The sequence below is a fragment of the Marmota flaviventris genome, chromosome 16, assembly GCF_047511675.1.
Source record: "Marmota flaviventris isolate mMarFla1 chromosome 16, mMarFla1.hap1, whole genome shotgun sequence".
NCBI lineage: Eukaryota > Metazoa > Chordata > Mammalia > Rodentia > Sciuridae > Marmota > Marmota flaviventris.
Window position 1 is genome coordinate 74,190,840 of NC_092513.1, and position 144,179 is coordinate 74,335,018.

At 39.7% G+C, this 144,179-nt stretch overlaps 1 protein-coding gene and 2 non-coding genes across 4 annotated transcripts; 2 read left to right on the forward strand and 1 right to left on the reverse strand.

Moving 5' to 3' along the window:
- The first annotated feature begins 21,237 nt into the window (after nucleotides 1-21,237).
- Nucleotides 21,238-100,456, forward strand: Ptpdc1 (protein tyrosine phosphatase domain containing 1). Of its 2 annotated transcripts, none has more exons than XM_071602551.1 (10): nucleotides 21,238-21,493; nucleotides 59,280-59,367; nucleotides 85,034-85,205; nucleotides 87,271-87,351; nucleotides 87,564-87,682; nucleotides 88,648-88,785; nucleotides 90,682-91,931; nucleotides 94,795-94,980; nucleotides 97,539-97,649; nucleotides 100,238-100,456. In XM_071602551.1, exons 2-10 carry the CDS (start codon nucleotides 59,286-59,288, stop codon nucleotides 100,355-100,357), a joined length of 2,259 nt encoding a protein of 752 aa, XP_071458652.1. In that variant the 5' UTR covers nucleotides 21,238-21,493; nucleotides 59,280-59,285; the 3' UTR covers nucleotides 100,358-100,456. The 2 variants fall into 2 exon arrangements, with proteins under 2 accessions (XP_071458652.1, XP_071458653.1); XM_071602552.1 differs by having other exon boundaries at nucleotides 90,682-91,562.
- On the forward strand, nucleotides 63,358-63,464 carry LOC114104771 (U6 spliceosomal RNA). Its single transcript, XR_003584890.1, has one exon. It is a non-coding gene; the product is annotated as a U6 spliceosomal RNA (small nuclear RNA).
- Nucleotides 100,457-107,773: 7,317 nt separating the features above from the next.
- Nucleotides 107,774-107,847, reverse strand: Trnaa-cgc (transfer RNA alanine (anticodon CGC)). Its single transcript has one exon. It is a non-coding gene; the product is annotated as a tRNA-Ala (tRNA).
- Nucleotides 107,848-144,179: the final 36,332 nt, after the last annotated feature.

Sequence of the window (144,179 nt, forward strand, 5' to 3'; positions counted from 1 at the left end):
GCCTCTCCTCCCAAAGCACCCACCTGCTCAGTGACTTGTTCATGGATTCATCTGGTATTTAGTGCAGCTTACTGTCAGTTAGACCTTACAACTTAGCTACAGTCTGAGACTCTCTCTAGCTGGTTCTTCTGGTAGAATAGGACTCCCTAGGGAAAGGAGGCCTCTATTGTTATATTTTTCAAAAAATCTTTGTCACTAGACCTTTCAATTCCTTAAGAATAAGATCCACCAATCCTCACCTGTACCCTAGTACTGAGAAATTTCTGGGGGAGATAAGGAAAAGTTCTGATATTTAGAAATGCTATATATAAAAGAAAATTCTAGCATGGGGCCTGCTTAGTTTTCTGCTGTAAGAACATGCGGAGTGACTCAGAACAACAGCTTTCATTGACTCATAATTCTAGAGACTAAAAGTTTAAGATCAATGTGTTAGTCACTTTTTGTTGCTGTGACAAAATACCTGAGATAATCAACTTATGAGGAAGAAAGGCTTAATTTGGCTCACAGTTTCAGAGGTTTCGGTCCACGGTCTCTTGGCCCTGTCTCCTTGGGCCTGTGGTGACACAGTACATCATGGCAGGAATACATGGTAGAGGAGGCCTGATCACTTCACTGTGGCTAGGAAGCAAAGAGAAAGGCAGGAGCCAGGGTCCCAACATCAGGGGCCAGATGACCTAACTTCCTCCTACTAGGCCCCACCTCTTACCACTTTCCAAAGACTCCACAGGCTGGGGACCAAGCCATTAATTAGCACATGGACTTTCGGGGGACACTCCAGATTCAAACTAGAGCAATTACAGTGTGTCAGGGCCGTGCTCTCTCTGAAGGCTCAGGGGAGATCCTTCCGGGTCTCTTCCAGCGCCTGGAGTATCCAGCAGTCAGTTCTCAGCACTGCCCAGCTTGGAGCCTCACCCCGTCTCTGCATCCATCACCCCGTAACCCTTCCTTCATCTGGGTCTCCAAATGCCCCTTCCCTCATATGTAGTTGCTATGTGAGGGTCCATCATAATGGAGCCTGACCTGGTTCCATATAAGGTCACATTCAGGTTCCTGGGGGGCTCAGATTTCAACATATCTTTTTGGAGAACATAACTCACCCCACAACACTTCCCCCATGGCATTTTTGGACAAATTCGACAAAGGCACCCCCTCCTGTAGGTGGGCACAACTGCAGCCCAGGCTGGGCTTGAATCCCAACTTCCTGAACCAGGAGCCCCTTAGAAGTGAATAAGCCACACAACCGTGGACACCAGCTGTGTTCTGGAACTTATCCGTTTATAAGCTTAACAGCCATTCCGCAAAGAAAAAAACCCAGGCTGGAATTTCAACAAAAACCTGGGCCAGCAGGTGTTGCAAAGTCCAGTAAAGGGCCTCCCAGTAATGCCCCAAGGGTGGGGCCAAGGCAGGACGCCACTAGGGGAATGTTATCTGCAGAGAATTTTAAAATCATAACAAATCTAACTTAAGGTTGGACTACTCTTTAGTACCATCCTATATCCACATCATTCATGAAAGACTTCCCTGTCCTCAGATCTTTTGATGGTTTAAGCTCTAAACAATTGCTGCAGCTATCACTGAATTTCATAACATGTAGTCCTTCCTCTGTATCCATGGCTCTGAATCGGCAGGTTCAATCAACCAAGGATACCAAGGGATGACTGCACGTGAGCTTCAAATTAGTGCACACTCATTACTTACCTTTACATCAATTCCGTGTTCCACATTTTGAAGTTACTTAGAGACCTTGAGGTAACCAGCAGTTGCTGGGTGAGACATGTCAGACGTGTTCATCATAAGACCACCTTTGTGAGGTTTCAGAATTGACATAGTTTGGATCTGAAATGTCTCCCAAAGGCTCATGTGTTAAAGACTTGCTCTCCAGCTTGCCACTGTTGGGAGGTGGTGGGAACTAGAGGAGGTGGGACCTAGGGAAGAATTTAGGTTATTGAGGGCATTCTCCAAGGGAATTGTGGGATGCTGGTCTCTTGCCCTTTCTTTGCTTCCTGGTCACAGTGGGCTCGACCACCATGATGTGCTGCCTTACCTCAGGCCTGAAAGAAAGGAGGCCCACTGAACATGGATTGAAGCTTCCAAAACTGTGAGGCGAAGAAACTCCCCTTTTCAAGTTTTTGTTGTTGTTGTTGTTACAATAACGGAAAGCTAACACATTTAATCCTCATATTGTTATGCTGATGGCATTTTGAGGTGGAAGTTTCGGAAGGTGATTGGGTCATGTGGGCTCTATGCTTGTGGATGCACTAATTCATTCATGGATTAATAAGTTATGGAGGAAGAGACTTTACCACAAAAACAAGCTTTCTATGACTCATGCTTGTTCTGTCCTGCTGCTACATAATACCCTCTGCCATGTTATGATGGAGCACAAAGGACCTCACCAGAGGCCAGCACTATACTCTTGGACTTCCTGGCCTCCAGAACTGTAAGTCAAACAAACTTCTATTCTTTATAAATTATGCTGTCTTGGGTATTTTATTATAGCAACACAAAATGGATTAAGCCCCTCGGAGATGTTGAGAAACTGGCATGGATATGATAAGTGATGGGGCCCAGGTTCAGGTTCACTAGCTGCTGAGGCCAGGCTGTAAGGAGTTTCCTGCTCCATGCCAAGGACTTGGGACTGTATCCTGTGGCATGGTGATGAAGAGCCATTACTGCTCAGATGCATAGGTATGAATGGTACACAGTGATAAAGGGAATTCTAGTAGTAGTGGAGCCAGCCTGGCCATGGGGTGGGAAAGGTGGAAGGCCCAGTGGGAGGCTGCAGGAGTTGTTCACACTGGAGCTGATACAGAGCATCTAAGGAAAGATGGTGGGGTGGAAAGACGTCTGTCACCAAATGGATGGGAAGGAGTGGCCTCAGACACCAAGGAGGGGTCCAGGGCGCATTCTGATGGCTTTTAGAGGGAGCATGGAAGAGACAGGTTTGCTTTAAGAGTGTTTTCAGAGTGTACCTGTTCTTGGTTTTATTTATCTATTTAGACTAGAGAAATAAAAGGTAAGAGTCAAGTCCCTTAACGCCTCTTCAATTCCAGCTCAACTCTCCCAGGCACGTTCCCACGTGATACAATTTCATTTGTATTCTTTCAGGAATTTTCTCTGAAAAATAGGATACGAGGAGAAGAATCCTTGAATCCACTGACACTGAGGCATCCTCAGACACTGGAGGGCAAGGACACACCCTGGAGGCCACTGGGAGAGGGGTCTGAGCTGAATGTTTCTGGTCAGAAAAAAACAACTTCTGAGGCCTGGCTATGCCAGTAAATGCCACTGTGATTATTCTCTGAGATATTAATACGAACTTTTTTCCTACATGTGATAGCTTAAGTGAGAGTGCTCTTTTCTTTAAATTTGTTTTTAGTTGTTGATGGACCTTTATCTTATTCATTTATTTATATACAGTGCTAAGAATCGAACCCAGTGCCCCACACATGCAAGGCAAGTGCTCCACCACTGAGCCACAATCCCAGCTCAATTGTGCTCTTTTCTATAAAGTGTCTATACATGTTTTGGTGGGATATTTCTCTGCCTGAAATCTTAGCTATTTAAGGAGAGGTCTATTCCTTGTTTAAGATACGGGAGTCCATGCTGACTCCGATTCTCAGGGTAGGGAGGTTTTTAGTTGCACAAGTTTCAGCATGGGACATTACGTCTGCCCTCTTGGGTGCAAAGGTGTTACTTAAAAAAGGAATCAAGACCGAGTTTCACTTCCTGCAATGGTGGACTAACTTGGTACCAACTAACCCTTACACCAAGAACAACCAGACAAGCTGAATAAAATGTGTCTTTTCAACCATGTTGCAGAGAGACAAGGAGTCCAGAGGGGCAGCCTGATACCTGGTATATTTTCTTCTGAAGACATTTTCTAGTAATAAGGGCTGCTGCTGCTGCTGCTGCTGCAGAGGCCAAGAGGCTGAGCAAGACTACAAGTGGTTATGTGGGCCTGGGGGACAATGATTCTCACACAAATTTGGCCAAGGAAAAGAGGCCGCCCTTTTAAACACCCCAGGCTCTCGGGTAAATAGGTGGCAGTTCAACTCTCAAAAGGATCAAAGCCAGTTTGGTTTTTTTTTTTTTTAAGAATTTTTTTGTTGTTGATGATGATGGTCCTTTTAAAATTTATTTATATGTGACACTGAGAATCAAACCCAGTGCCTCACACATGTTAGCAAGTGCTCTACCACTGAGCCACAACCCCAGCCCTCAAAGCCAATTTTAAATCAATTCAAGCTTTGATTTGATTACAATTATATGTCCCTCACTAACTGTGTTCCAGAAACAAAAGCAAATCCTCTCTGTATGAAATAGAATTCAAAATCTCATATTATTTTCATGATTTTTTTCAACCACAAAAGCTGGCACTTGATTAAAAATAGGAAGGCATACAAAAAGACATGAACTGACCAGAAGTGGTAGAAGAAAACTATGTACACACAGAATGCCCTGATATTGGGGTTACCAGGTAGGGATTTCAAAATAATTAAGTTTCATATTTCTCATCTTCAATACATCAAATGAGAAAATGGTTAACTCTTAGAGAACTGAAAACTTTTGAAAGTAATCAAATAGAAATTCTAGAATTGAAAACTATAGTAACTGAAATTAAGAGCTCAATTGATGACTCCACTTCTGTCCATGAAGGAGTAAATACTATAGAATTTACTCCCTCAGACTGTAAAAAACTAAATAAAGGAAGGAAGGAAAGAAGGCAGACAGGCTGGCTGGCTAGGCAAAATATCTGAGACAAAAATGTTCAGACACTGAAAAACAGCACAGTAATGAGAAGCTGAAAGGAAAGGAAGGAAGGAAATACCTTGAACAACTGCCTGGAGTCAATTTCTAAGGTGCAGTGCAGGGTGGCACACAGAAATTCAAACAGGACCTGTGACTCACTGAGTGGAGAAGTTAGAAATTAGAGTCTGGAGATGTCAAGAAAGTTGGAAATTTTAAAACAATGTATAGAAGATGGTGTTGCAGAGAGACGGAGTTCTAGAAAAATTGCAGAGGATTCCATTGACTCTGTCAGAGGATCCACTTATTTGTGCATATTTGGGAGGAAACTCTGCAAGACAAAGGGATGGAATCCCAGAAAACTGTAAGTAGAGCTAATTCTTGGAGCTGGGAGAGGTTGAGAAAATATTTTGTTCTCCTACAAGTCCAACTTGAGAGACTTCATAATGCATGGATGGGTAGCACGTTCATAAGGGCTGTGCTTAGTAGTAGAGCTAAATAATCCCCAGAAAAAAAGTTCTCTGGAATCACTTTAGTAAAATTAAAGTTTTGACATTTAAAAACCAAGTGTCAAATGAATCAAATTGATGCACAAGAAATTTAACTGAAGCCAGAACAATGCAATACCCCTTAAAATACTCTATCAATGTCTAGAACTGAACATTGTGGAACTTCAATTATGCAGCATCCAATCACAAATTAGTAGATATATAGGGAAGCAAGAAAATATGACCTGTAACCGGGCCAAAAATATCATTCAATAAAAACAGACTGAGAAATGATAGAGATAATAAAATTAACAGAAAAGGATTTTAAAACAACCATTAAAAATCTTATATTAAAGCCTAAAAAGTAAAAATATACACACAAGGTGAGAAATGGAAGCTATTAAAAAGACTCAAATGGAACTTGTAGAGATAAAGAATGATGGGGAAATGAAACACACTGGACAGGTTAGAAGCAGATTAGACACTGCAGAAGAAGAGATCAGTTCATCTGTAGCCATAGCAATAGAAACTATCCAAAATAAATTATACGAGGAAAAACAAAGCTTAGAAAAAACAGAACCTCAGCAAGCCATGGGCCTTGTCTAACACACTTGTAATTGGAATCCCAGGTGATGGATGGATGAATATTGAAAGAAATGCTGCCTGAAATTTTCTAAATTTGAAGAGATATGAAACCCAAATTCTCACAAAGAGAATGATTTCACAAGAAAATAAAAATGATGCCACATGGAAATTGTTTACATAAAAGATATGAAGAGTACCTAAAATGGCAAATATGTGGATAAAATGAAACATATTTTTCAATTTCATGATCTTTTTTAAAAGATAATCGTTTAAAGCAAAAAAAGAAAAAAACAAGTACAATGCATTATGGAGTTTAAAACACATGTAAAATTGAAATATATTAGATCAACAGTATAAAGATTATGGGGGGAGAAAATGCAAGTATACTATTATAATATTCATACACTACATATAGAATATTTAAGTGTAGATTATGATCAGCGTAAATCCTAGAGCAACTAAAAAGGAAAAAAAAGGAGAGATTTAGCTAATAAGCTAAACACGGAGACAGAACAAAATCATAGAAAGTACTCTGTGGGAAGCCATCCGTTAATTACCTGAGGGTCTTCTCTCAGTACGGTAGACAGGGAGATTTAGGTTTGGCCTTGGGCATTCTCCATGGCTCTCCCCTAGCAATAGATAGCCCAATGCGAGTGACTTTTATCTCTGCTCCACTAGGAGGATCCCTCGTAGTAGCTCTGGAGATGGGTGTAACCCATTGAGAACTGGACAGCCCACCTCTACCCTTTTTTTGGTGAAGAACATTCTATGGAAGGTCTTTGACATTTCCCAATATAAATAAAGCAGGTGCAGGCTCCATTTTGCCAGAGAATAGAAGCTCGATCCGTATGATTGACTTTCCCATCTCGCCCCTGCTTTCTGAAATGATTTTCTCTGTCTCATGTTTTGTTTGTAGTTCTATTTTTCCTAGCTTTTATTTCTCAGCCAGCCCATTCCACCAAGGGGAACTCCATTTCCACCACCTTCACAGGACATGGGCGAGAGTACTCACCTTAACAGAAGGCATGCAAAGAGGAAAGAAAAAGGAAAAAGAACATATTTTAAAAATAAATACAGCAGACCCAAATCCAACCATATAGAGAGTCACATATAATGAAAATGGTTAAAACATTTATACTAAAAGACAGAGATAGATGGATTAAAAAACAAGCCCCAATTATGTGTCTTCTACTAGAAAATCATTTAAATATCAAAACATAAATAGGATAATCTTTAAAAATGGAAGAGATATGACATGCAAATGCTGATCAAAAAATTTGGAATAACTATAGCAATATTAGACAAAGTAGACTTCAGAACAAGGAATATTAACAAAGATAATGAAGGACAATATATAAAGATAACTATATCGATTCTTTAAATAGATTTAATTTTTTTTGAACCATGGATTGAACCCAGGGGTACTTAGCCAGTGAACTACATCCATAGCCCTCTTATTTTTTATTTTGAGACAGGGTCTCACTAAGCTTCTTAGGGCCTTGCTAAATTGCTGTGGCTGGCTTTGAACTTGTGATCCTCCTGCTTCAGCCTCCCAAGCCACTGGGATTACAACCAGTGCCACCATGCCCAGCAAGGTTTAGTATTAAATCAGTGTGCATCTAATAATAGGTCTTCAAAGTACATGAAATAATACCGATAGAGTAAAAGGGAGAAGTAGACTCTCCCTTATAGTTGGAGATTTAAACATGTGTCTCTCAGAGCAATTGGTAGAACAAATTAGCCTCTAAACATTTTTTAATCTTCTACTTAAAGTTTTCTGCAACCCATTGTTTGTTCAGTAGCATATAATTTAGTCTCCAGGTGTTGGAGTGGATTTTATTTCCTATTTTATCATTGATTTCTAATTTCATTCCATTATAATCTGATAGCATGCAGGGTAGTATTTCAACTTTTTTTATATTTGCTAAGAGTTGCTTTGAGGCATAGTATATGGTCTATTTTAGAGAAGGATCCATGTGCTGCTGAGAAGAAAGTATAATCTCTCGTTGAAGGTTGGAATATTCTATATATGTCAGTTAAATCTAGGTTACTGATTGTATTATTGAGTTCTATAGTTTCTTTGTTCAGCTTTTGTTTGGGATATCTATCTAGTGATGAAAGAGGTATATTAAAGTCACCCAATATTGTGCTGTGGTCTATTTGACTCTTGAACTTGAGAAGAGTTTGTTTGATGAACGTAGACACTCCATTGTTTGGGGCATATATATTTACAGTTGTTAAGTCTTGGGTGTGTGGTTTCCTTGATCAGTATGTAGTGTCCTTCTTTATCCTTTTTAATTGATTTTAGCTTGAAGTCTACTTTATTTGATATGAGGATGGAAAGCCCTGCTTGCTTCCACAGTTCATGTGAGTGGTATGATTTTCCCCAACCCTTCACCTTCAGTCTGTGGATGTCTTTTCCTATGAGATGAGTCTCTTGGCAGCATATTGTTCACAGCTACATTTTCTTTGCTGTGAAGTTAGTCTGTTGATCAGACACAGTGCTGTTAGGGACCTCGTGATAGGAGATAAAATACTCTGTGAGTATATGGATGGTGGTGCTGCCAAGGAAAGCAAGTCTATAACCAGACTATGTGTCTATTCCAATGAGGACAAGTCTCTGCCCCACTACATAGAAAAGTTCTGATGTAATCTATCTGCCATCATTCATCTTATGGGGGACTCAATATTGATTTTTTTTTTCTTTGTAGGAAGATTAGGTACCCAGCAGTAGCATCAGTCAGGTCAGCCTTGGTAAGGGGAAGTCCAAGTTTTCATGATATTCAATCCATTTAGATTTGTATTTCTGGAAAAATTCACTCATATTCCCCCCCAATAATAATATTTACTTCTCAAAGTTCTACCTATTGGTACAATTTTTCTTTATGGCTATTCTTCATGGTCACCCTTGAATGGGGTCACAGTGTCATAATTATTCATTCCTGGGTGGTAAACCAGACTCAAATTCTTCTTAGTTCCATGGTTATAGGGACATTGTGAGAGACAAAGAGCATGTCTCAGGAGAGAGAGGGGACAATGCACTGTGCTAGAAGTCAGTGTCGAAGAAGCTGAGTCATCTGTTCATGCCACTTACTTGACCTTCCAGAACTGTTTTTTGTTTGTTTGCAGTCCTGGGAACGAACTCATGCATGTTGGGCAAGCACTCTACCACTGAGCTATATTCCAGTCCTTTTTATTTATTTATTTTTTTAAATTCTGAAACAGGGTCTCCCGGAGTTGTCCAGGCTGGCTTTGAACTTGTGATTCTCCTGTCTCAACCTCCAAAGTAGCAGGATCACAGGTGCCCGCCCCTCTGCCCAGTGGATAGATTGCTGATGGGTATGCTATCTTATGATTTGGCAGGTTAGACAACACCATCTTCATGATAGAGTGCTGAGGTCACATGCTCACCTTACATTCCATGGCTAGGTGTTCAGTCTCTTGGAGGCCCAACATCAAGCCAGAAGCTGTTTCTCAAAGAGAATAATTATCCACAGAAGAGAGCATGAATTTACTCCCCAAATCTTGGGGGTCTGCACTGTGTTCTGCTGCTTGCCAGAGACCCCACCAGGCGATTCTATTAGGCGCTGACATTGTGATTATCACTGGCTCTGCGGGATCACAGGACCAAGTAGTGGCAGGTGTGAATTCTTTGTAGTCTTCGTTCTTCCACAAGTTTTCACATTGACAACTTGATCAGAATGCTAATAACTCTTTTCAGGGAAGAATTCTTTTCCTTGTTTTCTGATCTGAGTATACACTTCTCCCCCAGACCCCAGACCCAGAGTTAGAACAACAGGTAAAGCTTCTGCTTCACTGCCCTTATCCCAACCTCTTGTATCTGCCTATTTCAAAGTGTCCTTCCCACAGTAATTGGATAATGAATTAATGAACAAAGTTGCTGGTTAATTGGCTTTCATTTCTGGAAGCACTTCTAGAAATGTCAGGAGAAATGACATTTTTCACAGTTTAAAAATGCATCCCCCAACCTGAAATGCTGGGCTACAGAGGTGGTTTCCTGCTAGGCCAAATCAGCGTGAACAGGCGGTTATGTGTGTATGGGAAGGGGACAGGGAGATTTCTGTTTTTGTGTCATGGTTTGACGTGTGGTGCACCCTCTGCTCTATGATTCTGTTTCAGGAGGTAGAGGGGAAAGAGCACTGTGCTAGAAGTCAGAAGACTCAGGTTATCATCTCTATCACCTAGCTGCCTGACCTTGGATGTCAAATCCTATACAGTCGATTTAAATCTATCTGATCTGGTCTTTTGGAAATTGTTATATTATTATGTATATAAAAGCACTTTGTAAATTGCAAATTTAATTATATAAAAGTTTATATGTAAAGTTTAGATGTAATATATAACCTGGTAATCCAGGATGGGTACCTAGCTCAAGCTGGGGATACAGAGGATGGGGGAAGCCTTCCTGAAAAAACTAATAACAAAGCTGAATGAAGAAGAATGATGCAAGGAAAGGAGGGGGGACATTCTGGGCCAAGATAGCAACATGACAAAGGTGAGAGAGGACCTGTCCAATTTGACAAAGTGGCCAAAGTATACATAGTTAGGTTTGAGAGAAATGGGGGTGGGAGGAGGGACCATGGGCAAGATCGTGAAGCACTTTGAACACCACCCTAAGGAGCTGGGACTTTGAATGAGGTGGAAATAAAAGCCTTTGGAGAGAGAATGGCATGATCAGATTTGCATTTAGAAAGCTTTCTTACACAGCAGTATGGGAGATGGACCGGAAACAGTTTAGACTAGGCAGAGACCACCCAGGCAGGTGCAGTAACCCTGTCAAGGATCTAAGATAGTGAACGGAGAAGAGCATATGAATCCAAATGGTTCTGGGGAGGTGTAATCTACAAAAGAGGTGAGGTAAAGGTAAGGATTGCAGATGACTCCCCAGTCTCTGATTTGGACTAAGGGACCAAGAGTGGTGGTTACATTAACTCCAACTAGAAGCAGCAATATGCAGGAGAAGAGTGAGTTGAATTTTACAATGTGGAGACGTTCTTAACTCAATATTTTGAGGTATACAGTTTAAGATCAAGAGCAGGAGAGAGAGGGGGGGCCCTTCCTTTCTTTCCTTGAGTTTTAGTTTCTTCATCTGTAAAATAAGAAGGTTAAACTAGATTGAAATCAGATTTCAGAGCTGGAATTCCCAGGGGCCTTCAATGACACAAACAGGGGTCAGTAAGCTTAATGAAGCCAAACTTTCACCCATGAAAAGGCTAGAAAAGGAGTAAATATTTCCTAAGTACCCACTTCCCAGGCTTGTTTTCCTCATAGTTACTTAATGAGGCAGGTGTTAGACCTATTTTACCATTTTCATTTTCAGATGAGGGTATAGTCCAACAGAGGGGAAAGATGACTTTACCAAGGCAGAACTGGGGTTTTACAAAGGTAAATAAGACACAATATTGAATTTCTTTGCTTTTATGTGGAGTTATGTCAGCTTTATAAAATAACCAAGAAAAAAATAAATTTTTGCTTGATTTATACCTTTCAAAACATGGGTCCATGAGGCATTGAAGATAATAAGTAGTACTCAATAAAGTTGGGAATCAATGAAACAGTTATTTTCTAAAGCAATGACTTTCCAGGTCAAAAAGAACTATGATTCTAAGAAAACCTGTTGGCACCATGTACTGACAGTTATCTGCCACAAGATGGCACAATTCTTAGTAAAGAACTGAGGTCTGTCCAAGTCTGAAATCTCACTTGGATTTCCGATTAAAATATCCCTATTCTTTTACAAATTTAGTCCTGGTTTTTCAATTTAATAAGAACTAGTTTACATGAATGTGGTTATTCCTTCAGCCTGCAATCTCTCCCACCCTTTATTCTTTCCATCCTCTTAATAACTCACATTCACCTTTAGTTATCACCTAAAATATTTCTTTCGAGAATCAACGAAGTCTGTCTGGTTCTATACTCTGTATAATGGTGGGAAATTAGCAATACTTGTAAACTACTTAATAATTCTTTAGCATCACACTATTAACCACAATTATTAATGTAATATAACCTCCATCTCATGGAGTTGACATCTATAGTAATTTTAACCAAGTCTCCAGTGACTGATGAGAATAGTTCAGATCTAGCGTGGAGAGAAATTTCCTCCTGGCAGCCTTTGGAGAAAAGCTGAATGGCATATGCAGAAACCCTGAGCACAACCCATCAAGAAAGTTTTAGTATAATCTCTGCTCCTTTTTTATTTAGATGGTAATTTAAATTTATCTCAAATTAAGTTTAATTCAATACTGAGCACTACTGTGCCTACGAGACAGTGCTGAGTGCTTCAGGTGATATGAGATGTAGACAGAAGTTCTCCTGTCCTTGAAGTATTTGCTATCCAGTAATTCTTGTTTTGACACTGTGATTTTATTATTCACAATAAATTTATATTTTGAACATTTAATCCCCAGGAAAGTCTAATTGGACCTTGCATTGGGTGACAGGTGGGAGCAAGGCAGAGCTGAGAAGTGATTGAGAATAATAATATATTATTATTTGGCCCTTCTAACTCCAGAAAGTGAAGTTCAACAATACTATCCTTCAGAGGGAATACATGCAACATTCAAGAATGAGTAGATACCAATTATATGGATTAAAATTAGGTGGTATCTGACTCCAGTGCTCAACATATTGAGTGTCCTGTTTACCGATCTCTCTCTAGCTTCACAACTCAAAATGCTCCAGTAATAATCTATTCACAAACAGTTCCCCTTTACTGAATACCATCCCAGTCTTTAGAAATCAGCAAGTGCCATCTGCAGTCAGTCTTATGTCCTGGGTCTTCCCAGTGCTGTTGCCTGTTGGGGCTGCTGCAGTGCCAATGGCCTGGCAGACCACATGGCTTCAATGTCCAGCCCAGCCCAAGCGTTGTGTCCCCCAGTGCCAGCCCCTCCTCTCCTCTGGGCTTGGAAAAATACAGATCATTGATCACTCTGCAGTCACTGCATGTGTACATAGAGAGGGCAGGCACTGACTGGGCTTTGTTCCTACAGTACTTCTGAACCCTGGGCCCCAGGACTTTGAAGCACATCATTCCCTCCATGGACTCCCAGTGTCTTCCCCAGATGAGCTGGGGGCTTTGGAAGAAGGCAGGAGTCAGAAATTCATATTTCAATATATCCATAGCAGAAGCCCTAAAATAACTGATTACTTTTCGTGAGGAACTGTCCTATAAGATCTCAGGAAGCCATAGTTGACGTCATTGGATTGAATACTATTTCATTTGCATGGTCTTTTCTCAATATTAAAGTGCTTTCAAATGAATTGTTTTCCTTCAATACTTAGAAAACACTGCCCACTGCCCCCAAACTGGGCATTGAGCCCAGGGAGGTTCTTCCACTGAGATACACCCCCAGCCCTTTTAATTTATTTTAATTTTATGAGACAGGGTCTTGCTAAGTTGCTGAATCTGACCTTGAACTCGAAATCCTCCTGCCTTTGCCTCCTGAGTCTCTGATGTTACAGGCAAGGGACACAAAGCCCAGGCCCAAACACTTTTTTTTTTAAGAATCTTAGAATCATCTGAGCTAGAAAGGACAATAAAGATCATTTCTGACCTTCTTTCAAATAAAAATTATGACCAGAAAAGGTGAAGTATTTGTCTCAAGTCCTAAGATTTAACAAAATAAAAGCAAGGTGTATTAGTTTTCTACTGCTGCATAACAAATTTTCATAAATTTAAAGACTTAACAGAACGCCCACAATTCTGCGGTTTCCATGTCCAGCACAGAGTGGCTCGGCTCAGATCCTCACAAGCCTGGATGGAGGTGTCAGGCAGGCTGAGTACTCATCTGGAGGTGCTGGGGAAGGGGTCACTCCCAAGCTCATTCTAACAGAATTCAGTTCCTTCTAGTTGTAGAAGGAAGGTCTTGTTTCCCTGCTGGCCACCAGTCAGGGATTCCTCGTGGCCCTCTGATTTCAAGGCAAAAATCAGAACATGAAATCTTTCTTGTTCTTCAAATCTCTGTTTTGCTGCTGCCACTGACCAGAGAACTCTTTTTAAGGTCCCGTGTGATGAGGTCTGGCTTACTCCTGTAAGCACTCTTTCTTTTTTTTTTTTTTTAATATTTATTTTTTAGTTATCGGCGGACACAACATCTTTGTTTGTATGTGGTGCTGAGGATCGAACCCGGGCCGCACGCATGCCAGGCGAACGCACTACCACTTGAGCCACATCCCCAGCCCAAGCACTCTTTCTTAATGACTGTGCCTCGTACAGTGAATTCCATCAAATTCAGAGTCCCAAGGATTCTATGGGATGTGTACAAGGAGGTGGTAGAGAGGGGAATTTGGAAGACACAGAATCCTGCCTACCACATAAGGACTTGGGCATCATAGAGGAATGGATTTGATATCAGCTTTACCTCTCACCATCTCTGCAATCATTACATTTCATAGAGCCACTGTTTCTTCATCTGTGAGATGAAAAGAATAATACCCTGCAGGGTTTTTGTAAGGGTTAATGAGAAGATGGATATGAAAGTACTTTTAAGGTATAAGGCACTATCTGGCAGGGTCAAAGTGAAGTAATATGTACAAGTGTATGGTACTGCTAGTCTAAAAGATCCTCAAAGTTGGAAGCTATGTCTCTTTGGATGTAACAAAATCAGAGGCTGTCTCTTCCTGCAGTGTGAGACTTAACTTTCTTTTAGTCACAATAATGGAAGCTTAGGGTGCCAGGAAACAGAGGGCAGATAAAGGGTTTGGGCCATTGAATTTTTATTCAAGGTAATGCTAAGCCACTCTGTAGGTGGCTTAGCTCTCAGCTGCAGGTGCAATTTCTTCAAGTGATGGAACTGTCCGGCACCCCCGAAGCTGGCATGGCTCACCTTGTCAATTTAGGAACCTAACTCAGAAAGACTATTCCACAGATCAGAGCAAGCACTGCAGAGATGACCAGGCCAGTGTTTCAGCAACGAACACAACCTGTCTATTCCTGCCACTTCTGAACATTCCTTAGGGCAGAAACGGTGAGTGATAATACCTAATCATAACTCTCTTAGTTGAGAATACTGAAGGAAGATTCTCTATTGTCTGAAGAACCACTGAGAGCAAAGCCAGCACAAGCATCTGTAGGAGCCCATTTTTCTCCTTCCATAGTGTGGCTTATTTTCTGAGAAAGGAGTACACAGGCCTTGATGTAACTTGTTTAAGGATAATGATTACATTATATTAACCCTGTTCCCCCCTTAAGCAAAATAAATCATTAGGTGATAGTCTCCCTCAACCCTTTCTTGCTAAATACTTTGAGCACAAAGCCTGGCATGTAGCAGATCTACTTCAGAAAGCATTTGCTAAATGGATGAAAAATAAAGAGCTGGAACCCAGTTTTCTCTCTCTTGCCATCAATCACTGTGCTCTAATCAGTTTTCAACTATACTGGCCTCCTGCCTGCCTCCTGAACAGATTTAATAGGCAGGTATTAAGGTCTTAGCTTAACTTAAATGTGCCAGCTCCAGCGGCCCCTAGGAATTTCAAGCCAGCCTGTCCAGTCGAAACTGTCTCTAGAAATAGCCATGCAGCTGAGGAAATGAGCAGTGCCCGGACCATCTGCTGCCGTTCTGCTCTGGGGATCTGAGCTAAAGGAATTCAAGGAGGTTAATGAGCTCTCTCTTGCACAATCTGGGGGCCTGGGTCCTGTCCATTTTAGAAGATAAACAGCCAACTGAAATGCAGTATGTGACATGCCTATGCAATGACCAGGGTTCTCTCACCAGAGTGATCTGGTGATTTAAAGAGGCTGTAGCAGAACACTGGAAAGTGACTTAGACTTTGTAATCATTTCAAATCTTGATTTCTCCACATATTAATGGATACTTTTGGTTCTTTTTTACCTCTATGAGCCCTGTTTCTTCACATATAAAACAGAAATGATAGAAATACTTACTTCTTGTATAGCTACCATAAAGATTAAAGGAACTAAGGGTGCAAAGTATTTACTACAGAATAGGCATCCAACAAAAGGGCTACTGTGTTTACCGGCATGTAACTCTCTCATGAATATCTACACATTTATTTCTCCAAACTACCCATACTATTAAAACCTATGGTGGTAAAACGATTCCAGAAAGATTCACTAAGTGCCATGTATATGTGTATAAATATATATATCAGTCATTGTGCACTGGTGATAGAAATTGAAACAAAACAGAGGATGGATCAGGAGAAAGGGGGAGGAAATTGACATTTATTGAGAACCATAAAGAGCCAGGCACCACAGCATGCACTGGGAATCCCAGGCAAATAAGTCATAGCATTTAAAATTGACAATTTCTTTATTTTACTTTATTTTTAATTTATTTTTTAGTTTTCAGCGGACACAACATCTTTGTTTGTATGTGGTGCTGAGGATCGAACCCGGGCCACACACATGCCAGGCGAGTGCCGCTTGAGCCACATCCCCAGCCTCAGACAATTTCTTTACTTTACATACTCATTCTTTAAAGGACATCAAGCTCACCAGATACTGTGGTGCATGCCTGCAATTCCAACAACCTGGGGGACTGAGGCAGGAGGATCACAAGTTCAAAGCCAACCTCAACAAATTAGGGAGGCTCTCAGGAATTTAGTGAGACCCCATCTCTAAAAAGGACTGGGGAGCCGGGCACAGTGGCGCATGCTGTAATCCCAGCAGTTTAGGAGGCTGAGGCAGGAGGATTGCGAGTTCAAAGCCAACCTCAGCAATGTCGAGGTGCTGAGCAACTCAGTAAGACCCTGTCTCTTAAAAAAATGCAAAATAGGGCTGGGGATGTGGCTCGTGGTCAAGTGTCCCTGAGTTCAATCCCCAGTACCAAAAAAAAAAAAAAAGACTCGGGAGATAGCTTAGTGGTACAGTGCCTCTGGGTTCAATTTCCAGTACAAAAAAACAAAAACAAGAAATTCCACTCATGAAAGCTCCTGTGGCCTCCTAATTACCAGACTCTCCTTTGAATTTCACTAGAGCAATAGAGTGTGCCTCTGAGACTCTACACTTAGCCCGTCCTGGCCTATCTCCGCTTTCTACTCCTCCCTAACTATCTTCAGTGGCCTTTTAGCAATGATGAATAACTCCACTTTCTCAATAGAAGCTTTGGTGCCCTTGGTCTTCATGTTATTAATTTTGAAAGTAATTGTACTGTGGCAAGATCACTGCCTTCTTGAAGGCTTTTGCGCTTTGGACCTTGTCCATGTCCTCCTGGCAATAATGCTAGCTTGTTCCCTTTAGCCAATCCTGGAATTAAGACCTGTCGTGTAGCACAGTGACATGCTTCCACAAAACTTCAGGGAAAAGTGAACATTATTGGGGGAAAAAAAAAGTACTCAAGAGAACAGCATTCCACAGTTCTCAATTTCCGACAAGTCTACAGCAATGAGATACTCATTCTAGAGTTATCCATTTAGAATAATGTGATTAAAAAAAAATAAATGGCCCATAAACCAATAATTCTTATAACACAATAATTAAAGAACAATTAAAATGTAAATGTCAGATAAAAAAACATGCCAGGCGTGGTGGTGCATACCTATAATCCCAGTGATTTGAGAGGTGGAAGCAGGAGGATTGCAAGTCTGAGGCCAACCTCAGCAACTTAACCAGACCCTCAGCAACTCAGTAAGATCCTGTCTCAAAAAAATTAAAAGTGATGGGATGTGGCTTCATGGTTAAGTGCCCCTGGGTTTAATCCCTGGTACAAAAAAAAAAAAAAGTAAAATTTTATACTTAGGTGAGAAAGGGATTTCTAAACATGACATCAAAGGCAAAAAACATTAAGAAAATGATCAGTACAAGTTACTTCAGGAAAATATTTAAAACTTTTGTATAATCAAAAATCCTCCATAAATTATCCAAAGAAAGAAAATAACAAAAATATTAACATGTAAACTAGCAAAAATATTTGTAATCCACAAAGTGCACTTAACACACCAAGTGCTTTTACAACTACAAAACCATTAAAAGTAAATAAAATTCAGAAAACACAATGTCCAGTAAACATGAAAACATTTCCCTATATAAATCAAAGAAATACTGATTAAAACAATGAAATATAATTTTTCACCTATTAGGTTGGCAACTATTAAATGTATGGACAATGCCAATGCTAGCAAGTCACGTGTATAAGCCAGGACTATCATACATTCTTAGAAGTATAAATGGGCTTATTTTGTGATATTTGGGAGAAAAAACATTCAAAAAGTACATAGCATTTGACCCAGCAATTGCACTTCTGGGTGTTATCTTAAGGACTATCATAGAGAAGTCACAAAGGGATAAGCATGAGGATATTCATTGTTCAATAGTTTAGGATAAAGAAAAATTTGAAACAATCTAACACTTATAGAAAATACTTAATTGTTACAGTGGAATATTATGATGCCATTAAAAATATTGCTTCTCTGTCCTCTGTTGTCTTTGAAGAAGCAAGCTGTCATGTTGTGAGGTCTACAGAGAAGGCCACAAGAACTGAGGGTGGCCTCTAGGAGCTGACAGAAGGAAATGACATCACTGTTTCAAGATGGATTTTGCCAATAAACTGAGAGGACCTGGGTATGGATCTTTCCTCAGTTAAGCCTCTGGTAAGACTACAACCAATGCCTGAATTGCAGCCTTGTGACAGACCTTAAGAAAACTGTGGGACATGTGTGGTGTTTTAACCCTTTAAGTTTCTGAAATTTGCTATGCAAACATGTCTAAGATATGTTAAGTAAAAATTAGATTATGAAACAGTATGCATGATATGGGTCTATGGGTCTTGCTTTAAAATACTGTTTGGAGTTATAATTAGACAGAAGGAAGTACAGTTGTGCTACTTACTGTGCAGAAGGGTGATTATAGTTAACAATAATGTATTATACATTTCAAAAAGGTAGAAGAAGTTTCTACCAAAAAAGAAATAATAAATGTTTGAGGAGATAGATAGGTACTCTGATTTAAACATTATACAACACATCACATTATCCCCATCACATTACCCTACTAAAATGTACAATTTTTAAATACATATTAATACTTTTTAATTTTTTTTAAAAAGTCTAACTATGAAATGTAACAACGTAAAAATAAATTCCAGATGGACTAAAAAATCTTAAAGTTAAAAAACACGACAGAGGCTTTAGAAAACACTTTGGGGAAATGTTCATATAACTCCAGTGGAGAGGAATTCCTACAGAAAATAGGAAAGCCTGAAGAAAAGTTGACAGTCCGTTCACACAATATAAAAATGCACAGGGAACATCACACCCCACTTCTTATGTGTGGGCTGCATGTAACGACTTCCAAAGAGTCCAATATTGGAAAGAAATGAAAAGACGTGATTTTACATTGGAGAAGTCTAAAACACTACTTCTGCAAAGTGATCAAGGTTAATATCATTAGTGTTTAGTCATGTTAAGTTGCTGTGATGCCAAGAGGACCTCTTGGCTGTGAGAGTTTCTCAGACTTCCTGTTTTTGATGACCCTGATAGTTTTGAAAGAGTATTGATCAGTGATTCCAAATTCTGTTGGAATTTGTCTTATTTAACCACCAAGATGAAGCACCATTCTCCCTCAGCAGCCAACTTTTTGTATTACCTAGTCTCTCTGCTTGGACCACTATTCCCCTCATGTGGCTTGATCCTCTCAAGCTTGATTTTCAAGACTGGGCTGTCATCGTCTCTTTAGAAGGTCTTCTCTGACAAGTCCCTCTCTTCCTCTGGGTCGAATGCCTTTTTTATGTTACTGCACCACCCATATACAATTATCATGATGTATTCAAATTATCTGTATACCTTTATGTCTCCTCATAGGCTATGGGCAGGGCAACGTCTAGTTCATCTCACTAAGTGTTGATGCTTAAGGTATTTTTTAATTTTTTAAAGTAAAAAAAAGTCTAACCATAAAATGAATAACAATGTAAAAATAAATTCCAGATGGACTAAAAATCTTAAAGTTAAAAAACATGACAAAGGTGTTAGAAAACACTTTGGGGAAATGTATACAAGTATACAATAGGCACTGCTTATGAAATACATAAAACCAGTCCCATTAGTAATTAGAAATCCCAAGTATGGGCTATGCTATCCTTTGGATAGTGATGAGAAATACCAAGTCAACTTCTCTTACTCTATTGTTTTCTAAAAACGTGTTTTACCAACATTACCACGTTGGTGTTTCGATTTGATAATCTGTTTGCATTGGTGTATTACATGGAACCTGCTTCCTGAGCTACAAAGCAGTGTCTTACTGTTTGTTGATTCTTGTGAGTTTTAGGCAGAGTGGCCTTTGTTGACTTAGAACACAGAATTATATCCCTTAGGTCCCTGTAATGCTGGGCAGCAACTCATATCAGACCATTTGGTAGATCTAACAGCCTGTCTGCGTTCTTCAGTTTGTCACCATTTATTTCTTGCATTGTCATCTGTATCCTGGGGCTAGTAATGATATAGGAAAATTTATGAAAAGTATCGAGCACAGGGTCTGCCAGGTGCTTCCTAAGATGTTCTAGGAGAAGGATTTATTTCTAATAAGCTGTGTAAGATAAAAGGACCACTTGAGAAGTTAGAAAATAGAACGTACAGAAGCTGACAGCTGTCTATACAAGTTCATTCTTCCCTTTTCTGGAATTAAGGAAACCTCAGGAAGCCGCTGCAGGGAAGCAATATGCTTAGCTAAGACTTATATTTCACAGCTGATGAGCCCACGTTGGTAAGTTCCAGTCTGTAAGCTAAGGTATAATTTGTTGGGTAGGACTTCTAGAAAGGCCTTTTCTAAAATAATGACATGACGGCTGGAGTTCCAACTTCCATTTTGACCTATGAGGCAAATTTGACCCATGAAGCCAAGCTGCGAGGCTGACAGAGCAGGAAAAGTTTGGGACCCTGGGATAACTACCTAACTCTCAGGAGGAGAGGAAAAGCCTTGAGTTTAGGATCCTGGAACCGGGGTTTCAAGGAGGAGAACTCAGCCAGCCCCTGTTCACGTCTGCTCCTAGCAGATTTCTCCAGGCCGCTGGAGCCAGCCGGAGGTAGGCTGCTGGAAGAGTGGCGGAGAGGACCAGGGGCGGGAAGGCGACCTCGGGAAGCCGCTGCAGGGAGTGCGATGAGACGCCTAGTGCCGTCAGCGCGGCCCCCGAGCTCTCCTGGTTCCTCCTCCTCGCCCACACGGCCTGGTCCGGCCTGGTCCGGGGAGAGCTGGGAGCCGGCGCCCAAGTCGGCTTTGCAGCCGGGCTCCCCCACTTTCACCGGACAGTCCTCACGCCGCACCCGCGCGATACCCCGCCGCCCGCGCCGGTTCGAAAGCGCCGGGAGCCGCCTGCCGCGTCACGGGCTGCTTCGGCTCGCCATTGGCCGGCGCGTGTCACGTGCGGAAGGCAGCTTTTACCATTGGCTGGAGGACGGGCGCGCAGAGGGCGGTGTCAGGGCCACGGCCTCAGCCAGAGCGCGCGGCCGCTGTGTTGGCCCGTGCGCGCGCCAAGGAGGTCGTTTCCCGCGCGCTGGGCTGGACCCCTCTGCCCACCCTGCGAGGCGGGGAGCTCGGTCCCCGGGCGGCCGGCGAGGTCCGGTGCCCGCAGACCCTCGGAGGCAGCGCCTCGGGCCGGCCCCGCCGGTCCGCCGGCGCCCCCGGGCCCTGGACGACGTGCCAGACCGACCCGCGGGTTCAGAGGGCTCCGGATCCCGACTGCGAAGCGCCCCAAAAGGTTCGAACCGGTCGCCGATTAGCCGCACGCCCCGCCCCGCCCCGCCCTCGGGATTCATTTCTTTCAACGTCTGGTTCTTAGGCGAGGCGCTTTGGAGGCACAGCCGGAGTGAGCCTGGGGCCAAGGTCTGGGCTGAGGGTCGCCCTGCAGGGCCCGGCCGCGGCCAGGCGGGGCGCGGTGCTGGGAGAACCCCGCTCCGGGTGGGGAGCGCCCCTCGGTGCTGCTCGGAGTGATCCCCTCTTGTGATTCCCTTGACAAGTTGACTGTCTGGCTTTTTATGTCCAGTCTCTTGATTTGTAAGTGCCGGCAGCGAATTGAGAACAAAACACTGGGGGAACCTAACGTAGGACAAGCTGGTTCCCGAATGCCGGTTTAGATCGAATTCTAATGCTAAATTAGTCAAAATTTAAAAGTGATCAACTCACTTTTCTCTCGGATATGCATTCTCTACATGGGTGACAATTGCTCATGTTCTTGGGGCGCTGGAAAGGTCTTAGCTATTAACAGTGACTTGTGGCTTTCCAAAGGGTCACAGAATATAAACGGATATGCAGTGTATCTGTGGCATGGAGATTTTACGGGGGTCGCAGGTATAGAAGGAAAATGTCCCAAGAGTTTTCTGGGAGCAGAGGGGGAAAGGAAGAAAAGTCGAGATGTAGTGCATTAAGGAAACCATTAAGCAGATAGTCCTGTGATAGAGGTATAGGTTAAAGAATTAACACACTCTGGACTCAGACTTTGAAAGCTGGAGAACCTGAGAGGTCCGACATCCTACTATAAGTTTCATGCCAGGTACTCTTAAGCACGTGCATACATATACACACATGCACACCTATACCCATAATTTTGTTGGATCTTCACAACAAAATGTCAGTACGCTTTCTTTTTTTCTTTTCCTTTTTGAAGTACCATCTTCACAACAAAATGTCAGTATGCTTTCTTTTTTTCTTTTCCTTTTTGAAGTACCAAAGATTGAAACCAGGAGTATACTACCTTTGAGCTACATTTCCAGCCTGCTTTCTTTCCCTACCCCCCCCCCCCCCCCCACTTTTTAAATAACTTTGAAACAGGGTCTCACCAGTTTGCCCAGGCTTTGAACTTGCCATCCTCCTGCCTCAGCCTTCTGAGTAGCTGGGATTACAGGAATGGACCTCATGTGCAACTTTCATTCTACTTTCTATAGAGAAAATTGAAGATGACACGGTTGGGATGACTTACCACAATCAGAACTGAAAGAACTGGGATTTAAACACATGTATGTATGATTCCCAAATCACTCATCATGTCTCCTAATCTCCATTTGAACCCAAATCTTCATACCCAAGAATTTCACCTTATGACCATTTAAAAGTGTAAATTACCAGACCCCCCTCCAAAAATCTGAATTAAATATCTGGGACCCATCTGAGAGCTGCATTTTCACAACCTCCCTGTATGATTCCCAATTGGTGATTCTGGGACCAGTTGGGTTTGTTTTATCCAAGAGACTCAAATTTCAATGTCCAAGCAGTGGTTCCATCTCTTCCTTCAGACAGAGTAACCACACAAACTTTGGAAGATAAATCTTTTGTTGGGGAAAGCCAAGGTTTATGAGAATACCACCTTACACTCTTGAGCAGCTCTCATTTTGAGAGTCCTGACAATTTTGCTTGGCATTTTTTATAATATGGTCTTCCTTCAGCGCTGTTGAATCTCCTAAAAAAACAGGCTCAATGCATTTATTTATGTATGTATACATATATACAGAGGATTGAACTCAGAGACACCTTACCACTGAGTGATATTTCCAGCCCTCTTTTATTTTGAGACAGGATCTCTCTAAATTGCTTAGGACCTTGCTAAGTTACCAAGGTTGGCCTGGAACTTGGCGACTCTCCTGCCTCAAACTCTTGAGTCGCTGGGATTACAGGTGTGGGACACTGTGCCCAGTAAGGCATTTATTTTAAAGTTAACATTAAACAAACTTTTAAACACCATGAAAAAAGTTTAAAAACCACAATTCACCTATAGTACCAATAATCTAACAGATTGGGGAGTGAACCCAGGAGTGCTTAGCCACTGAGCCACATCCCCAGTCCTTTTTTATTTTTTATTTTGTGACTGGGTCTCACTGAGTTGCTTAGAGCCTCATTAGGTAGCTGAGGATGACTTTGAACTTGTTATCCTCCTCCCTCAGCCTTTGGAGCTGCTGGGATTATAGGTTTATGCCACCCTGCCTAGCTAAACTCTTATTAATTAATTAAGGATGTCCCTACTGTTAGGCACATAGATTGTTCATGTTCACCAAATTTAGAAAATTCTTCTGAGAGAAGGGACTTAAACTTCAGAATTAGAATTGGAATTCTGAAAATTATCTTGAGGCTAAACCTTAAATCACAATTCTCTTAAAAGCTCATTTCATCATTTTTCCAAACAAAAAACGACCTCAATTTGAAGATGTCCTTTAGTTCTAAAACAATAGTATAGGGGGTTGTGAAAACGAGTACATTGAAATGTTTCTTAAAAGTCATCTTTTCTAGTGAATTTATCTGTCATTTCCAATATTGCTTTAATCCTGACTAAAATATGCATTTAGTTCATTTAATTTACTTATAAAGTCCCTTTTCTAAAATCGAAATAAATAGAATAATCAAAATATTAGTTTTCAAGTAATAACTGGATCATTTAATACATTAAATTGTGTTGTTACTAGAAATATATATATTTTGTTTTTCTCTTTCCTGTGAAGACAACGTGAGATAGAAAAAATAAAGTTTATTTTGATTAAAGGAAGAATTGGTACTCTAATTCCATTTCCTAGTTTTGACATTGAGTGAGTGAATTTCTCTCACAGATTCTCACTGTTCCAATCTTTAAAATGGAGGGAGTGCCGCCAGGGTCATGAGAGTTATATAATACAGCAGGAGTTTGAATGCTAAGCACAGCTGTTTTCCTATTAATATTATGTTTCACTCTCTTTAGAGCAAATTTGTGAGTTCCAATCCTTCTGTAATATTTAAGATCATCAAAAAAATTTTTTGTAGTTGTAAATGGACAGAATGCCTTTATTTTATTTGTTTATTTTTATGTGGTGCTGAGGATCAAACCCAGTGCCCCATGCATGCTAGGCAAGCACTCTGCCACTGAGCTATAGTCCCAGCCTTGAGATCATTTTGATTTCCAAAAAAAAGATGCATTTTTTGGAGGATTTAATATATGTTTCAAAATTCCATATTTAATTTGTTTTTGCTAAGAAAACTAAGGGCACAGTGACTATCTAGCTTTCTTCTTGTTTTTTTTTTTTTTTTTTAATAGTATTGGGAATTGACCAGGGTCTAGCATGTGCTAGACAGTTTTGCTGTTAATTAACATTGTTAATTTAGCAAATATTTATAAATACTTATTACATGCTAGGCACTATGTAGGTATAGGTGATGTAACAATGAAGAAGATAGACAAGGTGTTTGATCATATAGGAAGAAGACCAGAAGTAAATAAAACAATGCAATTATAAATTGTGATAAATGCTTAGATGGTATAACTATAAATAATATCAACAAAGTTAACATAATTAAGAAATGTTTACCTCAACTGAGTTTAAATTTGGGACAAAATATTAGTTAGGAAATTTTCTTAAATTCTTAAATCTCAGTGAAGATTGTGAAAATAAATTGTGTGTCAGTAAATGGGAGATTGGAGGAAAATAACTGGGAACACAGTTAAAGATTTCCCAGGCCTTTCATGTTTTACATTTGTTCCAGGAGACATAATTTATAATTCTTCCATAAAAATGTCGATTTTTTGATAATTCTTATTTTCCTTAAATACCATTTTCTTTAATAGCCACTAGCATGGGTACCTTGTTTATTAGAAAATTGTAGCCGAAAAGAACCTTTTGTATTGGTTTCCCAGAGTTTTTTTGTATTTTATTTAACTATACTCACCACACTGTGCAATAGGCATCAAAAAATCACAACAGGGGTTTGATTTTGTGCCTTTTGACTATTGTCTCCCCATCTCCTCTCTCTGCCTACCTGGCCTCCATTCTACTCCCTGCTTCTATGAACTTGAGTGTTTTAGGTTCCACATGTGAGAACCTGTGGTATTTATCTTTATGTGCTTGGCATATTTCATTAGCATAATGTTATCCACTTTCAGTCATGTTGTCACAAATGGCAGAATTTCCTTTTTAAGGTTGAATATTATCCTGTTGTACATATGTACCACAATTTCTTGATGGTCACTCAGGATGATTCCATATCTTGACTCTTGTGAATGATGTGCTACCACCAACATGGGATCACAAAGCCCTTTGGCAAACTTGATTTCCAGTCTTATGGGTAAATATCCAGAAGTGAGATTGCTGAAACATATAAAAGTTCTTTTTTCAGTTTTTTTTGAGGAACCTCCAAGTTTTTTTTTTTCCATAATGGCTCTACTAATTTACATACCTACTAACAGTATATAAGAGTTTCCTTTTATCCACATCATTGCCAACACTCATCTTTGGCCTTTCTGATAACAGCTATTCTAACAGTTATAAGGTGAGATCTCTTTGGGTTTTGATTTCCATTTCCCTCATGATCAGTGATGTTGAACATCTTTTTATGAACCTGTTGGCCATTCGTATGTCTTTTTTTTTTTTTTTTTTTTTTTTTTTTAATTTTTTATTGTGGGTTGTTCAAAACATTACAAATTTCTTGACATATCATATTCCACACTTTGATTCAAGTGGGTTATGAACTCCCACCTTTACCCCATACCCAGATTGCAGAATCACATCAGTTACACATCCATTGATTTACAAATTGCCATACTAGTGTCTGTTGTGCTCTGCTGCCTTTCCCGTCCTCCCCCCTCCCCCCTCCCCACCTCTCCCCTCCCCTCCCCTCCTCTCTCTCTACCTCCTCCACTGTATAACCCTGAGGGTCTCCTTCCATTACCATGCAGTTACCCTTCTCTCTCCCTTTCCCTCCCACCTCTCATCCCTGTTAAATGTTAATCTTCTTCTCCTGCTCTTCGTCCCTACTCTGTTCTTAGTTACTCTCCTTATATCAAAGAAGACATTTGGCATTTATTTTTTAGGAATTGGCTAGCTTCACTTAGCATAATCTGCTCTAATGCCATCCATTTCCCTGTAAATTCTATGATTTTGTCATTTTTTAATGCAGAGTAATACTCCATTGTGTATAAATGCCACATTTTTTTTATCCATTCGTCTATTGAAGGGCATCTAGGTTGGTTCCACAGTCTTGCTATTGTGAACTGTGCTGCTATGAACATCGATGTAGCAGTGTCCCTGTAGCATGCCCTTTTTAGGTCTTTAGGGAATAGACCAAGAAGGGGAATAGCTGGGTCAAATGGTGGCTCCATTCCCAACTTTCCAAGAAATCTCCATACTGCTTTCCAAATTGGCTGCACCAATCTGCAGTCCCACCAGCAATGTACAAGTGTACCCTTTTCCCCACATCCTCGCCAGCACTTGTTGTTGTTTGACTTCTTAATGGCTGCCAATCTTACTGGAGTGAGATGGTATCTTAGGGTAGTTTTGATTTGCATTTCTCTGACAGCTAGAGATGTTGAACATTTTTTCATGTACTTGTTGATTGACTGTATGTCCTCCTCTGAGAAGTGTCTGTTCAGGTCCTTGGCCCATTTGTTGATTGGGTTGTTTGTTCTCTTATTGTCTAATTTTTTGAGTTCTTTGTATACTCTGGATATTAGGGCTCTATCTGAAGTGTGAGGAGTAAAGATTTGTTCCCAGGGTGTAGGCTCCCTATTTACCTCTCTTATTGTTTCTTTTGCTGAGAAAAAACTTTTTAGTTTGATTAAGTCCCATTTGTTGATTCTAGTTATTAACTTTTGTGCTATGGGTGTCCTATTGAGGAATTTGGAGCCCGACCCCACCGACTGTAGATCGTAGCCAACTTTTTCTTCTATCAGACGGCGCGTCTCTGATTTGATATCAAGCTCCTTGATCCATTTTGAATTCACTTTTGTGCATGGCGAGAGAAAGGGATTCAGTTTCATTTTGTTGCATATGGATTTCCAGTTTTCCCAGCACCATTTGTTGAAGATGCTATCCTTCCTCCATTGCATGTTTTTAGCCCCTTTATCAAATATAAGAAAGTTGTAGTTTTGTGGATTGGTTTCTGTGTCCTCTATTCTGTACCATTGGTCCACCCGTCTGTTTTGGTACCAGTACCATGCTGTTTTTGTTACTATTGCTCTGTAGTATAGTTTGAAGTCTGGTATCGCTATACCGCCTGATTCACACTTCCTGCTTAGCATTGTTTTTGCTATTCTGGGTCTTTTATTTTTCCATATGAATTTCATGATTGCTTTCTCTATTTCTACAAGAAATGCCGTTGGGATTTTGATTGGCATTGCATTAAACCTATAGAGAACTTTTGGTAATATCGCCATTTTGATGATGTTAGTTCTGCCTATCCATGAACAGGGTATATTTTTCCATCTTCTAAGATCTTCTTCTATTTCTCTCTTTAGGGTTCTGTAGTTTTCATTGTATAAGTCTTTCACCTCTTTTGTTAGGTTGATTCCCAAGTATTTTATTTTTTTTGAAGATATTTTGAATGGAGTGGTTGTCCTCATTTCCATTTCAGAGGATTTGTCGCTGATATACAGGAATGCCTTTGATTTATGCGTGTTGATTTTATATCCTGCCACTTTGCTGAATTCATTTATTAGCTCTAATAGTTTCTTTGTAGAGCCTTTTGGGTCTGCTAGGTATAGAATCATATCATCTGCAAATAGTGATAATTTAAGTTCTTCTTTTCCTATTTTTATGCCTTTAATTTCTTTCGTCTGTCTAATTGCTCTGGCCAATGTTTCGAGAACTATGTTGAACAGAAGTGGAGAGAGAGGGCATCCCTGTCTTGTTCCAGATTTTAGAGGGAATGCCTTCAGTTTTTCTCCATTCAGAATGATGCTAGCCTGAGGCTTAGCATAGATTGCTTTTACAATATTGAGGTATGTTCCTGTTATCCCTAGTTTTTCTAGAGCTTTGAACATAAAGGGATGCTGTACTTTGTCGAATGCTTTTTCCGCATCTATCGAGATGATCATATGGTTCTTATTTTTAAGTCTATTGATGTGGTGAATAACATTTATTGATTTCCGTATATTGAACCAGCCTTGCATCCCAGGGATGAATCCTACTTGATCATGGTGTACAATTTTTTTGATATGTTTTTGTATCCGATTCGCCAGAATTTTATTGAGGATTTTTGCATCTAGGTTCATTAGAGATATTGGTCTGTAGTTTTCTTTCTTTGAAGTGTCTTTGTCTGGTTTAGGTATCAGGGTGATGTTGGCCTCATAGAATGAATTTGGAAGTTCTCCCTCCTTTTCTATTTCCTGAAGTAGCTTGAAAAGTATTGGTATTAGTTCTTCTTTAAAGGTTTTGTAAAATTCTGCTGTATACCCATCTGGACCTGGGCTTTTCTTAGTTGGTAGTCTTTTTATGGTTTCTTCTATTTCCTCAATTGATATTGGTCTGTTTAGGTTTTCTATATCCTCCTGACTCAATCTGGGCAGATCATATGACTTAAGAAATTTATCTATGCCTTCACTATCTTCTAATTTGTTGGAGTATAAGGATTCAAAATAGTTTTTGATTATCTTCTGTATTTCTGAAGTGTCTGTTGTGATATTGCCTTTTTCATCCCGTATGCTAGTAATTTGAGTTCTCTCTCTTCTTCTCTTCGCTAGCATGGCTAAGGGTCTGTCGATTTTGTTTATTTTTTCAAAGAACCAACTTTTAGTTTTGTCAATTTTTTCAATTGTTTCTTTTGTTTCAATTTCATTAATTTCAGCTCTGATTTTAATTATTTCTTGCCTTCTACTTCTTTTGCTGTTGTTTTGCTCTTCTTTTTCAAGGATTTTGAGATGAAGTATGAGATCATTTATTTGTTGGTTTTTTCTTTTTTTAAGGAATGAACTCCAAGCAATGAATTTTCCTCTTAGAACTGCTTTCAATGTGTCCCATAGATTCCGATATGTTGTGTCTGTGTTTTCATTAATCTCTAAGAATTTTTTAATTTCCTCCTTGATGTCTTCTATAACCCATTGATCATTCAGTAACCTATTGTTCATTCTCCAAGTGATGTATGCTTTTTCCTTCCTTCTTTTATCGTTGATTTTCAGTTTCATTCCATTATGATCAGATAAGATGCATGGTATTATCTCTACTCCTTTATATTGTCTAAGAGTTGCCGTGTGACATAATATATGATCTATTTTTGAGAAGGATCCATGTGCTGCTGAGAAAAAAGTGTAACTGCTTGATGTTGGGTGGTATACTCTATATATGTCAATTAGGTCTAGGTTATTAATAGTGTTATTGAGTTCTATAGTTTCCTTATTCAACTTTTGTTTGGAAGATCTGTCCAGTGGCGAGAGAGGTGTGTTGAAGTCTCCCATGATTATGGTATGGTGGTCTATTAGACTCTTGAACTTTAGAAGAGTTTGTTTGACGAACATAGCTGCACCATTGTTTGGGGCATAAATATTTATGATTGTTATGTCTTGTTGTTGTATGGTTCCCTTAAGCAGTATGTAGTGTCCCTCTTTATCTCTTTTGATTAACTTTGGCTTGAAATCTATTTTATTTGATATGAGTATGGACACTCCTGCTTGTTTCCGAAGTCCATATGAGTGATATGATTTTTCCCAACCTTTCACCTTCAGCCTATGTATGTCTTTTCCTATCAAATGCGTCTCCTGTAGGCAGCATATTGTTGGGTCTTGTTTTGTGATCCATTCTACTAGCCTGTGTCTCTTAATTGGTGAGTTTAAGCCATTGACATTTAGGGTTATTATTGAGATATGTGTTGTTCTTCCAGCCATATTTGTTTATTTCTGTTACTAAACATGGTTTGTTTTCCTCTTTGATTATTCCCCCCCCCTTTATTGTCCTACCTCCCACTGTTGGTTTTCATTGTTATTTTCCATTTCCTCTTCCTGTAATGCTTTGGCGAGGATGTTTTGAAGAGATGGTTTTCTAGCTGCGAATTCTTTAAACTTTTGTTTATCGTGGAAGGTTTTAATTTCATCTTCCATCCTGAAGCTTAATTTCGCTGGATACACAATTCTTGGTTGGAACCCATTTTCTTTCAGTGTTTGAAATATGTTATTCCAGGATCTTCTAGCTTTCAGAGTCTGTGTTGAGAGATCAGCTGTTATCCTGATTGGCTTACCCCTAAATGTAATCTGCTTCCTTTCTCTTGTAGCTTTTAAAATTCTCTCCTTATTCTGTATGTTGGGCATCTTCATTATAATGTGTCTAGGTGTGGATCTCTTATGATTTTGCACATTCGGCGTCCTGTAGGCTTCTAGGATTTGGGATTCTGTCTCATTCTTCAAGTCTGGGAAGTTTTCTTGTATTATTTCATTGAATAGACTTCTCATTCCTTTGGTTTGGAGCTCTGTACCTTCCTGTATCCCAATGACTCTTAAGTTTGGTCTCTTAATGTTATCCCATATTTCTTGGATGTTCTGCTCATGGTTCCTTAACAGTCTTGCTGAGCTGTCTATGTTCTTTTCCAGTTGAAATACTTTGTCTTCATTGTCTGATGTTCTATCTTCTAAGTGTTCTACTCTGCTGGTAGTATTCTCCATTGAGTTTTTAAGTTGGTTTATTGCTTCCTGCATTTCTAGGATTTCTGTTTGTTTGTTTTTTATAACCTCTATCTCCCTGTATAGTTGCTCCTTTGCTTCCTGGATTTGTTTGCGTAGTTCGTTGTCGAAGTGGTCTTTCATTGTCTGATTTTGCTGTTTAATGTCTTCCTTGATACTCCAGATCATTTGAAGCATGTATATCCTGAATTCTTTATCTGACATTCCATCTGCTGCAGCTGTTACCTCTTCTAAAGTTGCGTTGACCTGCATTGCTTGTGGTCCTTTCTTTCCTTGTCTTTTCATACTGCTTGCGTATCTTTCCTGCAGGTGCGGGCGGCGGCTCTGCTCTCTCCTTATTCCAATTGGGGTGTCGTGGCTACCACGCCGGCAGGTCACTGGGCCTGTTCTGGGAGCTGGCGGCGGCTCTGTTCTGCCCCTGCTCCGATTGGGGTGACGAGTGTACCACGCCGGCAGGCCACCGGGCCTGATCCGCCGGTCGGTTGCAGGTTTGCCTACCCTGCAGGTGCGGGAGGCGGCTCTACTCTGCCCCTACTCCAAATGGGGTGACGTGTCTGTCGTACCGGCAGGCCACTGGGCCTGTCCTGCTGGTCGGTCGCAGATCTGCCCACCTTTCGGGCACGGGTGGAGGCTCTGCTCTGCCCCTACTCCAATTGGGGTGTCGTGACTACCCTGCCTGCAGGACGCTGGGCCTGTTCCTGGCACGGGCGGCGACTCTGCTCTGCCACTACTCCAATTAGGGTGGTGTTTGTACCACGCCGGCAGGCTCCTGGGCCTGATCCGCCGGTCTGTTGTAGGTCTGCCTACCTTGGAGGCGCGGGCGGCGGATCTACCCTGCCCCTCCTACCACGCCTGCGGACCCCTGGGCCTGATCTGCAGGTTGATCACTGGTCTGCTCGCCCTGCGGACACGGTTGGCGGTTCCGCTCTGCCCCCACTCCAATTGGGGTCACGTGACCACCACACCGGCAGGGCCTGATCCGGGCGTGGCAGAAGGATCTGCTCTGCCCCTACTCCAGTTGGGGTGATGTGTGTACCACACTGGCAAGCCACTGGGCCTGACCCGCCAGGCTGTCACAGGTCTGTTTACCTTGCCTGCGCGAACGGCGGCTCTGCCCTGTCCCACCTACCACGCCCATGTACCACTGGGTCGCGGGTCTGCCCACCTTGCGGGTGCGGGTGGCGGCTCCGCTCCGCCCCCTCTCCAATTGGGGTCACGCGGTCACCACGCTGGCGAGTCGCTGGGCCTGCTCTGGGCGCTGGCGGCGGCCTGGCTTCTCCCCTCTGGCTCGAGGACAAATTGAGGAGACTCGGGTGACTGTGCCTCACCCCCCCAACCAGGAGACCAACTGCTTATGTCACCGCTGGTATTGATGAAGTTCTCTCCTCCGCCGCTTTCTGCTGACATCAGATCTCTGCCATGTTGGTATCCTATGCGAATGGCAGCATTTCGTTCCCCTTGCCAGGCAACCAAAGCAACGGGTGAGTCCTGACCGGCCCTCAGCAGGACCCGGACCGAGAAGCAATTTCCGCGGGCTCCTAGCCCCGGGCCAGGGAAGTTCCGGGAGCCGGAACTCGGCCGCTCCGTGCTCTGTGTAAGCTCCTATAAGTGTAAGCTCCAAGAAGCAGTCCCGCGGGCTCAGTTCCGGGAGCCGGAATTCGGCTACTTAGTGCTTGGTGTATGCTCTGATAGGCGCAGGGTCCAAGAAGCAGCCTCCGCAGGCTCCGCAGCCCTGGGCCAGGGCGGTTCCGGGTCGGTTCCGGGAGCCGGAACTCTGCCGCTCCGTGCCCTGTGTAAGCTCCTATAAGTGTAAGCTCCAAGAAGCAGTCCCGCGGGCTCAGTTCCGGGAGCCGGAATTCGGCTGCTTAGTGCTTGGTGTATGCTCTGATAGGCGCAGGGTCCAAGAAGCAGCCTCCGCAGGCTCCGCAGCCCTGGGCCAGGGCGGTTCCGGGACGGTTCCGGGAGCCGGAACTCGGCCGCCCCGCGCTCGGTGTTCGCTCCAATAGGATCAGGTTCTAAGAAGCACCCAGGCGCTGTACCCTAGCAATCTGTCTGCAAGCCGCAGGCGAATTGCAGCCTGAAATTACCTGATCTATGGCTGAATGAGCTGCGGTCAGGCGAAAACAGGGGTGGTGACGTCAGTTTAGCAACATGGTGGCTGCTGGCCTCCTCTGTGGTCTGACCGGTGTGGAGAACCGAGATGGACCGCTTCCTTCCCCCGTCTCGAACCCAGAATTCAGCCCTGAGTACGGTGCTTGCGCGGCTGGCAGAAACTGCAGCGCTGTAACCCTGCGTCTCTATCCCAGTGCGCTCTGCAGACTTTAGCCGCGGGGCGATTTGCTGAATAAGCAGTGTTACCCACCGTGCAACAAACCTCTCGCGTTTGAGTCCCCGTAGCCGATCCTCATGCGATGGAAATCCTTCCTCCAGGTTCCGGAGCACCCCACTATTGCTGGAAATTCCTAACAAAATATCCTTTAGCCGTCCTGACTTGTCATACTCCCACACAGTGAAGCAGCACACGGGGACAATGCACTCCCCTCGCCGCCATCTTCCTTCTCCCATTCGTATGTCTTATTGGGAAAAATGTATATTCAGGTCCTTTGCCCATTTTATAATTGTATTATTTGAGTTCTGTTTGTTTTTTGCTACTGAGTTGTATAAATTCCTGATATTTTGAATATTAACCCCTTAACAAATACATGGTTTATAAATATTTTCTCCCATTCTATAGGTCACCTTTTCATTTTGTTGACTGTTTCTTTTTCTGTGCAGAAGCTTTTAATATAACCCTACTTGTTTATTTTTGCCTGTTAGTTTTGTTGCCTGTTCTTTTGGTGTCATATCCAAAAATTCATTGCCAAGACCATTGTTAAGCTTTCTTCCTGTCTTCTAGGAATCTTGCAGTTTCAGCTCTTACATTAAGTCTTTAATCTATTTTGAGTTAATTTTTCTAAATGGTGTAAGATAGAGGCCCAGTTTCCACTTTTTTCCCTCTGTGGGTGTCAAGTTTTCCCAACACCTTAATTGAAGACACTATTGTTTCCCCAAGGCATATATTCTTGGTGCCCTTGCCAAATGTTGTTGACCATAAATGTGTGGATTTGTTTAGATTAGTTTTCTGTTACAGTTTAAAACCTAACATTTGACCTCATAGGTGTAAACCTTGTGATTTTTTTTTTTAAGAGAAAGAATTTTTTTTAATATTTATTTTTTAGTTTTCGGTGGACACAACATCTTTATTTTACTTTTATGTGGTGCTGAGGATAGAACCCAGGGCCCCACGCATGCCAGGCAAGCGCACTACCACTTGAGCCACATCCCCAGCCCAAACCTTGTGATTTTAATCAATAACTTTGAGTGGCAGCTTCCATCACAAGGCCATCACCTAGCCTGATTCTGGTTGTTACAAACGAATACTTCCTGTCTTTGATCTTTCTGTGTGGAGGTGAATAAATTTCAGTCTCTGGATCCCACTGCCCTGCCTGGATGCCATAATGTTTACATAGCACAGGAACCTGGCCACTGTAGGTGGAGACTGGTTAGAAGGCCCACAATAATTACTTGAGGGAAACAAAGTCATTTTTGTTAAATCTCTTAAAAGTCATTTCTATTGATACAGCAACACCATTTTTTTTTTCTACAGATAACTATTTTGTATAGTAACTTGTGACATTCTGTTCTTCAAAGGGCAAGTTCCCTTGCCCTATGTATGAACTCAGGCAATTTTCTTTCATCAAAAATAAAGTTTTGTTTTGTTTTTTTTGTGGGGGTTGGGAGATTGAACTCCTAGGGGCACTTTACCACTTAGCTACATCCCCAGCCCTTTTTATTTATATTTTGAGACAGGGTCTCACTAAGCTGCTTAGGGCCTACTAAGTTGTTGAGGCTGCCTTGAACTTGCAGTCCTCCTGTCTCAGCCTCCTGACCCTCTGGGATTACAGGTGTGCCACCGTGCCCAGCTCATCAAAAAATTTTAAGCACTTACTATGTGCCAGGCATTGTAATGTTTAAATAGATCTGCCACAAAATTCAGTGGCCAATTTCTATATGTTGAAAAAAGGCCTTGTGATCTTAGCTGCGTGGACATATTTTCTCATTTAGATTTACACCTTTGTAAAATTAGCCTTATAGTCTTATAAAGACTATTTAACTCTTAAGAGGAAAAGTTTCTAGAGAATTTATATTTCCTACATCCCTTGAGTCTTCTGTTTTAGGGATTAAATTACCTGTTTAATTCATGTTCTGATTGGGTTTTTATTTTAGTGTTCCCAATACTGTTTCCCATTAGACATTTGCAGTTTAATATAATCTTTAAGAAAATAATGTTTCTTTCAAAGATATTAAGGATCTAATTTAGAAAATATCAAAATCAGAAAAGAAAATTAAAGCCATCTATACTCTATCCTGATAAAAATTTTGGTATATATTCTTCCAGTCTTTTGTCTGTATTTTATGTATATAAATGAGATCATACTTTACATTCTATTTTGTAACTTATATTTTCTTATCTAATAATATATAGTAAGTATGTTTTTTTGTAACTTATATTTTCTTATCTAATAATACATAGTAAGTAAGTATTCTTTTTTAAAAGAAAGGTTTTATTGTTAGAATTGGGACCAGGGAATCTCGTTAATAAATTACTGTACTGGATAAATGCAGAAATCCAAACTGCTGACCCAGGAACGAAATCCACTTCTCTGCCCTTTTCCTTCTTTAATTTCTGCCCCATTCCCAACTCTACCCCCATCCTCAACACAGGAGGGTTCTATGGGGGAGTCTCTGAAGGAAGATTTATCTAATCAGATCATAATTGCACCATAATTCTTTTTTCATACTTCCCAGTCACCCCATCAGAGTGTTTATTTATACTTTATTGCTGCTAGAGGCAAAACATCAAAAGTGAAGTTAAGAGGATTTGAGTAATAGGGGAAAATAATATCGTATGCTAGAATTCTTCAGAATTGTAGGAAAGTGAGAGACACCTGAATAAATATGTTAGAGTTGAGAAATATTCAAATTTTTAAATTTTACTTCCAAAGAAAATGGCCCTTTAAAATTCCATTTTGCCTCTTGAATATAACCTCAGACTTTCTGGCAATTTTGTTTTCATCTACTACTAATGTAAAAATATATTTGATTATTAAATTATTCTTGTTTTGAAATACTCAATATTTTGGTCTTCATTCTAAATTACTTAATAATCTATGAGAAATTATTTACACACTACTCAGGCCACAGATTCAGTTTATACCAAATACTGAAAAAAATGGTAGGAATATATTTTAAACATAGCATTAAAATAAATTCCTTTAAGTGTATATAATCATAACCAGTGCAATTAGTCATTTAAAAATTGCATTTTTATTTCTATAAAAGTAAACCACTAATTATAAAAATTTAGTAAATACCATTAAACCAGGGCTGGGATTGTGGCTCAGCGGTAGAGCAATCACCTAGCACGGGCAGGACCCGGGTTCAATCCTCAGCACCATATAAAAATAAAGGTATTGTGTTGTGTCCATCTACACCTAAATATATATACATATATATATATATACATATATATATATATATATATATACATATATATATATATATATATATATATATATAAAAATACCAATAAACCAAAAAGAAAATTCCACTTGCAATCACAGCACTATTAATATCTTATCTTATTAGTTTACGACCTAATTAACCTTATCTTTCCTAATCTATGGTGGATTCTATTCAGAGTGATTATTTCAAATTACTGCTCTCCTGTGAAGGTTGTTTAATTCCTTTTAAAAACAAAACTTCAACAAATTTAATTTAAAGATCAAATTGGTTTTATTAGAGATTTATGAATCTTGACAGCATCACATCTAAAAGATTCAGAAAGGTGCTCCTAAGAGCTGAGAAGCAATGGGCTTTTATAGGTAGAGACAGCTAAGGGAAACAGAAATAAGGAACAAAAAGTGGATTGGTCTTTACAAAGTTACTTTCCTTATAAGGTTAAAATGGGATTTTCCTTATCATGCCAACGCAAGTAAACTGAGCCCCTTTTGACAGGGTACTATGATTCTTCTAATATTTGGAAAACTGACTCCTTTGAAAGTTCAGTTTGATGACCTGTCATTTAGTGCAGGTAACTCCAATGACTTAATAATTTTTATCTAGCACCTGTATTTGAACTGAATATGTATACATTAAGTATCTCTTTCCACCTCTGCACGTGCATCTCTCTCTCTCTCTCTCTCTCCCCCCCCCCTCTCTCTCCCCCCTCTCTTTCTGTGCTGGGATCAATTCCAGGGTCTCACACATGCTAGGCAAGTGTTCTACTGAGCCATGATCGCAGCCCTTAAGTGTCTATTTCTATTTCTAACCTATTCCTTGAATGAACAGTTTTATTCCTAATTTAAGGTCAGCATCGATTATCTGTCCTCTGTTTAAACCACAGCAGGTTTTTAATTCCAGATTGACTTCCCATGGCTGTAGACATTTGGGCCATCCTATATCTTTAGAGAAAAATACGGTCAAACTAATGTTTTATATGAGTATTAATAAAATAACAAGAAAATTATATAATGGAAAATGTAGAAATATATAGGGAAATAAAAAGTTATCCATACTCCCATTTATTAGCGTTTTGGCCAATCTTTTTCAAGTCCTTTTTCTGTGCATACTTCTTATTACTACAATATACACAGTTTTGTATTTGGCTTTCTTTAGGTTGTGGGTTTATCAATTAATTTTTAATATTTTAATGTTAATTAAACTTCATTCATTGAACTTTAATGTTAATTAAACTTTTTAATATTTTAATGTTAATTAAACTTCAGATGGGAGGAGTTGGTAAAGATATGTGCTAACATTGCCAAAATAATGTACTGCAGCAAATGTTAGCACATATCTTTACCAACTCCTCCCATCTGAAGTTTCCTCAATACCGGCCTTTCTGACGACGTCTCATGTTTCTGGTCTCTCTCTCTCTCTCTCTTCTGTTATGTTTTGCTGGTACTGGGATTGAATCCAGGGGTGATCTACTACTGAACTACACCCTCAGCCCTTTCTTTATTTTGATATAGGGTCTCCCTAAGTTGCTGAAGCTGGCCTAGGACCTGTGATCTTACTGCTTAAGCATCCTGAGTTACTGAGATTACAGGAATGTGCCACTGTGCCTTGCTTTGTTCTGGTACTTTCTGTCAGTGGCCTGCCTGAACAAGTTTTCTTCACCATATCCTATTGAACACCACATTTGGCTGCTTTCTCTTCCTTTCCACCTCACATCTGAGTGAGTACTTTCAGCCCCCATACCAACTCATCCCCACATCTTCTTCCAGTCTTATGTTCCTGTTTTTCAAAGGTCCTAGCATGCCTCCACTTAGCCTGCCTTATTTTGTCAGGAAAAGCTGTACAGAATCAGCTGACTTTAGTTTAGTGTTTTCTTTCATTTGGGCAAAAGCTTTTTGAAAACAGATGATAAGCAAGGACCACAGGGGAGGTTTTTTTCTCTGTGTGATTAGTTGTGTGTGTTCCCTGGTACACATGGGAAAAGTATTCTCATTTAGATCATTTTCTTCTTTCTCATCTGATGCAAATGATTAGGTGGTTCAAAACAGAAAACAGAGTTCTACTAATTATTTGTGGATTTCTAAAAGGTGAATGACCTTAATGATTTAAATTATTATAAGCAGATGGTAAAATAATTATACTTTTAGTCTATGTGTTCCAAATTTGGTTTTCTAAGAGATTATTACTTGGATCAGTTATAGACCTTCCTTGTTTAGACAAATAATCTTAACCCCTTCAATTAGTGAAGTCAGATAAAATTGAACTATTTTTCTTTATGTTAATATATTTTAAACTTTAAAATTTTTATACTTTTACAAAATTAACTTCTCAAATATAGAATGGAAGCAATATTCTTTCATTACATAAATTAGTGAAATATATTAGTTTCAACAGAATGGATCTTGTATTGGGCATTTGGGGAGGATTCCCCCACCTTCCCCTGCAGTGCTGGGAATTGAACCTGGGGCTGGTTCAGTCTACTGGGCAATTGCTCTACCACTGAGCTACATCTCCAACCCAGAAATCTCTTTTCCCCAGCCCTATTTTGTATTTTATTTAGAGGCATGGTCTCTCTGAGTTGCTTAGTGCCTCGCTTGTGCTGAGGCTGTCTTTGAACTCCCAACCCTCCTGCCTCAGCCTCCCAAGCTGCTGGGATTACAGGTGTGCGCCAGTTCTTGGTACCCAGCAGGTGCTCAAATATTTATTAGATCGAATTGGACTATTATTCATGTGAGCCTCTCACTTGGTCTCCTCTTAAACATGTTCCAGTTTGTGTCCATATTAAGCTCTGTTTCTGGTATATTCTGCCCTCCTACTTGGGAAAAATATAAACAGATAACCTGATTTTGTTATTGAACATGTCATGTGTTGTGTTTTTTTTTGTTTGTTTTGCTTTGTTTTTTTTTGCTGGCCAGTTATAAATGAATACTTCCTTATTTATTTAGTTACTCAAATTGTCCTGCTTTTCCCCCTCATCTGTAACTTCCCATTCCATATTAGATACCTGGCTCCTTCCATTCACCATATTTTCACTAATTTTTTTTTCCATTTTACATGTACAGCAATATCAGAATGTTAATTTGCACCTCCATAAGATGCATTACCAACTACAGGTTATATTCATTTCCAAAGTGACTTACCCCTTTCTCCTCATCCTCTCAATGAAGTCATGTTCAATGTTTGTAATAGGATCCAGTTATTTTGTCACATTCTGCATTTCATGCTGGGATCCACCTCCTCCTAGTTGGGTTTTTAAAACTTGAATTTTAAAGAATGACATTAAGATTCATTCTCTGGGGCTGGAGATATAGCTCAGTTGGTAGAGTGCTTGCCTCATGTGCACAGGTCCTAGGTTCAATCCCCGGTACTACCCCCCCCCCCCCGCCCCCAAAGGATTCATTCTCTGTGCTACAAAATTTCTGTGAGTTTTGACAAATAGATAATATCCTGTGTCCATCATGACACTAATAGACAAAATAGTTTCATGGCCCTGAAAAATAGTCTGTTCTTTAATTTTCTGTTCTTTTCAATACCCTTGCAAAACAAAACAAAACAATCCATTTCTGCCTCTGTGGTTTGTTTTTTCCCAAAGTCAAAGAAATGGAATCAATAGTGCATAAACTTCTCAAGCTGCGATTTCTCACTTAGCATGATGCACTTACGATTTACCCATGTTGTGCAGCTTAACGGCTCTTACCTTTTGACCATAGAATACTATTCCTAGTATGAATGTAACATCTCAATTACTTCCAATTTGGGGCAATTATAAATAGCACTGCTTTACAGACTCCTCAGGTTGAGTGGACATAGTTTTCAAATCAGTTGGGCAGATACCTAGGAACATATTTTAGGGATTTATGGTAAAACTATGTTTAACTGTTTTTAGAAAACTACCAAACTGTCTTCTAAAACGCTGTATACCATTTTGCGTTCATTCCACCAGCAGTAACGAAGAATTCTGATAGTTTCTTTAGAATGTTTTGCATAGGCAGTTGTGTTGTTTACAAATAAAGATGGCTTATTTCCTCCTTCCTGATCTGTATGACTTCTCTTCTTTTTCTTGTCTTAGCACTTAGCTAGGAAACTTCAGTGTGAAGTTGAATAGAGTATAAATCATGAGAGAGGACATGCTGGCCTTGTTCTTCATCTTAGGGGGAAACAATATTATTTTATAACAATATAACAATATTGTTATATATAATAATATAACAATATTGAGTCTCTCAATATTAAATATGATGTTGGCTATGATTTTTAAAAGTAGTTTTTATTAGACAAGGGAGTTCTTTATCTTCTGATATTAGACTAATGCTGGCCTTAGGAATGAGTTGGAAAATGATTCCTACTCTTTTATTTTCTGAAAGAAATTGTAGAATTGGGATTATTTCTTCCTTGATTTTTTGAAGAGATCATTGGTGAAACCATATGAGTCTGGTGTTTTCCAGACTCTCTTTCTCTCTCTCTCTCTCTAGAGAGAGAGAGAGAGAGAGAGAGAGAGAGAGAGAAAGAGACAGACACTCCTCTTTTATTCCTGATTTTGGTAATTGGTGTCTTTTCTGTTTTTTGTTTTTTTAATTAGTGGTTTATAATTTCCTTCCTTTAGATTTAAGTTGGTTTTTATTTGGTTTTCTTTTTCTGGTTTCCTAAGGTGGCAGCTTAGGTTTTTGGTTTTAGTTCTTTTCTAAAGTATGCTTTTAGTTCTATAAAAGTCTTTTTAAGTCCTACTGAATCTGTAGCTCATATATTTTGATGATAGATTTTTTTAAAAATTATTTTTAATTCTATAATATGCTTAACTAAAAATTTACTATCTTAACTATTTTATATGAACAGTTTAGTGGTGTTAAGTATATTCATGTTTGTGTTAGTCAGCCTTTTCTTACTGTAATAAATTCCTGAGATAAATTAATTTAAAAGGAAAGAAGGTTTATTTTGGCTCATGGTTTCAGAGGTTGCAGTCCAAGATCAATGGACTATTTTGTTGGACCTTTGGCATGCCAGTACATCATGTGGCAGAGAAAACCCTTCACCTCATGGCAGCCAGGAAGCAAAGAGTGGGAAGAAGAAACCAGCATTCCACTTTAGGGAGACATTCCTGACCCAATCCATAACAGCATTGCCGTGGAGTCACTTTTGTTTAGTTCAGATTATTTGAAAATTTCTCAGGACTTTTTAACCCACATGTTACTTAGAAGTATGTTGTTTAATTTCTAATTTAATTTCTAGTATTTGTACTAGACCCACTATCTTAAATAGATTTTTAATTTAATCTTTTATTAATTTCTAATTTAGTTCTAGTATGCTCTAAAAACATACTTTGTCTGATTTCTTTTGCATTGGTTAAGGTGTATTTTATGTCCCAGAATGGGATCTATCTTGATGAATGTTCCATGTATACTTCTGTCATTGAGATGAGTTTTCTATAAATATCAACTAGATCAAATTGATAGGGCTGGTCAAGTCATTTATATTCTTTCTGATTTTTTTGCCTGCTTTAGGTATTAATTTCTGAGAGAAGGGTGTTGATGCCTTCAATTATAGTGGATTTATCTATTTCTTTTGATTTTTCCTTATGTTTATAAAGTTTGTATTTTTAGCTCTTACTCTGGTCATATGATTCAATTTTGAGTTAACTTTTGTATGTGATATTAGATTCTTTGAGGCTGATGTTTTTGCGTATGGGAAGTTGTTCTATCTCTTTGTTGAAAAAACTTTCTACCTCATTGCCTTTGCGTCTTTGTCAAAAATTAGTAGTTCCAACAGATGTGGTTGTATTTCTGGACATTGTTTTTTTGTTTGTTTTGTCCTGTTGTTCCATTTCTCTGTCTTTAAGCTACTACCTCACTGTCTTGAAATTACTGTAGATTGAAATTAGGTAGTGTTAGTTTGACAATGTTTTCAAAGTTGTTTTTGCTATTGGAGGTCCTTTGCATTTCTGTATGTTTTAGAGTTGCTTGTCAGTTTCTATTTTTATTTATTTATTTATTTATTTATTTTTAATTTTTTATTTGTTTTAATTAGTTACACATGACAGTACAATGATCTTGACATATCATACATTTGAATAAAGAATTTGATGTTTTGTTTTTTAAATATTTTTTTTAGTTGTAGATGGACCTTTATTTTATTAATTTATTTTTATGTGGTGCTGAGGATTGAACCCAGGCAAATGCTCTACCACTGAGCTACAGCCCCAGCCCCAGTTTCTATTTTAAAAAAAGATTTATGGGATTTTGATTGGATTGTGATGGATCTATAGATCACAATGGGGAAAATTGGTATATTAACATCCAATCTTCTGAACTATGGACAGATAGAGCTTGCCATTTATTTAGGGCCTTTTTAATCTTGTTACATGTGGTGTTGATTGTGTGTATAGCTGATCTTTATCAGGTTGGGTAAATTCCTTTATGATGCTGGTTTATTGAGTGTTGTCTTTTTTTTTTTTCTTGAAAAGATGTTGTATTTTTGTGAAATTTTTTTCTATTGAGATGAACATGTAGGTTTTGTCTTTTATTCTGTTGATGTGCAATATTACATTAATAGATTTCCAAATGTTAAACCAACCTTGTATTCCTGTGATTAATCCCAGTTGGTCATTTTTTAAATATTGTTGGATTCAGTTTACTGATTTTTTAAAGGACTTTATTATATACTCATAAGAAATATTGGTCTGTGGTTTTCCTTCACTTTGGTATCAGTGTAGTATTGTTTATAGAATGAATTCTGTCATGCTTGCTTTTTTTCTATTTTTTGAAAGATTTTTGAGAAGGATTAGTGTTAATTCTTAAAATGATTGGTAAAACTCACCAAAGAAGCTATCCATCCCTGAATTTCCATATTAAGTAGTAATTTAATATCTATACTTGTTATGGAACTAAAGATTTTCTGTTTCTTATGGAGGCATTGTTGGTAGTTTGTGTCTTTCTGGAAATTTATTTCACCTTTTTACCTATTTGTTGGCATACTTTTCTCCATAGTATTCTTCTATAATCCTTTTTCATTATAATACAGTTGGTTATGGTGATCCCTATTTTTTTCTTGATTTAGTAATTTGAGTTTTCTCTTTTCCTTGGTCAGTGTAGCAAAAGTTTGTCAGTTGTCTTACTCTTTTCAGATAAACAACTTGATTTAATTGATTTTTCTTTATTGTTTTTTTCATTTATTGTCACCCTGATGTTTTTTCACTTCTTACCTTGTATTTGTTTTATACTCATTTGCTCTTCTTTTTCCAAGTTACTTAAGTAGGAAAATTAGGTTATTGATTTGAGAGCTTTCTTATTTTCTAATATGAATTTTCAGCTATAAATTTTCTTTTGAGCCCTGTTGTAGTTGTATTGCATAAGCTTTCATATTTTGTGTTTGTTTTCAGTCATCTCAGTATTTCATATTCAGTATTTCATATTTCCACTGTTTTTTTTGTTCTCTGACCTCTACCCACTGATTATTTAAGCATATGTTATGTAACTTTTATGTATTTGTTTCTCACATTTTCTTGTTATTGATTTCTAATTTAATGTCACAGTACTCAGAGAACATACTTTGTATGATTTCATTCTTTTTTAATTTGTTGAGGCTTATTTTATGACCTAGCATATGGTCTGTTTTAGAGACTGTTCCATGTATACTGACTATAAATTTTGCTGTTGTTGGGTCTGGAGTATTCTGTATATATCTTAGAACTAGGTATTCTATGGTGTTGTTCAAGTCTTCTGTTTTCTTATTGAGCCTATGTTTCATTTTTCCATTCATTATTGAAATCTCCAACTCTTGTTGAATTGTCTATTTCTTCCTTCCATTTATCAGTTTTTACTTCATGTATTTTGAGGCTCTCTCTGTAGATTCATATGTTTATAATCATTTTATCTTCCTGGTGATTGACCCTCTTATTATGAAATGTTCTTCTTTTGTTTGTAATTACAGCTTTTGTCATAGAGTGTGTTATATGATGTTAGTATAGCCACATTAGCTCTATTTTGGTTATTGCTTGGAGACTATCAATTTCCATCCTTTTACTTTCAACTCACTAGTGTCTTTGAATCTAAAGTGTGTCTCTTACAGACAGTGTATAGTTGGGTCATTAAAAATCCATTCTGCTGGTCCCTGCTTTTGGATTGGAGTGTGTAATCCATTTACATTTAATGTAATTACTGGTACATGAGAATTTGTGTCTGCTATTTTCCTGTTTATATATATCTTATGCATTTTATGTTCCTTTATTTCTCAAGCTCTCCATTCTTTTGTGTTAGATACTTTTTATTGTGTTTTTCAATTACCTTGTTTCATTTTTCTATATTTTTGAGTATGTTAATGTTTTCTCTAGGGATTACAATTAGCATCTTAACTTAAAACAATGTAGTTTAGATTAAATGCTAATTTAATTTCAGTAGTATACCATAACTTTCCTCCAGTACACTTCCATTCTCTTTCCTGTTTTTTTGTGCTATTACAGTCATAAAATACAAATTACATCTTTATATGATATGTACTCATTGACTCATTTTTATAATTATTACTTTATGCAGATATCTTTTAAAACAGGTGAAGAAAAGAGTTATGTTTTAGTTAACCTTTTTGGTACTGTATATTTAATTATTTGGGTTTGAAATTTATTATTCAGTGTCTTTTCCTTTCAACCTGGGGCACTGTTATTTCAGGGCAGGTCTGCTAGCAATAGATTCTCTCAAATTTTGTTCTGTTTTGTTTCAATCTAGAGATATATTAATTTATCCTTCATCTTTGAAGGAGATTTTAGCTAGTGTTATGGTTTAGATATGAGGTGTCCCCCAAAAGCTCATGTTTGAGATAATACAAGGATGTTCAGAGGCAAAATGATTAGATAATGAGAGCTACAACCTAACCATTGGATTAACCCGCCGATATGGATTAACTGGGTGGTAACTGTAGGCAGGTAGAATGTGGCTGAAGGAAGCATATCACTGGGGGCATGCCTTTGGGGTTTATATGTTGCCCCTGGTAATGGGGCTCTCTCTGGTTCCTGTCTTTCATATTCTGAGCTCCTTTCCTCTGTCATACCCTCCCACTATGATATTCTGCCTCACCTCAGGCCCAGAGCTATGGAGCCAGCTGACCGTGGGCTGAACCTCTGAAATCATGAGCCAAAATAAAATTTTCCTCCTCTAAGTTGTTCTTGTCAGGTATTTTGGTCACAATGCTAAAAAGCTAATTAAAACACAAATTTGTACCAAGAAGTGGAGTTGTTATTGTGAAGAACCTAACCATTTGGTTGAAAAACTTTTGGAGTTGGTTTGTGGGAGGAATTTTGAAAAGTTTAGGGATGCAAGCTGGAAAAGCTTTTTGTAATTAGAGTTTAATGGGTGATTCTAGTAGGAGTTCAGAAGACCAGAATGTCAATAAAACTGTTGATAGTAAAGACTGGGCTCATGCAGTTTCAGAGAAGGACTCTATTGGAAATTAGACTAGAGGCCATTTACATTACATTCTGGCAAAGAAGTTGTTCACACTTTGCCCATGTCCTGAGATTTTCTGTGGGGCTGAATTTAAAGGTGATGACTAATTGACCTGGCAGAGAAAATATGAAGGTAGCACAGCATTCCGGCAGTGTCATGGATATTTCTGGAATCTTTTAGCCAAGTTTACTGTGATAATCAAGACTAGAAAGTGGAGCAGAAAGTTTTGAAAAGCTTGTAGTTTGTCCAGAAAAGTGTAAGTAAAGCTGGTACTAAGGAAGAAGGAAGATGTGGTTATTAAAGAGATTACAGCCACTAAAGAGATGCTAAGTACTTTACACAGAAAAGAGGGCTTGAGGGCATCTCAGGAATTGGCAAGACCACACCCATCTCAGGCTCAAGGGTATAAAAGTAAAATTTCCTCTGAAAAGAGACCTTGGGAGCACTCTGCTTGCACAGCAGAGCCTGGGAATTTATTTCACCATGCCCAGCCATCCAGGTACTCAGAGGCCTCTGTAGGTCCCAGGGGTCTGGCTACTCCTTGAAATGACAGCAGACTTTATGTCATCCACCTGGTGCTGGTTCTGCAGGTATGCATTATGCTGGAATTTGGGGGAATCATGGAGGCTTCCACTGAGATTTCAAAGGAAGGCCTGAAAGACCTTGCAAAGTGTAGCAGGGTCAGAATCCTTGCAGGCAGCTCCTGAGAGAGTGATGTGTGAAGATATGAGAAGGAATCTGAAGCTGCAGTGGAGACTCCCAAGATTAGGAAATGCCAGTAGCATGGAATGTATGCTGAAGAAAGCTGCAGAAATTGAGCAGAGACAAGCCAAGAGAGAGGCCATGTGGTCTGCAACCAGCAATGCCACAGGGGAGAGTATACAAGCCCCGTGGAAAAAACAACAGGATGTCATGTGCCCCAGATGCTGAAATGTAGGTACAAGACTTGTTTGCTCAGCAAGTTTTCAGTCTTGCTTTAGTTCCATACTTTCTATGCTCCTACTTCTCCCCTGTGGAATGGAGATGTTTACTCTGTGCCATTATATATTGGATATATATAATTTGCTTTTGATCTTTACAAGGGAGAACATCCAAGAATTTGCTGTGAGTCTCAGATGATATTTTGGACTTGGACCTTTGGGGAATGCTGCAATTGTTAAGCCTATGGGGACTCTTGGAAGTGGACTAAATGTCATTTGCATTCTGAGATGGGCATGAACTTTTGGGGGACAGGGGAAGAATGTTGTGGTTTATATATGAGGTGTCCCCCCAAAGCAGGAATGTTTAGAAGTGAAATGGTTAGATAATGAGAGCTATAAACTAATCAGCAAATTAATCCAGTGATATGGATTAACTAGGTGGCAACTGCAGGCAGGTCGGGTGTGGCTGGAGGAAGTAAATCCCCGGGGTCGTCTTTGGATTACGTGTTATCCCTGGTAAGTAGGGCTCTCTCTCTTTACTGGCTGTCATGTTCTGAGCTGCTCTCTTCTGCCACACATTTCCACCATGGTGTTCTGCCTCAGTTCATGCCCAGAGCCACAGAGTTGGCTGACCTTGGACTGAACCTCTGACACACTGAGCCAGACCTTTTCCCCCTCTATGTTGTTCTTGTCAGATATTTTGGTTATAGTGATGCAGAAGCTGATCAAAACAGCCAGATACAGGATTCTTGGTTGACCATCTATTTCCTTCAACACTTTGAAGAAGTGTCATTTTACTCCCTTCTGACTTCCATCTTTTCTGATGAGACACAGTCATTACATTATCTCCAGCATGATCATAATCTGGGCTACAACTTCCTTCACTCAGTTTCAAATGCCCCTTCACTTCCATTTGCTTTCTGTCCTCTAAAAGCTTACTGAGATAGCTCAGACAGTTCAGTAATAATCCCCTTCTGCTCCTTGTTCAGCAGCCTTATTCTTTTAAAAATTTCTGTAATGATCTTTTAACCATGGTCTAAGGAGGAAAGGGAGACCAGTATGTGAACTTAGTCACTATTTAAACCAGATATCTTATGCATCCTGCTGTGGAAGGGCTGACCTCAGCTTTGAAGTCCCAGGAGCCACATACCTGGTATGTTTTAAGTTGTCAAGGCTTGTTATCAGGCACTTGAAATATGCTTCATAGTTTTTTCTTAGTTCAGTAATTGAACAGGTAGAAAATCTTATTCTTCATAGTCTTTAAATGAATAAGATATAGTAAAAATGATTCTGCTTTACCCAGTATTTTAAGCTTTTCAGAGTTAAACTAATAAAATTATTGGTAGAAAAAATTAAACTACTGTCACAAGATATGTACTTAAAGGTAAACATAATTATATATTCACAACATTTATATATTACATATTTAGATAACAAATATGTAACAAATATATAATTGATTAGAACTTCATATTGTAGTGTTCAAAATGCTGGAGCATTTGGTACACCAAATAATGGTTGATGTTGTGAGGGGTCTTTGTTCTTATGATGCTTTCATTTAGGTAGTAGAGCCTCAATTTCAGATAATTTATTTGGTTTTAAACAGATTTTTGGTAAAGGAACAACAGCCTACCCAGAAATATGAGCCAGTGGTGCTTCTTAAAAGTATGATTTTATGAGGATTGACTCAGAAATTGTAAAAACATGGTTTTTAATGTTTGAGAGCAAAATAGAACCCAGGAAACAGACCTTCATGATAACCTCTCTGAATATGACTCTCGGCTCTTAGGTAAATGCAAACTGCTTACCTGGTTTAGTGTTTCTTAAAGCACTAACATCACAGAAGCTCCACTTAGAAATTCAGATTCTCAGTCCCACCCCAGACTTTCTGAGTCTGAAATTCTGGGGATGGGGTTCAGCAGTCTAGGTTTTTAAGAAAGGCCCTCCAGATTATTCCAACAGGGGTTGCATGAGGAATCATTTACCTTTGATGAGTTTTTAAATACCTGTGCCTTTGAGGTTGATTTAAACCTGTAGGAATAACTAGTTTGGTGTGATTGCTGATGGAAAAAGGTTAGGGAATGTAGAAAGCAGACCAAACTTTATCCAAAACCAGCTTCATCTATTGTTAACATTTTATTTCCTCTGTTTTATCACAAGGTGTTTTCAGAAGAATCTGAGACAAACAGTATGTTTCTAAAATGATGAAATAGCAGGGTTCTCGCTGAAGTGTTGTTTTTCCATGATCTATGACTAATCTCCTCAGAGCCCAGAGACTTCCCTCAGGTGTGTCGAAGGTGTGAGATCATAGAAGCCTGTGCATAGTGAACTTGCAGACAGTGTATTTTTAAGATGGCCCCAGCCCTCTCCCTGAGGAGTGACCTCCTTAGAAATGTAGAAGGGCATCTGAAAAACAGAAAAGCTCTTTTATTTTTTATATTGCTTGCCTGACTCTGAGCAGTGATTTAAGAAGAAAAAGGAATTTATTTGGCTCTTTTGTTGTTGTTGTTGTTGCGCTGTTTGTTTGTTTGTTGGAGGTCACAGAGTTAGAGGCGAGGACAATTCAATTTTTGAAAAGTGTGTTTTTGTTTTGTTTCGCTACATAAGGAATGGTTTAATATTTTAAGAACAAAATGCTACCTGGCATTAGGAGGCGGTTTTTGTACTGTCTGAGCCTCATCAACCTGGATGAATCTTCACTCAGCACTCAGAAGAGAGGGCCTGAGTAACATGCATTTGACAGTAGGGAAGGCATCTTAAAGGAAAGAAAATTTGGGCTGAGGTTTTAAGTTATTGTCATAGTGCATCTTTGGCTGAAAAGAAAAGAGATCCATCCCTCCAGGAGTCAGAAAAAACACACAAATCTGTCAGGTGGAATATCTACAAGAAATTAGGAATATAAATGTGACCAGGAAGACTACAAAAGGCTGTGCTGCTTTTTGCATTCGCACATTCTGTCACATAGTCATATGCCTTAGCAGTGACTCTGAGACAGCGAAGGCGTGACGTGACTCCTACTTTAGAGATGAAAAAGTTGAGATTCAGAGGGTTTAAATAGCCATAGTGGTGGTGGTGGCAGCAACATTTTACTGAATATTAATCCACTTCTTCATCTAACAAATACTGAATTCCTGGGTATCAGGGACTTAGAGGCTGCTTTTGCCAAAAGCATTGACACTTGGGCCTGCAGATGTCCGGTGGAAAATTCTTTTCCATACCACCAGAGCAGCACCCAGAAGTTGCAGCACCGAGTTTCATTGCCTGAAACTTAAAGGCCTAACAAACTCCATCTTACCTTTCCGATTTATTCTTTCTCTGAGTTGTTCTCTCCAGCAATCACCTTGGATTCCAGGAACAACAGGTCTGTTGATGAACAGTTGTGACAAGAGTCAAAACAGCAGCAACTTATTATTGACAAGGCTCCAAATAACCGACTCTGAGATGATGATCCACCGGGCCATAGTTTGACCACGTCTCCTTGACTGTGTGTGCCTTCCTCACCCTCTGCTTTTGTTCCTTGCCAGTTTATAACACTGTAGCTCTTGTTGGCCCCTTGAAGACAGGGCTAAGGATGCTGGTCCCCCTGTTTTTTCCTAGTATGACTATGTTGAATAAATTCCTTTCCTTCTTCACTAACATTTTTTTCTACTCAGTCTTTTAGGGTGAATGACTGGACGTGGTCTGGTGAGACTCCCCAGAATCAGCCTCTGGCCTAGAGTTTCAGTAATACCTCCTACAACGCCACGTCCCATTCTAGCCTTTGGGGTGACAACATATGATAAAGCAGATCAAGCGCGCACGCACACACACACACACACACACACACACACACACCCCTTCTGCTTTTCTGGAGTTTATATTCCAGTAGGGGAAGGCAGATGATAAACAGGATAAGTAAGTAAATTACACAGTGTCTTAGATGTATTTTCTTCATAATTCCTATGACGAAAAATTAAACGGGGATGATTTAAGTTTTAAGTAGGTGGCATATAAGGTTTAGAAAAGAAGGCTGACATACTGGCTGAAGTTAACAGGATGACTCTGGTTGCTTTATGTGTCAGGTGTGGAATTAGGTCTGTGACCAGCTCTCGTGTAATCTTTTCAGTGACCCAGCAGGGTTGATAGTCTTGGAGATGTTAATAAATGTGCCTAGGATCACAAAACTAATAAGTGCCAACTACTCTATTAAAAATGTGTTTCAATTTTATAATCTTATACTTTGACTGAGTTCCTATTAGACAGGAGGAGGCTGAACTGTGTAGGGGGAACAGCAGTGAATAAAGATTTGGATGAAGGCTCACAAAATTATCTGAACAAAGCAAAACAAATTTGTATATCTGTGGAAAGGAAAACCTATAAAGTTTCTTACAAGCAAAGGAATTATAACTGGAAATCAATTATGTAGAATTCAGTATAGCTTATTTAAAATGCATAGAATAACAACTTCCCATTATTTAGCATAGGGTCTATTAAATAAACTTTATGGGAATCCATTGATTTGAACTGAGCTCCTGCAATAGATAGACGAAACCAAAATGGAGTCACAGGTACAAAATGCCATGTAATAAAACTGTAGCTTCAAAAAACTGGAAATCCCCAAACAGGCTAGTTTTCCAAAAATGAAAAAAACCAGGAGATTCACAACAACCAACAGAAAAGGGCCTATTCAACCTGACCTGGTACACTAGGGAAGTTCCCTCTGTTTCAACCTATGCAAAGAAAGTAACCTGATGAAAACCAATCTACTGTTTCTATTTAATAGCTCTGGCTTTCAGCAAATTATTTGACTTCTCTTTATCTTCATTTTCTCATCCATAAAATGAGAGTAATATATGATCCAGCACTTGTGCTTCTTGGTCTGTTTATCCAAATGAGCTAAAAATTAGTTCCACACAAAAATCTGCAACACAAATGTTTATAACAGCTTTATTAATAATTTCCAAGTTGGAAGCAACCAAGATGTCCTTCAGTAGATGAATGGATAAACAAACTGGTACATCCAGACAATGGAGTATTTTTCCATACTAAAAAGAAATGAAGTATCAAGCCATGAATAGACATGGAGGAACCTGAATGCATATTACTAAGTGAAAGAAGACAGTCTGAAAAGGTGCTGGACTGTGTGATTCCAACTACCTAACATTCTGAAAAGCAAAAGGGTAGAATAGTAAAAAGATCAGTAGTTGCCAGGGATTGGGAAGAGGGAAGGATGAATAGGCAGAGAATGGGATTTATAAAAGGCAGTAAAACTACTCTGTATATCATAATGTTGCCCATGCGCCATTGTACATTTGTCGGAACCCATAGGATATACAACCTCAAAAGTGAAACCTAATTTAAGCTTTGGGCCTGGGGTGATAGTGATGTGTTGGTATAGATTCACCAACTTAGTCATAAATGTACCACTTCACAAGGAATATTAATAGTGTGGGAGGCTGTCAATTATTATTGACATATGGGAAATCTCACGTTCCACTCAATATTATCATGAACCTAAAAATGCTCTAGAAAATAAAGTATTTTTAAAAAGTGGGAAAATAATGGTACTCAGAGGGTTTAGTGAGAATTAGATGAGTTAAGATATAGGAATCCCTTGGAACAGTGCCTGTGTTTTGGTTATTATTATGTTATGAATGAGCATAACAATTTATATGGCTTTCATAAATTCACTCATGTACTTCCATGGCTAGTTTTGCATATGCAAGTTTAAATTCTTCAACCTAAATTCTTCTATGACTGCTGTCTAGAATCTAATCCTATTGACAGTATTTCTCTAAGTGTGAGCACAGGACCTCCTACATTAACCTGAAGTGTAAATTGATGAGGTATAGATTGTTACACTCCTCCAAACTCCCTAACTCAAGCGCTTTAAGAGTGGAGCCAAGGAATCTGCATTTCTACAAATACCCAAGGTAATCTTGATGCATTCCAAAGGTGGAGTGCAGAGCAGGGAGCATCTGGGAAGGATTACGCCCGTTTCTGACCTCCCAGGCACTGCTAAATGCAGCGGCCCACTTCTCTCCAAAAAATACACATGGAGGTTTTGGCAGAACACAGTGTATCTGGAAAATAGAAGGGGAAGGAGTGATCTAAGCATTCTTCAGTCATCTCAGAACCTGGTCTCTGTGTGAAATGACTTTTTTATGAAGTCGAATATTGTTTATATCAAACTCGTACTTCGTGACTACTCTTCTTAACCTTATGAGTAATAGTTCATTGCTGCACTTAAGTTTTAAGGAGTAGGCACTAATTAGAGTGTGACTAATTCTAAACAGTTGAGTCACTGGGGGGGCTTTTAGGGATAAAAAGCAAACTGTAGGATAGAGTAAGCAAAATACTTGTCATGGGATGAGGAAAGGAAATTATATAATATGTGATTGTGCAGTGAAATGACAGAATTGCTATTCAAACCCTTTTTCCCCTGATTCTACAACCATATGAAATAAAGGCAGTTGTGAATGGAGGTAATGTTTTCATAAGTCCTTTTAGAAGCTCAGCCATTACTAACTACTAGCAGGACTATTGGACAGGTAATGAATAGAATCCTTTACAAATTCTTATAAAAATATGAGCAAAATGAAGTGAATACCAAGTTGAAAGGTGGTGGTTTGCAAGTTAAAATAACACTTACTGAATACCCTTTTTGCCAGACCTAATGCTAGAAACACACACAATCTCCTTCATTCTCACGAACCAGGAAAGCAAATATCATAATCCTCCTTTTACAGAAGAAGAAATTGAAAATTAAAATGATTCATATGGTTGACAACAATCAAGATTTCAATATGGAACTCTGACTCTATAGTTTAACATACTTTAACTGTAATTTTTTTGATAGTTCTGTACTACTGGACTATAATGTTTTAGTGTGAAGGCAGTGCACATGGGTACTGTTTCAGAGTTCCCTGGATTTGAGTTTTTTGAAGATGACCAGGGGGATTTCCACTTCTAACCAACTTTTGTTCAGGAAGGGAACCCAGACCAAGTTTTGCAGAGATATAGAGGGTAGAGCTCAGGGTGGCCAAAGTAACTAGAATTTGCAGAGATAAGTATTCAAACGGAGATGACCAGAGATGTGAAGATGGCATTCAAGGCTTTGCTAGCCCAAGGGGCTTGGTGGAATACTGATTTGTGTAAAATGTCTGAAGCTGGGAAAAAGATACCAGGAAGTAGACAGAACAATACTCTGAGCTCTCAGAAGACTGGCAGTTTTTCCTGCTCCCCCAGCCAGTGGGAAGGCCTTGTAGTACCCAAGATTCTAGCAGGTAGATGTTGCCTTAGCAAAAGGTCTAAATCAGCCTAAAGTAAAGGCTGGTAACAAAACTTGGAAAGTAAGCCTTGAAAGGATCCAGCTGATTCTCAATAACTATTCTAATAAGACACTATCCCCCCATCCCCCCCCAAAAGTAGCTGAGACCTGTTGAACAAGTAGTGGATATTTCCTTGGGATTGTGCAGAAAGGGTTAAGAAAGGTAGAAGAATTACTTTTCATTAAAAAATGTCTGAGCTCAAATTGTTTAGTAAAAAAACACAGTAATGAAGCTTTACAAATGTAGGTAACTTACAAGTAAGATTTTTTTAGTTTGAAGTGGACTACCTTTTATTCTGTAAATTAATTCAATACATTTTATTAATATGAATAAATTAATATTGGTTTATTAATTAATTTTCTTATTTCCTATTACTAAACTACTTCAGAGGGACAATACTTATCACCCCCAAATAGGAGACATTAAATTGGGATTTACATCTTGAATTGGAGAAGGCCTTTCTTATTATAGAAGGCAGTAGAGATAGAAAGTGTAAAGGAAAGATTTTTCAGTTTGGACTACATGAAAAGGTAAGACTGACAGGCAACTGTAATTACCGTAATTACAATATAATAAACTTATTTTAAAAAGATTCGCCACACATGATAAAGAATTGACATGCATGAGGAAGAAAGGAGTAACTGTTCTAATAGGGGAAAGAGCAGAGCTCTGAAGCAGGAGTTTATTAATAGGAAATTAATAAGAAACCTCTGGAAAACTATACCATTTCATCAAGCAAATTATCAGCTGAGTATGAGATAATATAAAGATATTTTCAGAATGAAGAGATGTAGAAAGTTTTACTTTTCATTCCCCTTTATGAAAAAACTACCTGTGGATAAATGAGCAAAACCAAAGCAGAGTCCAAGAAACAATATCCTTGACTCAGGGGCACCCCAGGCCGGCACTTCTGTAGTAGGTCTGTGAAGCATTGGTCCTCATTAGAAGAGGAATCCAAAGAGCTCAGGAAAAAAATATCTTCAAACAGCAGGTAGATAATAAGATTAAGGTAAAGTGATTAAGAAGTCGAAAGATCATTAGACTGTGGTAAAGATTTATTTACTAGTGTCAGTAAGAAAACAGTGATTAGAAATCTGGGAGAAGTCTGTATAAGAAATATATTGTCCAAATCTGCAGTGGAACAAAATAAGCCCTTGTTTTAAGCAACTGATAGAATGAAAGAAAAGATAACCCATTTGACATGGATGCTTAGAGTGTTGTACTGTAAGCATCACAGGACTGTGACAGAAAGCTACCTGTGCTTTTTACTGTATGGGTCTGAGTGCAGTACTTGATTTTTTTTTTAAATTACTTGTACAGATTATATGTGTATATGCAGAATACATAATTATTTTGTCTCACATTTTAGAATAAATCTATAGACAAAGCATGAGAAATAATAGATTAACTGAAAATTAAACATTAAAAAAATTTATATAATAGAAATGATATAGTTGGCAGAACTTGAAAATAGAGAGGAAGGGAGACTGGATAGGAAAACTAATTTACCTGTTTTACATAGAATAAAGATACCATTTAAATTCATAGGAATTTACATAGAATCAAGACATCATTTAAATTTCATAGGAAATTAGATGGTTAAAAGATGTTATTTAAAATTACAAAGGTAATCATGATGTATTACACGGGAAAAGGTTTGGTATGGGGTGGGTGGGCATGAACCAGCTTCCTCATGTTTTGCACCAGAAATTCAGTAGTATGATTTAGAGATGACAACATAATAATCAGAGGTCTAAATATACTGATACCCTCCAGAATAACCAAAGCAAATTTCTAAAGTGTTAATCCCTGGAGAATAGTACTTGACTTGGGGGGATAGGAGGTGGGACCTTTTACTTTTCATTCTGTATTATTTAGTCACTTTGAACTTTTACTTATGTTTAACCATCCTTAGTCAATGTCTGTTTTTAACTTCTAGATGTTTTACAAATCATTGTTAGCCATTGTTAATCTGTTGATGCATCCTTATGTCTTGAGATTGCTGAAAAACTAATGTTCTGATAGGCACATGAACCATCCCAACAAGGGGGGCAGCTGTTTTTGTTCCATCATACCACATCTGGGGGATAGACTTCAGCTGTTGTCTGTAGAACATTGACAACAATGGACTGAAATGAATGAATAGGAAAGGGTATCCAGGCTGGTGAGGCGGTCTAGAACATTCTATATGAAGAATGGTAAAGGGAACCACTGATCCATTGTTTGGGAAAATATAAACCAGGAGTGAGGGGAACATGACCACCAGCTTTAGATCTATGGAAGAAAGGGTGTATTGTTCTCTATGGGCAAACATAGAACCAATGGATAAAAATTAGAGAGTTGAAGCAATACAAAGAGCTTTCTAGCTACCAGAGCTGTGTAATGATGTCACTGTTACTGTTCAAACAAAGATCTAGTAGAGGGATGCTCACATTCAATTAGGATTCTGCTAGAGGACTTGTAAGGTTCCTTACAACTTTAAATTTCTGGGGGGCTAGTTAGAAAGAAATTCTTAAGGTATTCCACCATCATACTGTACTCTTGGTGATCAAAGTATACAATTAATTCAACACATGTTTTTTAATAGCCATCTCTTGGTGGACTTTAGAACACAGAGATAAGATGTGAATACATTCCACATGAATAGACACTGCTCAACAGATGTCACGAATGTGCCCTGTATAGACTGTCCCCTTCTTTAGAGGCATAAAGATAAACCAATCATGGTCTCATGACCACATGATCTACAGGGAGACAGTTAAGTAGAGGTGTTTCATTCCCTTATAGCCGAAGAACAGGGTGGAGTCAAGGGAAGCGTAACACAGAAAGTGCTGCCTGCCCTAGCTTGCACTGTCACTCCTGGTCTGTCCCTCAACATGCTGGGTCATCTTGGACAGGCCAGGAACCTTCTCTGTAACGTGTTCATAACTTTGACGTACAAAATAACCAGGGCTAGAATCCCAACCGTGGTAGAATTCTATGATTCCAATATGGTTATAATTGTTTTTTCCTCATCAAAATGTTTCAAGAATTTATAAGAGTAATATGTTAAATATTTTTTCCTCTAAAAGTGTGTATACACCCCCCCCACACACACACACACATACACACACACACACACATATTTTTGCATATGTTGGGTAAGCACTCTACCACTGGGCTACAGCCCTGGCCCTTCTAGGTTTAATCTTTAATGGGTATCATTTCTGTTTTTTTCTCTTTTTTTTTAGTACCAGGGTTTGAACCTAATGATGCTTAACTGCTGACCCACATCCACAGCCCTTTTTATTTTTTTAATTTTGAGACATAGTCTCTCTAAGTTGGTTAGGGCCTTGCTAAGTTGCTGAGGCTGGCTTTGAACTTATGATCCTCCTGCCTCAGCCTCCTAAGTTGCTGGTATTACAGGCGTGGGCCACCATGCCCAGCCTTAATGGGTATCCATTCAAGTTAAGTTTTTGCTAATGAGTTTCCTCGAACTCATTAACCTTTTATTTCATGTATTTTTTAATATTTATTTTTTAGTTGTACCTGGACACAATACCTTTATTTTATTCACTTTTATGTGGTGCTGAGGATTGAACCCAGGGCCTCACACATGCTAGGCTAAAGCTTTACCACTGAGCCACAACCCCAGTCCCTATTTCATGTCTTTATGTAACATTTCCTTTGAAATGTTAAGCACATTATAAAATTTTACATTAATTAGTATGATATTTATGACATTAATATTTCAGGAAATTTTATTTATATTTTAGATAATTTCTGTATTTAATTTCTGTATTTGGAAGGGACACAATTTCATCAAATTTTAAATTTTATACCTTTTGAGCATTTAAAAATTGGTTTTAGAAGTAAAATTTTACCAGAATTGAATTTTTCAAAGAATCATTGAGATCCATGAAGTGATTTTTTTTCCTCCAGAAATAAACAAATGCGTCAAGGAAAAACACTAAGGCTGAATTTAATTACTATTCTTAATTTTTTGGTGTAAGAGATTTCAGTAGGTTTATAGAGCCCTTTAAGAATCTCTATAGTTTATTAAAGTGATTATAGTATTTAACCTCATAATCATTGATACTCAGAATATAATTTTTAAAAAAAATTTTTAAGTTGTTGATAGACCTTTATTTTATTCATTTATATGTGGTGCTGAGAACCGAACCCAGTGCCTCACACATGGTAGGCAAGTGCGTTACCACTGAGCCCAAGCCCCAGCCCCTCAGAATATAATTTTGCAACAACAAAAACATTAAGTCTTCCTGGGACTCCAGACCTTGACCACAACCACAAGTATCACCCTGGACCCTAGTCCCCAGTTTTCAGTCAGGAAAAGGGCAAAAATTGGCACCTCTTTTCACTGTGGGGTAAGTAAGGTCTTAACCATGGCTCCTGTAAAGCACTCAGCCACAAACTGACCAGGAAGCAGCCTCACAAGAGTTCACCCTCGACTGCAGGGGTGGAGAAACCCACCATCACACGCACTTGTAGCATTTTTTATGTCTACATCTTATCTTCCCAGTGGACTCCAGATGCATAAGGGAGAGAATGTTTTGTTCTCTGTCACCTCCTTATTGTCGAGCACATGTGAGCCATATATGGGATTTAGGTTTCCTAATAGCAACAAAATGAAAAGAACTAGGAAAAATTAATTGCAGTAATGTTTTACTTAACCCACTATATCAAAAATATCATTTCAATGAATGATCAATATAAAAAAATTATGAGATATTTTATTTTCTTTTTTGGTACTACATCTTCAGAATCATGTACTTTGCATTTAACACATCTCAACCTGGACTAGCCACATTTAAAGTGTCAGTAATCAGAAATGATTGCCATATTAGACAGCAGAGGTCTGGCATATTATGGTTAATTAGTAAACAAATATCTCTCACAGTAACTTTTAAAAATCTTTTTCCCCCCTCAATAGATTACCATGGCTGCGGGAGTCTTGCCTCAAAATGAACAACCGTATTCCACATTGGTGAATAATAGTGGGTATGCTGCAAACATGAAAGGTAATATCTCTTTAATATGCTTTTTATCTCTGTTCAAACTAGTATTTAATAAGTCGCTGTGTGAATGGATGTAAAAGAAAAGGTTCTATTCTTCATTTTAGAATTCTAAGGTCCAGGTGTTATTTAAGGCCTTTTTGTTTATTTCTGCCTTACCATTTTGGCCTTTTAGAATTTCTTTTCATTAAAACCCTGAATAATAATCTTGGCCTTTTCAGAAGGGATGTTGCAAACAGTGTTTGTCTCCTACATTATTATCTTAGACTGAAATTATGCGTTTGTTCCTGTCATCAAACGCCTACTTGTGAATCAACCATTCATTTTTTCTCCTGTAGTTACTTGCAAGTGTCACTTATAAAGCACATTCAGAAGCACTCAAGTCCTACTTCTCTCTGTGTTATTTTTTCTCTCCTCTGTTGCCCTCCCACACTGTTTTGATTTTCCCGTGGCACCTCAGCTAAGGAAGCGTGCTGTGACTTGGACTCCTACTGCCACACTTGCCCCTCACTCTACCACAGTTCTAAGCCGAGACCTGCCCAGATTCTACTTTGGCCTTGTTGGCTGTGTTATTCAGCTTTCCATCACTGTGACAAAATGTCTGAAATAATTCATCTTAAGGAGCAAAGGTTTATTTTGGCTCATGGTTTCATAGGTTTCAGTCCGTGGTTGGGCGACCCTGTTGCTTTTGGGCCTGTGGTGAGACAGAACATGGTGGCAGAAGCAGATGTGCAGGAAACTGCTTACCTCAGGCTAGCCTGGAAGCAAAGAGAGAGTGAGGAAGGGACTGGAGTCCCAATATCCCTGTCAAGGGCACACTCCCAATGACCTAACTTCCTTCCATTAAGTCCCCCCTCCTAAAGGTTCTGTCACCTCCCATTATACCACGATGACAAGCCTTTAGGATAATGGGCCTGTGGGGGGACACTTAATATCCAAACTGTGACCTTGGCCTATAAGTGTTAGCCAGGAGGGATGTTGATTAATTTTTCTTCATAACGTTCCTTGCACTATTTTCTAACTGCCCGCTCTGGGTTTTACCTAAGTTCACTTTATTCCTATGTATAGGGAAATTTTGTAGAATTTCTTCACAGAGTACGGATTGGATGATGAAAGAGCAGAAGAGGAAGGGCTAACTGAAGGGATTTCAGTTCAGTGTCTTGCTGGGAGCAGTCTGTTCTCAAAGTAGATGTGTTCTTTTTGGAATCTGGCCACTCCACCAGGGGGAGCTCTCTTACATCAAGAAAACTAGGACTCTCCCTCTTGGCGAAATTTCAGATTCTTGTAGCTCCTCCTCCCCCTCCCCCTCCCCCTCCCCCTCCCCCTCCTCCTCCCCCTCCTCCTCCCCCTCCTCCTCCTCCTCCTCCTCCCTCCTCCTCCCTCCTCCTCCTCCTCCCTCCTCCTCCCTCCTCCTCCCTCCTCCCTCCTGTCTGTTATGTCTGGTTTAAAAAGCTCTAATGTTGCTGGTAACTTCTTTGTGGACAGCCTCTATGGGCCAATTTTACTGTCTGTTAGTTTCCCTGGTCTTAGAAGTACTTTCAGAAACAAATACAATAATGATGTCTGCTTGTTCTTTCAGTGTAGACTATGTTTTCCCCAAAAGGAACATTCCAGCCAACAAGTCTGATAGTCAGCACTATTCTTTTTTCTTTAGAATGTTATCTTTTAGTTGCTGTTTCTCAACAGGGGCTCTAAGTATTGAGGTGGAGCCCTAAGTATTGATGACATTTAGCATTCCTGGCCCCACCTACTAATCCAGGAACAACCAAAAAAAAAAAAAAAATCAGGTTCCAGTAACAACCAAAAAAAAATCACTACACATTTTCAGATGCCTCCAGAAAGGGAAGGTTGTAACATCTCTATTGTGATCCACCAGGAAGCTGATTTTTACTTTCCAAAAATATTTTTTAATTAAAATTTCCCTCATTATACAAGTGTAGCTTTTTAATTGGAAGGAAAATAAAATGTACTTTATATCCAACTTTCTTGAAGTAGATATTTATAACGGTAATCAATTATACTTTATGGTGTTTTAGGGTGAAAGTAGTTTTTTAAATGTTGGCCAATGAATCAAAGGAAAATTTAATGGGAGGTACATATATAATAAGTATTTTCAGAGAAAAATAGAAAACTCATCAAGAACTAGCTTTGGAATGAGACAGACCTAGATTTAAATTTTGGTTCTATTACTCCAAATCAAAACAAAATTCACCACTTTTATACAGAGTAAGATAAATGTCCCCTTGTCCCCATGTATTTATCATCCCCCAAGTACATGCCCAACCTTAACAATTTCAGACACTCACTTCCTCCACTCACCTCCTTTGCATCTGTGTTTCTTTGAAGCAAACTTGAGGCATCACGTCATTTTATTCATTAAATAACCCACCATTGTTTCCATACTAAAATAATAAACAATTACTTAATATAATCAAATACATAAACCAGTGTACAAATTCCTAATAGATATATCCCATAGATGTACTTAGGTATAACATTTATGTCAGAATCAATACATTATAGTTGGTTGCTATGCAGCTCAGATCTTTTTTAACTTGGGTTTTGCCTCTTTTTCCTGACAGTCTATTAGTTGAAGAAATCAAGTTTTTTTTTTTTCTTTTTCTCCTGTGAAGCTTGCCATGGTCTTTATTTTGCTAATTATGTCCATAAGATATTTCCTCTAAGCGGGAGGATGGATATAGTGTTAAGTCAGATTGTTTCTTTAATTGGAAAAAATATTTCATGAGGGATGCAATATTCCTCATGGAAGGATGTCCATGATGTCTCTCCCCCTTTAGGTAATGTTGATTTTTTTAAATTTTGAAATAACTTCAAACTTACAGAACAGTTGGAAGGAAAGCACATTAAAAACAAACAAACAAAAACAAAAACTCGTATTATTCACCGTAGATCCTCATTTGAATTTGTCAACTGACCCAGTAGGATATTTATGTTTTTCCAACCCTTTCAAGGATCTAGACCTTGGTGGGCCTTTCTTGACTTTAACATCTTTGAAGATCACAGGCTAGTTTTTTTGTAACGTGCCCTTCAATTTGGTTTGTCTGCTGTTTCCACATGGTGAGTCTGAGGTTATGCATTTTGGGTAGAAATATCACAGAAGTGACTGTTTTTCTCACTGAATCCCTCAAGTGCCACAAGGTGTCATTTGTCCCATGATTCCAAATGTTTGTCGTCACATCATTAAAGTGGTATCTGCCAAGGTTTACCCACTATAAGTTATTCTTTCTCCCTTCATAGTGATTTATGGAAAGATGCTTTGAGACCATGTGAATTTCCTTGTTCCACATCCAGCTTTGACCCAGTAATTTTAGAACCCATTTATGTTTTTTTGCCTGAATTAGTTATTGTGATAGATAACTAAAGGGAGATTTTCAAATTCTATCACTCATTCTTTATTTACTATTTGGCATTCTACACCGTAAAGAAGAATTTTTTCTTCACTTATTTATCATTTTATTTTAGTGGGGAATCCTATTTTGTTCAATGGAATATAATCTTATTATCAGTTGATGCTTCAGTTGTCTTACATTTGTCCAGTAGGAGCCGCTTCAAGCTGTTAACTATGTTCTTTGGACACATCTTCACCATTCCTGCATTCTTTACTCTGTGGCCCAGTAAGATCTTCCATCTTGTTCTTTCTCTGCTCCAACCCTGAAATCAACCCTTCCTCTAAGGAACCATTGTTCCTTTGAGTGAAGAATAAGTACTACTTAGGAACCAAAATTTGGGCATGCTTACTTCTACTGGCATGTTAAGATTCTCAGACTTCTCAGGGGACCAAGCTGGGGAATATGTGTTTGTACATACACATACATATCTACCTACTTTTTACATGTATATTTATTGCTATTTCTATTAACACATATTGAAAACCATGAATTCACACTGTTACTTTCAATTTGAATTCAACATTATCTATTGTTCCAGCTTTTCCTTTTTTTGTTTATGATTTTCTTCTCCAAGAATGAGAGACCTGTGCTCACTTCAGCAGCACATATATTACAACTGGGATGATACAGAGGAGATTACCATGGACCCTGCTCAAGGATGACACACAAATTCATGAAGCATTCCATATTTTTCTACAATCTTCCCTTTTATAGTTCATCAGCTACGAAATAAAATAAAACTTTTGCATGATTTGCTGTTTCAAGAGAAAAAGAATGAGAAACCTGGCTCTTCTTACTCCTTATGTGCTTACTTATATACTCAGCCTCCCTTTACCTGGCCAGTCTTTCAACCCTGCACAGCCATTATCTGCCTCAGCAATTTTTTTCCACACAGAGCCATACTCTGCCCAGCCACATACTGTATACCACTCTGCTAGTTGCCTTCCCTGCCTTATCCCTGACATCTGTTAGATGACCTCTGCTTAGGGCTACCTAGTGTTTTTTTCTTTTCTTGATGACACATATATTTGTATATTCTTATACATTGAAATGTTGAGATAAGTAGATATTCCTATAAAGTTGTAAGAAATAGTACAGAAGAATCCCTCTTTTCCTTTAGTTTCCACTAATAGTAACATCTTAAGGAGCTATAGTATCATAATCATCACAGCCAAGATTTTGACATTGTTACAGTCAAGATCAACAGGAGGGTGCCTCTTGCTTCCTTTTATATTCAAGGCAATTGCTAATGTTCCCTAGTTTTATAATTTGTCATTTTAGCAAAGTTATGCAAATGAAGTCATACAGTGCATAGCCCTTTAGGATCGGCTCTTTGTTCATTCAGTGTAATTCCCTTGAGTTTCATCCAGGTTGTCATGTGTTTTGATAGTGTATTCCTTTGTATTGTAGAGTAGCATTCCATGGTATGGATGTACAACAGTATGTTTATCTTGTCACTCATTGAAAGGTGTGTGGGTTGTTTCCAGTTTGGGACTATTATGAATAAAGCCACTCTGAACATTCACATGCAGGTTTTAGTGTGGAGATGAGTTTTTATTGTTGTAAGGTAAAATCTCAAAAGCATACTAGGTCAGGTGATAGTTGCCTATTTCATTTTATATGAAACTACCAAACTTTTCTAGAGGTGTAGAACCATTTTACATTCTTACAGCACTGTATAAACAATCAAGTCCTCAGCAGCATTAGGTGTTACCACTGTTTATTCTAGCCATTCTGACAGGCATGTAGTAATATCTCAGTGTTTTTGTTGTTTGTTTTTCCGACGTTGGGGATCCATCCTAGGAACTCGTACGTGCTAGGCAGGCACTCTACCACTGAGCTGCACCCCCAACCCCTCTTTGTGGCTTTAATTTGCATTTCTCCAATGGCTAATGATTATAACCATCTTTTCATGTTCTTATCTGTCATCTGTGTATTCTCTTCTGACCTGTCTATGCATGTCTTTTGTCCACTTTCTTAATTGGATTTTTAAAATTGTTGGGCATTAAGAGTTATTTATACAATCTGGACATTAGATCTTTATTTGACATATGCTTTTGAAAATATCTTTTTCCAATCTGTAGCTTACCTTTCCAGATCTTCCTGATCTTTTTCTGAGAAAAAGTTTTGAATTTCATGATGTCCAGTTTTTCTTCTGTGTATTGTACTTTTGGTGTCAGGTCTTCAGAATACAGCCTATTCCAGTGTCTTGAAATTTTGTGGGTCTGTTTGTAGATTCTCTCTTCTGTGTCATTGATCTGTACATCTGCCCTCCACCAACACCACCCTGTTCTGATTACTAAAGAGTAATGCTTCCCATTTATTTTTCTTTTTCAAGATCATTTTAACCAGAATCTGTGACTTTTCATAGAAATTTTAGAATAAGCTTATGTATGTCAACCAAAAGCCTTTCTGGGATTTTGATAAGAATTAAACCTATAAATCAATTCAAGGAGATTTCCATCTTTACTATGTTGACCTAATCCAAGAATTGACCCATTTCTTGTAAGTTGTCAAATTTAGAAGCACCAAGTTATGTGTACTAGTTCTTTATTATTTTTTAATAATATCTATCTTGATAAACTGTTTCATTTCTTACATTGGTCATTGTGTCTTCTTCTTTTCCTTTTGTCAGTCTTTCTAGAAATTTATCAATTTCATTTTTTCATAGAGCCAGCTTTTAGTTTAACTGATTCTCATCATTGTTTCCCTGTTTTTATGTTTTGATTTATGTTCTTACTTTTCATCCTTCCAATGATTGCTTTGGGTTATTTGCTCTTATTTTTCTATAGTCTTATGTTGGAACTTAGATTATTGATTGGAGACCTTTCTTCTTCTCTAACATAAGCATTAAGTGATATAAACTTCCTTTACCACTCTGCTTTACCAACAGCTATGTATGTTGTATTTTCATTTTGATTCAGTTCTATGTGTTTTGTAATTTCCTTTGAGACTTCCTCTTTGACTTATGAATTATTTTTAAGTTTGATGTTTAGTTTCCAAGTCTTAGGAAATTCTCCCTATTATGTTTCTATTATTGATTTTTAGTTTGCTTCCATTATGATCAGAAAAATATTCTCTGTAAGAGCCTTTTTTTAAAAAAAAAAAAAATCAGTGCCAAGACATTATAATTAAAATTCTTGTGGATATTTTCAACATATCATGTATTTCTTGATTGTTTCTTCTTACTCGTTGTGATTTTCCTAGTTTGTGATATGACAAGTGATTTTCAACTGCATCCGGGACATTTTGGATCCTAGGTTTTCTCCTATTAGCAGGCAGTCTCTCTGTTGAGGTCTATCTCAGGACAAGGTCAGTGTGTGTATTCAGATCCCTGCTCAGCCTTGCTGACACCATGCCAACAAAAGCAAGGGCCTCCCTGCACATGGCCAGGTGGAATCTCAGCTCTCCCACCAGCTCTGTTGACACCTTCATGGTGAAGATGGGGCACTGCCTTGCACTGTCATGCTGTCTTTGAGCAGGGGCGTAAGATCAGCTCCCTGAATAAATAGGTTGCTAATGCAGGCCCCACTGCCACCTGAGAGGGGAAGTCGAAGGTGACTCATACCACTTTGTTGCTGCAAGATGTGGCTGAAGCTGATTTCCCTGCTAGGCCCTGGGGACCTTATCGGAGGAGGAAGTAGGAAGCATAGTACCAACTACCCTGCCTCCTGCCACTGCTTTTCTCCTCATGGATACCATGTGGGGATACCATGGGGCTCAGCTTCCCTCTGGACCCTGTTGGCCCTAGGGAGTGGGTGGGGAATGTTGGTCATCCTGCTTCATTCTGCCTTATTCCTCATGGATGGCAGGTAGGAGTAGGGAGGCTCAGCCCCCTTCTGGGCTCCACTAACACTAGGGTAGACAGGCCATGCCAGCTAGCCTGGCTCCGTGCTGCATTGTTCATTTATATTGCTGCAATATATGTGGAGGTTTGTATTGTATGTGGAGGTTTGTCTCCCCACCGGCCTTCCTTAAGACATTAGGGGGAAAGCAGAGTGCTCACTGATCTCAGCTTGCACGTCTCTGATGCTGCATGGGTGTGGAGGTTTAGTTCTCCACTGGGTTACTGACATGGGATGGATAGTGAGCCTAATGTTGACTATCCATGCTTCAAAACCTATAGTAAGACTTTTTTTTTTTTTTGTACCAAGGATTGAACCCAGGGACACTTAACTACTGAGTCACATCTCCAGCCCCCCCTTTTTTTAATGTTTTATTTGATACAGGGTCTTCTTAAGTTGTTAAGGGTCTCACAAAGTTGGTGAGGCTGGTTTTGAACTTGCAATCCTCCTGCCTCAGCCTCCAGAGCTTCTGGGATTACAGGTGTACACCACAGCACCTGGGCTGTGATAAGACTTCTTGTTGCTACGTGATGGTGGAGGCTCAGCTCAAGCAAGGCCTTCATAACACGGCTTTGGCAGAGGAATTGCAGCACTTCCAACTTCCATTTGATGAGGTGCGGGAAATTTTTTTATGAAGAAATGACCACTCAAACATTTAAAAAATTATTGAGATATAATGAAAATTATATAAGCATATAACAATTTAAATTATACTATGTAATTATATAATGAAATTCAGCCTTTTGAAGTAGTGTATTCACATTGATTTTTAGTGTGTACATGAGATGGTACAATCACTACTATCTAAATTCAGAACATTTTCTCAGACCAAAATGATACCATAAACCAGTTAGCAATCTGTCCCCTTTCCATCTTCTCGCTCGCTGGCAGCCCTTAGTCACTTTCTGTCTCTGTTGATTTGCCTATTTAGGACATTTAATATCAGAAAAATAATACAATGTGTGGTCTTTTGTGTCTGCCCTTTTCCACTTAACATAACATTATAATGTTTTCAAGATTTAACCATGCCTTACCATATATCAGCACTTCATCCATTTTATTTGAATAATACTGCATTGTGTATATGAGATTTTGTGTCTCCATTTGGGTTGATGGACCCTGGATTGCTTCAGCATTTGACTACTGCAAATAGAACTGTTATGAAAATTTGCAGACACGTTTTTATGTGGATGTATTTTTGTTGTTGTTGTTGCTCTGGGCATAAACCTCAGAGTGGAATTACTGTGTTTAACATGTTGAGGAACTAACTGTAAGTCAAATTGTTTTGATTTGTGTATCCCTAATGACTAATAATGTTGAACATTTCTTCATCTACCTATTGGCCATTTGTATATCTTCTTGGGAAAAATGTCTATTCAAATTCTTTGCCCATTTTTAAAAATATTTATTTTTTAGTTGTAGTTGGACATAATACCTTTATTTTATTTATTTTTTTGTGGTGCTGAGGATCGAACTCAGGGCCTCACATGTGCTAGGCAAGTGCTGTACCACTGAGCCATAACCCCAGCCCACTCTTTGCCCATTGGGTAATTGATCTTTTTATTCTTGTGTTGTAAGCTCCTTACATATTCTGAACATATTAGTTTACTGTTAATTAATTATTGATTATTATTAACACTAGTTTTTTGGTTTGCTCTTTCTGGCTTTCTTCATTTGTTCTTTTGAGTTTGAGTTCTTCATTTGTACATCAGCTAGACTACCAGAGGTAGTTTTTGAGGTCACTCTGAGGTTTGTTCTTACTCCACCAGAGTACTTCTTAGTTTATCTCTTTCTCTGGTTCTCTCTGGTAGTCTAGCTGATGTACAGTTTCTCTCATTGCTCAGGTAGCCACCAATCTCCTCTAAATTGCTTAACACCAAAGCCTCCCTTCCTTGTTTTTGAAAGCATCCATAGGCGTGAACTTAACCTACATTTGTTCTTTTGAGTTTGGAGTTATTGTTCGTACTTTGTTGCTTCAGTACAACTCTACTTCCACCTGTTTACTTTATGTTTGTTATATAGATTATGTTTCTGTTTTGTTACAGATCCAACAGTGCAATTACACGCTTATTATTTTGTACATCCATATTTTTTAAAATCACCTAAAGGAAGAAAAGAGAAGAAATAAACATTTATACTATCTCATGTAATTACTTTTATGTTATACTCCTTTGTAATTTATGGGCATCCTTCCTGTTACATGCAGTCACCTCGTTGTCATGGATAACGTGGCTTTCAACCTGAAGAAGTTCCCTTTAGTATTTCTTGTAAGGTGGGTTTTCTGGCAACAAATTCTGTTTCTTGTTTACCTGGAAATACCTTTAATTTCTCTTCATTTTTGAAAGATAATCTTGTGGGGTAAGAGATTCTTGGTTGAGCTGGACACAGTGATGCGTGCCTGTAATCTCAGCAATGCGGGAGGCGGAGGCAGGAGAATCATGAGTTGAGGCCAGTCTGGGCAACTTAGCAAGACCCTGTCTCAAAAATAAGATATAAAAAGGGCTGGGGATGTCAAAAGACCAGCACTGGAGGGGGAAAGGAAAAGATTCTTGGTTGAGAGGGTTTTATTTTCAGCACTTTGCATATGTCATCCCTCTGCTTTTTGATCTCCATTGTTCCTGATGAGAAATAACTGTTAATCTTGTCCTTTTCTCTTATTTTGGAGCATTTTTACTATTTTATTTTTTACCATGGTGTTTCCTGTTGAATATCTTTGCATTATCCTGCAGAGAGCTGGTTGAACTTCTTCAATCTATCTTCAAGTTCTCCAATTCATCCTGAAGCTTCAAATCTGCTCTTCAGTGAATTTTTCATTATTTTTGTACTTTCCATTTTATTTATTTTTGAATTGCCACTTGCTTTTAAAAAATGATATTTCTTTATTGATAATCAATCTGAAGAGAAAATGTCATCATAGCTTCATTTACTTTTTTTTAAAAATCTTTTAGTTGTTGCTGGACCTTTATTTTATTTATTTGTATGTGGAGCTGGGAATCGAACCCAGTGCCTCACACGTGCTAGGCAAGCGCTCTGCCCCTGAGCTATAATCCCAGGCCTCTTTACTTTTTTTAACTTGGTATTTCTTTTAATTTAGTTAATTTTTATTGTTACATTCTAATTATACATAATAATGGGATTCATTTCGCCATATTTGAATGCACACATAATTTAATCAGTTTCATTTCCCAGTTTGTTCCCTTTCCTTCTCCTCCTCCTTCTCCCTGATCTGTTTGCTCTACTCTACTGGTCTCCCTACTATTATTGTCATTGTTATTTTAATTAATGCATTATATTTATATGTAATTGTGATTCATTATAGTATATTCGTATATGGACACAGCATCATTTGGTAGATTTCATTCCCCAGTACTTTCCCATGGCCTCCTCCCTCCCTCTTGATCCCCTTCCTTTTCTCTGTTGATTGCCCTTCTCTTTTCATGAGATTCACCCTTTTTAAAAATTCTTTTTCTTGTTTTCTCTCTAGCTTCCACATATGAGAGAAAACTTTCAACCTTTGACTTTCTGGGTCTGATTTATTTTACTTGATATTCTCCATTTCTACCCATTTACCAGCAAATGACATAATTCCATTCTTCTTTATGACTGAGTAGAACCCCATTGTGTACATATACCACATTTTCTTTATCTATTTGTCTGTTGATAGTACCTAGGCTTGTCCATAACTTGGCTGTTTCAAATTGCACTGCTATAAATGTTGTTCTACATGAATCAATATAATGTGCTGATTTTTAATACCTTGGGGGTATATACCAAGCTTCCTTTACTTTTTTAGGCATTATTTCCTTTAGGTCTTCAAATATAATGCACTAATTAAAGGCTGCTTTGAAATCTTTGGCATATCATATGTCTGGGCTCTCTCACAGATAGTTCCTATTGACTCCTATTTCTTTCCATCTCCCAATTGTTGTTGAAACTGGAAATTTTAGATGTTTGGCTTGTTTTTATTGTTGTTTACTTGTTGCTTTGTTTAAAGATGACCATTTTAGTGAAGTCTGTTTTCTTCATAGTTTAAGGCCTTTGATGTGACTCCTCAGAGGATATGATCTGCGGCTAGGCAAACAGTCACCTTGAGATATCAATGAATCTATCAGGGCTCTCTTTCTCTTTCACAAATCTTACTATTAACCCTAACCCCTAACCCTCACTTGTTAGCACACTAGCTTGCTGGTTCCACTAATTGCCCTCTGATTACTCTGTTGTTTGACAAAGCCTTGGAACATCTATTGCTCCACAGTCTGATCTAGTTAAGTTTGAGCAGTGGTAGTTTTTGAGGTCACTCTGAGGTTTGTTCTTACTCCACCAGAGTACTTCTTAGTTATCTCTTTCTCTGGTTCTCTCTGGTAGTATAGCTGATATACAGTTTCTCTGATTGCTCAGGTTTCTCCTGAGAAACCTGAGCAATCAGAGAAACTGTATATCAGATTTGGTGTTAAGCAATTTAGAGGAGATTGGAGCCACCAATCTCCTCTAAATTGCTTAACACCAAAGCCTCCATTGCTTTTGAAAGCATCCATAGGTTTTGTTCCAGATAAAGATAGTTTTGGGGAGAGCTTCAGAAATTAAAGACCTTCTCCCTCTCTACAGAGTCTCTGGGCCATGACTCTAGGGCTTAGGGCAGAACAGTGGCCGACTTCTCTGAGTAATTTCCCTGCCTTGCAAACTGAGTAGGGGCAGAAGCTTCTGGTCTTCATGACTTTCCTGAGTGTGGAACTTGTGATCTCTATAAACAAGGTAGAGTGAGAGCACTTTAGAACCAAGAATTCTCAGCTTACTGCACTAAAAAAGATTAGTAAAGAAAATTAAAGATCTAAGTAAATGCAAGATGTCCTTTGTTCATGGATTAGAAAGCTTAATATTGTTGAGATGTCAGCACAACCTAACATGAACTACAGATCCATTGTAATCCAAGTTAAAACTGTAACAATGGTTTATGCAGAAATAGAAAATGATCCATCACAAAAATTCAGAAGAATCTCAGAGGATTTCCAAATAGCCAAAATAATCTTCTAATATATTGAACAAAGTTAGAGGATTTATTTTCTGATTTCAAAACTTCCTACAAACCATGTTGATCAAAACAGTATAGCAATGGCATAAGACAAACACAGACCAGGGGAATAGAATAGAGAGCCCAGAAATAAGCCCTCACATGGTCAAATGGTCTTCAAGAAGGGAATCAAGACCACTCAGTGGGGAAAGGACTGTATTTTCAACAAATGGTGTTGGGAAAACTAGATATTCATATGGAAAAGAAGGAAGCTAGACCCTTACCTTATTCCATTTACAAATGTCAACATGGATCAAACACCTAAACAGCTAGAAGTCTAAAAGTCTTAGAAGAAAACCTAGGAATAAAGCTTCATGATGTTGGATTTGGCAGTGTTTTCTCAGGTATGACACCAAAAACACAGCAACAAAGAAAAAAATAGATGAATCGGACTTTATCAGAATTAAAAATTCATGTGCATCAAAGGATATTATCAGTAGAATTACAAGGCAGCCTACAGAATGGGAGAAATTATTTGCAAATTACATATTTAATAAGGGAGTGCTAAGAAATTATTTGCAAATCACATATCCAGAATATATAAAGAGCATCCAAAACCCAACAACCAAAACACAAACACTGGGCACAGTGGAGCACACCTGTCATCCCAGCCCCTCAGGAGGCTGAGGCAGAAGGACCACAAGTTCAAAGCCACCTCAGCAACTTAGAAGCCTGGGTAACTTAGTGAGACCCTGCCTTAAAAATAAATAAATAAATAAATACCTGGGAGGTTGCTCAGTAGTTAAGCACCCCTTTAATCCCTGGTACCAAAAACCAATCAAACAAAGAAGAGCAAAGGATTCAATAGACATTTCTCTAAAATAAGATATACAGGTGGCCAGATAAACACATGAAAATATACTCAATATTATTGGCCATTAAGGAAATGGAAATAAAAACCAGAATTAGATACTGCTATATGCTCATTAGAAAATACCATACACACACACACACACACACATACACACACATATACACACATATGTATTAGTGAATATAGACATATATATGTACATACACATACATACACATATATCCAAAATAATAAGTTTTGTTAAGGATGTGGATAAATGGAAGCTCTTGCATGTTGGTGAGAATATAAAATGGTACAGCTGCTCTGAAAAACAATATGGCAGTTCTTTAAAAACTTAAAAGTAGAATTACCATATGATCCAGTAATTTAACTTCTGGCTATATACTCAAAAGAGACTGAAACAGATATTTGTATACCCATGATCACAACAGTATTATTCATAACAGCCAAAGAGTAGAAGCAACTCAACTATCTACCAATAGATTAAAAAAAATAAGTACAATGTGATGTATATCTGTGATGAAACGTTATTCAGCCTTAAAAAGGAAGGAGATTCTGACACATGTTGCAACAGGGGTGCACCTTGAGGGCCTTATGTCAAGTGAAATAAGCCAATCACTAAAGGACAAAGATGGCAAGTCAGCTCAGGGAAGGCATCTAAATCATCAAATTGATGGAGACAGAAAGTAGAATGGTGGTTGCCAGGGACAGGGGGTAGGAGTGGGGGACAATGCAGAGCTGTCCTTTAATGGGTGTAGAGTTTCAGTTTGGGAAAAGGGAAAGAATTCTGGAGATGAATCTTGGTGATAGTTGCACAACAATGTGAATATACTTCATACCAGAGAACCGTATGCCTAAAAATGTTCAAAATGGTAAATTTTGTTATCTATATTTTGTTGCAGTTAACGAAGAGAAAGAAGGAAAAGGGGGAACTTCCTCTTCTTTTTTTTTTCCCTTCCTACCTTAATAATTCCAAGAGCCTCTTAATGGGGCCCAGCAAGGTTGGCATATACACCAGTGTATGGGGTGAAGCTGTCATACTAGGCCACAAAGGGTGAAAGGGGAATTCATGAGGGGCAGCCCAGCAATGCTGAGATGTAAGTCTGAGGTCTGAATGGGAGGTTGGCCTAGCCCGGGGTGTCAGGACTCAGGTCAGGGTAGGAGGGCTCCTGAATGGTGGGATGATCTTGCATGGAATATTAGAATACATTTAGTGCCGCAGTCTGGCTGGGCACAATTCAGGAGCCACTTGTCAAAAGAAACGAACTTTATTTTTAGAAAACACACACCAAACCACACAGCTCCTCAGGAAAACCTTCAGAGCCCAACTGCCACCACCAGCTTCCCACAAGCCTCTCAACCTCCCCCACTCCTCCTGCTCTTGAGGCCGATTGGCTGGGTCGCATGGGCAGAGCCAAAAAAGTCCCCCAATGAGCAGCTCCATGGTCTGAAAGGGCGGGGAAACAGCCCAATGAGCATCACCGCAGAGGAGCCAATCAGTTGGCAGCTAGAAGTTGCTGGGGCCGCTGTGAGCCAATCATCAGCTGGCAGCTGGAAGTTTGCTGGCAGCTAGAAGTTTGCTGGGGCCCCTTCTGGCTGTGGCTCTCAACATCTCCCCCTCTCTGTTTAAACAACAAGCATGTGGCTTAGGGATCGTGCCTGCCTTAGGTTGTCCAAAAGTACATATGGTTCTTACCCGTTATCGGATGAGCTGACCTCAAGGCGTCAGCCTCCTGTCTTAGGTTGGTACCATTGCAATTGGATCTTACCCGTCACTGACTACCGGTCCAGTATACAGCCACACCTGTGGATAGGTCTTTGTACCAGCGGGGGAGGGGGGTGAGGTTCTTTGCCTCACCTCTGTTGGCCCCCAAATTTTAGCTGAACGACCATGACAAGCAGAAGGGAGGAAGATACACCAAGCCAATTGACGGCTCCTTTTGGAGAAATTGTACCACCGATGACATCATCAGCAAAAATACCCAAACACTACCACAAGTCGCTGCACCAACAGATAGTTCACAATGCATACAGGTGAGTTCACAATGCATACAAGTGATTCATAGTCCAGGCAAGTTCTGCAAGCAGTTCAGTGATGGCTCCTTTTGGAAAAATTGTACCACTGATGACACCATCAGCATAAATACCCCAACACTACCACAAGTCGCTGCACCAACAGATAGTTCACAATGCATACAAGTGAGTTCACAATGCATACAAGTGATACATAGTCCAGGCAAGTTCTGCAAGCAGTTCAGTGATGGCTATTGCAGAAGCTGTAGATTGGTTTTATCTTTGTCTTCACCGGCACTGGGATGAAGATAGGAATTCTGGCAATAATGGCTAAAGAAAAAATTATATAACATTCCAGAAGGCACTAAAAGAAAACAATTTTCTTAACAATGTACCTTATCTTCAACAGAATTATTAAATATAATGAAAAGGAAAGGTGAAAGTAAACAAACAGATCTGTTAACCTCCTTTTTTGTTCATATATTAAAACAATCCTCAACAGCTGTTTACCCAATTTAAATTAAACCATTTAAATCACGTGAAAAAAAAATATTTGGATCCATTTTTTCATGAGCGCTCATCATATATGATATATGGACATACGTACATTCAAACATATAACACAAAACACAAGTGTGCACACATAATACATACAACACATAACATAATAGTAAAGGCCTTATAACTTTTTACAGGTGAAATCTCCATTGCAATGTTTAAAAACTCTATAGTCAAAAAATAGAACTGATCAGCAAAACATTAACCTAGTTCTGTATGAGCTCAAAAAACAAAATAGAACTTCATGATGTGGGAAAGGGCAATAATAAAATAGACATTGAAAAAAGCATCCTGGTTCTGTCGCAGATGTAAGGGTAGCCAAACTGGAGTTCTGGATATCAGCTGTTATGGATTTGAGCCAAATCATCTTATTTTTGGTCTGTAGAAATCGCTTTAGTTAATCTCTCTGAAATCCAAATCGGCTGCTGTTCTCCCTGTGGAAACACACAAACAGACCCCCGACTCCAGACAATCACTGGGTCAGGACCTTAGTTAATCTCTCTGGAATCCAAATCGGCTGCTGTTCTCCCTGTGGAAACACACAAACAGACCCCCGACTCCAGACAATTACTGGGTCAGGACCTTTCCATTGTCCTGTTAGAATATCCTTCTAAAGTACCTTGGGCTTATGCACATTTTTTGGACACATATGCCTTTCCGCAGCACTAAGTCCTGATGAATCCAAATTTTAAAAGTTTAGAGTAAAAAGGGTTATTTTAAGTTTATCTTTGGGAAATATATACCCCTTCCCAATTCCCTCTTTTTGCTTTAATAAGTACATTTTAATAGTTTGATGAGCTCTTTCAACTATGCCTTGTCCCTGTGGATTGTATGGGATTCCTGTTATATGAGTAATGCCAAATGATGAGCAAAATTGTTTAAAAGAGGTAGAAGTATAACCAGGGGCATTATCTGTTTTTAACTGTTTTGGAACGCCCACAGTGGCAAAATTTTGTAAGCAATGAGCTATAATATCTTTAGTTTTTTTCTCCGGTATGAAGGGAGCCCATCAAAAATCCAGAAGAAGTATCAACTGTAACATGCAAATATTTTAATTTTCCAAATTCTGGCAAGTGTGTGACATCCATCTGCCAAATATGGTTAGGTATCAGTCCTCTAGGATTGACTCCAAGATTAACTTGTGATAAAAAGGTCACACAATTTTGACATTGTTTTATTATTTGTCTAGCTTCTTCCTTAGTTATTTTAAAACGCTTTTGTAAAGTATTAGCATTGACATGGAACTTTTTATGAAAATTTGTAGCTTCTTCTAGTGTAGAGAAAATATGTATGTCATGTGTAGTTTTATCTGCTAAATCATTGCCCAAACTAAGGGCTCCAGGCAATCCTGTATGTGCCCTGATATGTCCTATAAAGAATGGATCTTTTCTGTCCCAGATTAGACTTTGTATAGTGGAAAGCAAAGAGAAAGCAGTAGAGGAAGGGGAAATCCTACCAGCATCTTCAAGGGATACTATATCATTAACTATATACTGACTATCGGAAAATAAATTAAATACAGAATCTTTAAACATCACAAAAGCTTGTAATACTGCATTAAGCTCTACCTTTTGAGCTGATTGTTTGGGAACTAAAAATGTAAAAGTTTGATCAGGGGTAACTACTGCTGCTGTACCATTATTTGACCCATCAGTGAATATATTTGGAGCATTCATGATAGGTGTTTTTCTTGTCATTTTTGGAAAAATTACAGGATGCAATGACCAAAAAGACAATAAAGGATTAGATGGTAAGTGGTTATTAAATGAAACATTAGATTTGCACCTGATTATTGCCCAAGTATTTAACTCATTAGCTAACTCATCAATTTGATCCATAGTATATGGAGTAATAATTTTATTGGGAGAAATTCCAAACCAAATGCCGCAGTCTGGCTGGGCACAATTCAGGAGCCACTTGTCAAAAGAAACTTTATTTTTAGAGAAAACACACCAAACCACACAGCTCCTCAGGAAAACCTTCAGAGCCCAACTGCCACCACCAGCTTCCCACAAGCCTCTCAACCTCCCCCACTCCTCCTGCTCTTGAGGCCGATTGGCTGGGTCGCATGGGCAGAGCCAAAAAAGTCCCCCAATGAGCAGCTCCATGGTCTGAAAGGGCGGGGAAACAGCCCAATGAGCATCACCGCAGAGGAGCCAATCAGTTGGCAGCTAGAAGTTGCTGGGGCCGCTGTGAGCCAATCATCAGCTGGCAGCTGGAAGTTTGCTGGCAGCTGGAAGTTTGCTGGCAGCTGGAAGTTTGATGGGGCCCCTTCTGGCTATGGCTCTCAACAATTTAGGGTGAGTGGGCCAACACACAGGTGGGCAGAGTCCAGAGACAGAGCTGACCAGGTTGAGGATGGGACAGGGGACAAATGAAAATGGTAGTGGCAGTCAGCATTTTATTTAGAGAATCTTCCATGTCAGGAAGAGAAGCACTAAGAAGATGAGTTATATTGAGATCCGTTTCTAATGCCACATACTAGAACAACATTAAAAGCAGATTTAGTCCAAATAAGGAAAGTCTTGTAGAAGTTCTGTCTTCAGATATCTGAAAACCTTGCAAATCAAAGAAATGCTTGTTTTATTTTATTTTATCATATACTTTTATTTCTTAATTTGGAGGAAAGGTATAGAACCAATTTTAATTGAGAAGTGGATTTAGACTCAATAGTAGAAATTTTTTAAAGCTTTTTTTGTTGTTGTAGTTGGATACAATACCTTTTTATTTTATTTATTTATTTTTATGTGCTGCTGAGGATCGAACCCAGCGCCTCGCACATACTAGGCCAGCAGTCTACCACTGAGCCACAATCCGAGCTCAATAGTAGAAATTTTTAAAAAATGATTTTTTAGTTGTAGATGGACACAGTATTTTTATTTATTTATGTGGTGCTGAGAATCGAACACAATGCCTCTCACATTGAGATAAGTGCTCAACTACTGAGCTACAACTCCAGCCCCTCAATATTAGAAAATTTTTGAGCAAACAGTTGAACAGCTAGTTGCCTTGTGAAAAATGAACTTCCTGTTCCAAAAGGGAAAGCACAAGGCTGGGAAGTCATCATTATAGCCAAATTCCTGGAAGTGACTCATTTATGGACCTAGGACCTCCATCTCCCACACATTCCTGGGTCTGTTGTTGTATAAGGTTGTTTGAATAGGGAGAAATAGCCCTTGCCAAATGTTGAGTATAGAACGAAATGAATGACCAATTCTTGATTCCAGATCTGCTTAGGATGTTCAGTATTTGAACCGCCTATTGTATAGAAATTGAAGAGGAACAGACTGAGTACTCATTGGTACTGTTTAGCAGGTTTATGTTTTTATTGTGCTTATCCCAAGTGTAGATTCCTTTGCATTTACAGTGACCAATATCTCATTTGGTTCCTTATATATTATTCTAGATTTGGTTCAGTCTGATTGCATGGCTATGAAAGCCAGTGGTCACAACCATGTTCGATCTAGAGACCATAGCATGGCACTCATCATTTTTATGCTTCTTATGCAGTGGTGATTTCGGTGGCCAGGGAGTACAGGACTGATCTGCCCCATGGATTCCTTTTGCATCATTTTCCTGCTTTCTCTTAGAACATACTTTTCCCCTAGAGACAGTATATTTGAAAGTAGGGAGAAGAGCAAGACAAGAATTGAGGCATAATTCCCTATGATTTTATATTCATGAAGTGAAGAAAACTGAACACCTCTTTCATATGTACTTATTTAGAAAAATGCGTTGTCATAGAAGGGAAAAAAATAGATCAGTTGTTAGCAGGTAAGTGAGAAAACAACAGCAGTGTTGGTTCTTGTGACCTGCAAATAAATTCTGACCATGGAGACAGAAGAGAGGAAAAGAAAGATGATAAGGGTTTGTTGAGGTGATGTTCTGAAGACTCTCTGTGGCCTTTATGAAAAAGTTCTTTACCTATTGTCTGTGGAAAGCATGACCCTCCTTAAAATTACTCTCACACTAAAGTATTGCCACGTTATGTAAAACATGAAATGGGAATTAAAATAGTCTTGCTAGTTCTGTTTATCCAAAAATAAGACTTCTGTTTTTTCGTATTGGCAATTTTAAACCAAAGTTAAAATGTTCTATCAGTTTGAACAATTCAGCAATAGAAATTGATAATTCACTTCAATTTAAGTCTTTAAATTGATTTTCTTTTTTAAAAAAAATATTTATTTTTTATTTATTTTTTTAGGTGGACACAATATCTTTATTTTATTTTTATGTGGTGCTGAGAATCGAACCCAGTGCCTCACGTATTCTAGGCGAGCACACTACCACCTGAGCCACATCCCCAGCCCCTGATTTTCTTTTTTAAAAAATATTTTTTAATTGTGGATGAACACAATACCTTTATTTTATTTGTTTTCATTTTTATGTAGTGTGGGGGATCAAACCCAGTGCCTCACTGCATGCTAGGCAAGTGCTCTACTACTGAGCCACAACCCCAGCCCAAATTGATTTTCTGTTTTAAAAATTATTTATTTGTTCTTTTTAGCTACATGTGACAGTGCAATGTCTTTTAACATATTATACATATGTGGAGTATAACTTCCCATTCTTGTGGTTGTTCTTGATGTGGAGTTACACTGGTTGAGTATTCATATTTAAGAATAGGAAAGTTATGTCTGATTAATTCTACTCTCTTTCTTATTCCCATTCCCATCCCCTCTCTTCATTCCTCTTTGTCTAATCAAATGAACTTCTATTCTTTCCCCCTTATTGTGTACTAGCATCTGCATATCAGAAAGAACATCCAGCCTTTGTTTTTTTTGGGATTGGCTTATTTCACTTAACATGATAGTCTACAGTTCCATCCATTTACTGGCAAATGCCATAATTTCATTCTTCTTTATGGCTGAGTAATATTCCATTGTGTGTATATACCACACTTTCTTTATTCATTCATCTGTTGAAGGGCACCTACATTGGTCCCATAGTTTAGCTATTATGAGTTGAGCCTACAATAAACATTGATGTAGCCGCTTCACTATAGTATGCTGATTTTATGTCCTTTGGTTATTTACCGAGGAATGGAATTACTAGGTTAAATGGTGGTTCCATTCCAAGTTTTCTGAGGAATCTCATACTGCTTTCCATAGTGATTGCACCAATTTGCAGTTCCACCAGAAAAATGCAGTCCCCACATCCTTGCCAACACTTATTGTTGCTTATATTCTTAATAATTGCCATTCTGACTGGAGAGAGATGAAATCTCAATATAGTTTTAGTTTGCATTTCTCTAATTGCTAGAGATGTTGAATTTTTTTATATATTTGTTGGCTGATCATATTTCTTCTTCTGTGAAGTGTCTGTATTTGTTTTTTTGGTGTTAAGTTTTTTGAGTTCTTTGTATATCTTGGAGATTAATGCTCTATCTGAAGTGCAGATGGCAAAGATTTTCTTCCATTCTGTAGGCTCTCTCTTCATATTATTGATTGTTTTCTTTGCTGTGAAGAAACTTTTTAGTTTGATACCATCCCATTTATTGATTCTTGATTTTACTTCTTGTACTTTAGGAGTCTTGTTGGAGAATTCAGTTCCTAAGCTGACATCATGGAGATTTGGGCCTAGTAAGTGCAGAATCTCTGGTCTAATGCCTAGGCCCTTGATCCACTTTGAGTTGAGTTTTGTGGAAGGGGAGAGATAGGGGCTTTAATTTCATTAAATTTTATTTCATGTGGATTTCCAGTTTTCCCAGCACCATTTGTTGAATAGGCTATCTTTTCTCCAACTTATGTTTATGGGACCTTTGTCTAGTATGAGATAACTGTATTTATGTGTCTTCTATTCTGTACCATTGGTCTGCATGTCTGTTTTGGTGCCAATACCATGCTGTTTTTGTTACTATAGCTCTGTGGTATACTTTAAGGTCTGGTGTTGTTATGTTTTCTGCTTCACTTTTCTCACTAGGGATTGCTTTGGCTATTCTGGGCCTCTTATTATTCCAAATGACAAATTGATTTTCAAGTGCTAGAGCAAATGTGCTTTCTTATGGATGCATGAAACCCGATGTGAGTACATAGAGCTAACTAAATTGACCCACAGAATTAAAAAGTATTTTGAAGAGAATATAAAAGTCCACTTTGGTTCCAGTACAAAATCTTTAATTCTAACTAAGAATTAGAAAATAATCCCTTTAAAGTTGTTTGCATGATGTTTTTTTTTTTTTTTTTTTTTTTTTGCAACATAGTATGAATAAAAAATGTGTGCTTAGACAGCAGGAAGTGATAGAGGTGGTGAGAGTTCTGGGACAAAGGATATTAAGACAAAAACTTATCAGATGTAGTATAGTGTCCTTTAATCCTTATTTTCATGCTGTTTTTCTCTCTGACCCCAGTGAGGGGGGGAGTCTCTGTTGAGTTACCAAAAATGTTCCTTTTCTGCTTCTTCGTACATGCTTCTTAAAACCCAGGCACGGTGGCAATGCCTGTAATCCCAGCTGCTCAGGAGGCTGAGGCAGGAGGATCACAAGTTCAAAGCCAGCCTGGGCAACTTTGCGAAACCCTGTCTGAAAATAAAACATTTTTAAAAGGGCTGGGGATGTAGCTCAGTGGTAGAGAGCTTCCCTAACATGGGCCAGGCCCTGGGTTCAATCCCTGGCACCAGGTTTAAATATCAAGATGTGAAGAAAGACTCAACTAAGTAAAAGCATGAGCTTTGGAAATTAATTATTTTTACCTATCATCTCATCCCCAGGAATTTACTAAAGGAGAAACATAGATTCTAGTCTTGAATAGTTTAATATTAGTCTTATTTTTATATAAAAATCATTGATAATAGCCTAAATGTCCAATAGCCAAGGAATAACTAGGTAAACTATGATGCATCAAATTAATGTGTCCTAATCTCTGTGATTCCATTAAATAAAAATCTGAAGGAAGAGAAAGCAATATGGGAAGATGCTCCTACACTGACTGGAAAGGCGTATGCACAATGTGATTACAAATATGAAGAGAATCTATACAGTATATGGAAAAATTGGGAAAGGGAAACCAGATGGGTACCCTGAAGGTCTGCTTCTCTGTTGTAAAGCTTTGTGTGGCATAAATAAAATTCATTTTAAAACAATGGATCGTGCTGTGAATTGGGGATTTTGCCAAGAAATAGTCCTGAAGCAGCCCTTTAGACAAGTGGCCAAGAGAAGGTTTATGTGCCCACCTCTCATGACCAGAGGTGGACAAGGTTCCACTTCGTCTGCCAGGTAGGTGCAGGTTGTATTCCCAGTGCTGAGAGGTTGCTGTCACCTGGCAGACCCTCTTTGTATTAGGCTCCACTTCTCAGCCCCTGACTCAGGGTTACTGCCTGTAATACCTTGAGTCAGCTCAGTTAGCCCGGGGTTGAGGTCAGCCCAGTTTTCAAGATTTTACAGCAGAAATTATTCATATATAAACCATACCTTCCTTAGTTGAAGTCCGAGTAAGTCCTGCACCTCATCAAATGAGCTTTTATTTTTAGTACACTTGGGGGCAGAATCACTTTTGACTTTCTCTGTAGATGTCCTTCAATGCCAGATCTCTAAGTGTCACTCATCGACACTCCTCCTTGTTGCCTAGATGCCTGCACCCCTCTAGTGGAGCTTACCCCTGTCTAGCCCTCAGTGCATGGGCGCCACGTGAACTGCCTGAAAGATCTCACTGGTCACTTGAGCTGGGGCGCCACCATCACCTCCATCACCATCACAGTCCACCCTGACAGACCCATCCCCACAGCCATTGACCTCACCAGGCCACAGTGCAGGCTTCCTACCTTTCACCTGCTGGGCTCTCAAGTGTCGCCTACTCAGGAGCACAGAGCCCTACCCAGAAACCTTTTCGGACTCCCTGTCATCCAGGCAGCAAACACGCAACTCCCTAGTTGGAGCATTAACAGTCCTGCCATTAGGTGCCACCTTGTTTTCCTTGTCATATCTTCTATGCTTTCTGCTCATGCAGATCTCTGTGCTGTGGGACTTCTATGTCCCTTGTCCTAAGGGTCATGAGGGCATTGCCTAGAATATTCCTCAGGCCATTTCTACAGACAGAGAAGCTGTGCTTTCTGGATTGGTGACAGAGAGGCCTTTTCCGTTGTTGCACACTAATAACAAGGGCACAGTACTACATGCCAAATTGGACTTCTGTGGCTCTGTCTTATTTGACATAAGTACATACTCTTGGAGAATGAAGGTGGCCTTCGACAAGGAGCTTGCTCATGACACTAATGATTGTTAAAGCAGAGAAGAGCCTTATCTGTGGCCGTAGTTATGTTTCCGTTCATGCTCTGCTGAAATAGCGTTTGTGCCGAGTGTGAGCCAGGGAGAGTGTGAGTGAGCACGGGCGCGGCCTGACATTTACAAGGGAAGAGGCGGACAATGAGTGCATTGGCGGGTTGTCGCAGTTTCTGTTTTCTTTATATCCTTTATCCTCAAATTGCAACCTCCCCCTCATCTAGTTCCTTAAAAAATGTGATACTTTAGGGAATTTTTGTCGTAGGCCTCCATTAGGACATTGAAGCTTTCTTTTCCCCCATAGCAACAAAAGGCAGAGAATTGTGTTCTTGTTTTTGAGAGGTGGGGCTGCTCAGATACTTGTACCCATGGCTAATGGTTATCATCCAACAGTCGCATAGCCAGGAATTGGGTTTTCATGTTCTGAAAATAAAAATGTAAAATTAAATGTCTTCTGATACTGTGCCAGCTCTAAAAATGTCTTTATTTGTTCTAGCCAAGTGTTTCTTAAATAATTAGATCAAGAAAATATCAAGGGGAACTTGGGTATGAAAAATGGAATAATCTTTAATAATGTTGTAAGGTATTCAGTATATTTTTTATTATAGTTAACTTTTTATGTGCCCTGTTTCAAAGAGGCTGGAAGTGACTTTTTTTTTCTTTAAATATCAAGACAAGGCTAGAAAGGAATAATAGAATTTAAGCTTTTTAATGTATGTAAAAGGCAGTGTTTGCATCATAAAGACATTTTTCTAAGTTTATTACAATATTTTGGGAGTAATTCTCTGAGCAGTCAGATCCTTAAGTGTATTTGAGAAACAAAATAGAATAATCTAGATTGAGGGATAATCTCTTTAAAGTGCATCTTATTCTTCCCTATATTTGAACAATTTGTCCAAAATGCAATCCGTTCATGTAAGATTTTTGCCTGTTCAGATCTAAGTGGGAATCAGTAGTTTCTTTGTTGGTTACTATGGAAACGAGTCAGCCTATCCTGAATAGCTCTTAGATCACACAGAATGTTGCCTGTGTCTCAGTGTACTTCCTCCCTGAGCAAACCAAGGCTGGTTTCTCTCTGCCTCCAACTCTTGCCCCTGTGGAGCCAGCACCATGCAGGTGCAGGGTGAGCCCCGGAGACCCTCAGCCGTGCACTTCCTGAGCTCCTTTCTGCAGGGCCGCCGGCACTCTACTTCTGACCCTGTCCTGAGGCTGCAGCAGGCACGCCGTGGCTCTGGCTCTGCCACAAAGCTGCTGTCCTCCTCTTCTCTCCAGGTGATGGTGGCTGTGTCCTCTGTCAGCCGAGCCGAAGAGAAACCAACTTTCCCAGAGAGGAAAAGTAAAACTGTCTTTCTTGTTTGTTACACCTTTGTATCTAAATTTAAGAATTTGAATAGACTATTGTATTTATGCCTTTTCAAATATTGACAATTGTACATTTTACTTTTTACTGTTAGGCTAATAATTTGAGTGAGTATGTAAGAGGGGATAAAATGATTGAATGTTTTCTGTTTTTTCCATTAAAAATGTAGTTTTGAACAAAGCATCCCCTTGAAAAGATCTGCTCTTACAATTTCTTCCTCTTCATTACCAGTTTAATGTGTGTATAGGAAAGCTTTTTTAATATTGGATGAAGGGGATTTAGCACCAGCTCTTAATCTATGATGCTAAGATGAAACAGGAACTATTCCCCCTGTTATCAGTTCCATTTGGAGACTGGGATTTTGAGTCTTCCCTCCTCGTATGTTCTAGGAAATTCAGAACGTCCAACACCGAAATATACAAAAGTGGGAGAGCGTTTACGGCATGTCATCCCTGGACACATGGCGTGTTCCATGGCATGTGGTGGTAAAGCATGCAAGTATGAGAATCCAGCCCGCTGGAGTGAGCAGGAGCAAGCTATTAAGGGTATTTACTCGTCCTGGTAAGTGATCCTGTGGGTCTTCAGTAGCTGTATAGGATAAAGGAAGGAGGACGCCTGTGAGCCGACAGGCAGGGGAGTGGAAGGGGCAGTGTGGGCTTTGAACCTAGGGGACCTCGCCACCATCTCTGGCTTTGCTTCTAGACCAACTGTCGGATCCTGGCCTGCTCGACTTCAGTTTCTCATCTATGAGATGGAAACAGTTAAGCCAAAGCCATAGGGGTTTGTTTTTCAATTAAGAGAAATGATGCATGTAACATATCTTAAATAAATGGATAATTAGCTCTTAAATTTCAGAAATTACTAGAAATAATAAAAACATTCAGCTGTAAATTTGAGAAAATTTTGAGGTACACATGTAGTTCTTCAGTTTTATACAGGTAAGTTTTAGCCTTACTTTTATTTTGTTCTTATATTCCGTGTGAAAGGACATATTTTCACACAAATACTCTTTAGTCTGCCTTATTAAAGTGGCAGAAGTTGTCAGCTCGGTAGACAGCCTAAGATGCTTGCATTGTTTCTGATGTGTAAGTGCAATTAATATCATTCTTGAATCATACTGCCTTTTTATGAAGTAACAATAAACTAGTCAGGTATACCTTTTTTGATATAGTGACATCTGAAATTAGAATAATCAAATCACATTTGAAACATGCTTAGGGAAATTAAAAGAATTAAAAGAATTCTAGGGCTGGGGTGGCTCAGTGGCAGAGCACTTGCCTAGCATGTATGAAGCACCGGGTTCGATCCTAAGCACCATGTATCAATAAATAAAGGTCCATTGACAACTAAAAAAAAAATTTAAAAAAGAATTCTAATCATGAGTTACTTTATACATCAAGAATTCATGTTTAAATTAGATATTTGTTAACCAGCTTATTGGACTTGTACCCTGCAGAGTTTCCTATTGGATTTGCCAGGTACATTTGTAGTGACTTAGTCTGGGGTCCACTGTCCTTTTTGTTCTCCAATATACAGATCCAGCACTGCCGTGCTAATGTATGATGAAGCAAAATGTTATTCCTGAGCCATAGTCAGCCAAGTAAATTTGTAGTAATATAGTTTGGGCTTTATTATTGACTAAACCACGTGAGTCTTTTTCACCTCTGCTGTTTTCACATTCCATCTCCCTCATTTTTTACTAAGTTCTAGTAAATATGGGGTATCCCAAACCTTTGGGGTCAGTGTTAAATCTTACACATTTTCCCATAGGGGAGCTATCTTTTTGGATCCCTCCCTGGTAATCTAATGTCTCTGTCACTCCTCTGAGGTTCATATGACTCACAGCTTACTATAGACTATATATCTTTTACCAGGCTGCTACTGAGAACTTTGAACAGAACAGAGTAAAGCCAAAGACCTGACATGAGTGATAGCTGTTTATTGGGCTTCTGTCCAGTCATTCATTCATAAACATTCATTTGGCTATGAACCAGGCACTGCACTGGATGCTTTCAAATTATTAGCACTTGTTTTCATAAAACTCTTGTGAGTTTTTAGTGCCATTTTATTGATGTTCCAGAGAGATTAATTTGCTTAACAACTAGATGGTAGAAAAGACAACATTTAAGCCAGGCCTAACTGACTGGAACCCATAATTTTTGCTGAATTAATAACTCAGCATTTATTTATAACCATAGGCTAGGATTTGTGCTAAAGACTTTGTGTCCAGATCATGTCAAATTCTCACACCAACCCTGCGAAGCAGACGTTATTCTCCCCACTTAATACCTTAGTTAACTGAGGTTTAGTTACTGGAGTGCAGAAGTGCCTCCTGGTTGGCCCTCCTCATTTAGTCACTAACCATGGGGTAGCTAATCAAGACTGTTACCTTTGCCATTAGCTGAGGTTTCTCCATCATGCCACTGGAATCTTTCGAGAGTTCTTGGAGATACTTTGTTAGAGTTCATAAATACTTTATGTCCTGAATTTTTTTCTGGGAAGTGCAATGCCAGATTTGTATAAGAATATTCTTACAGGTTTCAGAAATCGTAGGAAAAGAACCATATCTCAGTCCTTTGAGGTTGACATTCTGGGTTCTGTGCACCATTTCCTCCCCTGTCTGCAGGATCACTGACAGTATCCTGGCCATGGCTCGCCCGTCATCTGAGCTTCTCGAGAAGTACCACATCATCGAGCAGTTCCTCAGGTGAGTCTGCGTCTCTCACGTGCTGAGTGCGCAGATTCACTTGTTGCATGTGCCTTCAAGTAAAAAAGTGCTTTTGTTTTAAAAATAGGCACTGAAGAGCTTCTTTTAAAAGAAGTTAAAAGTTTGAGAAGCAATTAATGTTTATTAATGCCAGAGATGATTTTTTTTAAAAGCTCCAGCTCACAGTATGACTAATTGCTTTTTTCTTTAAGTCATGGCATAAAAACAATAATCAACCTGCAGCGCCCTGGTGAGCATGCTAGCTGTGGGAACTCTCTGGAACAAGAAAGTGGCTTCACATACCTTCCTGAGACGTTCATGGAGGCTGGCAGTAAGTTCCTTCCTACCTTCCTCTCTGTGAATTTGCAGGACCAGCACTCAGAGACTTTGTTGGCTAGGCTCTTAAAAGGTGATAGAAATAAACACGGCATTGTAGCAGGGCTCATAGAAAATGAAGATGGGCTAACATTGACCGTAAATGATGCTTTCATTCTTTGGGATTATTTTGCAATACAGGGTTTCTTGTTTCTGGGAGAGGGACGTTGGGAGGACACCCTGCAGGATAAGGCTTCCATTCAGCTGATGCCTGCAGCATGTCCATCATCCTCACAGAACAACTTAGAGTTGCATAATACAGTTGTTATCTCTGTTTTATACTAGAGTCCACAGAGGCCTGGAAGGTTACTGATTTGCCCGATATCACACAGCTTAGAAATGGCAATAAGTATTAGAAGCTGGACATGTTCCTAATTTTACTGCTGCCAGCCCTGCCTCCAGAAGGATATTCTTGTGGCAATCACAGAGGCTCCTCAGTCACAGGAACTTTGAGATAGAATCCATTCAGTGCATGTTATTTAAACCAGGTTGAACTGGAAAAACGTGCAATCTTAGAACTTGTTTTTAAGATGTGTGTGTCTAGCTTTTTAAATTCTGGGTAGAAAACCTAAATACACTATCTTTAGTCATTTATCAGTCATTTAGATAGGGACATTTCTGTGTTTAGACAGGAATGAATGCTTTACCTCCACTGGGGGGTCATAGATTTTATTAATTTGTAATTCTACTTTTTCTTAATTCTTAATGGCTGAGTGTCGGCAAGAAATGTCTTAAGTGATACAGAATGTGAGAGAGGTTAACAAATTTAACTGGAAATGTAAAGGGGCCTGTAAGTCTAGTGAAATCTATGTGCTTTATAGCTGTATACTTTCCATGATTCATTCATTTTCTTCAAATGTTTTTGCAAGTATTTTTTTCTTTATGTTAATTTGTTTTGCCTTTCTCTTTTCCATTGCCCAGTTTATTTCTACAATTTTGGATGGAAGGATTACGGTGTAGCATCTCTCACCACCATCTTAGATATGGTGAAGGTGATGACGTTTGCCTTACAGGAAGGAAAAGTAGCCATTCATTGTCACGCAGGGCTTGGCCGAACAGGTAAATTCTAGGGGGTGGTTTTATTATCTTGTAGGCATTTAAATATATAAGGAATAAGATTTCCTATTTATTTAAAAAAATAAATATTTTTTAGAATCCTATCAAAGCTTTGGTGTGAAATGGAAAACGTGAATAAAATATATTCACAATATCTTTTTTTTTTAAAGAGAGAGAATTTTTCAATATTTATTTTTTAGCTCTCAGCGGACACAACATCTTTTTTTATTTTTATGTGGTGCTGAGGATCAAACCCAGTGCCCCGCGCATGCCAGGCGAGCGTGCTACCATTGAGCCACATCCTCAGCCCCGATCTTAAACGGGTGGTTACAATAACCACACATTGGTAGGAATATTTTCTGAATGACTTAGAGCTGAAAACCTAGCATATTTGAACAGATTTCTAAGATTACTTACATGCCCCCTCTGTTTTCTTTTAAAGAATAACAACACATTTTGATACATAATGTCTTTTTTATCTATAGATTTTTCTTAACCAATAATGAAAATAGCAAGCATTGTTTCACCTATTACTTTCTAAGAGTTTTATATTTGCTTTCTTTTAAACTTTTATCAACAGTATAAGCAGAAGAAACTGCAGTTTCAGAAAAGTTAAGCAGTTTGCTGCTTTAGCGTTTGCATCTATGACTGCTTACTCCAGAGTCATGTGCTCTCTGCTTTTAGAGGTGTAAGGATGTGTTTTAAAAAAAGAGTCAATTTTTTACATAGAATTCTGTATAGACATTAGTGATTTTATTTAAAAATTCAGTAGAATCTGTTATATTGCTGGTCTGAGGGCAGCAATAAAGGCCTTGGGTTGATATCTTCATTGTCACATGGCTCAGTCTGATCAAACCACCTGCAGCTCAGTTCCGTCCACAGGGTACCATACATCTGTTCGGGGATTTCCCATCTGCCTAGAGTACCCTGAGAGGTAGGACTGTGTTCTGATCAAGATAGTTAGCTCTTAGGGTCAAGCTGATATGTCAGCGTCCCTAGACATTGCACCGGATAGCTCTCCAGATACTTTATCCTTGCACTAAAGATCTGCCAGTGTCTCAGTGAAAAAGATACATTGTACCTTACTTTAAACCAGGGAGCAAGCAGCTTTCAGAGGTTGGTTTCCTATGTAAAAAAAAAGTTCACGAACTTGTAAATTTCATAGGTATCTTTGATTTGCCTTTTACTGAATTATTAGTTATTATATTTAAAATGATTGATAATTACCTTTTCATTAGTTACTCATCTTAATTAGATCCATAATATGTACATTGGCAAAGCTGGCTTATAAAAAAACAGTTATATCATGGTCTGGAGAAAAACATAGGTTAGTATAGACATAGTTTGGAAGAAAGATTGTCAGGAAGAAAAGTAGGCAGTGGAGGTGAATAATCTCCAAAGAGATATCCGAATAAGGAGAGCACTCTGGTGGAGCATTCTGGTGACTGATGGCAAAGATGGTAGGGGTTCAGGTACCAAGTGGTTGGATGGACAGAGCTTTTCAGAGTGGAAAACAGAGCAGGACTTGCTTTCTTGTGTGTTGGAGCTGGGCAGAAGGGTGGTGGACAGGCCAGATCCCAGCTCGCTCAGCCATGCCTTTCCCGCTCCGTGCTTCTTCACCTGCCAGCTCTGTGCTCACCCATCCTGGGGTTTGCAGGTGACTCATCACAGGGAGGGACAACCACACAGACAGGTAAATAAAGTTTATTCAATAAGAGAAGCACAATAAATGACTGTACACAAAGTTTCAAAGTTATCCTGGTAATTTCCCTTCAAATGTGCCTGTGTTCATGTGACTTCATAACGTGTATTCAAGTTTTAAATCTTCAAAGAGGGATCAATAAAACAAATGAAACTATAAACTTTTCTAATACCAATCTTCCCTTCTTCACTATTTAGGTGTTTTAATAGCATGTTATTTGGTTTTTGCAACAAGAATGACTGCTGACCAAGCAATTATATTTGTGAGGGCAAAGCGACCCAATTCCATACAAACCAGAGGACAACTGCTGTGTGTGCGGGAATTTACTCAGTTTCTGACTCCTCTCCGCAGTATCTTCTCTTGCTGCGATCCCAAAGCTCATGCTGTTACATTAGCCCAGTACCTAATTCGCCAGCGTCACCTGCTTCATGGTTATGAGGCCCGACTTCTGAAACATGTGCCAAAAATCATCCACCTGGTCTGCAAACTGCTGCTGGACTTGGCTGAAAACAGGCCAGTGGTGATGAAGGACATGTTGGAAGGACCTGGACTCTCTGCTGAAATTGAGAAGACTGTGTCTGAGGTGGTCACAATGCGGCTGGATAAAGAGTTACTGAGGCACAGCAGTGATGCCTCAGACCCATTTAACCCTACTGCCGTGGTGGCAGAGTTTGAGAATCAGGATGTGATTCTTTCCACCCATCAAGAGTTTGACCCCCTTTGGAAGAGGCGGAATGCCGAGTGCCTTCAGCCGCTGAATCATCTGAAAAGGCGACTCAGCTATAGTGACTCCGACTTAAAGAGGGCCGAAGCTCTCCTGGAGCAAGGGGAGACTCCATGGACCGTGCCTGCGCAGGACCTGCTGGGCCACACCCTCCAGCAGCAGAAGCCTGCCAGACACCGTTATGTCCCACCATCTCCAGAGCTAGAGCTGCAGAAGGAGGCACTGGTTCGAAACACGTTTTCTTTCTGGAATCACTCCAAGTGTGGGAGTTTGGAAGGACCCAAGGATAATGAATCACCGCTTTTCTGTAGGAGAGACATTCCAAAGGAAATCCAGCGAAGTCGAACCTTCTCTGTGGGTATTTCAGGCTCCCGCAACCCTGGGGAACCAGTTACACCCAACCTTGCAAATGCCCATCAGGATGTAAATCCTTCTCATCAGCGAGTGGCCCACTGTCGTGAACCACACAGTGGGTGGGGCCCCGGCTCTGTGGAGGAGGAGGGCAGGACTTGCTGCAGCCCTCCAGACTGTGGCTTCAGTCCCAAGACACAGTTGTTGGTTGAAACCCAGGACAGCAAAGGTCTATCTGAAGCAGTGCCATGTGCTGACTTGCCATCTGAATTGAGTGTTGACGCAAGGAGGATACTGGCAGCCAAAGCCCTGGCAAATTTAAATGAGTTTGTAGAAAAGGAGGAAGTGAAAAGGAAGGTAGAAATGTGGCAGGTATTTGAATTTCATTTAATTATATATGCTCAGGAAATAGTTATGTCAAAGCAAAAATATAATACATTGTTGCAAATTTATTTGTTATAAAAATGTGGAGATATGTTTATATTATACTTAACTTTTGAACTTTAGGTTTCCCAGATCTGACATGATAAAAGTGACAGGGTGGTTGTGGGGTTTCATTTAAATCTCTGTGCATGAAGGTATTTAGTCCACCCAAGGCACTGATGCTGCTAGCTTCCTTCTCACTGGGTTTGTGGGAACAGCCAGCCTTAAGAAGATGGCGTTAGGAACTGAACCGAAATATCTCTAACCTGAGGCCTGGCACAGAGCCACATTGAAAACCACTGACCTAGAGACATAAATAATTTCCCAAATCTCATTGGCACTAGGGTTGATTAAGCCTGCCCGCGTGGCCTCTTCTGCTTCAGACTTGCTGATCCCTCTCCAGCACGTGAGGCCAGCATTCAGGAGAGCAAACAGGAATGACCACAGACCACCGCGATGCTGTTAGTTTTATCTGAAAGGAGGACTTTGAGGTCCCTTTCTTGACTTTTATGTAAATTAGAATGTGAAATTTTAATTTTAATTCCCCTTTGTATTATACTTTCACTAGAAAGTCTTAAGTTGGCTGCACTCTTTGCCCTAAATGATTCAAGGCCTGGTCTAAAGAAAAGATGGGCATTATAAACCCAGTTATCAGAAACAGGCAAACCGCCCCAACATGGAACTGACTTGAGACTCCTGACCAGTGAAAATCTTGACTTATCAGCCCATAATCTACTTTAATAATTACTCTTCCTATTTAAAAAAAAATACTTTTTAGTTGTAGTTGGACACAAGACCTTTTATTTATTTATTTGTTTATTTTTATGTGGTACTGAGGATTGAACCCAGGGCCTCGTACATGCTAGGCCAAAACCCCAATTCCTTGTCTTATTACAATATTAATTAAAGAAAACATGTAAATTTCTACGAGTTCTAGTATCTCTTCAGATGCAGAGGCATGAAAATTAATTTTGAAGCTATGTGAGGGGAGAGAATTTTGATAAAATTTCATCTTTGCCTAACAAATAGTTAAATGTATTATTTTCTTCCAAGATGAATTGTTTTCTTTATTTTATACTGCAAACTGAAAAACTCTTCCATTCAATCCGTAAGCATTTCCTGCTTACGTGTGTTACTGTGTCAAGAGTTAATAAGCAAGAGAGTCTTCCATTTTAGGTAAAGAATGTGGCGCCCCCACCTCTGGGGGGCCAAATGCCCGTGTGAGCTACACCTGTACTGATGAGGTCAGGACTTGGTTTGGACAGACTATTTCAACAAATAATATGTACAAAAAGCATTTTCTAGAGGTGAACATAAACCTTTGAGATAATTCCCCTCCCCCATCTTTTTTCCTTTTTAGACTTTATTTTGGGTCTTTCCGTAATTTAAAAAAATTAGTTACATTCTGGAAAAAAGAAACATTATTTGGATAGTATACTGCTACCTGTGCCTATAATAGGCCCTTTCATGTATATTAGTGCATGTGATTTTCACAGAAATCCTATGAGGCAAATGATATTATTTATAGATTCCTTGTTAATCTTATGAATTCAGTGTCACAGGTGAGGAAATTAGGGGTCATAGAGGTTAAGTGACTTGCTCAAAGTTGTATGGCTTGAGAACAGAGAGTGATGATGGGTGCAGCCACGTGTGTAATATTTTCCATTATATCCTTATGTCTTCCTCCCCGTACCGGAAAGCCTGTGGGAGGCTGGTGAAGTAATCATTTTCCTGAGAAGGCTCGTGGGTAGGATCAGTTCTGTCCAGCTTGTTTCCTCATGAGCTGCATAAAACTGAGTCAAAAGCTACTGTTATATACATGATCTGTGGGATGGCAAGGAATGCAGACAACTAAATGTATTGGTTTATTTAAAAGATAATAAAGAAAAACCCAGTACCGGAGAGTCTCTGTGGCACAGCAGGCACAGCTGGAGTGAGGCAGATGAGGTGGAACACCTCCTCTACCATCTTCCAGCTTTGCAGCTCCAGGCAAGTTCCTTCATCTCTTACTGGTATCTGTGAGTAGCCTCCCTGTGGAATTGCTGTGAAAATCAGAGATAAGTCAAGTATTATGGTTCATGTTCATAGTTAGTAGACTGCAAATATCAGATGGGTGAAAATGGGTAAATTATTAACACTATTACTGCAAAACTACATTTGATTTACTAAAACATAAGTGTGATCCCCATCAGAAATTAGTTCAAATTCTATTTCACTTTTACCCAGCCCTCTGTGAGGTCAAGTTTTAAAATCTCAAGCTCAAGTTGTCTCCAGGTATTTGTAGTATTAGCAGGGCTGCCTAGTTTATATTCACTCTAGAAAACTCCAGGATGCATAGCTTGTTGTTTGGTAAATTTTACATAGAATTCTAAAACTAAATACATATTTCACACTTAACCAACTTGCATTCACTCTGAAGTCTTAAGCAAAAGCTTTGCCTGAGATCCCGGGTTAATTTTCAAATGGCCCCTTATTTTTCCTTTTTCATCTACCATTCTGCTTCCTTGCAATCAGTACTCTGTTTTGTTCATATGAAAAGGAAGGCTCCGTCTTCCTGAACTGCCTGTGTGGTCAGCCCCAGCACGTATGAGGCAGGCTGTGACCTCCACAGAGAGAGACCGAGGCTTCAAGAAGTTCCCTAAGTTACCTCAGTGCCTCCACCTGGATGTGTAGGGGCCGGGGGGTGATCCTAGATCGCACCCCAGAGCCTGAGCCTTTACTCTCCTGAGCAGCCTGTGCATCCACGTCAGCCCACGCACCTTTCTTCCTTGTCTCTGTGTCTGTCTCTATCTTTCTTTCTCTTCCTTTTTAGAAAGAACTAAATTCCCGAGATGGAGCTTGGGAAAGAATATGTGGTGAGAGAGATCCTTTCATCCTATGTGGTTTGATGTGGTCTTGGGTGGAGCAACTAAAGGAGCCTGTAATCACCAAAGAGGATGTGGACATGTTGGTTGACAGACAAGCAGATGCTGCCGAAGCCCTGTTCTTATTAGAGAAGGTAAAGTCGCTGCTGGACCAGCTAATGAGTTTCACAGGCTAAAAAAATCCATTACAAAAGGCGAACTCATATAAAATCTCATAGCTAGGTCTAAATTAATAGTTGTTCTAAGGTAAGAGAAGAAACTGAAGACTGAGGATGTAGCTCAGTGCTTGCCTAGTGTGTGCAAGGTCCTGGGTTTCAGCCCTAGCACTGCAAAAAAAGAGAGAGAAAAAAAAAATTAATCTATAGCATAAATGTTTAGAAAATACAAAAAAATAAAATGGAAAAATGTCCATAATCCTAGAAGAGTCATTAAATATTTTCAAATATTTTATCATACTTATTTTGATTTAATAAAAATTTTAAAAAATATTTTTTGGCTATCAATGGACCGTTATTTTTTAGTTATTTATATGCGGTGCTAAGAATTGAACCCAGTACCTCACACATGCTAGGCAAGCGTTCTACCATTGAGCTACAACCCCAGCCCACAATAAAAATTATTTTAACATACAATTTTATATTTCATTTTTGCTTAAAAGTATACAAGTAGTATAAGCTTCTCATAAAAATTGGCTGCAGTGGATGTGTGGGGTTCTCAATCAGGGATATGTCATTAACCCCCTTTTCATAGCTGGGCATCTGTTTTGACTTATGTAGTATGAACATGTATATGTGAAAACTATGAAGTAGGTTGTAATATACACCCCTTTGTATTTTTAAAAAGGGGTGTTATATATATATTCACACATATGCATATATATATATATATATATATATATATATATATATATATAATTTATATATTATAAAATGTAGAAGAATGTAGAATGAAAAGAAACTAGTTGTAGTGGTTGCATTCAGGGAAGGACACTAGGGGACAGTGGATCTGGGAAGGAAGGGAAACTTTTCATTTACAATACTTTCATACAATTTAGTATTTTAAACAATATAAAGATACTGTTAAAAATAAGTTTTTGTTTCAGAAAACAATGTTATCCCATAACAACCTTGAGTTACTTGGTGCAATGTCTCATTGTTTTCAGAATGTCTCATTGTTTCCAAATCTCCACTAAAAATCTGACTACACACACACAGAGGTACCTTCACAAACATGCATGCACACAGAGACAGCACACAGTTGTGTGATGCAAATCTTTTAAGAAAAGATTTTTCCTGTATCTGGAGTCATTTTCTTAGGGTATTTTTTGTTTGTTTGTTTGTTTGTTCCTTTTTTTTTTTCCCAGTAGTTAAATTTCAGAGATAAAACAGGAGAGGGAAACAGGAGATGAACCTTTGTGGGGCAGCTGTGGGCCAAGCCCTTCAGGATGTCATTGTCCTGGCTCTTCTGTTCATCTTGATAGTGCTTGGAGATAGAGGACTCCCCTTACAAACAAGGCAAGGTGGAGCAGCTTGCTAAGGATCCTGGCAGGTGTCACAGCAGGATTCAGACTCAGGTCTCCTTGGCACAAACCCATGCAAGCTCTGCCAGTCAAGCTCTGTCACACCTGTTTTATCATAATTCACCCAGCCCCTGTGTAGAACATTTACATTCTTTCAGGTTCTTTATTTCATAAGTATCACTGAATTGATAATTTCTGTTTGCAGGTTTTTCTGTATTTCATATTTTGCTCTTAGATTTCTAGAAGTTGAAATTGGTGGGTTACTACTTGGATATGTATTGTCCAGGTGATGGAACATCTCCCAGCTGTCAAGTCAATGGACCCATCCTTATAAAGTCTCACCTCCTCAGGCTGGGGGCTGTCTCCCTAAGTACGGCTTCAAGGGGCTGGCCTCTCACTTTCTGCATCTGCCAACCTCTTCCTGAAGCATCTGCAACAGGCTGGACACACAGGTACTAATTGCCTGGTGCCAACTGATTAGTGCACAGGTCACCATGATGTGTCAGCATCTACTAGCCAAACCGAAATGATTGTATCCAGAAACAGCAGGAAGGAAAAAAATCTATTCAGTACACTGCAGGAGAAACATTTGTTTTCTGCACTGATCTTCAGTTGTACTTTTGTACAGTAGCTAACTAGCTTTGCTAACGTACCCTGAAAGGTTTTCAGATTATATTAATACATAACAGTAAATACTTGGTAGATGCTTTTTTTTTTTTTTTTTTTTTTTTGTATTTTGCCCTTTTTTTTTAGTTGTAGTTGGACAAAATACCTTTATTTTATTTTTGAGAATTGAATTGAGGATCGAACCCAGGGCCTCGCACATGCTAGGCGAGCACACTACCACTGAGCCACAACTCCAGCCCCTCCTGGTAGATACTTAGTTAATCACTTGAGATTGATTGTTGGGTCACAAACCAATTGCTCACTTTATGATTGTTTTTTGAGTTGACTTGTTGAGGCTTTTTTTTTTTCCTTTGGTACCAGGGATTGAACCCAGGGCTCTCAAACACTGAGCTACATCCCTAGCCCTTTTTTAAATATCTTATGAGACAGGGTCTCTCTAAGTTGCTTAGAGCCTCGCTAAGTTAGAGAGGCTGGCTTTAAACTCACAATCCTCCTGTTTGCAGCATTTTTCAAACAACTTTTTGTTTTCAATTTCTGCAAATGCAGGGACAGCACCAGACTATCCTTTGCGTGTTGCATTGTCTAGTGAACCTGCAGACAATTCCCATGGAAGTGGAGGAAGCTTGCCTTGCCCACGCCATTAAGGCTTTCACTAAGGTGAGTCCAACTCTTCCCACCCCTTTTCCACACTACAAATCAGCATCATCTTTGTAGATTAGGAATCCAGAAGTCACCTTCCTCCTCTAATATAAACTGCCTAGCTGTGTTTCCCCTTAATGGAAATGTGTTTGGCATTTCTATAAGTAGTTACAGAGTTGGAGCCAAAAAAATTAAAGTTTTCAATGATATTAGGAAAAGCTAACTGGGGCTTTTTTGAAAGAGATTATTGGAACAAAGAGCTTTTATATAGAAGAAAGGAGAAACAATCGGGCATTAAGTATTTTTAAGTCATGTGCCTATTAGGAGTCAGAGAACTTTTTCTTGTTGAGCCAGTTCTACCTTGGGTTTAAACAAGAAACCATCTATTGAGAATTAAACATCAACATACCTGATTCAGTACTATGTCCTGATTGGCAAATCCTAAGCTAAGATTCAAAAAAATATTTCCTTTCTGTGCACATCCTTTTGGCTTGCAGCCAGGTTCATGCCACGAGAGAACAGTACCCTCGCCCCTTTGCATAATTTGTTTGTTATCTGTCACATATGGTATGAAAATGTCATTAAACAGAAAACTCAGCTTTTGAATGATAACATCTGTGGTAAGCATTGATGATACGAGCACTTACTACTTGTACTCATTCATACATTGTGAACATTCTTCATTTTTTTTAAAGAGAGAGAGAGATTTTTTAATATTTATTTTTTAGTTTTCGGTGGACACAACATCCTTATTTTTTATTTTTATGTGGTGCTGAGGATCGAACCCAGCGCCCCAGGCGTGCCAGGTGAGTATGCTACCACTTGAGCCACATCCCCAGCCCACATTCTTCATTTTTAGTATTTGTCCAATCGCCTTCCCTTCAGCTCTTTCTAAAGTGATATCCTTGTTGCTGGCTCCCTTGTTCCTTCTCGGAGTTTTATGGCACTAAGCACTCAACATACTTGCAGTCTGTTTTCCGCAACTCACGTGGTCCTTTACATCCGTGTGCACTTTGGTAGCCAGAAGATCTGCCCATTCGTGGGAAAAGGGTTATAGTTTGATGTTGAAGAAAGTAAACAAGTTAAACTGTCATTAGTGCTCATAAGGAATTTTTGCAAATAGGATAGATACTATAGTGGTTAAGATAATATTTGTAAATTGGACCTGGAAGAAAAATCCTTAGTTTTGGCCTTTCAGAAAGCAGGAGGAATTCTTTTAAGGGAACACCAGTGAAAAGTTAGATGTATCAGTTGTTCAGAATGTGTCTGTAAAAATATTAGAAGACAATTAACCACGGCTCTCTGCATCCACGTGTAGTCTGGTGACCTGGGCACTGACAACTCTGCCTGCGGGGCAGAAGACTTCTTTTTCAGCCTTCCCTCGTAATAAGACAGTGCAGAGACTGGCAGGTTACCTTGCAGCTCCTTATAAAATATTATGGGATTTCATGGATGGGGGTATAGCTCATTGGTAAAACACTTGCCCGGTAGACATGATGCCCTGGTTTGATTTCCAGGACTGCAAAATAAAGACAGAGGGATTTCCTAGGATTGGGGCTCCTCAGATGTGACACAGAAATCCCTGCTGTTCAGACTCTATCTGGGCCCTTGAGTTGCCCCTGTGGGACTCAGAGGCTAAGAGAAACCCTTAAGAATACAAAGCACACACCACCAGGAGGAATAGAGTTGTCTGTCTCTGACCAGGAGCTTCACTTCTTCTGCCCATGTCCATGACTGGCAGGCAAGTAGGATAGAATCTCAGATCCTCTGCAGTTGTAGAATTTATCTGAGAAGTGATTCCAGAAGGAGAGAATCTATGAGCCTGAAGTCCTAACTCTCTGTGGATCACACATTACTTTGAGAATGGTACAGGGGCACTCGCTCTGGTTCTCAGCCCTTCCATCATTCCTACATCCTCATCTTTGGGTTTTTTTCTTAATCCAAAATATGGTGAATCTTGGCAACGAATCCAAGAATGTTTACCTAGTTGCTTCCTAGCAAGGAGAAAGAAAACTAACTCTTTCTGAGGTTTTTATATGTACAGAACACATACTGGATACTCACAGGTACCACGTTTCACTTATTCTCACAAAAATCCTAAGACATGGGGTATTTTGGTCTCTATTTTGTGGAGGAGGAAATTGAAGCCCCGAGAAGTTCGGTATGAATGGGGCTACATAGCTGGCAGGTGGAGAGCTACACTGAGGTCACCCTGACTCTCGTCCATAGTGGCTATAGGGCCTCGGAGCACACACTTACCACTGATGTGCTTTGTTTAGTAGAGGAGACTTCCTTACAGCATCAGCGATTAGCTCTAAATTAAAAATGCACTTCACATTCACTGGTTTCTTCATGACTTTGGTGTATGTGATTAAACAAATATCCAGGCACGAGATTAATTTTTGAGTTTTCACTCATAGTTTGGTATTGACACAATTAACACAGTTCTAATATAGTCTATCAATTAAAATGTGAAATTTATTATGTGTATTTTTTAAAAAATATATACAATTTTGTTTATATAGTGTTAATATTTTTCTACCCCATTTTTTCTCCCCAAATTGTTTATGTTGTAGTGACTGAATAGAACTTTTCTTTGCCACCAGGTTAATTTTGATTCTGAAAATGGACCAATAGTTTACAACACTCTGAGGAAAATATTTAAGCACATTTTGGAAGAAAAAAGAAAAATGACAAAGGACAGCCCCAACCCAGGCCTCCTGTGAAGCTGAATTTTTTCTCATGATGAATATTTTAGATCTAAAGATCAAGATAGCATTTCTGTTCATATGTGAATAAGCTGAAGTTTTTCTCATAGCACTTTATTTTGAATGTTGTTGGCTTGTGCTAAGAATGATTATTCTTATTTGGAGCAATTATTTATTTTAAAATATCCTTGAGCTACATCTTAGTCTTGAAAAATTGCCATAAAGTCGGTGCCACCTTCTTTTATTTATTTGACTGAATTGATATTGTTGTGTTAACATTTTAAGTATGTGTGTTTACATCCTTAATTCTTTTTGACATTTTGGGAAAAAGTAACTCTTCTTTCCAAAACATTTATTTTCCTGATGGAACTTTTCCTAGAAATTTTACCATATAGATAATTTTAGTCATAAAACCTCACTGTGTATGCATCCCCCTGGACACATGACCTAAGAAAAGTCACCAAGTGTCTTAAACTGTTTTATATTTGTTACTAAGGAGGCTATTAATACATTTTTAAAGGACTTTTTAAAACTTTGTTTGAAATTTCTTGGTTTTTCTTTTTATAAATGTGTCAAAGAGTTTCAAAGTGTATTATTTTTCAAAGCAATTTAGTTTTACTTTAGTGGATAGACTGTGAAGTGACTGTGATTTTTTTACTTGTAGAAAGTGGGCTTGCCCTTTGTTGGGCTCCCAAATAACCTCTCAGCCTTGGCCGTCGCAGGAAGCAGGAGCAATTCTCAACACACCAGGCCTTATTCCCACTCCCTGAGTTCCTGCTGAGCCAAATCACACTTCACAGAGGAAGTGGGATCAGAGTGGGCAGTGTGGGAAGTTGCTAAGGAGTAGGACTTGCCTTTGTCCTCCTAGGGACTCCACAGAAAGCACAGTCGTGCTGGGGCAGGGCTCCATGCCAGCCCTGCTCTCTCCAGTTCCAACAACCTCTCTGCAAAGGCGACTCAGAGCCAGAAGCGGTCAGGGCTGGGCCGGCCTGCTTGTGCTAATACCCCATCCACACAGACAATGGCCCGGCACAGGCCCCACACTCCCAAATGGTGTGTGGCTTTCACAGGCCCACTTGTCTCAGGCCTCTGTCTTTGGCCGCTTTTTTACTATGAGAATTACCGTTTTGAAATTGAATTTGATCCCAGGTTGCATTCACCCTAACTGGCTTCAGATAAGAAAGGGTGACTGCCCAAACTCATGTCTTATAGGACAAACTATCAATCAGCACTTGAAGCCATAATTTTTATTTAAATTAAATTAATATATGGGAGTAGAAAAGGCCAAGCCATAGAAAGGATGTTAATTTTTTGAGCAAAAGTCATATTAATCAGACCAATTTCAAACTAAAGAATCTACTACTTAATTTTCAAGATGGAATTTCAGGGGAAGCAAGACTAATTTAAAATGAATGAAATTTCTCTAGCTCCTTCATTTCTGAATTATGGGTCTAGCACATCAGAAAATATTTTAGTTATTATCAGCCTCACTAACTCCAATGGCAAAGGCTAGCTGTGGTCTTCTTCCACACTGTTTGAATTTTCTTAGGAAATCAAATTCAACAGCCATTGACAAACCGGCTTGCCCACTCCTGAAATGTCCCATGTTGCAAGTGCCTACCCTTGGAAAGAAGGAAAGGAAGCAATCGCATTTTATCCAGAGTTACATTATAAAAATAAGATTTTTACCAAAAAAAATGCTTGTCCTTGCCTCCATCAACCTCAGTGGGCAAGTGACACCACAGCGCTTTTTTTCCTGTCGTTTTTTGACAAAAAAAACCCAGCTATTTGCCTGTGTGTCCAAAGTACTTGTTTCAAATTATTGAATAGTCATGTTTTGACCACAGCACTGCACATCTGGAAATCCAGGTACACTAGCTATGTACAAGTGTTGTATTTATTTGAATAAAAGTGAAAAGAAAAACCCATAACCTCGTCTTGTATTTCTTTACCTTGACGCTCCTTGGCATCACGCATACCCTAACCATAAAGACAAGGTTTTACCCTTCCATTATCTGATAGGCAGATTGAGTTGTAGACGGAGCAGTCAGCTAGCCAAACTCTAGTTAGTCCCAACTCCATCTTGTAGTTGGTTCACAATGACCAAGGATGGAGGGTGAAATCTAAAAGGAATGGTTGAGGGAAATCTCCAGGCTAATAAAATTCCTGCCTTCCTGTATTTGAATAGATGAGGAGTTCTTCTTAGCCCAAAGGATAGAAATCTCACATATTGGGAGAAGTTTTAACATTGTAAAATTCAGCTTAACAGAAATCAGAAGGTTGAGAGCACATACACATTAGGAACTTACTACATAGGCCAACCACATAAAGTACCTCAATTCTCTTGATACACTTTGACAAAGGCATTATTCATATTTATATGATAAAAGGCATCAAGTCTCATGGACGCCCACTACCCCCTCCTCCCTGCTCGTGCTGCCTGCCTATTCAGCTTTTAATCAGGAGCAGCTGCCCAGCCCAGAGCACCCACAGGGTCCTCAAAGTCCCTTCAAGCACTTGATTCAACGATGGCATTAGAGAGTACCTATTATCCGTAACTGGGGTGGAAACTGGACACATCTTCTGTTCTAGGGAAATGCTGAGCCAGCTCTGTTTCTAACGTGTGAAGGTCTCTGGCATGTTGCATTTAGAGGTAAGTGATTCCTTTGCCACTTGGTTTTTCCTACTTCGGTGAACTTGCTGATGCCTGTTGGGAGGAATTGCTTCTGGTGGTAGAGCTTCATTTATTTGCATAACTCACAAATATGCTGATTTTTACTTCATCATGTTTTCAACCAGCTTCCCAGTTTTATGAGTATGTGCTGTGCCACTAGATTTCATGAAAATAGTCTTAGATATTTTCTATTTTATTGAATAGTCATGTTTTGACCACACTCATAAAAGTGTCTCCATTTTCTCTTAAATGGAGAATGCTTGCTGATAAGCTTGGATGCCATTTCAGACTATTGTCTAAGATGTCTAAAAGGATATTCAGGGGCAGTGTGTTATAGACAGAGTGCATGCCCTAATTTCTTGACATCTCAAACCCCCCAAATGATGTTAAGCGTTGATTAAAAGTGATTAAAAGGGTTTTCTCATAGGACCCTTGTTCCAAATTAGCAGAGCAGGTAAATCAAGAATAATATTTCTTTGTGCTTTTTGTTTTTATGAATGTGGCCCAAGAATTGCACATTACCTTCAGGAATCCTCTCAGTGCTAGATGGCTGAAAATTGTTTACAGAAACAAAGTGGCCAGAAAGAAATTCAACAAAATCCTGCTCCTTGATGCTGTTATTATTTTTTAAATATGCTTTTAGGCATAAGTTGATCTCCAGTTAGCCCACTGCTGACAATAAAACCAATGTATAAATAAGCACAATGGACTCAGTAGTAGGACTTGAGGAGTCTTCATTCTAAGTCATCCAATCACTAAAAATAATATCCCAATAAGATTTAGATGTCACAACACCTTTTGTACTTAAAAAATTTCATGAACCCACTACAATTTATACAGTGAGAGAAGGTTGTTAAACCTTTGCCTCTTTCTTGATTAAAAGGAAAAGATGTCTTATCCTTAAGCTATCCTGTTTGGGGGTGACATATTTTTAGGATGGATTCTTACCTGACCATTAGATTGCAGTTTTTCACAATATCATTGGGGTTTTTGTTGTTGGTGGTGGTGGTTTTTTTTTTATTTTTTAATTTTCAGTTTTAGGTGGACACAATATATTTTTATGTGGTGCTGAGAATCGAACCCAGTGCCTCACACATGCTAGGCAAGCGTGCTACCACTTGAGCCCATTCCCAGCCTGACCATTGGGTTTTGATTTAATGAATTGCTTTATTATTTTCTTTCTCTTCTTAAAAATAAACAAGCTTCATTAGGCGTGGACATACCTGTAATCCCAGTGGCTCTGGAGGCTGAGGAAGGAGGATCTCAAGTTGAAAGCCAGCCTCAGCAACTTAGCAAGGCCCTAAGCAACCTAGCAAGACTCTGTCTCAAAAAATAAAAAGGGCTGGGGTTCTGGCTCAGTGGTTCAATGCCCTGTTACCAAAAATAAATGAATCAATAAGCAGACTTTGATTTAGACTGGTCCATATTTAATTTTCATAGGTAACAAGAAATTGCCAAATAATTGGCCATTTCATATGGTTCACCTAATATTAAACTTAATGTTCCTGAGCCTGGTGGATGACATTTCCTAAAGTTTGATAAGGTCATGATTAGATCAGTTATTTTCCAACAGATCCTGTATGCTCACAGATTTCCAACACAAATTTCAGAGAGCATTACGAAGCTTACATTCTCTCAGCTACAGATTTGTGTTTCCTGTGTGCTCGGGCCTAGGCTGATGCTGGGGAGACATAGGAATTGTTTAGTCACCCATTCATTCCCCCTGTCTAGGAGCCAAGCTCCTGTGGTCTGAATGTGCCCCCAAAATTCATGTGTTAGATACTCAGTCCCCAAGGTAACAACAGGGGTGACCTTTTGGAAGGTGTTTAGATCATGAGAACTCCACCATGAACTAATGCCATCACAAAAGGCCTAATAGAGGGAGTGTGGTCATTTTTTGCTCTCTGCCATGTGGAGATACAGTATTCCTCCTCTCCAGAGGACAGCATTCAGTGAACCATCTTGGTAACAGACAGCCCTTGCCAGATACCAGCATCTTGATCTTGACCTTGCAGACTTGAGAATTGTGAGTAATAAATTTCTGTTTGTTATAAATTGCTCAGTTTCAGGTATTCTGTTATAGTGGTACAAAATGAATTAAGACAGAAATTGGTCCCAGGTGAGTGGGGTGTTGCAATAACAAGTACCAAAACCAAAGCAGCTTTGGGTGTAGGTAATGGGTAGAATGCAGAGCAGTTTAGAAGTGAATGCTAGGAAGGAAAAAAGAAAGAAAAAGAGGAAGGGAGGGAGTAAAAGAGTGAAAGAAAGAGGAAGGAAGGAAAAGAAAAGGAAAGAAAGGAGTAGCAGAATTTGAATTCTGTAGACAGCATTTGTTTGAAACAATTCTGGTAAGGGCTTAGGAGAAACATGGTAGCCTCATTTTTAGATATTATTGTAGTGGTTGTGATCAGAATGTTGGTAGAAATATGAACAGTTAAGATCATTCTGATGAAGTCTTAAATGGAAATGAGGAATATCTTATTGAAAACAAGGAGAAAGGCCATCCTTGCAACAAAGTATCAAAGAGCTTGGCAGAATTATATCTATGTCCTAGGTCCACTTTGTAGAAGGCAGATTTAAAGAAAGATGAACTAGAATATTTGGCAGAAGAAATTTCTAAGCAAAGTATTCAGGCTGCTGTGTGGCATAATTGTTTATGAAAAAAAGAAATGACTTAAGGACAGAATTCCTAATGAAAAGGGAAGCAGAAAGCAAAGATTTGCAAAGCCAACAGCCTGACTGTGTAATGATTGAGAGAAGACCAAGTGTGTGGCCAAGTAGCCCTTTGATAAGGAGATTGTGGTCAGAAGGAAGACAGGTGCTGGGGCTGTAGCTCATTGGTGGAGCGCTTGCCTAGCATGTGTGAGGCACTGGGTTCGATTCTCAGCATCACATAAAAATAAATAAATAAAATAAAGGTATGTGTCCACCTACAGCTAAAATAAAAATATTTAAAAAAAAAAAAAAAAAAGCAAAGGGAGACCAGGTGGTGCACAGGCCTTTGGCAAGATCTTGTCTCTAAATAAAACATAAAAAGGGCTGGGTATGTAGCTCAGTGGTAGAGTCCCCATGGATTCATTACTCCTACTGCAGGGAAAAAAAAAAAAAAAAGCTGGGTGGGGGAAGCATTTCCAAGATCTTTCTGGCAGCCATGCCTGTCAGTGGCCCAGAGTACTAGAGCCTTGGGGATAGAACAGTTTCAGGAAGGTGACCAGGATGCCTGGAGGACTTTGAGGCATGCTGCCCAAGGTCACCTCAGGTCTCTGCTGCTCACATTCCAGCACAGAGCTCTTCATCCACCTGGTTAGGATCGAGCGGGCTCCAGTGCTGCTAGGCCATTGCTCAAGAAGGCCCAAGCCGTGAACTTCTGCAGGGTTCACCATGGGGCTGATTCTGCAGGCCCACAAAATGTAAGGTGTGGGGGCGTGGCTTCCAAAAGATGCTTCAGAGAGCCTCCAGGCCTGGTAAAGACCTGCTACAGGGCCAGAGCCACCGCAGTATCCCCATTAGGAACATGTATAATGGAATTGTGGGAGCAAGGCTGTCCATGAAACCTATAAGAGCTACCAGCCACCAGCTGGGAGAGCTGCAGGCATGGGCTGAGCACAGTAAGGACATGGGGTGGACTGTCTGGCCTTGGGGAACCAATACTTACCCCAGTGTGTCTAGAAAGCAGGATATGGAGTCTAGATTATTCTCAAGCCTCATAATTGAATATTGTTTATCTGTTGGTTTGGATTTATTTGGTTCCTATTACTCTTTCTTTCTTTCCTCTTGCTCCCTTTTTGGAATGGGAATATGTATCCAATGCATTTCCCACCACTGTGGTTTGGAAATACATAACCTAGATTTCATAGGCTCACAGCTGGAGAGCAGTTTGCCTCAGGATGAATTGTACTTTGAGTCTCACCTCTACCTGATTTAGATAAGACTATAAACATTACTTTCAAGTTAATGCTGTAATGAGTTAAGACTCTTAAGGCTATTGGGATCTGATTGGGGGGTCAGGGTGGGATGGAATGGTATGAATGTTTGTGTTCCTGAAATTTCAGATTTGGAAACTTAATCCCCAATGCAACAGTGTAGGTGGAGCCCTTTAGGAGATGTTTTGGTCACGAGGACTCTGCCCTTGTGAATGGATTACTGTTGTTATGATAGAAGCTTCACACAGGGAGTTTAGTCTTTCTTTTGGTCCATTCACCTTCTGTCATATGAGGACGTGTTCCTTCCCCCCACAGGAGGCAGTGTCTCTTGGAAGCAGAGAGAAGTTCTTACCTGAGGCCAGCACCTTGATCTTGGCCCTCTCAGCCTTCAGAATTGTGAGAAATGTTGTTTATGAGCTACCCCATCTCAGATATTCTGTTACAGAAGCACAAAATGGTCTAAGACATAGGTTTAGTGTATCTGCCTATTCAGGAATAGCTGGAATTACAGGTATGCATCACCAGGCCCAATTCCCCGTACTATCTTGAATAAATGTAGTAAAAGTAAGCATTCTCGCCTTCTTCCTGATCTTAGAGGAAAGCTTTCAGTCTTTCCCCGTCAAGTATGATGTTTGCTATGGGGTTTTCATGTATAGATTTTATTTTATCAAGATAGTTTCCTTCTATTCCTAGTTATTTTAGTGTTTTTATGATTAAAGAGTGTCAAATTTTCTCAAATACTTTTCCCTTCATTGATTGAAATGGCCATGTGGGATTTCCCCCCTTCGTTCTGTAATGTGGTATATTTTGAATTTTGTTGATATGTGTTTTGTCTGTTTGTGGTGCTGGGGATTGAACCCAGGGCCTTATGCATGCGAGGCAACCACTCTACCAACTGAGCTACATCCCCAGCCCTGTTGATAAGTTTTTTTTAATGTTGAACCATCCTTGCATTTCTGGAATAAAATCCATTTGGTCATGGTGAATAATCCTTTTTAATGCTGCTGAATTCAGTGTGATAGTATATTTTTTGAGGATAATTTCATAAATGTTCTTAAGTAACTACCTAATTAAAGAATAGTTAAAGGGAGTTCTCTAAACAAAATCAAATGATACCAGAACACCTGGAACTTCTGAAAAGAAAAAGAACATTGGGATGAGTGAATATGATGGACTGTCCTCATAATAAGTATAATATTAAATCATACTCAATGGTTAAGGTAAAAGTTATAACACTCTCTGATGTGGTGTTTAATGTCTATAAATGAAATACCTAAGCCAATTATATTTAAAAACTAGGGAGGAGCCAGCTGCGTGGTGCTTGCCTATAATCCTAGCAACTCAGGAGACTGAGGCAGGAGGAGGGCAAGTTTGAGGCCAGCCTGGGCAATTTAGTCAGACCCTGTCTCAAATTAAAAAATAATAATAATAATAATAATTTTGGTACACAGGATTGAACCCAGGGGTGCTTAACCACTGAACTACATCCCCAGCCCTTTTTATTTTTAATTTTTATTTTTTTTGATACAAGGCCTTTCTAAGTTGCTGAAGCTGGCCTTGAACTGTGATCATCCTGCCTCAGCCTCCTAAGTCTCTAGGGTTACGGCCATGTGCCACTGTACCTGGCTTCAGAATAAATTTTTTAAAAAAGGGATGAGGATGTAACTCAGTGGTAGAGCACCTCTGAGTTCAATCCCCAGTTTAAAAAAAAAAAAAAACAAACTCTAGGGAAGACATGGGGACATTATGGAAGTAAGATTTTTCCGCTTCATTCAAAATAGTTAAACATCAATACCCATTGACTGTTCTGAATTACATTTAAATATATGTAAGACCTAGCGCAATCACTAGGAAAGTGATACACTCAAACCAAATATGTCAAGATGGAATTTTACATTTTCCTTGAACACAAGAAATTAAGAAAGGAAACAGAGGAATGAGAAACACAGAAAGCAAGCAGAACACACATAATAAAAATGCTACCGAAAACTGGGCACGGTGGCGCATGCCTGTAACCCCAGCAGCTCAGGAGGCTGAGGCAGGAGGACCATCACTTCAAAGCCAGCTTCAGCAACAGCAAGGCACTGCACAACTCAGTGAGACCTTGTCTCTAAATAAAATACAGAATAGGCAAAATAGGGCCAGGGATGTGACTCAGTGGTCGAGTGCCCCTGAGATCAATTCCCCATACCCTCCCATAAAAAACTAAGCTGTAATATACCAATAATTAAATTCAAATGATGTAAAAGACAAATTGGCAAAGTGGATTATTAAAGAACATTATTAACAACATGCTATCTCTAAGAATTCACTAAAACAATGTCATACCTAGATTAGAAGTAACACCATTTAAAAAACTACATAATGCAAATGCTGTAAGTGTGTGTGTGTGTGTGTGTGTGTGTGTGTGTTACCAGGGATTAAACTCAGGGGTGCTCTACCGTTGAACTACATCCCCAGCCCTTTTTATTTATTGATTTTTTTAAATTTTTAAACTAAATAAGCTAAATTGCCGAGATTGGCAATTGAACTTGCAATTCTCCTGCCTCAGCCTCCAGAGTAGCTGGGGTTACAGGTGTGCACCACTGTGTCTGGCTCAAATATTAATTTTTTTAAAAGCAGAGATTTGTATCATACAAAGTACAGTTTAGAACAAAGACAATTAGCAGACATTGCACAATGATAGAAAGATCACTTTCTCAGAGACGCTACGTACAGCCAAGTAACACAGCTTCAAAATACATGAAGCAAAAACTGATATAGATAAAAGGAGAAATAGATAAGTCCACAATTTATAGCTGGAGACTTTAACATGCCACGCTCAGCATATAATAGAAGTGCTAGACAGAAAGCAAGGACACAGAACAGAAACACACACACACACACACACACACACACACACACACTACTGCAGCAGTCCTAACTTTATCTCAGGACCCTTTTACTCTTCTAAAACCGAAGACATTCCTCAGAGAGGTTTTGCTTATGTGCATTATTCTATTGATATTTATATACTAAAAATTAAAACAAGTCTAAAATAGTAATTCATTTAAAAGAATGTAATGAACTCATTCGGGACTTGATAGCATAAATATCTTTATGAAAAATAACTATATATTCTAAAACAAAAAAAAAATCTGTGAGAAAAATGACATTATATACTGCAGCCTGTGGTGCTACTGGGAGGTGGTGGAACCTGTAAGATGTGACCCTAGTGGAGATATTATTAGGTCCCTGGGGTGTGCCTTAGAGGGGGATGTTGGGCCCCTTTTCTCTGTCTCTGTCCCTCCCTCTGCAATCTTGCTGCCATGGGATGAACAGACCTCCTCTGTCACGCACTTCCACCATGAAGCTCCGTGCTGCCCTGGCACCAAGTCATGGGATCAGGCAGTAATGAACCAAAGTCTCTGAAACCATAAGCCAAAGTAACTGTCCTTCTTTAAGATGATTTTCTCAGATATTTTGTCACAGTGATAAAAAGCTGACTAACATAGCATTACTTTAAATTCTTTCCAAGTATCTTTCAGGCCTAATTTCATAGAAGACAGCTGAATTCTTATAGCCAGCTGCTTCTGCATATACTCCATACTTCATGGTGTCAAATATCACACAGCCTCTGGAAAGTTCCACTGTACATTCATGAGTAAAAATGCAGATAATATCTTAGTATTATAAGATAAAAAATTTTAACCTTACAAGAATCTTGGAAGGGTCTCAGGACCCCCAGGGTATCCCTGACAGTATATTGGCTTTACAAATTAAGGAGATACTGCTGGAAGAACTCAATTTGATGACAAGGGAGAAATGTGGGGCAAAGGAAAGAGAAAGTCTAGTTAAAAGTAGGAAGAGGAACAGAAAGTTTGAGGCCATTTTTTTTTCATTATTTTTCAAAAACCACAGAGAAAGAAGCCCTTGAGTCATGAAGTTAGGAAAGCAGTTCTGCCCCAATTCAAGTATCATGAACAACCGTAGAGGTCCATAGTTAAATCCCATATAAAATTATTAATAGAATAAAATATTAATGGACTAATGTGTAGAAGTAACATCCCTATAAATATGGAAAATATGCCAGAAATATGTGCTCATAAAGTAAAGACAATACCTAACATGTCAAAATGAGCTTTTAAAAAAACATGAAATTATATAAGCAAGGCAAAATTTAGAATTTGAAAGATTCAGAAATGAATTGATTTAATAAAAGGAAGATATGAAAAAAGATGATGAGTTCAAGAGAAAAATTAGAAAGGGGAAAACTTTCAGAAACTAAAGAGTAAACTACATGAAACACAAGAGCAAATAAGTCTCTGAAAAAACTTTGAAGGAGGAAAACAAACTAAATTTTTAAAAATAGGGATTTAAGACATTATAGAAAAAAGTAATAGATATAGAAGATAGGACATGAATATTCAACATAAATACAAGAGGAACATCCAAAAAAGAAAAACTGATGGGAAAAGTAAATATTTTTAAATAAAGCAAAACCAAACAAACAAACAAACAAAAACCACCCTAATTCAGTAAAAGAAAACTCTATCCTGGAAAGTCCTGTTTACACAGGAAAATCAACCCAGCTGACCGACAACATGAAATGTTCTAGTATAATTGTTGGATTTTAAAGGGAAAATAAAAACTTCTTTGGACCATCAGAAAGACCAAGACATTTATAAGGGAAATAAAGCCAGACTGACATCAGGCTTTTCAAAAGCACCACTGTGCGAGAAGACAGTGATTTAAGATACTCAAGTGAATACCTTGTTAGGATATTACTGTTACCCAAAGTGATCTACAGACTCAATGCTATTCCCATCAGAATTCTAATAGCATTTCTTTACATGGATCCAGCCAAAGCAACCTTACTGTATAGAGAGCACAAATTGGTACGAACATAAAATAATTCAGGAAATATTGTTTGCGTGACTCATTCCTGCAGGTCGGATCTGGCCTACACTTGTTCTTGTCTGGTGCATGAGTCAAACGAAAAGCATAAAATAAATATCCATGAGCCCATGTACATGCAAATCAATGATTGGGCAATAAATAAGTGGGGGAGATGAAATAAATCAGTACAGAAGAATTCCAAATTAATTTATATAGATAGGCCTCTCTTCCCCCTTAAATGTGGGATGTACTTAGTAACTTGCTTCCAAAAAGCAGAGTAGAGAAATAGGCGGAAAGGGATGGTGATGGAGAGTAATTTTACAGTGAAAATATCTGAGAAACTCTGCCTCAGCTGGGTTCCTGAGGCTAACATCCTCAGGATAAGTCTTGCTGATAGCATGTATCCTCGATATGATGGGATAAGAGTGACACTTTACCTCTATGGCCTTCCTCCAAAAAAAACCCTGAATCCCAGATTATGAGAAGAACATCAGGCAATCCCAAATTAAGTAATCTTTTAAAACAACCTGGGATGTGTTCCTCAAAACTATCATGGTGACTAAGGACAAGCAAAGCGTGAGAAACAGTCATAGACCAGAGGTGACTAAGGAGACTTTTTTTTGATGACTAAATATATTGTGACATTCTGGATTAGATTCTGGAACAGGAAAAGGACATTAAGAAAAAATGGGTAAAAGCTAAATAAAGCCTAAACTTTAATTAATAGCAATATATCAATGTTAATTTGTTAGTATTAACAAAGATACCATGGTATTATAGAGTGCTAACAATAAGGCAGTGGGGTCAAGAACATACCAGAATGCTCTGTATTGTCTTGGCAAATTTTCTGTTCACCGGAAACTATAAGAAGGAAAAAAAAAATACTGTCTTTAAGAAAGACTTTTTTTTTTTTTTTTTTTTGAGATAGGATCTCACTAAATTGCCTAGGCTGGCCTCAAACTTCCCATCCTCCTTCCTTAGCCTCCCAAGTACCTGGAATTACAAGCATGTGCTAAAAGGAACAATTTTAAGGTGCATTATAGTCTGGATGTTTGTATTCCCCAAAATTCATATGTTGAAGCCCTAAATCCCAATGGGACACATTTGGAGTTAGGGCCTGTGAAGAGTTAATAAAGATTAAATAAGGTCAGGTGAGTGCTAATCTACAGGGCTGGCACCTTTATAAAAAGAAGAGACACCAGACCTCTTTCCCTACAGATTGAGGACCACAACAAGATGGTGATTGTTTACAAGCCAGGGAGAACCCTCAGCAGAAACCAACCCTGCCAGACCTTCATCCTGAACTTCCAGCCTCTAAAAGTGTGAAAAAATACATTTCTGTTGTCTAAGCCACCTCACCTGTGGCGTTTTGTTATGGCAGCCTGAGGTGTGTGGTTGTACTGTGTAATGTGCTCAGGACACGACAGACAATAAGATATTATGAGGGGCCGGGATTGTACCTAGCATGGGTGAGGCTCAGGGTTTGATCCTCAGCACCACATATAAGTAAATAAATAATAAAGGTACCTCAACAACTAGAAAATATTTTTTAAAAAAGATATTAGGAATTCCTGATGGTATTATACATCACAATGTATGAAATATTTGCCCCAAACTAAAACTTGAATTGCACCTCACTGTAGGTTTAACAGGTGACTGAGAACCATGTTGAAGACGACATGGGGTTGCCACCAGAGTATCCATTCTCTGGGAAACTATGCAGGACAAAGGGCCTGCTTTGTTTATTTATTTATTTTGCCATGCTGGGAATGAAACCCAGGGCCTTTCATAAGCTAGGCAATTGAGTCATATATGTTAGGGGTCCAGACTGAGATGTAATATCTGCAATTTGTTTCCAAAGCAACTAGTAGAATTAAAAAAAAAAAAGGTCTTCATAAGATCTGAAAGTAGGCAGAATTATAGATTGGCCATAAATTCTTCATTGTGAAAGATACGTGATGGATATAGAAAATTTATTATTCAATTTTCTCTATATACATTTGAAATTTTCCATAATATAAAGCTAAGAAAAAACAATGTTTTTTTAAACTTACACAAACTATATATGACCCTATCTTTCAGCCAAAATGGAATCACAGGGACTAGATTTACGTCCCTCCTAAAACAACACACACACACACACACACACACAATAACAGTATTTAAGGCGCTTGACCTCAGGCAACAAAAGATTGATCCTTGAGAGATAGGACTAAATGTCATAAGCTGCCCAACTGCCACAGCTCACCACCTTGAGAAACTTTCTTGACAGTAATGAAGGAAAAGGAACCAAGACAGGACCTGGCTTGTTCTCTGACTTGGGGAGGTGGAGATGAGCATCTGGGGAGACCAAAGTAGCTCAACTTGACAGGGCAGAATTCAGAGAGGAGAGAGATGCATAGGCTGAAAACCCAGAGATCTGTGGTTAAGTAAACTAAGGAAATGACCATATTAACAAATTGAGAAAAGAAAAAGTGTGTGATCCTCCTGAGAGATATAGAAAAACACTTGACAAAATCCAACCGTCATTCCTGATTTTAACAAAGTCAGGTGTGTACACTCTCACCACTCCCATCTGACACTGTACTGGAGGCTCTACCTAGAGCCCTTGGGCAAGAAAATGAAATGACAAGCCTGGAGAGAAGAAAGTAAAAACATTTTATTCTCAGACATGATTGTCCATGTAGAAAATCTGTTGGGATCTACAAAAACAAAACTATCAGAACTAAGAAATGAGCTCAGCAAAATGGAGAAATAAAACATCCATATTCAAAAGGCAGTTGTATTTCTACACACTAGCAATCCCAAACTGAAATTGAAAAGAACAATGCCATTTACCGTAGCATCAAAAATACTATACCAAGATAACATACTAAGCTTTAAAATGGCCAGAAAATATGAAGGAGCTGTTGAGTTCATTTCCTAGGGTGGCCATGAAAAATTATCACATACTTGGTGCCTTCGAACAATGGAAATCTATTCTCTCACAGTTCTGATCAAAGGTGTTGGTGGGGCTGAGGTCCTTTTAAAGGCTCTAGGGGACAATCTGTTCACCTTCTGTGGGCATCAGATGCTCCTCAGTGCTTCTTGGTGCCAAGTCTCTGCCTCTATTTTCTATCCCCCTGCCCTGTTCCTCCTCTGCATATCTCATATAAGAATAATTATTTGTGGATTTAAGGTCTATCTGGACAAGCTGGGATGATTGCCTTATCTCAAGACCCTTAACTACATCTGCAGAGAACTTTTTGTCCCCAATAAGGACACATTCTCAGATCCTGGGGATTAGGACATGGACATGTCTTTTGGGAAGGGGTATAATTAAACTTGTATACAGAAAACTACAAATATTGCTGACTGGAATTTTTAAATAGACCTCAAATAAATGGAAAGATACATCTTGTTTATGAGTCAGAGGACTTAAGATCATTAACCCCCCACACACTGGTGTATATTTCAATGCAATGCTAATCAAAATCCAAGCAGGATTTTCTAGCACAAATGAACAAGCTGATTCTAAAGTTCTTGTGGAAAGACAAAGGACCTAGAATAGCTAAAACAACAAGAGAGTTGGAGGGTAAATATTACCTGATTTCAAAAACTATTAAAAAGCTAAATCAATGTACTGATGTAAAGATAGACAAATAAATTAATGCATCAGGATAAAGTCTAGAAATAAACCCACACATATATGAATGCTTGATTTTTGACAAAGGCAAAGCAATGAAGAAAGGAGAGTCTTTCAACAAATGGTGTTGGAACTATTACATATTTGTATGCACCAAAAATCTTGGATCTGTATCTTCTTGTTTCATATAAGGAACTCAACTCAAAATGGATCATAGACTTAAGTGTAAAACTCTGAAACTACAAGATCTCTGAAGAAAACAAAAGATAAATTTTGTGACCTTGGGTTAGGCAGAGATTAGTTGTATACATACAATCCATAAAGGAACAGATGGGTAAATTGGATTGAATTTAAATTTAAATGTTTGCTTTTCAAAACACTATTGAGAATGAAAAACAGAGACTAAGGAAGACCTTTGCAAAGCATATGTCTGGCTGAGGGTCGGACTCAGGGGTAGAGTGCTTGTCTAGTGTATTAGTCAGCCTTTCCTCTCTGTGACCAAAACACCTGACAAGAACAACTTAGAAGAAGAAAAGTTAATGTGGGCTCATAGTTTCAGAGGTTCAGTCCATGGTTAGTGAAAGGTAACGGAAAATTACAATCCCTGGGGAGAAGGCAAACATTAATCCTTTCCCAGTGGCAATGGATTCCAGAGGAAGAAGATAAGCAATGAGTGCTGGGTTCCAGATGTTTCATCCTTTCCCAGCAATAATGGGGTTTGGACTTTTATAACCTGTTTCCTGACTGCCCAAACTGACACGTTCTACTGAAGTCTCCATAGATTAAGTCACTCTCATTGTAACCTAAAAAACACCAACCTCTTTTGTAACTGGTGGTCATGTTCTACCCTGAAAATGAGCCCCTCTGATGCCTGACTGATTGACTCCATAGCTTAATAAATGACATTGCAAAATCCGTTGAGGTCTGCTCCTGCCTCGGTTATTTGTGCTTACAGTTGGCTGTTTCCACAGCTCTGGACCCAAAGTGAGGCCCAACATCATGGTGGAAGGATGGTGGAGGGAAGCTGCTCTGTTCATGGCAGCCAGGAAACCAAGAGAAAAAAATGGAGGGAGTCACAGGGAAGCTGAGCCCTTCCAGGTCATGTCTCCTGAAGTCACAGCCCACCTGCCTACAATTACCACTCCGTTTTTTCAAACTAGGATGGACTAATTAGGTCACACCTCTCATAATCTAATTGTTTCACCTCTGAATATTCCTGTGTTAACAAAGGGACTTTTGGGGAACACCCCAGCATCCTGTCCTGCCAAAAAAGGATTTATCTGATAAAGGATATATTTGAGTTCAGCCTATTTTAAACCTCTCAAAACTCAGTGATATTTTTTTTACACTGTTCTTGTGGTACTGGGAATTGAATCCAGAGCCTTGCACATGTCAAAACTTAATAATCGCCAGGTGCAGTGACCCACGCGTATAATCTCAGAGGCTAGGAAGGCTGAAGCAGGAGACTCAGAGTTCAAAGGCAACTTCAGCAAAAGTGAAGGGCCTAGCACAACTCAGTGAGATCCTGTCTCTAAATAAAATTCAAAATAGGGCTGGGGATGTGGCTCAGTGGTCAAGTGCCCCTGAGTTCAATCCCCAGTACCAAAAAAAAAAAAAAAAAAAAAACTTAAAGGGGAAAAAAAAAACTATAAAAAGTGCAAACGGTTTTAATAGATCATAAAAAATATAGAGTGGAAAGTAAACATCTGAAAAGATGCTAAGTATTAGTCATCATTAGAGAGATGCAAATTAAAACCAATGAGATACCACTGCTTTAAAATAGTTCAAATTAAAAAGTGACCATATCAAGTGTTAAGGACGAAAAGAAACTGAAACTCTCATACACTGTCAGTAGGAAGATAAAATGACCCAATCACATTGGAAACAGTTGGCAACACCTTAAAAAGTTAAACATGTTAAAATACCTTAAATAGTTAAAAAGTTAAACCTAATTTGTGATCCAGCCATTTCACCCCTATGTATTCTCGCAAAAGAAAATCCATGCATGTTATAGGGACCTACAACTTGAACACAAGTGTTCATAGCAGCTTGACTTGGAATAGCCCAAAACTGGGAACAGCTCACATGTCCCTGAATAGGTAAATGAATAAACAAGTTGTGGAATATTCATATGTGAAATACTATTAAACAATAAAAAGGAATAAATTATTGATGCTTACAATAGCCAGGATGAATGTCGATCTAATTATATGGATTGAAAGAAGCCAGACCCCCCCCCCATACACACACAACAAAATACATACTGTATGAATCCATTTATTTAAAACTCTAGAAAAAGCAAAGTCATCTATAGTATCAGAAGGCAGATCTGTGGTTGCCTGGGGGCAGAGGGAGGAGCAGGAAGGAGGTCTTACAAAGAGGATAAAGGAAACTTTTAGGTTTATGGAAACATCCACTACATCATTGATTGTGGCACTGGATTTCATGGGTATGTGTATACATATGTCAAAACTTGTCAAAGGGGCCTGGGGATGTAGCTCAGTGGTGGAGGATGTGCGTTCCACGTAATTAGAATGCATAGACTCTAGATTCAATTCCCAGTTTCAAAACTTACCCAGTCATACACTTCAAATATTGCATGTCAATTTTACCTCAATAAATCTGTTAAAATAAAGAAAGCAAAGAATATTTGTAAATGAGTAAAAAAAAAAAATTCTGGAAGGAGCATCATTTAAGTAGTCACCATGGGGATTGAGAAGGATTGTTATATTTCAGGGAATTTGAACTTTACCTGTATTTATGAATTATTCTAACACAAATGTGCCCACATAGTAACTATGATATTTTTTAAAGTTAAAACAAATGGTCTACTTCACAACTGAGCTTTGGTGTTTGTTGATTCTAAATCTTCCACAAACCTCTATGTAATGTTTTTGCAGTAGGAGTTTTGTTTTCACACTCTAAAACATTTTTAAATGAAATGGAATTTATTTATTTTTTTTTACTTAAAATGTTTTTTCTTGAGATTTTCTAAAGGACTGAGTTTTCAAAAAACCTTGTGTTGTAGCAGATGTCTTATATTCCCTCCTCAGCCCTATCTCTAAATATTACTTGGTAAAAGTAAAATACTATTTTTCTAGACTCTGACTAATGCTTTCTTTTTTCCCCTTTTGGTGTTTTTTGGCCACCGCCCATTCAGAACACAACCTCTATTACCAGATGTTTAGCTTCCTGCTTTCTATATTTAAAAGTTACAGAGAAGATATAGCTGTAATCACCACGATCATTAATTTTTTGTCAACAACTTAAATTTTTGGACAATCCGCATCGACACACTAATTTGAAGGCCCCCAAATCTCCATGTCATTAAAGGGGCTTAGGAAAGGTTTCAGCCTGTCTGCCAGGAGCAGAGCAGGGAGGGAGGTCAGGCTGTGGTATTCAGAGGCCTCCTACGCAGGAATCCTGACAGAGCGCCTCCTGGCCACTGCCCAGAAACTGAGTCATGGAGAAACCCCGTGTGCAAAATAAACCTTCAGGCTAATGAGAAATGGGACTTCAGGAAGCACTGTGCCAGAGCCACGGATCAGAGATTTGAAGGAAATACAGGGCCAGCGGAATTCTTTCTCTCTGGTTCACCTTTGGTGTCCTCCCTGGGTTAGGGACACGGCAGAGCGCTTTCTGCCTCCAAGCAGCCCACAGTGAAGGAGGGGTGTGAACCCTGGGAACACGCTGCCGCCCCAGGCAAGATGCCAAATCCTATGGGGCCACATATCCTTTGGGAAGATGGGGGAGACCACATAGGAGGGGACACCTGGGCTCAGCCTTGTGGGGTTTGTGAATTCTGGACAAAGAAACAATATATGTGAGTACTTTTGTTCTGAGAAGATCAAATAAGTCTTTATCCCTGGACCATGAGGAGAGGTTGAGGGTGCATGCAAAGTTAGAGGGACATTCTGGTGACAAATTGCAAAGAGCCCCACCTCTCACTTTCTTTTACATCCCAAAACACATGGACGTAAGCAAGAAATATCACATTTCATTGCTATCTTCAAATCAAACCAGCATTGACCCTGACCCACCCCTTATCTTCCCCCAGGATGGTGAAATATGTCCCCTCTGACATTCTGGGGCTCCAAGATTGTGCCAAGTTTCCTTGGGCCCTGGATTTGGGCTGGGTTTTCTGCTCTCCTTCAAGTCAGAAATTGTTCCTGAGGCCAGAATTTCCAAAGCACACAGAGAGCTGCTCTCTGAATATTTGCCAGGCAGGGAGCAACAGCAAACCCCAGGCATCAAGCATGTCCCCACTGCACAGTGAACAGTGGTGGCTCTGTCTGACCTTTGCAACCAGACATCCTGGTAAACATTTTCTAGGAGTTCAGAGACCTGTCTTCTTATTCAGGATACTTTTCCGACCCTAAGGAAGTCACTTATATCTTTCTCTTTGTAATGTAGGCAGGCCATCTAATTTGTCCATAGATTATTAGGCAAATGTCTTTCAACTCCATCTGGCCCCGTGCCCTCTACTAATCTCTGGGTCATTCCATTTCTCTTCCCATTCCCCACAGCCTGTCTAAAGGACACATTCTCAGCACATCCTTTCCCATTTCAAGGTCCCAAGGTGTCCCTGGCTTTGTTTGAGAGGTAGCAAAATAGGCCCCAGCCAGAGCCTAGCTCATTTTCATTAGTGAGGGCCACTGTCCCTGAGTCTTTACAGCACTGATTACCAAAGAATTGGTAAATTTTGTTTTGTTTTAGTAATTTTTTTTTTCAAAAATGAAAGAAAAAATCTGGGTACATTAGTGCACAACTGTAATCCCAGCTACTCAAGAAGCTGAGACAGGAGAATCACAACTTTGAGACCAGTTTGGACAACTTAGCAATATCCTGTTTCAAGACAAAGTTCTTTTTTTTAAAAAGGTGGGGAGATGGCTGGGGATGTAGTTTTGCCTGGCATGCATGAGGGCCTGCATTCAACCCCCAGTACTGCAAAAAAGAAAGAAAAAATAAATGAAAGAGAAAGAAAGAAAGAAGCAGTGTCATGCGACACGATTGCCTATGGTTAGATGGGACAGTGTACCGGAACGCTGAATGCAGTACCCAGCTGTCAATAGTTTAAAATACACCTCCCAATCCGTCCCTTGATCCACTCTCACAATCCTCCAGTTGCCTGCTGGACACTCCCACGTACAATATACAATCCACAGTCCTCAGGGGGCAAACAAGCAAGAGTGGACCGACAGGAAGTACAGCCCAGGGCTTCCTCTGCCCCTCTGCTGGCATCCCATACGTGGGGCCAGATGGAGGAGCCAGGGTGAGATGGAGTGGGCCCCACCAGCGCACCTCCATGGGCATTCCCCATTTGGAAAGCGGGATGTAGAAAGCAAGAATGAAGATTTAGAAACTGCCAATTTGACCATGGCTGATGAATAGAAGAATTTAAAATTAGGATTGTACTCTGAATGTCCTTTTTTTTTTTTTTTTGTATTTTTTTAATAATTTTTATTTCACTTTACAAAAGGATTGAATTTTTTTAAACTGGCCCTTTACCATAGTTTGAGAAGCCCTGAGCTAAACTGTGTCACCATAACAGACTCCCTCCTAAATCTCAGTGGTTTAGCCACAAAGCCTGTTTCCCTTTTAAACTCCCATGAGGGTTGGCTGGGCTGGCCTAGAACCTGGGTTGCTTCACGGGGGCTATGGACGGAGGAAGCCAGAGGTCAACTTCTGTCCTGCTGCCTGGACTGAACCAAGGGACTTGAGGAGGCTGGGAAATGCAGTGCTCAGGTGGTTGTTGAGCAACTGTGACCGTCTGCAAGGTAGATGTGAACTGGGCTCCTCCTCTTGGGCTTACCCAGGGAGCCCCCTTGTTTCCATAAAGGAAATGGTCTTCACTGCCATGGCATCTTCAAGTCTTAGAGTCCAATATCCATCTCTGACCCCTACTTGCCCCACTTTGCAGATCCTGCCTCCAGAGAAGCCGTGAGCCTCTAGCCCAGGCCCCATTTTCCCACTGTTTCCTGCAAACTGTCAAAGACGCCCTGAATTTCCTTGGTGCCTAGGAAACTGCTAAGGCAGTTAAAGCAAACTACTAGCTATCTGCATCATGAATCTCCTGCTGTCCTGCTCCGCACCTTGGATCCCAGTGGCTCTTTTTCTGGAATATGCCTCTCCCCAACCCTCTCCTCCACATTCACATGTCTAAACATGACCCATCCTTCAAGTCTCAATTCAAATGCCAAGTCCTCCAGGAAGCTCGTGCATGAGCCAAGAGTGAGAAACAGAACCCGCCAACTGATGGTAGCTCCAGTCCCAAAGGCGTGTCTTGTTACTTACAGGAAGTTTCCAGGGAATTGGTTCCAGGGATCTTTCTGCAGTTCACTGACATCAATGTCCAAAGTCTGGGTCAATCTCTTTGCAGATCTTGGGACTTTACTTCTTAATCATAATCTAGCCCCTAGTTCCAAGATCTTCCTGGAGGTGAGACATACACAACAGACATTAAGAAAAGGAACAAGCCAAAACCATGGATTTGCAGAAGAATAGAAAAGGGTTCAAGATGACCTAGTTCAACAGACAGTGGATCAAGAGCATCTGGAGGCTCCCGGCCCAAGACAATATGGCAAGCAGAGAGTCCTGGGCTAGAAGCTAGAGCCCAGGACTCCTCCCACACCCCATGTGTCCCCCTGTCCCTGCTAACTATTGATGTACAAATGGGTGTGCACAGGAGGAGAAATATTTCCGTCATGTTTATCTTCTAAACTAAGACAGGTCTCTAAACAGAGACCATAAACTTTCTGGAAAAAAAGTTGGCAAGTAAATATTTAAGACATTGTGGACCATGGATGATTTCTGTTGCATGTCCTTATTTTATTTTTTATTTTTTTTTTTGCTTGTTGTTTTTACAATGTCTTTAAAAAAAAAGTGTATGAACCCTCCTTGGTTTCTGAGCTGTACAGAAAGAGCGATGGGTTGGATTTGGTTGCTGGCCTCCTGTGTGTTCCGGTGTTCCCTGGGGTGTCTGAGGCACTTCCTGGCTTCTTCTATCCTGAGGAAAGCCACGCCTGGCCACAGTTCTATTGTGAGTTGTCTTCTGGAGAGGGATTCTGTGCCTGTTCTAGAAGCCAGGCAGGCGTGTGTGTGTGTGTGTGTGTGTGTGTGTGTGTGTGTGCGCGTGAACATGCATGCTGAGGGTTGTGGAGGCACTGGGTGTGGTGTTGTCCTGCCCTTGGGTGTGCAGCTGCTCACGCCCCCAGTTTTACTGCTCTCCTGCTCCCACAGCTTCTGCAAACAGAGCCTGAAGCTGATCCTGGCTTAGTAGAACGGCAGCCATGTCAGTGTTCAGTTCTGTCCAGAGGACAGGAAAGTAAGAGAGACTTCTGCTGTCAAGTGGCAGATTTCTTTCTGGTCAGTACCTATCAGACCCTGGCCCATGGAAGAGCAGGGGATGCTGGGTCCCCAAATGGAGTCCTTTGGGCCAAACACACATCTCTGAAAGGTTGTAGGGGGACAGTTGGAGAAGGTTTCTTCTTTAGTCTTAAAAGACACTGTGGGACCAATAGGTGGAAGCTACAGGAGGACATGCATGGTGGCCTGTCAGGTGGAGAAAATGTTCTAACAGAATGGTCAACTTTCACTTAGTCTGTATGCAGTGGGATGGGGGTTCATTTATGAGCACCTACTAGATGCCTTCTCACTGTGGTAGGATCCCAGAGACAAAGCCAAGGAGGGCTCAAGCTTTCCCTACAGTAAAAGATCACATCATGCAGGTCTGCCCTGTGCTACAGGACACAGCACTGTTCAGAGGATGCAACTGCAGGGGAGAATCTATAAAGCAGGGCAGACATGAATGGTGAACATGTCCCAGGAAGAGAATAGCAGATATCAAGGCCCAAGAAAGAGGGCCTGGGAAAAGACGAGTTTAAGGGCTGGGCAGCAGATAAGAAAGGCTTGAGGGTAGGGTGTTGTGGGAGATATCTGGGGACTTACAGTGCATGCTTAGGTTAACCAGCTTTCTGTCACTATAACAAAATACCTGGAAAATTCAGCTTATAAGGAGAAAAGATGTATTTTGGCTTATGGTTTCAGGTTTCAATCCAAGGTCACAGCCTGGTTGCATTGGGGCTGGGACAAAGCAAAGCATCATGGCAGAAGCCCAGAAACCTGTTCACCTCATGACAGCCAGGAAGTGAAAAGAGAGAGAAGAAAGGGGCCACACTTGACTTTCTTGCAGTAGGACCCACCACCTAAAGGTTCTTCCACCTCCTGATAGTGTCACAGGCTGGCGACCAGGGTTTTAGGGGACATTTAAGATCCAAATCATACACTACCAGAGGGTAGAGTACAACACATTTAAGGAGGTTTAATTGTCAAGTAAAAGGCCTTGCATTTTATTCTGGAGTAATGGGGATCCAATAAAAATGTCAAACCTGGAAAAGGTTATCCTAATAATGTTGACTTTTGAAAGTGCACCATTGCCAACATCATAGGTTCTTGCAGAAACATTTTGTTTAATTACTTTGTTAGCATTTCTTTCCCCAGCTGGACTATAAGATCCATGGTTTGTATTTCCAGGTTCTTTGGATATTGGTGGAAGGAAGGAAGAACATATAGGCTTGAGAGGAGGTGGACCTGGGTTTGAATTCTAGCTGCATTAGTCAGGTTTTATTGCTGTGACAAAAGACCTGAGATAATAAACTTAAAAAGAGGACATGTTTATTTTCATTCATCATTTCAGAGGATTCAGTCTATGGGTTGGCCTCATTCCTTTTGGGTCTGTGGAAAGGCAGGTCATTATGGTAGGGAGCACGTGGTAGAACAAAGCTGTTCACCTCATGGCGGCAGGCAAGTGAATGCGTGAACAGAAAACCAGGGCCTCCATCTCCCCTTCAAGGGCACAGCCCCAGTGACCTAACTTCCTTCCACTTGGCCTCACCTCTAAAAATTCCACCACCTTCCAGATGTGCCACAGGGTATTGATCAAGCCTTCAACACATGGGTCTTTGGGGGTCGTTTAGAATGCAAACCATAGACCCAGCCCAGCACATACTGTAAAATGCCACTAAATCTCCATAGTTCAGTGGAATAAATACTTCATGGAAGATGAATTGGTCAGAACCCAATACCAGCATCTGGGATCTTGCAAAGTAAACTGAAGAACATTGAAAATGTCCCAGAGTGCCTACCTCCAGAGCGGAATGTGTTTGGGTTTTTTTTTCCCCTACCCTTCTCTCTCAACTCCTTACCTCTAGAGGGAAATTCTGAGTGATGTAGAAAAGAAATCACTCTCCTGCATTGCTTCTGAGGAGGCCAACAGATCAGGAGATGATTGCTGTTGAAAAAGATCGTTTGTAAGTCACAACTCCAGGGGGAGGGGCCACACTGCTCAGAGGGCCCACGTGAAGGCCAAGTATATGACGCCAAGGAAGAAGTCAGCTGTGGACAGAGCCTTTACTGTGGTTTCCACAGGAAGAAAAAGGTAAGAATGGTTAACAAGCTTGGGTCTGGCTAGTTTGAGTGCCGAGAGCTTGAGGCACAGGTGTATCTGGTTGTCTGGTATCCGGCCCTGGGGAGATGAGGGCAGCGTGTGAGGTGGTAGGTTATGGGTTGGTTGGTTTGCAGTTGTGAAGAGCATTCTCAGGAGAGTCTTTTACTGTTTTTGGAAATTTATCATCCCTGAAAGAGGTAATCCCTCCAGGTTTTGCAAGGCACAGATGTCCAAGCATCAGAATATGGACAATAAAATGTACAGCTAACACAACCGGGTCTTCAATGCCTCATCCTGGTGCTATGTTCTGGAGACTCCAGCCCTGACCTCTTTCATCCCCTCAAGGTGCCTCAGTCTCTCCTTCTCTGTGCCCCCCTCATGCATTCAACCATATAGTCATTGTGAGCATTCATCACCCCCAGTGGAAGACAGTTATGGTTTAGTATGAGGTGTCCCCCAAAAGCTCATGTGTGAAACAATGCAAGAAAGCTTAGAGGTGAAGTGATTGGGTTAGGAGAGCCTTAACCTAATCAGTGCATTAACCGTAGATAGGTAGGCTGTGAGTGGAGGAGATGGGCTGATGAGGGCGTGTCTTTGGGGTTCATATTTTGTCTATGATGACAAAATATGTCTCTCTCTCTCTCTCTCTCTCTCTCTCTCTCTCTCTCTCTCTCTCTCTCTCTCTCTCTGCTTCTCATGGCCATGTCCTGACCTGCTCCCTCCACCACACCCTTCTGCCTCACCTCAGTCCAGAGCAATGTGACTGAGACACCTGAAACCATGAGCCCCCCAAACAAACTTTTCCTCCTCTAATTGTTCTTGTCAAGTCTTTTGTGGTCACAGCAGCAAAAATTTGACTAAAACAGATACAGAGTGGGTACTGATGAAAAATAATTAATAAAGCAGGCTAAAAGAACGCAGGTTCCTGTTTTGTCTGATAGAGTTTGTGGTGGTTTTCATGACTGATATATATGACAGGCAGTGTCAGCCTGAGGTGTCATTTTATGGTGGTTGGGAGGCCTCTCACAGTCATTTCCTTTTGAAGGTCTTATCAGCGTTCTCCAGGGTGGGACATGAGTTCTTTCCTCCGCCTGGTTAGTGTTTATGTGCTCTGGAAGGGAAGTGTCTCAGCCTTCCCCCAAGATGAGGTAACAATCATGGGAATTTGCCACAAATTCATGCTCTGGGTGCTTCAGGTCATTTACTTGAGGGGAAAGAGAACAAATGGATCGCAAAGAAACATCCTGGCTAAAAATGTATTGGAAATGTTTAAGGAAGCACATAAAGCACTTCACACCAAGGAGCAAAAACAGCTCACTCAAATGTGTGAAAAGCATAGAGAAATCAGGAATCTGGTACTCAATTATACATTTTACTCTTTTATTTTTGCCTAGTTTCCCAATCTGTCAAATTACTCAGCAACCTTAAGTAGTTGGAACCTTAAATCATTGGAACCAGGAGCATAGTAGAGGACTATTTTATAAATAAATTCACACACCGATGTTGACATCATCCTTCATTCTTAACAACAGAGCCCATGGATGAATATGTGTGTGTGTGTGTGCACACACACACACATATCTGTACCCTGGGTGTGTGTGCTGTGTGAAGCCTTGCAGCCCACAGGAGGATTTAAGGAACCACAGGTAGATGGAACTCCAATAGTTACAGTAATAGCAACAGTGAAATGGCATCATAGCTCATTCAGAGTTGTGTGAATTCAGCATCACTTGGTCACCTGAAAGAGAATGAGGTCAGATGGAACCATGCAGTTCCTTTTGTTTGGTTTCTGCATTGCCTAAGAGGATTGGATGGTTTAGAGAGCTGAATGTGATTCTACTTTGGCCCTGATTTCAGAACACATCCCTGTGTCCGACGTGATGCTTCTTAAGCTTTAATTCTTCACTGTTGACAAAGTATATCCACAGTGTTTTGCCCATTTGATTCTCCCAATGACTCTGCAGGGGCAGACAATGGCAGAATTTCCACATTTCAGTGATTATGTAACATTAACCACCAAATTTAAGCTGTTTATTAATTATCAAGTTTCAGTTAAATTGATGATTTCTTTAGAGGAAGTCAAAGACGCTTTTGAGGATTCATAATTTCACTGTTGCTTAATGCTCTGAAGCCAAATCCAAATGTGGCTCTGGAAGCAGGTCTTTTGGTTCCAAATGAGAAGTGTGTCCTTCACCGGTCTGGGTCTTTGTGATGCTTCACCCTCAGCCAGTCAGTCACCTGGGCCACTCAGAACATCCTCGGCCTCTGCAATCCTCCTTCTAGCTGTTGCCTCTCCTGCTAAGACACAGTTTGGCATTTTACAGCCATCACTTGCACGTAACCCTCACCATCACCCCATGATGTAAGTGGCATGGCAATGTGGGAAGAGCTTTGGCCTTGGAATCAGAAAGACCTTGTCTTCTAATCCCAGCATTGTCCCTCCCTGGAAAGTTACTTACCATTTGGAGCCTTCTGAAAAACAGTCATCACACTATCTACACCAAAGGATTGTTGTAAGAATTCCAAGAAATGGCAAGTGTGGCGTGCGCTTCCCAAATTGTCATCAGAGCGGTACTAGCATCACCTCTATCCTCCCACAGGGTGTCCTGTGACACTGACTTCCTGGCTGTTTAAGAATAGATTGAGAATGTCATCAGCCTGGGTTATAGCAGGTCTTGAGTGGGCAGGCTTGAAATGGGAAGGGAAATAAATTTCAATGATTTTTCTTTCTGCAATTAGTCGTGCCTAAGTGATGAAGAGCCCTCACGTGGAATCTGTAAGCTCTTGAGGGTTCACAAGTCTCACTAGGTGGCCAAGATGGCTAGTGCCTGCACAGAGAGGAAAGCTAGCTTTGCCGGGAATATTTAGTCAGTGCTGTGCACGGCCCGGGCAGTGGAGTTATAGCTCATGTGGTTCATGTCCTCTCCATGTAAACAGCAGGACAATGTTTGGTTCCAGTTCAAACAGTTTTCCCTTGAAGGCACCAGCTGACAGAGGCGGTGCTTAAGTGCAATGAAGATATTACAGATTCTCTAGATACAAGCTCTCAAGTTTGTCCTGAAATGTTTCAAGTTTTGAAATGTGCACTTAAGAAATAGGTAAATTCTGAATCCTTTAAGAGTTTCCAAATAGGGGAAGTTAAAGGCCACATCAGGATGAAAAAGTAGGCATGCCACATCATCTAGAGCCCTCTTTCCTCATTTTATGACTTTTCCTCCCTGCAATAAAATGTTAAGGGCTAATCTCTGGATACATTTTCCAAGAGAACAAAATTTTCCAAGTCACATGTGCATGCACGTGTGCATGTACATACACACACACACACACACACACAGTGAAAATTAGGTGGTCATTTAGAACTAAATTCTAGTGGCGAGTTTTCAGTTCTTGTAGACAAGTGACATTAATGGAATGGGTCATGGCAGAAGTTCCTAAGTTACCTAGGAATTGGTAGCACAGGTTGGGTTTTCTAGAAGCAACTCCAGAAAGCAGACAGAGTTAGTTTGCGAGGTATGTAAATCAACACCTACAAAAGGAAAGGAGGAGAGGTAGCAAGAAGCAAAGAGGAACTTCAGTGATCACGCAGGCCAGACAAAGCAGCAGCCCATCCTGGTGTGGACTCTGGAACCAGCACTGCCCATCAAAATAGCCCATGGGAGGCTGGAATGGCTGGTCACAGGATGTGACTAGCATAGCTGAGGACGATCCCACAGAACTAGCAACTGGAAGCTGATGACACCCACCACAGGAGGGTGAAAAGCTCTTCCTTGAAGAGAAATCTGGACAGAACTGTGTCTGCCACAGCTGAATTCATACATTTCCTTTTTAAAAAATAATTATTTATTTTTTAGTTGTAGATGGACCCAATACTTTTATTTTACTTATTTATTTTTATGTGGTGCTGAGGATGGAACCCAGGGCCTCGAATATGCTAGGTGAGCAGTCTACCAGTGAACTATAACTCCATTCCCTTATAGATTTCCTTTTTAATACTAAACAATTATTTGTTAAAACTGGGTTTATTACTTTCTTTTCTGGCTAAGATGGGGTGCCAGGAATTGAATAAACCCTCCCTTTTGAAACAACAATGATAAACACAAAACCTATGAGTCAACGGTTTTGAAGACACTGGACCTCAGACTTTGAAGAACCGTAATTCCCAAGTTGGGAATCATAAGGTGAAGGTACAGTTGGCCCCTCCTTGCCACCGTGAGCTTCCAGGCCAGGGCACTGTAAGAGGGAACTCATACAAAGTGTGAGTTTCAAAGATGGAGCTAAGAGTTGTGGAGGCCTAGGCAGTTAGAGCACATAGGACAGAGTCCAGAGAGGAGGGGGCTACAGAGAGAACTGGAGACCAGGGGAGAGACAGCAGATGTCCCCTGAGCTACAGTAGCACACTGATCAGCACATGTTTGTGAGGAAACTCTCCAAGCTCAGGGAAGGAACCAGATGAAAGGGTGGAGGGAACAGTGACTGGAGCTTAAACAGGGAGCCTGTCCCCATGAGCAAGACTGGAAAACTCATTACATGTGAAACATTGAGAGGAGGGCTGGGGGGGTCTTGCCTCAGCAGTGGGGACTAATTGGCCCTTGACTGACCACTGCTGGTGGGCCCACTTAGCAAATAATGACAGCAATACCAGAAAAGATCAAACTCTTTCCAAGTAACTCAGCTGCATCCCAGAGCGAAATGTATGATTTATAAGAGGCAAAAATAACCAGCACCAACAAAGTCAAAGTCACCATGTCTGGCATCCAATTAAAGATTATCAGGCAGACAAAGAAACAGGAAAACGTGTCCCATAATGAGAAAGGTAACCACACAGTCAAAATCAAATCAGAACCTAGACAGATGTTAGAATTAGCAAAGACACTAAATGTATTATAATTATATCCCATATTCCAAGAAGTTAAAGACATGGAAGATTTAAAAATATTCAGGTTGAATTTGTAGAGACGAAATCCACAGTATCACAAAAAAAAAAATAGACCAAGTGGGATTATCAGCAGGTTACACGCAGTGAAAGAAATGATTTGTGAAACTGAAGCTATAACAATGGAAATTACACAAGATGAAACAAAGAAGAACATGTTACCTTTTAATTCAAGAGCACTAGTGAGTTGTGGAAGGACTGCAAGTGTCCCGAATATATGGAGTAGGTAGAGTCCCTGAAGGAAAGGATAGGTCAAGGGAGGGAAAGATAATTATTTAAAGAAATAATAACCAAAGTTTTCCAAACTTAATAAAGGCTACGAAGTCACAGCCATAGGAATGGCAAAACTCAAGCACAAAAAGCACACTGAAAAACTGTACTAAGGACCCTCAGGTTCAATTTGCTGAAAACTAATAATAAAGAGAAAGTCTTGGTACTGGGGATTGAACCCAGGGGTGCTTTACCACTGAGCTTTATACCAGCTCTTTATATTTTCTGGTGCAGACTCTGGAACCAGCATTGCCCATCAAAATAGCCCATGGGAGGCTGGAATGGCTGGTCACAGGATGTGACTAGCATAGCTGAGGACGATCCCACAGAACTAATAACTGGAAACTGATGACACCCACCACAGGAGGGTGAAAAGCTCTCCCTTGAAGGGAAATCTGGACAGAACTGTGTCTGCCACAGCTGACTTTATAGATTTCCTTTTTAAAAAATAATAATTTATTTTTTAGTTCTAGATGGACACAATTTTGAGTCAGGATCTCACTAAATTGTCTAGGCTGACCTCAAATTTGCAATCTCCCTGTCTCATCCTGAGCAGCTGGGATTATAGACCAGTGCCATCATAGTCAGGTGGTGTAGGAAAGGCATGTTATATACAGAGGAACAATATAAAGATTGTATTAGAATTCTCCTTGGAAACAAGCCAACCAAGAAGACAATGGAGCAAAAAGAGTCTTAAAAATATGAACTAAAGAAAGATAGCACTCTAAAATTCTATATCTAGTGAAAATATCTTTTAAAAGTGAAAGTGAAACAAAAATATTTTCAGACATTTAAAAAAATGAAAGAATTCATCACTCATAAGAAATGCTAAAGGAAATTCTTTCAGCAGAAGGAAATCTGGATCTACACAAAGTAATGAAAAGCACCAGAAATGGAAATCATACTTTTTTTCATATTATTTAAATCATTAATTGATTGCTCAAAATAATAATATGTTGGAGGATTTATGAAATATATAAAAACGTATGACAGGCCGGATGCAGTGGTGCACGCCTGTAATCCCAGCGACTCAGGAGGCTGAGGCAGGAGGATCGTGAGTTCAAAGCCAACCTCAGCAAAAGCGAGGCACTAAGCAACTCAGTGAGACCCTGTCTCTAAATAAAATAAAAAATAGGGATGGGAAGTGGCTCAGTGGTCAGGTGCCCCTGAGTTCAATCCCCAGTAAACCCCTCTCCCCAAAATGAATGACAACGATAGGATAAAGACTAGGAGAGGCAAAATATAAGTATACTATTGTAAGGTTTTAATTTTTAAAGTGGTCTAATATCACTAGGTAGACTGATGGTTGATAATGCATACTATAAGCACTAAGGCTGTAAGCGCCAGAAGCAAACCTTGGATCAGCAGCCTTTCCTTTATTCTGCAGCGCAGTCAATCCATCAGGCACGGAGGGCTCATTTTCTGGGTATGAAAATGGCCCCCGGGGTTACAGAAGGAGTCTGGGTTTTATAGATTACAGGGAGGGTGAATTAACCATTGGAGATGCGGACATGCAGTTTGGACAGTCAGGGAACTAGTTGTGTAGGTTAAAATTTTAACCCAGGAGGGCAATTGTAAAAAGTTTTAAACTTGTTGTCACTGGGAAAAATCTCACAACTCGGTGTTCACTGCTTATCTCTGGGACCCGCTGTTACCCAGAGCTTCACCATTTGCTTTTCTCCTTCCAGGACTCATTGGCTGTGGGAAAGGGTAAAAGTCCAGGGCCCAGAGTTTCAGTATTTGCCTCCTCCCTCCAGGACCTGCTGTGGTTGGAAAGGGATGAATGTTTGCTTTCGATGGAGATGCTGGGGATAAACCCAGGAAGGGATGAAAGTCTACTTTTTGCCTCAGGGCCCTTTGTTAATATTTGGCTAATTTCCCTCCCTCCTCCCGAGGCACACTGCCCCTCTGTTTTTCTCCGAAAGCTGTCTTGTAGGAAAATTATTTTCCATAACCTTTCAAAACAACCAGCAAACTAAAGAAAGAGTCATATTTAGTAATCCAACTGTGTTAGCCTGTCATTCCTCTGATCAAAATACCTGACAAGGGCAGTTTAGAAGAGGGACAGTTTATTTTGACTGGCAGTTTCAAAGTTTCAGTCTGTGGTGGGCAATTCCATTGCCCTTGGCCCAAGGTGAGGAAGCACATCTTGGAAGGAGGCTCTGGTGAAGGAGCTCTGCTCCACTCTTGGCAGCCAGGAAGTGGAGGGAGCAAGGGGAAGGGGTCATAGGGAAGATGAACCCTCCAGGGCACTCCCCCAGTGATCCACCTACTCCTACCCCGCCTGCCTTCAGTTAGCCTCCAGTTAGTCCATTCAAACTGGGATGGACTAACTAGGTTCAGCTCTCATCATCCAATCACTGCCTCTCTGAATATTCCTACATTAACATGGGAGCTTTTGGGGAACACCTCATACCCAAACTATAACACCAGCAAAGGAGATAAAGTTGAATCACAGGTTAATTGTAAAGAAGTTTTAAAAAGAAAGAAAGAAACCAAACCCTAGATTGGACAAATAGAAGCAAATAGCAAGGTGATAGACCTCAAACCTATCCAGATTGAAAACCACCTTAAATCAAAATGATATAAACACTCTAATTAAAATGGCATTTTTCAGAATGAATAAAAATCAAGACCTAACTATTCACTGCTTATCACAAATGCACTATAAATGTAATCACAATATAGGTTAAATGTTAATAAAAATGGAAAAAGACTGATTGTGCTAACATAAATCCTAAGAAAGTAAAAATGGCTCTTTGCAATTTGGCTTACAATTTATAAATTACCAAGGCCCTTGCATTTTAATGAAGGGGTCAGTCAATCAAAAGGACATGCCAGATGATAAGGGACTATTGTGAACAACTTTATGCCAAAATTTCATAAATTCTGTAAGGGGCACAAACTATCAAAATTCACCCAAGAAGAAATAAATTACCAGAATATTTGTTTATCTGTTAAAGCTAAATTTGTAGTTTAAAATTTTCTCCACAATAGAAACTGAAGGCCCAGAGAGCTTCCCTGGTGAATTCTACCAAACATTTAGGGAAGAAGCAGTACACATAGAAACATCCAGAAAGTTGAAGATGTGACATTACTTCCCAATTCTTTCTGAAAGACCAGTATTACTCTGAAACTAAAATCAGAAAAAGAAAATTACAATCAACATTTTTTTATGAATATTGACATAAGAAATCTATAATAATTTTTTTTTTGGTTTTAGTTTTGTTGTTGGATTTTGTTTGCTTGTTTGTTTTGTTTTTTTTTTATTCTAGGGATTGAACTGCAAATCAAATCCAAAATATTCAAGAAGTTTAGCATATCATGACCAAGAGGGTTTATGTCAGGAATATAAGGTTGGTTTAACATTCTAAAAACAATCAACCTAATTCACCATAAACTAAAAGTTTATGTTAAACATTTCAATAAACAATTTTTTTTGGAAAAAAATCTAACATCCATTCTTTATAAAACTTCAGTGATTTGGGAATATCTCACACTCTGATTCTCCAACATCGGATGAGTTTTCAACAACTCAATTTAGTTGTAACCCACCTGATTCAGCACAGATCCCACAGGTTACGGGCTATCCCACGAGACTGCCCCATTTCAGATGCCAGGCACATGCCCCACGTTGCCCCTATTCTTCTGACCAATAGCTATAAACTCAGGAGATTCCCAACACTGCCTTCTCACTTTTGAGAATTTTCTAGAACAACTCATAGAACTCAGGAAAAGACTTTACCTTAGCTCACTAGACTATTATAAAGGATACAACTCAGGAGCATCCACATGGAAGTGATGCCTAAAGCAAGATGGGGGCGGAGGAGAGTGGTTCAGAGCCCCTTTACCTCTCCCAGGCACATACTGTATTAGTATGGGCTGCTATAGCAAAACACCATAAACTGGGTTGCATATCAACCATGGACATTTATTTCTCAGTTTGGAGGTTCCAAGTCTAAGATCACAGTACTGGCAGATGGTTTCTAATGAGGACATACTCCCTTGTATATATAGAAGTGAAGATTATAATTTCCTCTGAATCCAGTCTAGTGCTCGATTGTTAGTGATTGTGCTTAGCTCTTTATTTGGAGAGGCTCTTCTCACTAAGTGTCAATTATCACTCTTGTTGTGTGATGTATCCTCACAGGGTAAAAGGGGCAAAGTAGCTTTCCGGGGATCTCTTTTATAAGGACAGTACCCAATAGCAAGGACTCTGCCTTTGTGACCTGATTATATTCCAAAGGCCTCTTCTAATCTCATCACTTTGGGGACCAAGTTCAACATATGCATGTGAGGGGAACGTAACATTCAGATCATAGCATTCTTCTGTTCCTGGTCCCCCCAAAGTCCTTCCTTCTCACTTGTAAAATGCATTAGTTCTATCTCAATAACCTAAAAGACTTAATTCATTCCAGTATCAAGTAAAAAATCTAAGGTCCAGGTCTCATCTAAATATCATCTATTATTTATCCTGAGGCAAATTGCTCTCCAGCTATGAGTTCATGAAATTAAAAAATATAAGTGCTGCCAAACTACAATTCTGGGATAGACATACATTCTCATTCCAAAAGGGATAAACAGGAAAAAAGAAAACAGGTCCCAAGGAAGACCAAATCTCAACAAAGCAAGTAACATTAAATCTTAATGCTAATTACGGGGGGTGTAGCTTGGTGGCAGAGTGCTTACCTAGCTTGTATGAGGCTCTGGGATTGATCCCCAGCACCACCAATAGTTTTTTGTTGTTGTTGTTGTTGTTGTCTTCTTTTTTATTTATTTTTTCTCTCTCTCCTCCTCCTCCTCCTCCTCCTCCTCCTCCTCCTCCTCCTTCTTTTTTGGCAGAAATGCTTTTGGATAATTTTTTTTTTCTTTGAGAGAGGGTCTCACTGTGTTGCCCAGGCTGGCTGCAATCAACTGATCCTCTTGCCTCAGCCTCCTGAGTAGCTGGGACTACAGGCATATATCACTGTCTTCCATAAAGTCAGAAATCTTGATGCTCAATAATGATCTTTTTTGCCTCAGTGCTTGAACTTCTGTACCCACTGGGTTGGCAGCGCTGCACATGGCTCTGTGCCTGCGTCGTGTGCCCATGGTTCTTCTGAGCTAGAATCATGCACAACTGGCTCTGCCAGTCTGGGGTCATGGAGGTAGCCCTATTACGATGGCCAACTAGACACTGTCCTCATGAGGACTCTCTGCAGTCTCCCCACACTTGATGGTGGCATCCCGGAACTGTTCTGAGGGTTGTTCTTCTACCATCTTAGACAGTAGTTCCTGGTTTTTGTGTAGACGTTGAGCTAATCTTATCAGATGGTCCTTTGGTCCTATCCTTGTTCTCTCCTGAACATGATTTTTCAATTTACAGTCTTGACCCGAATGAGAATTTTTTTCTTTTCTTTCTTTTTTTTCCCCCTTAAATTGAATGTAGGGCCTCACATATGCTAGGCAAGAATTCTACAACTGAGCTACATCCACAGCCCTTTTAATTTTTATTTCTTAAGACAGTATCTCACTAAACTGCTTAGACTGAATGTTCAGTCCTGCTTCAGCCTCCCGAGTAGTTCAAATTACAGGTGTTTACCATTACAACTGGCTAGAGTCTTTAAATTTGCTTCCCTTTTGATTAATAATCTTGACTTTAAGTCATTTCTCTCTTCTTACATTTTATTGTAAGCAGCCAAGATTCAAGATTTACTGGATTCAGCTTATACCTTCAACAATTTGCTTGGAAATAGCTTCAGCTAAATATCTAATTTCATCCCTTACAGGTGCTGCCTTCCACAAAACACCAGGACACAAACACAATTTAGCCAAGTCCTTTGCCACTTTGTAACATTGTTAAATAAGGGAAGGAGGGGAAAAGGAGGGAAGAAAGATAGGACCTGCATCTGTCCCTTGTACTACATGCAAAAATTAACTCTAACTAGATTATACACCTATAAAACTTGTAGAAGAAAACATAGGAGAAAAATATTTGCAAAGTACATACCTGCTAAAAATAAAGACTACATAAAGAATTCTCAAAATTCAACACTAAGAGGACAAAAAAATCCAAAAAATGGGCAAATATTTTCACATTCTCTTCACCAAAAAAAAAAAAAAAAAAAAAAACTATGGATGAAAAATAAGTACACAGAAAAACTATCATTAGGGAAATGTAAATAAATCCAGAGCAAGATTAGGCCGTTAGAAAGGTTAGATTGTACCAAGTGTGGGCAAGGATATGAAAACACTGGAGCTCATACACTGTTGTTGGGAATGTAACAGTGTAAATATTTTGGAAAATAGTTTGCAGTTTTAAAAAAAGTGAAGACAAATGATTCAGTCATTCCTCTTCTAAGTTTTAAACATGTGAGAATAGGAAATGGCTGTGAGGGAATAGGAAAGGGCTATGCAAACAGAGACTTGTACACAAAACTTTGAAGTAACTTTTTAAAAATAATGAGCCAGAACTGGAAACAACAGAAATGTTCTGATGAATAGTTACATGAATGGATACACATAAGCACCCAAAAAATAATCTGAAAATTTCTGAGTGTAAGAACCCAGACCAAAAAAAAAAAGGGGGGGGTCATGGTTTCCATCTTCAGAGAATTCCAGAAAGAGCAAACTAATATGCAATTACAGAAAGAAGGTCAGTGATTGAGGCAGGGAGGTCAAGATGAGTAAAGGAGGAAAATACAAAGGGGTGTGAGGAAACAGTGGGGGAGCGATAAATTGGTTTTTATCTTGATTGTAGTGATAGTTTCAAAATATAAAGTAAGTTTCAAAACTTATCAGATTGCATAGATTTCTGTATATTAATTATACTCAATAAAGCTATTTTTAAAATAGTTTAAGGGATATAAAGAATTGGACTTACTGAACTCAAGCAAGCATACAGTATTATCAGTAAATGATAGTATGCTTTTCTCATTCACCATTCATTCATTCATTCATTTGTATGTTGTGGGCACCTGTCAGGTGCTAGATCCTACATGATGGTGATTCAGTGTACAATGGTGAGTAAGACCGAGTTCCAGCTCAGGCAGTCCCCACAGCTCCCCTTCACCAGCTGTGTTCGCTCCAAATCTGCTTTTTCTTCCTGTCACTCTGGATCCCTTCCTCATTTTTGACCTGATCATAGTGAGGCTTTAATGAGCTTGCCTGTGCTCACCCTGTTTCTCTTCGTAGCCAGTGCTGGGTAAACATAACAGAAAACCCCCACATTATTTCAAAATTTCATATAATGTTAGAATATATTTATATTGTACTACTTGAATTCTGATCCAAACTCTCATCAAATGAAATCTCAGTATGCTTGCAAAATAGTGTGTTGTATATATAGTAGTTCCCCTTTATCTGTGATTTTGCTTTTCATGGTTTCAGTTTTCTGTGGTCAAACACAGTCTGAAAAAGTTAAATGGAAAATTCCAGAAATAATTCCTAAGTTTTAAATTGGGCATCATTCTGAGCAACATGAAGAAATCTCATGCTGGCTCATTCCAACCCACCCTGAAGTGAACTGTCACTTTTCTGATGTTTCCACGTTGTGGACACTACCCACCCACTACTCACTTAGTAGCTGTCTCAATCAGTAGGTCAACTGCTGTGGTGGTATTTCAGTGCTTGTGTTCAAGTAACCCTTAATGTACTCCTGGCCCCAAATTACAAGAGTAGTAGATGCTGGCAATTCAGATATACCAAAGAGAAATTATAAAATGCTTCCTTTAAGTATCATCTCACATCATTACAAGAAGAGGAAGGGGGAATACAATGGAGTATTTTAGAAAAAAAAAAACTACCTTCTTATACTTTTATTGTAGTGTATTGTTATAATTATCCTATTTTATTATTGTTGTTGTTATTGTTCCTAATTGAAAAATTAAACTTTATCATAGATAGGTATTATAGGAAAAATAGTATATATAGGATTTGGTGCTATGCCCAGTTTCAGGCATCCACTGGGGATGGGAGAGGACTGTAGAATGGATGAGCCGATTACTGCCTGAGAGGGAAGAAGCATTAGGGAAGGGCAAAGAGGTGGATTTGCTAAGTGCCTGCTGCATGCCTGGCCCAGTGCCTAGTACTGCTTATTCACCAACTCCTTTAGTTTTATTCAGATCACAGAATCCCATTTTTGACAAGACAGGGCTGCCCAGCTAGTAAGAGCCAAGACTCTGAGTTTGCATGACTTTGCCATGGGTGCATTTTCCTCTACGTTGGCTGACCCTGTTAGGGAAGACCTGATCCTTGGGCTTTAGAGATAACCTGGAGACCACATATCCACCAGCCAGGGCAAGGCTAAGTTAGCTGTGGATAGATCTTGACTATTTTTTTTTTTTAAAGAAACTGGATAGGTTTGAGATTTTATCCCCTTCAAAATTATTTAGCTAATTTTTTCCATTTGATTATTCTTTCAATTAAGATCTACTTGTGCTGTCGCAGAAGTCCAGGAGCACTAACTAAAAAGTTAGGGGTTCTGTTTTTTCTTAGTGAAATGTCTCTAGGTGGGAAGTCAAAGCTGGCTGGCGTCTCAGCCATGTTGAATGCACTGTTTTTTGCATAGGGTCACAAGATGCCTGTCACATGTGGGCATTGGATCCATGGGCTCTGCAAGGAAATGGGAAGGGGTCCAGATTTGTCCCAGAAGTGCTGTCTACTTTCCAGGAGCTTTTCCAGAAGCCACACCGTAGGATTTCTTCTGCTTCTATTGAACACCTGGTCACTTCAACTGTGAGAGAAGCAGAAAATGAAAGAGGTAAAAAATGGATACTGAGCAGGTGACCAGCAGCACCCATCAGCCTCAGTTCTCCCTGTCTCAGAGTGAGAGGAGCCTGTGGCCTGAAAGTCAGCCTTTTCTAACACATTCCTGTTCTCTGCCCAGGACATGGAGAGGCTCATTCAGGAACTTTCTGCTGGAATACAGACCGCGCTGGACACTGTGGGAAACTCCTGCTAAGTGGTAACCAGGGTCTCATAGAAAGAGCTGGAGCTGAAGCACTCCTTGAAGTCAGAAAGATTCCAGTGAGCCCAGTGGGAGTTCCAGGCCCACCACTGCCCTACCAGCAGAGGCAGGCGTACCTGCAGCAGCATAGAAATGCAATGCAGTTCCTCCAGGAGCACAAGAGGCTGAAGGAGAGATGGGGAGGCTCACGGAGGGTGACGTGTGCACTTCAGGTGCCTGCCAAGGACAATGTGTCCATCCGAAACTGTTTGTAAGAGCTCACCAAAGGAACAGACATCACTAATCTGGTCCGGTCTGAGTCTGAGCAGGACCTGGCTACCACTGCTGCTGGACTCCACTAGGCAGGGAAGGTAGGCAGAACAAGAACAGATGCTGGAGGAGATTCTATGCAAGTCAGTGTCGGGCTTGTTGTCAAAGCCAGATAAAGTAGCAAAGCTTTCTGGAAACTCATTTTAGGCCTGCTCTACTTCCTCCATCATGAGGGGTCCTCCATGTAGGGAAGTGAGCTTAAGATAGGGAGCCAATGGTGTAAAGTCCTACTTTTGCCTCATTTTGGCTGCAATGCAACTTGAAAGATGCTAGACCTCATTTTTTTTTTTTTGTACAGGACATTGAAACCAGGGACACTTTACCAGCGAGCCACGTCCCCAGCACTTTTTATTTTATTTTGAGACAGAGTCTCACCAAGTTGCTGAGAGTCTCACTAAATTTTTGAGTCTGTCCTTGAACTTTCGATCCTTCTGTCTCAGCCTCCCTAGTGGCTGGGATTACAGGTGGGCACACCACCGCACCTGAAATTAAGACTTCATTTCTTAAAAATAGAAAATAAAAGCTTTCTACATTGTGATTTCTCTCTTGATTTAGGTATATCTGCTCCTGATTGGTCATCTGAAGCTTCTCCTTATTTTTTTAATGGAAACCTGCTTAACTAGTTTGTTGCCAGATACTAACATAAAAGTCCTTCAACTAGTGAAAAATGCTAGGTGTGCCTGAGATTTGAGTTCTTGGAGCAGCTGAGCAGAACAGCATTGGCTCTGATTACTTACTATGCATTTTAGCTCAACGGAGCCTCAGATACCAGAAATTACAATAGTAATGATTCCCCCCAAATGAAACCTTTGGCTAGCTCTTACGTTCTTTTTGTTCTTTTCCCATCACACTCAACTACAGTTGATTGAAAGCTTAGCATGCACTATTAGGTACTCTTTTATATTAATGAGTTAATTTTAATTCTCAGAATATCTGAGATGAAACATTATTTCCTTGTTATGGAGGAAACTCAGGGTCAGAGAATTTAAATAACTGGTCCAAGATCACCCCATTATTTAAATGGTGAATCATGTGCAAATCCAAATGCACCTGGTTGATTGAGGTCTGCTTTCTTTCAGGCTACCCCAGAATCTGAAGGCAGTACAGATTTGGAAATAACCCCTTAAAGAACACTGCTACAATTCTTCAGGAGGGAGGTCACTCTTTTAAAATCCAGTCCATTGGCTTTTATTAAACATCTATCATAAAATTTAATGAACGTTTATAGAATACTTAGTGATTGCCTATTGTGTGCACAAGCATTGAATTCAATGCTTCACATATACTATATCACAAGAATCCCATTTCACTAGAAGAAGTAGGCATTAGAGTACCCACTGTACAAATACAAAAACCAAGACCCGAGGAGATCAGTTATTTGTCCCAAATCATCTGGTAAATGATGGAAACACAGGTTCTGAATGTTATTCACAAGTCCATTCTCCTTCTAACCTCCTTGCTGTTAGTCACAATTGCAGTTGCAAGAGACAGGAATTCCATCCCATTCCTGCTGGGAAAAGAGGGAACTATGTCCACTGATTCTCACTGGAGAAAGACTAAGGGGGCCTCTGAGACTCCTAGGTGCAGGGACTAGCCTCTGTAACAATCCCTCTTTCTGCTTTTCATCTCTGTGTCTCAGTCTTGCTTGTTTTCCTGAGGATCAGCCTTGTCTCACCTATCATTACAGGTTGGGGCTGAGAATAAGGAGACTTTCTTCTCCCAGTTTATGTTTAATACATTCCTAGGAAGGAACTCTGATTGGCTTCATTTAGGCACTGAGATGGATCAACCTGGGTTACTTGTTTACCTCTATAACTAAGGTGCCAAGATTAACAGCCAAGACCAAAACCTCAAGACCGAAGTGGGGCAGGAGCAGTGCTCCCAAAGAAGAGGCTGTGCTTTGAGTCCAGAGGATGCAATCTTAGATGACATCAGGGGCAAGGCCTGTAATAAAAATGAAGCCGGGTCAGCAGTGGCTATGACAAATAGCAGGGCCCACACTGTACATAAAGAAAATATTGTCATGTTGGAATGCAGCTGGAGTGTAGCCAGAGATTCCATTTTTTTTTGAGAAAAGCAAGAAGTCCAGTTTTTTTCATTAAATGTATTGATTCTTTAGAACTGTCAGCTAATTAAAAATAGATTTAAAACATTATGTGGGTGTAACAAAGCACTTCTGTGAACCAGATGTGACCCCAGGTCATACCAGTTTGCAAACCTCTGCTTGAAGTAGATAATAAATGTCCACTCCACCCCAGGGATGCTCCTGAGGGGCATTTGCTATGCCTGGGGTCTCTCTGCCTGTGAGTTTTCCGTTTTTCTTCTGTGACTCCTCAGGAGGCACCACTTCCAAGCCTAGAAAATTGGAGGCTCCTGGAGTCATGAGAATTGGAGTGAATTGGAGTGGTCTTGGAAGTCACCACCCTGTCATCAACCTCATGGTTAATACATTAGCCATGCTCTGTGTTAAGGCAAGGGACAGCTGGTACAGGAGACCCAGTGTATTAGCCAGGGTTTTCCAGAGAAACAGATCCAACAAGATACATAGAAGGTTCTCAGCCTAGGAAGGTTCAACTTATGATGAGGTCATTGGGCCAAAACGCCATCATGAGTTGAGGAACATCTGTGTGCATGTGTCTGTTCCTGGCTCATTTTGAGGCCATAAAGCCCCACATACTGTCATCTGCAAGCTGGAGACCCAGGAAAGCTGGTGGTATAGTTTGAAGGTCTAGGAATAGGAGGGCCAATAGAGTCCAGTCCAGCCTGAGCCCAAAGGCCTGAGAACCAGGGTGCTTAGGGCAAGAGAACATCCATGGATCCGCTTCCAGGAGGCAGAAGAAGTTCAATCTTCCTCCACCTTTTTGTCCTATCAGCCCTCAATGGACTGAATGAGGACCAAGCATATGGGGAGGCTCATCTGTTTTCTTCAGCTAAGAAATTCAAATGATAATCTGTTTTGGAAACACTGTCATAGACATACCCAGATATAGCTTTAACCAGGTATCTGGGCAACTTATGGCTCAGTCAAGTTGATATATAAAATTCATCATCATGCCCAGGAATAAGGGCAGAGTCTAACCTATGAAAACTGAGTATCTCAATGTCATGTGATGAGTGTAGGGCCAGAGGGTATCAGGCACACTTAGATGGGGGAGGGAGCTGGGGCAGGGAGGAGGTCAGAGAAGTTTCCAAAAGTATGCAAAAGTATTTTTAGTTGCAAAAAATACAAATTTAAGAAGTTTTTTTTTACTCTAAGATTTCATCTCATGTCAGTCAGAATGACACTTATCAAGAATACAAACAACAATAAATGTTGGTGAGGATGTGGGGAAATTCCATACATTGCTGGTGGGAATGCAAATTGGTGCAACCATTTTGGAAAGTGATATGAATATTCCTCAGAAAATGAAACCACCATTTGACTCAGCTAGCTCACTTCTCAGTTTATACCCAAAGGACTTAAAATCAGCATACTACAGTTATGTAGCCACCTCAATGTTTATAGCAGTTCAATTCACGATAGCTAAACTATGGAACAAACCTAGGTGCCTTTTAATAGATGAACAGATTAAAAAATGTTATATATATATATATATATATATATATATATATATATATATATACACACACACACATACAAACACACACACATATGTATGCATGTGATGGAATATTGACAGCCTTAAAGAAGAATGAAATTATGGCATTTGCTACTAAATGATGAAACTGGAGAATATCACGCTAAGTGAAATAAGCTAATCCCCCAAAGCCAAAAGCCAACTGTTTTTTCTGATATGCAGATGATAATTCACAATGGGGGGTGGCTAGGGAAGAAGAGAGTTACTTTAGATTAGGTAGAGGGGAGTGAAGGGAGGGGAGGGGGTATGAGGGTAGAAAGGATAATAGAATGAATCAGACATTAGTACCCTATGTACATATATCCTATATGACTGGTATGATTCTACATCATGTACAACCAGAAAAATGAGAAATTATACTCCATTATATATGATGTATTAAAGTGCATTCTATTGTTATGTATAACTAATTAAAACAAATTGAAAAAAATTTTTAAAAAGGCATGTTTTGCCTAGTTCTTTCCTAAGGCTGCATATATGAGTGGAGTAGGAATCATAAGATAGAAAGGACTCAGCAATGTGGGCTTTGCTACTCTTGGAATCTCAGCTACAGAAATTTGTCCTGGGACTCGATATCGATATCTCTGCCCAGTTCTCTCCTGAGCACACCCAGCAGCGTCTCCCTGCTTTCCTGTTAGAGTCTGTAAACAAGTCTGGATGGCACCTGGCAAAATGCCAGAGGGAGTGGTTTGTGAGGTGACGCCAGCGAGCCATTAAGTGTGGAGATTCCTTATTGGTTGACTGCTGTATCTAGTTTATGTTAATTAGATAAGCTGTGTGGAATGTATATATACCCCTCCTGTAATACAATAAACGGCTCCCACTCCTGCTGTATCAATGTACACAAGTTGTTCCTCACCCCCTGGTTATTTTGCTGCAGCCGGACTGCGGCACTTTCCTCCTACTTTCTATTGGTCCCGACTCTCTCACAGCCTGGATTTCCCCTCCAGGAAAAGAGGGGGAAAGAGGGCAAGTCCTTCCCTTGGAGAAACCTCGCCCAATCTTGCAGGCTACATTCAGTGAACAATTTATGCCTGTGACACCTAAAAGCTGGTTTTCTATTTAGTACAGAAAAAGGAAACAATGGATATTGGGGAACAACTGATAGTCTCTGGCATAGCTTTTATTTTTATGTTTTTCCCCCAATTATTAAAGCAATAAATAGTGCCAGAGTCCAGAAATGTATAAAGACAATAAG

Coding starts and splice junctions, on each gene's coding strand:
- Ptpdc1 (XM_071602551.1), top strand. CDS start 59,286: ATGGCTGCGGGAGTCTTGCCTCAAAATGAACAACCGTATTCCACATTG. Junction 87,352..87,563: donor ATCATCGAGCAGTTCCTCAG/GTGAGTCTGCGT, acceptor TTTTTCTTTAAG/TCATGGCATAAAAACAATAA. Junction 91,932..94,794: donor GGAAGGTAGAAATGTGGCAG/GTATTTGAATTT, acceptor CTTCCTTTTTAG/AAAGAACTAAATTCCCGAGA.